The sequence below is a fragment of the Mustela erminea genome, chromosome 6, assembly GCF_009829155.1.
Source record: "Mustela erminea isolate mMusErm1 chromosome 6, mMusErm1.Pri, whole genome shotgun sequence".
In the NCBI taxonomy this organism is placed as follows: domain Eukaryota; kingdom Metazoa; phylum Chordata; class Mammalia; order Carnivora; family Mustelidae; genus Mustela; species Mustela erminea.
This window is the reverse complement of record NC_045619.1, coordinates 19,535,062-19,648,017: the sequence shown is the minus strand read 5'-3', so window position 1 is coordinate 19,648,017 and position 112,956 is coordinate 19,535,062. Positions and strand designations below refer to the sequence as shown.

At 38.2% G+C, this 112,956-nt stretch overlaps 1 protein-coding gene across 9 annotated transcripts; it reads left to right on the top strand.

The window, feature by feature from the left end:
• The first annotated feature begins 24,863 nt into the window (after positions 1–24,863).
• On the top strand, positions 24,864–112,724 carry MYBPC1 (myosin binding protein C1). 9 transcript variants are annotated; one of them, XM_032346605.1, is made up of 34 exons: positions 24,864–25,063; positions 43,261–43,305; positions 45,431–45,472; positions 53,406–53,444; positions 54,162–54,197; positions 55,815–55,925; positions 57,640–57,788; positions 58,125–58,242; positions 59,692–59,743; positions 61,811–61,867; positions 67,458–67,624; positions 69,712–69,844; positions 71,371–71,495; positions 72,395–72,500; positions 73,715–73,881; positions 75,545–75,707; positions 76,651–76,757; positions 77,088–77,221; positions 85,876–86,035; positions 87,603–87,707; positions 88,476–88,664; positions 89,753–89,887; positions 91,285–91,338; positions 93,037–93,090; positions 94,060–94,227; positions 98,082–98,170; positions 99,698–99,893; positions 102,047–102,186; positions 104,730–104,889; positions 105,856–105,992; positions 107,659–107,845; positions 109,575–109,642; positions 111,055–111,097; positions 112,452–112,508. In XM_032346605.1, the coding sequence occupies exons 1-33, from the start codon at positions 25,039–25,041 to the stop codon at positions 111,058–111,060; spliced, it is 3,624 nt and encodes a 1,207-aa protein (XP_032202496.1). In that variant the 5' UTR covers positions 24,864–25,038; the 3' UTR covers positions 111,061–111,097; positions 112,452–112,508. The 9 variants fall into 9 exon arrangements, with proteins under 9 accessions (XP_032202496.1, XP_032202497.1, XP_032202500.1 ...); XM_032346606.1 differs by having other exon boundaries at positions 24,865–25,063; positions 109,575–109,633; XM_032346609.1 differs by lacking the exon at positions 91,285–91,338 and having other exon boundaries at positions 24,865–25,063.
• The last annotated feature ends 232 nt before the right edge of the window (positions 112,725–112,956 follow it).

The following is a 112,956-nucleotide window of genomic DNA, read 5'->3' as shown; positions in this document are numbered from 1 at the left end:
CTCTCCCCCCCTTCTCTGATAAATAAATAAAATCTTAAAAAAAAAAAAAAAAAAAGACTTGGCTGTGCATTTTAATCACCTGGAAGAATGTGAGTTAAAAAAAATCCTTATGCTGGTGCTCTCTCCTACCCACCTCAGTTAAGTCTGAATGTGGACCCAAACATGGCAGTGAAAGGCCTGATATAGGTATTTTTTTCAAAGCTCCCCAGGAAATTCTGATGGATAGCAGGGTTGCAAACCCCCTAAATCTGAAAAAAAAATTTCTATTTCAAATTCCCCGAGCAACTTGCAAGCATCTGCTTAGAACTTGACATTTTTTCCCTTCCTTCCTCAGAAGAGGGCCATTGGACTGTAGTAACCAAGACAGTTGAGGGAGAGAAGAGAATCTGACTTGTGTAAAGATACCCATGGAAATTATTTAAGGAAAGTGAACTTGTCTTACTGACGGTGCCTCGCGGCTACTATTGATGATGTTGTGCTTCCCAAGGTCATTTGCATCCTGCAGAACATTTCCTAAGAAAGGATGAAGCCAGTTGGCTTCCTCTGATGTCTTGCCCTCTCCCCTATTTAGTAAGCCCTCAAAATGTAAGTCTGTGACACTTTCAAGTGGAGGACATTTTTGGTCAAACGGCATTCTCCTCCTTTAGGAAATAGGGACATGTCTTAACAATTTCTTCCCAGCTTTTCGTGACGGACTGAACATGAGAAGCAGAGACCACAGCAGTTAAAGGGTGGGTGTTGGAGACAGACCACAGAAGTTGAAATTCTGACTCTAAATATCTTCCTAAATATCTGTATATTTGGACAAATGACTCAATTTCTCTCAAACTTGTTTTTTTAATCTGTGAAATGGTGATGATAATTTCAGGGATAGTGGAAGAATTAAATGAAATAGTGAATGCAGAATCCTTAATAAAGGATTAAATCGAATCATCTATGCAAAATGCTCAACATAATGCTTGAGTTAGATACCCTATCTAAGTAGTCAAGGAATAATAGATATTATTACCTTTTAAAAATATTTTATTTATTTATTTGACAGAGAGAGAGAGAGGGAGAGAGAGAGAAAATGCAAAAAACAACCCTCAATTTGTTTCCTGAGATTTAGAGTCTCTTATGGTTTGTCTCCCTCCCTGGTCCCATCTTGCTTCATTTTTTCCCTCCCTTCCCCCCACTATACCCTGCCTTGCCTCTCAAATTCCTCATAGTGGAGAGATCATATGATAATTGTCTTTCTCTGATTGACTTATTTCGCTCAGCATAATACCCTCTAATTTCATCCATATCATTGCAAATAGCAAGATTTCATTTTTGATGATTGTATAGTATTCCATTGTGTGTGTGTTTGTGTGTGTGTGTGTGTGTGTGTGTACACACCACATCTTCTTTATCCATTCGTCTATTGATGGACATCTAGATTCTTCCCATAGTTTGGCTATTGCTGGACATTGCTGCCATAAAACTGGGGTATTGGTGCCCCTTTGGGTCATTATATATCTTTTTTTTTTTTTTAAAGATTTTATTTATTTACTTGAGAGAGAGAGACAGTGAGAGAGAGCATGAGCGAGGAGAAGGTCAGAGGGAGATGCAGACTCTCCATGGAGCTGGGAGCCCGATGTGGGATTCGATCCTGGGACTCCGGGATCATGACCTGAGCCGAAGGCAGTCGTCCAACCAACTGAGCCACCCAGGCATCCCGGGTCATTATGTATCTTTAGGGTAAATACCCAGTAGTGCAATTGCTGGGTCATAGGGTAGTTCTATTTTCAACTTTTTGAGGAACCTCTATGCTGTTTTCCAGAGTGGTCGCACCAGCTTGCATTCCCACCAACAATGTAGAAGGGTTCCTCTTTCTCCGCATCCTCGCCAGCATCTGTCATTCCCTGATTTGTTAATTTTAGACATTCTGACTGGTGTGAAGTGGTATCTCATTGTGGTTTTGATTTGTATTTCCCTGATGCCAAGTGATGTGGAACACTTTTTCATGTGTCTGTTGGCCATTTGGATGTCTTCATCGCAGAAATGTCTGTTCATGTCTTCTGCCCATTTATTGATTAGATTATCTGTTCTTTGGGTGTTGAGTTTGATAAGTTCTTTATAGATTTTGGATACTAGCCCTTTATCGGATATGTCATTTGCAAATATCTTTTCCCATTCTGTCAGTTGTCTCTTGGTTTTATTGACCATTTCCTTTGCTGTGTAAAAGCTTTTGATCTGGGTGAAATCCCAATAGTTCATTTTTGCCCTTGCTTCCCTTGCCTTTGGCGATGTTTCTAGGAAGAAGTTGCTGCAGCTGAGGTTGAAGAGGTTGCTTCCTGTGTTCTTCTCAAGGATTTTTATGGATTCCTGTCTCACATTGAGGTCTTTCATCCATTTGGAGTCTATTTTTGTATGCGGTGTAAGGAAATGGTCCACTTTCATTCTTCTGCATGTGGTTGTCCAATTTTCCCAACACCATTTGTTGAAGAGACTGTCTTTTTTCCATTGCACATTCTTTCCTGCTTTGTTGAAATGAGTTGACCATAGAGTTGAGGGTCCATTTCTGGGCTCTCTATTACGTTCCACTGTGTGTGTCTGTTTTTGTATCTGTTCTTGTGCCAGTACCATACTGTCTTGATGATTACAGCTTTATAATAGAGCTTGAAGTCTGGAATCATGATGCTGCCAAATTTGGTCTTCTTTTTCAACATTCCTCTAGCCATTCGGGGTCTTTTTTGATTCCATATAAATTTTAGGATTATTTATTCCACTTCTTCGAAAAAAACTGATGGGATTTTGATAGGGCTTGCATTAAATGTGTAGACTGCTTTAGGTAGTACAGATATTTTCACAATATTTGTTCTTCCAATCCATGAGCAGGGGACGTTTTTCCATTTCTTTGTGTCTTCCTCAGTTTATTTCATAAGTGCTTTACAGTTTTCTGAGTACAGATTCTTTGCCTCTTTGGTTAGTTTTATTCCTAGATTTCTCAGGGTTTGGGTGCATTTGGGATTGACTCCTTAATTTCTCTTTCTTCTGTCTGGCTGTTGGTATGCAGAAATAACAACAGATTCCTGTGCATTGATTTTATATCCTCACACTTTACTGAATTCCTGTATGAGTTCCAGCAGTTTTGGAGTGGAATGTTTTGGGTTTTCCACATAAAGTATCATATCATCTTTAAAGAGTAAGAGTTTGACTTCTTCTTTGCCATTTCAGATGCCTTTTATTTCTTGCTGTTGTCTGACTGCTGAGGCCAGGACTTCTACTACTCTGTTGAATAGCAGTGGTAACAGTGGACAGCCTTGCCATGTTCCTGACCTTAGAGGAAAAGCTCTCAGTTTTTCCCATATTGAGAATGATATTTGCTGTGGGTTTTTCATAGATATTGAGGTATGTGCCCTCTATCCCTACACTTTGAAGAGTTTTGATCAAGAAAGGATGCTGTACTTTGTCAAATGCTTTTTCAGAATCTACTGAGAGTATCATATGTTTCTTCTTCTTTATTTTATTGATGTATTGTATCACATTGATTGATTTGCAGATGTTGAATCAACCTTGCAGTCCAGGAATTAATCCCACTAGGTCGAGGTGAATAATCCTCTTAATGTACTGTTGGATTCTATTGGCTAGTATTTTGGTGAAAATTTTTGCATCCATGTTCATTAAGGATATAGGTCTGTAATTCACCTTTTAGATGGGGTCTTTGTCTGTTTTTTGGGGTCAAGGTAATGCTGGCTTCATAAAATGAGTTTGGAAGTTTTCCTCCTATTTTTAGAAACAGTTTCAGGAGAACAGGTATTAATTCTTCTTTAAATGTTTGGTAGAATTCCCCTGGGAAACCATCTGGCCCTGAGCTCTTGTTTGTTGGGAGATTTTTGATGACTGCTTCAATCTCCTTACTAGTTTTGGGTCTGTTCAGGTTTTCTATTTCTTCCTGGTTCAGTTTTGGTAGTTTATACATCTCTAGGAATGCATCCATTTCTTCAGATTGTCAAATTTGCTGGCATATAGTAGCTCATACTGTGTTCTTATAATTGTTTGTATTTCTTTGGTGTTGGTTGTGATCTCTCCTCTTTCATTCATGATTTTATTAATTTGTGTCCTTTCTCTTTTCTTTTTGATAAGTCTGGCCATGGGTTTATTGATCTTATTAATTATTTCAAAGAACCAGCTCCTAGTTTCTTTGATCTGTTCTACTGTTCTTTTGGTTTCTTTTTCATTGATTTCTGCTCTGGTCTTTATTATTTCTCCTCTCCTTCTGGGTTCAGGGTTTCTTTGCTCTTCTCCAGCTCCTGTAGGTGTAGGGTTAGGTTGTGTTTTTGAGACCTTTCTTGTTTCTTGAGAAAGGCTTGTATGGCTATATACTTTCTCTCAGGACTGCCTTTGCTGTATCCCAATGTGTTTTCATTTTCATTTGTTTCCATGAATTTTTTAAAATTCTTCATTAATTTCCTGGTTGGCCGATTCATTCTTTAGTAGGATGCTCTTTAGCTTCTATGTGTTTGAGTTCTTTCCAACTTTCCTTGAGTGGTTGAGTTCTAGTTTCAAAACATTGTGGTCTAAAAATATGCAGGAAATGATCCCAATTTTTGGTACTGGCTGAGACCTGATTTGTGACCCAGGATGGGGTCTCTTTTGGAGAATGTTCCATGTGCACTAGAGAAGAATGTGTATTCTGTTGTGTGAGAGGGAATATTTTGAATATATCTGTGATGTCTGTCTGGTCCAGTATATCATTTAAAACCTTTATTTCCTTGTTGATCTTTTGCTTAGATGATCTGTCCATTTCAGTGAGCATGATGTTAAAGTCCCCTACTATTATTGTATTATTGTCAATGTGTTTCTTTGATTTTGTTATTAATTGGTTTATATAATTGGCTGCTCCCATGTTAGGGGCGTAGATATTTAAAACTGCTGGATCTTCTTGTTGGACAGACCCTTTAAGTATGATATAGTATCCTTCCTCAACTTTTCTTATAGTTTTTGGCTTAATATCTAATTTATCTGATATAAGGATTGCTACCCCAGCTTTCTTTTGATGTCCATTAGCATAGTAAATTGTTTTCCACCCCATCATTTTAAATCTGGAGGTGTCTTTGGGTCTAAAATGAGTTTTTTATAGACAGCATATTGATGGGTCTTGTTTTTTTATCCATCTTGATACTCTGTGTATTTTGACTGGAGTATTTAACCAATTTACATTCAGTGTATCTATTGAAAGATATGAATTTAGTGCCATTGTATTGCCTGTAAGGTGACCGCTACTTTATATTGTCTCTGATCCTTTCTGGTCTGTTAGCTTTAGGCTCTCTCTGCTTAGAGGACCTCTTTCAATATTTTCTGTAGGGATGGTTTGGTGTTTACAAATTCTTTTAGTTTTTGTTTGTCCTGGAAGGTTTTTATCTCTTCTTCTATTTTCAATGAAAGCCTACCTGGATGTACTATTCCTAGCTACATATTTTTCTCATTTAGTGCTCTGAATATGTCATGCCAGTCCTTTCTGGCCTGCCAGGTGTCTGTGGATAGGTCTGCTGTCATTCTAATATTTCTACCATTTTATGTTACAGACCTCTTGTCCCGAGCTTCTTTCAGAATTTTCTCTTTGTCACTGAGACTTGTAAGTTTTACTATTAAATGACAGGGTGTTGACCTATTTTTATTGATTTTGAGGGGATTCTCTGTGCCTTCTGGATTTTGACGCTTGTTTCCTTCACCAAATTAGGGAAATACTCTACTATAATTTGCTCCAATGTACCTTCTGCCCCTCTCTCTCTTTCTCCATCTTCTTCTGGGATCCTAATTATTCTAATATTGTTTTGTTTTATGGTATCACTTATCTCTCGAATTCTCCCCTTATGGTCCAGTAATTATTTATCTCTCTTTTTCTCAGCTCCTTTATTCTCCATCATTTGGTATTCTATATCACTAATTCTTTCTTCTGCCTCATTTTTCTTAGCAGTAAGAGCCTTCGTTTTTTTATTGCACCTCATTAATAGCTTTTTTAAAATTTTAACTTGGTTAGATTTTAGTTCTTTTATTTCTCGAGAAAGGGATCCTCTAGTATTTCCTGTACTTTTTTCGAGCCCAGCTAGCACCTTGATAATTGTCATTATGAACTCTAGTTCTGACATATTACTAATGTCCCTATTGATTAGGTCCCTAGCCATCGGTACTGCCTCTTGTTCTTTTTATTTATTTATTTATTTTTTGAGGAGAGTTTTTCTGCCTTCTCATTTTATCCAGATAAAAAATAGATGAATGAGAGAACAAATATTAAATGGTAGCAGTGACCCCAGAAAAATATACACTAACCAAATTGGAAGAGACCTGAAACCAGGCAGAGAAGAAAGGAGAAAGAAAAAACAAAAACATATGTATATATATTAGACTGATGAATAGAACAGAGCCACACCCTTGATTTTGGGTGTATTTTCATCTCTTAGAAGAAACTGACTCCCAAAATTTTAAAGAAAGAAAAACTTATAGATATACAAAAATAAGACTAAACATGATGAAGGGATGGACTATGACTGTAAAGATGGAAATTTAGAAAGATTCTTAAAAAAGGGATTGATAAGATAAGAAATTGGTTGGAAAAAGAAAAAAAAAAAAGAGGAAAGAATGTGAATAGGCTGGAGACTAGACCAAAGCCATGTGTTAGATTTAGAGTATATTTTGACCTGTTAGAAGAAACTGTATCCCGAAATTTTAAAGAAAGAAAAAGCTATATTTTTAAATTTTTAAAATTAACGTTAAATTTTTAAATTAAGGTTAAATACAATGAAGGGATAGAATGTGACTATAACAATGAAAATTTAAAAAGATTTTTTAAAAGGTTATTGATAAGATAAAATAGTTAAAAACATTAAAATAAGAAAGAAGAAAAAATTTTAAAAATAGAATAAGAAAAAATAAAATTAAAAAAATTTAACTTTGAAAGACTAAAGAATCATGGAGGGAAAGCCATAAATTCTATGTGCTGTATTCCCATAGCTCTGAAATTTTGCACTTCTCATTGATCGGTGAACTTGGTTTTGGCAGAGTGTTTCTGTTGATTTTTGGGGAGAGGGGGCCTGTTGCAGTGATTCTCAAATGTCCTTGCCTGAGGTGGAATTGCACCACCCTTGCCTGTGGCCAGGCTAAGTAATCTGCTCCAGTTTGCTCTGGGTAGCTTTTGTTCCATTAATGCTTTCCGTACAGCTTTGGAGGATGGGAATGAAAATGGTGACCTCCCAATCTCCGGCCCTGTAGGAGCCAAGAGCTTGGGTCCCCACTCCTTAGTGCACCCTCAGAGAAAAGCAGTCAATCCCTCCCATCTCCCTGGTCTCCAGCCACCTTCCAAGCTCACCCAGCCTGTGACTGAGCATTCCTGTCTCTGCCTCATGGCCCCATTGGAGTCTCCAAACCCAGCAGATCTTTGCAGTGTGCTCCCGCATCACTCCTCCCAGATGAGGAAAGAGGAGATCTCCCCAGATCTGCCACCTGTGGAGTCCCTGCTTGAAGAGCAGTGGCCCACCTGTGCCTTGGATCACAGTTTAAGGTAATCCCAAGCTGAAGGCCCACTCCTCATCTCCATCTCCATCTCTGCAGCCAGATTCCCCCTCTAATACCTGAGAGCTCTGCCACACTCAGGCACCATTGGTCTTCTTGTACCCCATGGGTCCTGAGACCACACTGACCCAGCGAGGCATCCACCCCTTCGCTTGGCTTCTGGAACAACGTTCCTCAGTGGAGCAAACTTCTAAAAGTTCCAGTTTTGTGCTCTGCTGCTCTACCACTTGCCGGGAGCCAGCCCCTCCCCACCATGGTCTATCTTCCCATGTATCGCCTCAGATTCACTTCTCCGCACATTCTACCTTCCAGAAAGTGGTCACTTTTCTGTTCCTAGAATTGCTGCTCTTCTTCTCTTCAATCTCCTATTGAGTTTGTAGGTGTTCAGAATGGTTTGATAACTATACAGCTGAATTCCTGGGACCCAGTGATGTTTAGGTCTCCTACTTGTCCACCATCTTGCTTCTCCTTGTGGTCTCTTCTGAATAACAAGTGGTGCTGCCTTAACCTACCATCTTATCATGTTGAATAAAGAAGCTTTTACCAAATTATTACTTTCCAAGTGTTTCACACTAGGAGAAAATGGGGAAAGGTGATTTCATTTCCTCCAGGCAGAGTCTTTCCAGTCACAATTAGCCTGAGATAGGTAGTCAGCTTTTTTCTCTGGTTTTTGTATTATTATAAAAAAATTTAAACAGAAGAATAAGATCATGAACTTTCATTCTATATGTATAATGATCCATCACCCACTTTCAACAACTATCAACTCATAGCCAATCTTTTTGATTTATAGTCTACCAAGTCCCTTGCTTCCTGTATTATTTTGGAGCAAATCCTGTATTCCCAAAGTTGATCTTTTTCATAGCTAAAACACTTATTTTATTGTTTCCATTTAGAAAATTTTTTTTTAAGATTTTATTTATTTATCAGAGAGAGAAGGAGAGAGAGCGAGCACAGGCAGACAGAATGGCAGGCAGAGGCTGAGGGAGAAGCAGGCTCCCTGCTGAGCAAGGAGCCAGATGTGGGACTCGATCCCAGGACACTGGGATCATGACCTGAGCTGAAGGCAGCTGCTTAACCAACTGAGCCACCCAGGCGTCCCTCCATTTAGAAAATGTTATTGAAATTTAATATGCTTATGGAAATGTGCATACATCATAATAATATAGCTCAATTAACTTTACAGACACAATGCATTGGTGTAACCAGCATCTAGATTGAGAAACAGAACATTATAACTTCTAACAGCATAGGTTAGCTTTGCCTGTTTTGTTCTTCATAGATGGAAATGTATAGTATGTTCTCTCTGTGTCTTTTGCTTCTGTACAGCTTTTGGTTAGCGTTAGGTTTGTGACATTCATCCATATCATTTATTCTCATTGCTAGCTAATATGTCATGACTTATCCATTATAGTGGTGGTGAGCAATTGGATTATTTCCAATTTTCTTTATATTATGACAAACGTTATTTATCTTGTCAGGTGCATAAAAAATGCACTTCTATTGGGTATGTGACTAGGAGTGGAATTGCAAGGTCAGATTCAGCTTTTTATAAATATTGCCAAGTATTTTTCCAACTTGGTTGTTTTAGTTTCAGTTTTTAAGTATTTGTTTTGTGGTGTTAACCTGGGAAGTTCAGAGCCCATCCACATGGTCCTGAGGAGCTGAAGGGCCTATGTGGGAAAGTTCTTAATCCCTAGAAGGCAAGATCTAAGAGGTTTTAGATACCATATCTGTACCTTCTCCCTCTTTAGTAACTTTCTTTGGAGAAAATGTTTAATTCCTTAATTGGGATTATAGAGAAGACTTCAAGGGAGCTTGCTAACTAAGGTCCTGTGTAGGTGGACCAGGATCACATACATGTTATTGTATTTAAAAAATATTATTGGAAGTTTAGACCATTTATGTAATATAAGTTTGGGATATAACTCTGTAGATCTTCTACTTGGGAATATGTCCCAAGAGACAAATCATACACAAATAGAGACACATGGATGTAACAGGAAGCTTGGTCTAGATGTGCAATGTGAATATCTCCCTTTGTCTATAAAAGGGTAAATGGGGGTGCCTGGGTGGTTCAGTGGGTTAAGCCTCTGCCTTCAGCTCAGGTCATGATCTCAGGGTCCTGGGATGGAGCCCTGCATCAGGCTCTCTGCTCAGCAGGGAGCCTGCTTCTCCCCCTCTATGCCTGCCTCTCTGCCTACTTGTAATCTCTGTCTGTCAAATAAATAAATAAAATCTTAAAAAAATAATAAATGGGTAAATGACCATGGTGTTATGGTGGAACTAGACTTAGTAGAGCTTGAAGGATAGTAGGGACAATGTGAAATCAAATACTCTAGCGTAAATGACTGGACTGGTGGTAGAGCTATTAACCCTGGCAAAGAATATGGAAGAAGCAATAGCCATGCTCTGTGGCTAATGCAACTTTGACTATAAGAAGTCCTTCATACAGGTGGGGATAGATCCTTCTTCAACCAATGAAAGAAATTGTATCTGGCTTCTTGAATAGTTTCATGGTGTCACCAACAATCACACTAAATCAACAGTGGCATCAGAAACAGTGAGCTCTAGTCCACTAGATGGTATTGAAGAAGTGTCGACCCATCCCTCCACCATGTGTCTGACAATGCGGTGAACTGCCATGAGGTGAATTATTAGTGTCTCTCCCCAGCAAACTATAGGCTCTTTGAGGGCAGGCACTGGGTCTTTTCATTGTTGAAAACCCAGGCTAACACTGTGTTAGGCCCAAAGGAGATGCTCAATAAATAGACATAGAATTGAATTGGATTGAAGTCCCTTAAGGGGACTAAAGATTAGTCATAGGAGTCTTGGATGTCTTAGGAAACCATAATTGAATCAAATGATAGATAAGAGATGCTTCTTTTTTTTTTTTTTTTTAAAGATTTTATTTATTTATTTGACAGAGAGAAATCACAAGTAGATGGAGAGGCAGGCAGAGAGAGAGAGAGGGAAGCAGGCTCCCTGCTGAGCAGAGAGCCCGATGCGGGTCTCGATCCCAGGACCCTGAGATCATGACCTGAGCCGAAGGCAGCGGCTTAACCCACTGAGCCACCCAGGCGCCCTAAGAGATGCTTCTTGCCCATGGAAGATTTAAGGTATGCCAGAGACTTTTGTATGCAGAAAAGATTATTCAGAAACTAATTTGGGATAAACAATTTATTGTCATTGCACATTATAAATCTAGGGGTTTTTTTTTTTAAGCTTTTAAATTGAACTTACAAATATATTTTTACCTGTGGTAAAATTTAGCCATCATTTTCAAAGAGATAACATTAGATTGTTCTATTTGAAAATCTAGTGAGCTAAATCATCTTTCTAAAACAGGACATTACTCTAATAAGCTGTTTTATAAATTTATGTATTTGGTTTTCTTTTAAAAGATTTTACTTTTATTAATTAAATAACACCTTAAATATTTAAATAACTTGTGTGTGTATATATAAAATAAGATTTTCTGAGATATGCTGATATTACCCAAAATCTCCATGAGGTTTCAACTTAAAACAATTACACATTTTACACTGGACTTATGAGGCTGTCTCCTAAATAGTACAGCACAAATGCCAAAGAGCAATACAAAAATATTCATACCATGATTTTGCTTCTCTAAAACTTTTCTACTCTTAGTTTTAAATATTTCCAGAGTTTAAAGAAACACATTGTCAGTTAATGAAGATGATTACTATGTTAGCTAACTAAGCTTGCCCTTTTCACCATGAAAAAATCTATTCTAGAGATTTTGTCCTCTGTCTTGCAGTACCCAGTTCTCCATTGTCAAGAGTCTGCAGCTCCCTAACAACTCTGAACCACGCTAATCAGACGGCTGTATTCTGTGTTTCTTCAGCTCTTAAGATATGTGTGTAGGTTTCTCACTTATGCTGAAGACTTTTGGACTTGATATAATTTGAAGATACATAAATGTTTTTCTTCTTAACTTTAAAGACTTAGAAGTTGGGGCTCCTAGGTGGCTTAGTTAGTTAAGCATCCAACTCCTGATTTCCACTCAGGTCCTGATCTCAGGAATGTGAGATGAACCCCACACCAGGCTCTGAGCTGGGAGTGGAGCCTGCTTGGGATTCTCTCTCTCTCTGTCTCTCTGCCCCTTTTTTTCCCTGCCCTCATCCCAGGTTCATGCAGGTGCTCTCTCTCTTAAAAAAAAAAAAAAAAAAAAGATTTAGAATTTGACAAAGTCCTAAAATAGGAAAGCGTTTCTCTATTTAACTTTAGGAAATTAAAGACATCATACCCTTCAAGAATATTAAGATCGGGGGCTGCCTGGGTGGCTCAGTGGGTTAAGCCACTGCCTTCAGCTCAGGTCATGATCTCAGGGTCCTGGGATAGAGTCCCACATCAGGCTCTCTGCTAGGCAGGGAGCCTGCTTCCTCCTCCCCCCACCCTGCCTCTCTGCTTGCCCCTTTGCCTACTTGTGATCTCTCTCTGTCAAATAAATAAAATCTTAAAAAAAAAAAAAGAATATTAAGATCGTGCTATGACTTTGATTTGTGGTCCTAACTCATGAAATCATTCTGTTGATACGTTCCCTCAAAATGAAGAAACAAAGATCCTTTCTTATGGATCTTTCCACTTCATTATCAATAGATAGACATTCTGAAAGTCCATAGCAGGATTTGCTAATGGATCACTCCTTTTTCCTCACTTAGCCCAAATGGTATTCAATGTCCTTAATGTCCTGTTGCAGGTGACATTACAGAGCTCTATGAAGTAAGCCTACAGAGGGAATCTCTTTGTCACCCTCATTGTCATGCTAAAGGAACATTAAACAACTGAAGGTTGGAAAAAATGTGTTTTCAAAGGAATGATGTTCACCTAAATTTGAGGAGGTATAGTTTAATTGCTAAGACTATGGATTTCTGGGGTCCCCTGGGTGGCTCAGTCAGTTAAGTGTCCGACTCTTGATTTCAGCTCAGGTCATGACCTCAGGGTCCTGGGATCAAGTCCCGCATTAGTTCCCTGCTCACTGGGGAGTCTCTCATGCCCTACATGCCCTCACTCTCTCTGTCTTACAAAACAAAAAACAAACAACCAACAACAACAAAACCATGGATTCTGAGAAACAACTGCTTTCAAATACTTGCTTCACTTCTTATGAGCTTTAGAAAATTTTTAATCTTGTACCTCAGTTTCTTCATCTTAAAATGATGATAACAGTGTTACCCATCTCACAGAGTTTTTAAAGAATTAAATGAGATAATACATGTAAAATGCTTAGCAAGATGTCCAGGACACTGTAAGTGTTTACTAATAAATAGTGACGGTGATTGCCCTGAATTTTCTGGGAGACAGCTGAGGGAGGAAACACACCTTCACCCAGGGAGGCAAACTGAGGGCACTGTGGGGCAACAGCAGCAGTCAGGGCAGCTGAGAGGGACCAGAGTCTTTGCAAACAAAGGACAGGGCAGAAAATAAATCTGAGCCCCAGAATCCTATCTCGGAGGCCCCAGGGCTGCAAATAGCAGCTGCAGCTGCAGCGCCAGGACTGGCCATTACATGTCCACAGTGTGAAAGGACTCCCAGCGACAAAGCCGTCTTTTCCATCACACTCACACACACAGCATCAGCAAACCCTCATAGGAGTCAAGTCTGAATATGGAGTGACCATTTTTAGTAGAATATAGCCACCTAACTGATAATAGGGACTAGATGAGAAAGAGGGCTTGGCAAATTTTCTCAAGGGATGAGATGTTCTTGTATCTACCACAGGTGATTCTGAATCATTTCACTGCCAGGAATAGCCCCTCCCACCTGTAAAACACTTAGCAGGTCCAGACACGGTGCCACGCACTTCACATGTATTAGCTCATTTAAGCCTCCCACTTCTCTGCAGGGCCGATGTTATTATTGTGTCCATCTAGATCTTGAAAGGGGGCCAGCAAAAGATGGAGGAATCTGAGGCTCGAGGGCAAATACTTTGTTCAGTATTAAAAGATTCTAAGTACACGGCCAAATCTAGACCCAATTCTATCTGGCTCCAGCATCTTATCTGTTTAATACTTCTTTGTGTGGCTTTGAAATGGCAGTGATATTTCAGTCACAGATTATTCCATGTGTATATTTCTTGTTACCTCAAATAGTCCCTTTTGTGATGAGGCAGGGTGCTGCACTTGTTTGTTTTGTATCTCCAAGTTTTCAGCAAATAGTAGAAGATGAGTAGATACTGACAGATTTGGAACAATGTTACAAAGCGATAGGGGAATGGGAGGAATTGGTCAGATCTCAATGGCATACTTCAAAGTTACTTGAAAAAAATACTTGCCTCAGGGTGCCTGGGTGGCTCTGTGGGTTAAAGCCTCTGTCTTTGGCTCAAAGGGAATCTCTTTGAGCCAAAGACAGAGCCCCGCATCAGACGCTCCGCTCAGCAGGGAGCCTGCTTCCTCCTCTCTCTCTGCCTGCCTCTCTGCCTAGTTGTGATTTCTCTCCGTCAAATAAATAAAATATTAAAAAAAATACTTGCCTCTTGGACCAGATGCATTTATTTTTTTCAGCTTCAAATTACCAAGTGTCTGCTGTAAGGCTTGATTAAGAGAAAATCCTGCCTCAATAATACTATAGTCTAGACAAAATATTGCAAGTTCAAATGCCCACCTGGACCAGGCATGTAACACAAATGATTGAAGTGGCCCAAGAAACAACTAGGGTGGCCCTGTAAGTTCCACCATATTGTTTCTCTCTGGGCCAGATATTTCCAAGGGAAGCCATACATTCATATTTTATGTGATATTTATATTTTTTGTATGAAGTATGTGGGCCAAGCAAAATTCACCTGCAAACTGGATTTAGCTTAGAGGCTACCAGTCTGAGATCTCTGGCTTAAGCAATAAGACACATAAATAAGGACAATATAAGGTTAACAAGACTATAATTACCCTGCAAGGATTGTACATGAAGTATTCAGAGAAGTCAAATATAATTTGGAGTTAGAACATTAGAGATGACTCTGGAAGAAGTCATCTTTGAGTTTATCCTTCCAAAATGGGTCAGCTTTGGAGCCACTGTGATGGGTAGGAATGCTGCTTCAGCTGCCGGAAACAGTAGGAATGAAGATCTGCAGATGGGAAGTGATGGGTCAAGGTCAGGGAACTCGGGTTCCATTACACTCTACTTTGTTTTTAGTTTCTTACTGAAAAAAACGTATTTTACGCATCATCTACAGTCATCAAACTTAGGAAAAATTTTGTGTGTTTTCAGTAAGCACTGTAAGCACAGAGAAGGAGATACAGAGGCTGGAAATTGTTAGGGTCCATAAATCAATGAAGATTTTTGAGGCAGAGGAGCTCTCACTGCTTGTAGTCTACTGCGTGGTGTGTGGTAGGACATGAAGCTTAAAAGAACATCTGAGTCTTGGAAGGGATCCAGCAGAGGCACCAGGACTAATTTGGGAGATGAAGGGTATGTCTTATGAGAAGAGGCTTAAAGAGCTTAACATGCTTCTGCTTTAAAATAAGGCGGGTGAGCAGAGTTCTATTGATAGCCTGCAAGGCTTCCAGCATGAACTTGTACTTGGTGTGAGATGAAATTCAAAGTCACACTAAGGAATGTCAAGAAGGCAGGTTTCTTTCTTTCTCGTTTCAAGAATGAGGAATCCAGGAGCATTTTGCTCAAGAAAGTTTTTAAAAATGGAATAGATTCCCCTTGAGTATTGTGGGGAGGGGAAACATCTTCCATTTATCACCATCTGTTCATTAGTGGGCTTAATTTAAAGACTGGTTATTCATAATATCAATTTACAATGCCGTGATAGAAACATCACTGTCCTGGTAGTTGTAAGAGCATATAGAACAAACTTCATACACACACACACACACACACACACACACACACACACGGAAAGAAAGAGAAATGAATTTCACTTTAGTCATCGCTTTGCAAAACTGCTAAAATTGTGCAAATTCGCCAAGTCTTCACCATCTTTGCCTCTTCTTCCTTCTTGTTTCGCATACAACGAGGCAGTTTATGATTGGGAAAACTGATGGACATGAGGATATCAGTAAGAATTCTGTGGGGTCAGGTTTCACATTTTAAGTTACTAGATCACCTGCTTTCTGTTGTGTTTTTGTTTTTTTTTTTTTAAAGATTTATTTATTTATTTGACAGAGAGAAATAACAAGTAGATGGAGAGGCAGGCAGAGAGACAGAGAGGGAAGCAGGCTCCCTGCTGAGCAGAGAGCCCGATGCGGGCCTCGATCCCAGGACCCTGAGATCATGACCTGAGCCGAAGGCAGCGGCTTAACCCACTGAGCCACCCAGGCGCCCAGTTGTGTTTTGACTCACCTAATTTGGATCCTGGACCTGTGCTTTTCCCAATTTACTTAAAACTCAAAATTCTCCATAAAATATGTATGGGAAGAAAATGGAAGGAAATATAACAAATATAACAAATAGGGCACCTGGGTGGCTCAGTGAGTTAAGCCTCTGCCTTTGGTTCAGGTCATGATCTGAGGGTCCTGGGATCAAGCCCCACATCTGGCTCTCTGCTCAGCAGGGAGTCTGCTTCCCCCTCTTTCTCTCTGCCTGCCTCTGCCTGCTTGTGATCTCTCTCTCTGTGTCAAATAAATAAATAAAATCTTTTAAAATTTTTTTAAAAAATCAGAAAACCCAAATACAACAAATAAACTAACAAATATACAATATGTATGGAAAGAAAATGGAAGGAAATATAACAATTATAACATCTCTAATGGATTAAATTTTTAATATCCAATACACATGGTAGGTTCAGAAGTGGAACTCGGGAATGAGGTCAGAGATGGGTTCTGGGATTCATTCACACAGTAATAGCTGAGAATGCGAGATGGGATTAGCTCACCAAGGGAGAGAATGTACATAGGGAGCAGAGGGCCCACAGCAGAATCTTGGGGAAAGCCCACCACCCCCAAAACCCCAAGGGCCCAGGCAAAGAGAGAGAGGAAAATCAGGGGAGAGGTAGGGTCTGTTTCCTGCCACTTAGATATACAGACCCCTTCCTCCTGACCACTGTCCTCTTCTGAAATGGGCCATTTAAACAAAGCCTTGAAGCTATTTTGTTCACATACCTTTTGCTACGTACTGAACTGTGTGCCTCCAAAATTCATATGCTAAGTCCTAAGCCTAAGTTGATGGTATTTGGAGATTGGGCCTTTGGGAGGTAACTAGGCTTAGATGAGGTCTTGAGGATGAGATCCTCATGATGGGATTAGTGCCATTATAACAAGAGACACCAGAGGGGCACCTGGGTGGCTCAGTCTGTTAAGTGTGCAACCCTTGATTTTGGTTCAGGTCATGATCTCAGGATTGTGAGATGGAGCCCCATTTCTGCTCTGCACTCAGCGGGGAGTCTGAGGATTCTCTCTCCTTCTCTGCCCCTCCCCACTCTAAAATAAATAAATCTTTTTTTTACCTTTTTTTTTTTTAAGATTTTATTTGTCAGAGAGAGAGAGAGAGCACAAGCATGGGGAGCAGCAGATAGAAGGAGAAGCAGCCTCATTGGTGAGCAAGGAGACTGATGTGGGGGATTCAATCCCAGGACCCTGAGATCATGACCTGAGCCGAAGGCAGATGCTTAACCAACTGGGCCACCTAGGTGTCCCTAAAATAAATAAATCTTAATTAAAAAAAAAAAAAGGTGGCACCAGAGAGCTTGATCTCTGTGTCTCCCTGCCACATGAAGACACAATGAGAATGCACCTGTCTGAAGACGGGGAAGAAGGCCAGAACCTGACCATGCTGGTACTCTGATCTAGACTTATAGCCTCCAGACTTGTGAGAAATAAATGTCTTCTGTTTAAGATACCCAATCTATGGTATTTTATTATGGAACCCTGAGCAGACTACCGCACCTTTAAAGAAAATTTTGGACAATCTTTACAGATTTTCTAAGTGCTTTTTTTTTTTTTTTCAGTAGGTCCATACCCAGTGGGGAATCCAACACTGGACTTGAACTCATGACCCTGAGATCAAGACCTGAGCTGAGATCAAGAGTCAAACACTTAGAGGCACCTGGGTGGTTCAGTCCAGTAAGTGTCTGATTCTTGATTTTGGCTCAGGTCATGATCTCAGGGTTATGAGATCAAGTCCTTTGTTGGACACCACACTGGGTGTGGAACCTGCTTAAGATTCTTTTTCTCTCCCTCTCCCTCTGTACATATGTACACACTCTCTCTTTAAAAAAAAAAAAAGATGCTTAACTAACTAAGCCATCCAGGCACCTCTTTCCAATTGCTATTTAAAATTTTCTGTTATAAGCTTAAATAGTGCAAAGAATGCCATTTCCAACCTTCCATAAAAGTTGGCGTCAAAAATAAAAATAAAACTGTAACCTCAGTGTTTTAAATATCTCCATGGAATAAAAATTTCAAAATGATACTACTAGCTATCATAATATATTCTAAACATACAAATAAGTTCTTTAATCCCTGGAAATTTAACATTATTCCCCTTCTCCCTGAGTAAATATTTTCATTCTGTAGGATTCTACTCCATTTAACATAATTTCTTGACTTAGGTTTTTTGTTTGTTTGTTTGTTTTTAAGATTATTTATTTTACGAGGGAGGGAAAGAGAGAGAGTATGAGCAGGAGGGGCAGAAGGAGAGGGAAAGAGAATCTCATGTAGACTCTGCGCTGAGCACTGAGCACGCAGCTTGATATGAGACTTGATGGGGGGGGCCGTCGATCTCATGACCCTGAGAGCCAAAAGCAGGAGTCGCATGCTTAGCTGATGGCCCCATCCAGGCTCCCTGCCTTAAGTTTTTTGGTTTTTTTGTTTTTGTTTTTTAAGATTTTATTTATTTATTTGACAGAGAGAGCTGAGCTGAGCAGAGAGTCCAAGGAGGGGCTCTATCCTAGGACCCTGAGATCATGACCCTAGCGGAAGGCAGAAGCTTTAACCCACTGAGCCACCCAGGGGCCTCTCCCTGCTTTAAGTTTTAAAAAATCTTTTATCTTATATATTTTTGCCTCAAAAGCTATATAATTAGAAATTTTTAGAAACCTTTTTTTTTCTATGACCACAGAGCTTTAGAGTGTTAGCAGTATTTAGAATTAAATTATTGTTATAAGTATTGTTTATACACAATTGATTAAATCAACATAAAGGATACTACTCGATAAGTAATTATGAAGCACAAAATAATATTTTATTGGAAATAAAATATTTTCCCAATTAATATATTTATTCATACTTGGATATTATCTATTGTCAGAAAGGGATAGAGGTCGGCATCAATATCAGAGAGACTATTCCAGTCATAAAAGGTCACATACTGTATGACCATTTATATAAAATAATCACAGGATAGGTAAATCCACAAAGACAGAAAACATATTGTTGGTTGCCGGGGCTGGGCAGGAGGGTGAATAAGGAGAAATGGCTTAATGGATTTAAAGAGAAAGCACACCAACCAGTGAAAAATGTACACTGCATCTATGAATAGATTCAAATTTATGTGGGAACTTGACATAGAATCTAGGTAACATTTCAGGTCAGTGGTAAAGTAACAGTGACATGGTGCATAAGGCATGAGTCCCTGTTAAGCTGGGGGATGTGAACAAAAACAAGTTTATAGCCCCTAACTCACACAATAAAAAATATATATATTTTTTAAAGATTTTATTTATTTATTTGTCAAAGAGAGAGCGAGAGCGAACACAGGCAGACAGAGTGGAAGGCAGAGTCAGAGGGAGAAGCAGGCTCCCTGCGGAGCAAGGAGCCCGATGTGGGACTCGATCCCAGGATGCTGGGATCATGACCTGAGCCAAAGGCAGCTGCTTAACCAACTGAGCCACCCAGGCGTCCCACACAATAAAAATATTTTAATATTTAAAAGGACTTGAAGAAAATTTATAAGAGTCTTTGAATAATCCTGGGTGGAGAAACTTTTTTTTTTTTAATAAGACAGGAAATCCAGAAACCATAAAGGAAAAGATGACAGATTTGAATAAATACAAATTTAAAAAATTTTTTCTATCAAAAGATACCATAAAATCAAAAGACAAAAAGGGGGGAAGTTATTTGAAACATATATTACAGAGTTAATATTGTTAATAAAAATGAAAGTATTTGAAAAAAGCAATTCACAGAAAAAGAAACAGATCACCAATAAACATGAAATATTGCCTAACCTTTTGGAAACATGGAAATTTAGAGAGATAATAATAATTTCTTACACATTGAGTTGACAAGTTTTTGGGTTTTTTTGTTTTCTTGTTTGTTTTTTAAAGATTTTATTTATTTATTTGACACAGAGAGATCACAAGTAGGCAGAGAGGCAGGCAGAGAAAGAGGAAGAGAAGCAGGTTCCCTACCAAGCAGAGAGTCCAATGCGGGGCTCGATCCCAGGACCCTGGGATCATGACCTGAGCCGAAAGCAGAGGCTTTAATCCACTGAGCCACCCAGGTGCCCCAAGTTTTTGATTTTTTTAATGATAACATCCAGGATATCAGAAAAATAGGCAATCTTGTATATCGCTGATTGACCTGTTCTATAGGCAACATTTTTTTTCAGAAAATATTCTAGTAAAAATCTTTTAAGATTCAAGCTATGCATCTGAACCAGCAAGTTCACTTTTAAGAATCTATCCTACTAATTAGAAAGTATCAATATACAAGGTTATAGTCTATAATGTTTGCTACAGTATTAACTGTGGTGGTAAAACACTGAAAACAATCTAAATGTCTACCAAAAGTGAAGTTAATTGAAAAAATAAGGCACATTACTGCACACCCATACCATGAATGATTATTCAGCAATTGAAAAGTTTGAGTTAGGAGCATCTGGATGACTCAGTGGGTTAAGCCTCTGCCTTCGGCTCAGGTCATGATCTCAGGGTTCTGGGATCAAGGCCCGCATCGAGCTCTCTGCTGAGCAGGGAGCCTGCTTCTCCCTCTCTCTGCCTGCCTCTCTGCCTACTTGTGATCTCTGTCTGTCAAATAAATAAATAAAATCTTTTCTAAAAAAAGATTGAGTTAAGTATATGTACATATACACATGTGTGTATGCGCATGTGCATACACACATGTGTATATATGTGTATGCATGCACACACATACATATACACACATATGTATATATGTATGCATTCACATACACATACACATGTATTAGCATGAAGTGACAGGTTAAGTGAAAAAAGCAAGTTGAAGAGTAATGTAAATTAAAAAATAGATGAATAACTCCCCATATGTGAATATATAAGTTTGTACTTTTATACACAAGGAAATTTAGACCTTAATTCACATCATGGAGTGAGAACAAGGTTAGGAAGAGGATGAGGCTTCTATTTATACTTCTCTGTATTCTTTGGTTGGGGCAGGGAACATTATTGCTTTTGTTTAGGAAGCTGTGGCAGGGACGCCTGGGTGGCTCAGTTGATTCAGCAGCTGCCTTCGGCTCAGGTCATGATCCCAACATCCTGGGATCGAGTCCCACATTGGGCTCCTTGCTCAGCAGGGAGCCTGCTTCTCCCTCTGCCTCTGCCTGCCATTCTGTCTGCCTGTGCTCGCTCTCTCCCTCTCTCTCCCTCTGAAAAATAAATAAATAAATAATCTTAAAAAAAAAAAAAAAAAGGAAGCTGTGGCAGAGATTGATACTTGCAGGTCCAACACACATTCTCTTTACTCTCTTTAGCAATAAAAGTCCATTGCCACTGAGAACAAAAAATCCACACTTCCCAAATTCTTTTGTAGCCAAAGACAGCCATATAATTAAGTTCTGGTCAACAGGATGTATTAGATGTTTTGTGTAGAACTTCAAAAAAGTTCTCTTAAAATGGAGAAAATGAGTTCTTTTTTCTTTTTTGCTGCTGCCTGGAATGTAGATTTAATGGCCAGAGCACTAGCAGCCAAACTCGGCCATGAAGTTACCTGGAGAATGGTGGAGCAGGAAGAAGCAGCTTGGATTTCTGATGACACTGTGGAACCACTCTAATGACCCTAATCTAGTTACTTTTGGATTTGCTTTATGTGAGCAAGAAATATCTTGGTTTAACTGTTGTTGTTTTAGACCTATACTCACCCAAATATAACCCTAAATAATAAAAAAGGAAAAACCCAAAAAGCATGTAATAAAATTCTTTTTCTTTAATAAAAGAAAAAAAAAAGAGCCTTGTTGACCATTTTTCCCCACTTCCTGAGAGTGTTGTTGGATTGAAGTCTGTAACCTACTAGATGGATATATAAGATCTGAACCAAGGATTATGTGTTCCTAAAACAATACAGTCCTAGCAAAATTACATATATCTACTTACTATTCCAGTTTAAATCTTACTTGAACCATCTTGTACACTTCACAACCATTTGTCCTAGAATTTGTCCATACTCCAATTCCTCCAGTAAGTTCTTGTCTTTTTATAATCAAGTCCTGTATCACTAAAATTTTTACAGGTCATAAAATATTTTCTCCATGGGTTGCAATATATCTTGGCATTTGTTCACTTCAGTAAAATGATCAGTGCATTAAAGACCCAATGGAGTTTCTGCAGAAGCCAATGATGGCATGGCACCTCTTTTGTGGCATGTGTGAAATCTGTCCATCACTGTAGACATTCTTCTGCAACATGACACCTTGTCCTTATGTCCATTTCATATGCGGTGTCCAGCGTGCTGGGAATGTTGGGGGGAAAAAGATTCTTTTTAGGGGCCACTCATAAAGAATCACAATGTTAAACCTAGAAGGGGCCTCAGAGGTCATTTTTTTCAACCCCTCATTTTACACAGAAGAAAGCTGAGGCCTAGAAAGGCCACCCCTTTCTTAGATTAACTCAACTGGTTAATGGTAGGTTGAAAAATAGAACCCAAGGGTCTGACTTCAGATTCTAGCCTCTTTAATTGGTTTCATCTGTGAATAGATATTTTCATGGTAGACTCAGAAAAAAAAGTTACAGTTTCTTTCAAGGCACTTCTAACTTTATATTACAGAAACTTCTGTTTTCTGGCTGACGTTTAGCTGTTTCACATCTAAGAGCACAAGAATATCTTAAAAAGCAGAACAATGTGGCCGGTCTCATTATGTGGTTGAAAAAGTCTTTCTTTGTAGAAGATGTTCACTGACCTTCTTAACTGGCTTTCCTTCCCCTCCCCACCACATAGCTAAAGCATGATGCCATTGAGTTCTAAGTTGAGTTTCCATCCTTATATGAAAAGTTAGCTTGGCACAGAGTTTGGTAGAGCTAAGTCTGACCAGCTGTGCTCTTAGCCACAAGGGAAATTAAACGAGACAGTGTGGCTGGTTCAGTACAAATCAATCAAAGTCCCTTGAAAATAATCTCAAAAACACATGCCAATAAAGATACCTGAACGGTTATCTTGTCACGTAAACTAATTTTAGTCCTGGTCTTTGAGGTGCCATGTATGAGACAAAGAAAGCAAGGTGTGTTTTTTAATTTGATCACATGATAGTTCATATTTCTTCATCAGTTCTATGAGAGTTTTGGAAGAAAGTGGCCAAATCTGACACAGTCTGCCAATATGTGAGTTTACGTTTGTGTGTCTGCTTGCCATCCTGAAGCAAGACAATGGCTACTGGTCTATCTTTCCTCGCAACCCAAATATTTTTAAGCGTACAATTCCTTGGCTTTTAATATATCCTCACAGTTGTACAACCATCACCACTACCGGATTCTAGAACACATTTTCATCATCCCTCAAAGAAATTCCATATCTCTTAGCAGTGACTCAAGGGAGCAAAGCTCCCTTTGGCCCCTGACAACCACGAACTGACTTTCTAACTCTATCGATTTGCCTAACACGGACATTTCATATCGGTGGAATTGTACACTGTGGTCTTTTGCACCTGGCTTCTCTCACTTGGCGAATCACTCTGAAGCTTCACGCATGTTGTAACTTCTGTCCTTACTTCATTCTTTTACACGCCCTGTAATTTTTTTAAAGGACATTTCTTTTTTTTTAAATTATTTTTATTAACACATAATGTACTATTTTTCCCAGGGTGCAGGTCTGTGAATCACCAGGCTTACATATTTTACAGCACTCCCCATAGCACATACCCTCCCCAGTGTCCATAACCCAGCCACCTTATCCCTACCCCCTACTCCCCAGCACCCCTCAGTTTATTTTGTGAGATTAAGAGTCTCCTATGGTTTGTCTCCCCCCTGAACCCATCTTGTTTCAATTTTTTTAAAGGACATTTCTTGAAAAAAGTAAACGCTACGTATTCCTCAACAGAAACACTTGGTATTCTTCGGAAAGTAAATGAGACAGGATCATCAGTATAGAAATTTGGCTTGATGGGGAGCCTGAGTGGCTCGGTTGATTAAGTGTCTAAGTATCTGACTTCAGCTCAGGTCATGATCTCAGCATCTGGGATCGAGCCCCAAGTCTCTCTTTGTTCACCAGTGATTCTGCTTCTCCCTCAGCCTCTCTCGCTGGTTGTGAGCTCTCTCTCTCTCTAATAAATAAATAAAATCTTAAAAAAAAAAGAAATTTGGCTTGACAAATTAATGTTACTGTATTAATAAAAATGGGAAAGAAAATTAAAACCAGGGCGCCTGGGTGGCTCAGTTGGTTAAGCGTCTGCCTTCAGCTCATGTCATGATCCCAGGGTCCTGGGATCTAGCCCTGCATCAGGCTCCCTGCTCTGCGTGCTCTCCTTCTGTTCCTCCTCCCCACTCATGCTCTCTCCTTCTCTCTCTCTCTCTCTCTGTCATTCTACTCCCTCTCTCTCAAATAAAAAAATTAAGTATCTTTTTAAAAAGAACATTAGGGGCACCTGAGTGGCTAAGTGGGTTAATCCTCTGCCTTCAGCTCAGGTCCTGATCTCAGGGCCCTGGGATCGAGGCCCACATGGGGCTCTCTGCTCAGCAGGGAGCCTGCTTCCCCCTCTCCCTCTGCCTGCCTCTCTGCCTACTTGTGATCTCCTTCTCTCTGTCAAATAAATAAAAAAATAAAATCTTGAAAAAAAATTAAAAAATAAAAAAAACATTAAAACCAATGATTGAAAACAGATGAATATGAAAAGCTAATGGCAGCATAAAATTGTTCTCCAAACACAGAGATTTTTTTCCCCTTATAATCTTAGTGAAAATTAAGGTGTATGTTGAACGAGCATACTATGATTTTAACTTAATTTTTTATCATCTGACAAACGTTTTGCGCTCCTGAGTTGACACATGCCTCTGTCAGACAGAAAGAGAAAAGTAAGAAGGAACACGAAGCTGCAGCTGAATTTAGAAAGTTAGAGGTGTTCTCATAGCCATATGAGATGGACAGGAGATTCCTTCCAGTAGGCGAGAGAGCGGAGTGCAGACAACAGATGTGAGAAAGGTCCTCCTAGCTGTCAAGTTCCAGCATCCTTGTGTTGAAGAAAGGGAGGTGCCAACATGATTGCTGCGCAGACAGCGTATAAAAGCCCTGGACTTTTCCCCAGCTGCTTGTCACGCTGACCTGCACCCTTTCTGACTGCCTGTGGGGTTTCTGTCAGCCGGTGTCGGAGGGGAACAAACTCTTTGGAGAATAACACTTTCTTGTGGTCATGCCAGAACCCACTAAGAAAGAGGGTAAGACTCAACCATAAATCTCTTTGCTGCACTTTTTAATAAAGTACGTTTATTTCTTCAACAGACTACAAGAGAATAGAATCACTGTGGTTTAAGGAAAAGATCCTTTCCAATAAACAGACCAGAGGCAAATTATAGGAAAAGTATAACAGATTGAAAAATACCTGATACAGATGGTTTATGAAGGTGTAGGGATAAAATGATCAAATTTTTATGTTATCATTAAGTTGAAAGGGATCATCAAAGTATCATGTAAAGAAATTAATTGTTCATGATGAATAGACTGCATTTTCAAGCATATTCTCTTAGATTCAGTAACAAAGTTTTCACCATGTGTTTGAAACTCGTGGGTGGTGGGAGGGACTTGTAGCACTTTCTTAGTTAATAAATTTGATCGAGATTTCAAAAAAGAATTTATGACAGTATCTCCAGAGTTGCTATAGTTTTTCATGGAAAGACATTTAAAATATACAGATATACAGATGCAGGTATTTTTTTGTTTTTATCGGTGTTTTGAAACCTTCATTACTTATTATATTGCTAAATTCTTGCATGCAAAAAGGAAATCAGACAACTTGATAAAAGAATATTACTGCTAGGTTGTGTTCTTTAATGAGTTTTATTGTAGACCTATTCATAATATGTAGCCTTTTAAAAATAATTACACTGAAAATATGATAATATTCTTTATTAGAAGAAATGCTTCCTCCAATAAGTAGTTTTTCCTTTCTATGAAAAGATAAGTATTTGAAAACTACTAATTAGCAAAAAATAAATTGGAATTAGAAATTACTAAAATAACTAATGAAAAAACCCACATTAGCTGCACAAGTACATTGAGTTTAATTTTTAAAGGAAATATCTTTTTAAAATATTATTTCATTCGTGTTAGTCTTCATTAGTGCTTACTGAATCTTTATTTTTTACTTCTGCAAATAAAACCAAAAAAAAAAAAATGAAAAGGAAGCATAAAAATAGTATTTAGTGTTTTCAATTTCAATTCTTAAAACTGCTTTTAACCACTGTTTTGAAGAACCTTGGAAAAGATGCTAGACATTGAACCTGAAGTTGAAATACTACCCAAATTACCAAAAGTCTTTGAAATATATTTTCTTTATATAATTAAGCAACCAGTGTTGACAGGCTGTGGTGATCAGTTTACAGGTTGGCTTTACTTAGTGGTGGAGGGCATTGATGGATGAAGTCTTCCACCCAAAATAACCACACCAAATGCATGCATTAATATGGGAACTTAATCCCGACTATCAGGCAGTGAGTCCAACCCCTGCTAAAGTGTCTTATTTGTAATGCAAATGATTTACATGTGTATTAAGTGTCCTTTTTATTTGATCTGTCACTTGACTAACCTCTTCAAGGTTTATTTGGATGAATTGCATTCTAAGTTTCCTGACTAAGGACAGAATATTTTTTTAATTATCCTGCATTTAGTGGATGAATTTGCATGTGTTATTTTAACACTCCATTGAAAATGACAAGCTGAAAAACTAATAAGTAAGATGACAGACTGTAGAGCCTATAAAGCTAATTAAATTATTCTGATTGCTAGGGGTGATGAAGTTTTACTCTTGGTCTGACAACTGAATCTGACCCACTCTGCTTTTAGAAACAATGAAATTTTAGAGCTACAAAGGGGAAGATCTATTTTTAACTTCAGCATAGCACCCCCAAAATGTTTCTTTTTTCCCTTTGAATAAATCAATACAGATACCACAGTCGCCACGATCATCTTTTGCCATAAAAGCACTGTTGATATGCTGTGTCGGAGTCCCCCGACCCAGGACAGTAATTATATACTCATAGATTCTTCGTTAGTTTAAATTTGGATGGTGGGGATAAAGAGTTTTACTGATATATTTAAAATCGTTTGAGGAAGCACAGGGATTTATTTGTTTGTTTCCTGGTCAGCAGAACTGATTCTTAAAGGAACTGCACCTTACACAGTTTTCCTAATGAAATCACTGCCTTTTAATAGTGTTTCTATTAAGGAGTAAGGAGTATGGCAATTCAGGAACTCTTCTGGTTCTTGCACCTTCTCCTAACTGATTTCATTTTCACTGGGAGTGGTTTTGTTCCATAAAAGCATCCAACTGGACGATCGCCTCAAGAATAAACCATGTCCCCAAACCAGTTCTTCAGAGTCATTTTGAACTATCAACAGAAACACCCACAAGGGACAGGTTCCTCCAGTCCCTATAGATCTCCTTACATCACTTCTCCAGCTGGGAGAACCATGCCCACTTGCTATGAATCTTAATAGGGTACATGGGCCTAGGATCCAGGAGGACCTGGCAATTCCTCAAAAGAGGCTGAGCTTTCAGCACCTGTAAAAGATATCTCTCTTCATCACCTCCCAGTCTACTGTGGCTGAATTCTGGGAGCTTCATGTTGGGTCTTGGGAGAACTAAAATCTTCTAAGGAGGTGGAGGAAGGACAGGTGTAACTTTGTCCCTCAAGGAGGAAGTCTAGTGGAAGTAATTAGTCAACAGTCCTGATTTAGGCTCTTGAAAATATTCTGGATGGCTCAGTAACCCCTTTTGGAGGAAGAAAGCCCTGCTTTTAAGGAGCAACCACTTCCCATTGCCCTCCTCTCCACCTTCATCAATTGTAGAGTTACTCATCAGAGAAATTTTAGAGTATTTGTACTGACCATTTGGAAATAAAAGATCTATCTTGCATTGGGGCATCATGCAGAACCCGAGGCCTAGCAAAATTAGATTATTCTAATCAAATAGTAACAGGATGTGGGCGGAAGTTTCAGATTTGTGGGAATCTCCCAGAATGCCTTACTGATACATGTATTTATGTATCAGCCATTAACTGAGGACTTACTATACGCTAGTCTCTGGGATTCTGTTCTAAAAGCCCTCATGGTTAATTGCCTCTGGGTTCTACTATGTAAAGAAATTACCTTTCACTAGAAATTTCTCTTTTCCTGTCAAAAAGTGATTTCTATCAACGTGAAACTAGAAAATTTCTAATTAGAAATTAGAAAATTCTTCTGCGGTAGAATCCCTAATAGTTTAAAATACTGTAAATGGCTATTCAATCCACAAAAATGATTTCCTCAGAATTCTGTCTCCACAGTACGTGATCATTAAAATCTGGTTCTTTAATATACTTAGACAGTTGTTAAATGTCACAGTCTATAGGGCTTAGAAAAATTAGCTTCTAAAATACCAGGTTGAGGCCTTAACAAGAATTTCACTATTTGTTATGTGATATATCAAGCCCTGTTATATTTCATGTGCTTAACTTGTAGGGAAAAGGCGTAAGTTCTCTTTGGTGCTTGGGTGCGATTCATAAAACCTTGGGAGAGACACTGTAGGCTTCTTGTCTTCCATGTAAAACCTCTTCCTGAAAATTCAAACATATGACAAAACATAGGTTCATTTATGACCATATCTTTAAGGGACCATTCCGATAACTCCAGGGATCAGAGGTATGGCATTGTTGCTGTGGACTCTTTTGTAACATCAACATACAAGGTCTATCTGTCAAAACCATCTTGGCCTTTTTCAGTAGGAATAGACAGGAACATGGTAATAGAGAAAAACTTTCTTTCAGTTCATAGGAGATTTTCCTTTGCTTTATCCTTCCTTCTTGGTCCCTAGAGATTTCATCACATTTTAAACTTCTGCCCCAAACCTATCTGAATGCAGAGCAGGATTTATGACCTCTTGCTTATTCCTCTGCATCGCCCAAGGCTTAGTCATCATCAGAAAATGTGCCCTGGTGATGGCTAACCTCCCTCTCAGATTTATTCCTTGACCTTCAAGTTCTACCTGCATGAGACTGGAAGGCCTATTTCAAACACCAAAATAAATTTTGGGGGGAAATGTCTTCTCACATTTAGAATACCACCTTTCATTCAAATTGAGGGAGAAGGGGCACCTGGGTGGCTCAGGTCATGATCCCGGGGGTCCTAGGATGGAATCCCGCATCAGGCTCCCTCTCTCTCTCTCTCTCTCTGTCAAATAAGTAAAATCTTTAAAAACAAATTGAGGGAGAGTTAATTTGTAGGAAGTAAGGGAAAGAATGGGAGAAGAGGGAGGAGCTATTTGATCAAGGGCAACGATTTTCCTTCAAATTTGAAATGGTTCGTGTAGGCCAAATTGTAGATTTGGATGAGGAATGAAGAAGTTGTATGAATGAATGCCATGCTCTTTCCCCCTGAAAAAATTTTGCCACGCCAAACAGGAGATGGGTGGGGGAGATCTGAGCTCTCTGCTGTAAGAAAGAATACTCTGGGGCAAATGCACACCAGAGAGGCTTAATACTTGGCAAAATCATTCTTTTTTCAGTAGCCTGCTTTTATGACTGCCCGGGCTGCACCTGTTAGGAAGATAAATAAAGGACTGGCCAATTCTTTCCTCTCAAGCGTCCTAAATATATCGCTTTAAAAAAACTTTGGAAAAACAAATTGTATCCCTGCTTCTCATCCAGTAAATCTGAAGAAGTCTTCCCCAGGCCTTTTAAACCCCAGCCAAGTCAGCGGTCAGAGAGTTCCTGAAATGAACAAAGGAAAAGGCTGGCCTCTCCCGTGTGTCCAAGGGACCTAAGAGAAAGGAAAAAGGAAAGCATCCACAAGCCTCCGTTCCCGCAATGACTCCCTTTATTTTGGACACAAGACATGGCCTTGAAACACGTTATTTTAGGCCCCTGATGGACACACAATTCACACTTTTCCTTATTTATAGCGACTTCAAAGGATCCCCGCATCTGACATGAACGCTGGAGAAACCATCCAGGCTGAAGTCACTTTTAAGAAATGCATGTCCCTCGGGGTGCCTGGGTGGCTCAGTTGGTTAAGCCACTGCCTTTGGCTCAGGTCATGATCCCGGGGTCCTGGGATCGAGCTCTGCATCAGGCTCTCTGCTCAGCAGGGAGCCTGCTTCAACCTTTCTCTCTCTCTCTGCCTGCCTCTCTGCCTACTTGTGGTCTCTGTCTGTCAAATAAATAAACAAAATCTTAAAAAAAAAAAAAAAGAAAAAAGAAATGCATGGGCGCAAGGACTAAATAAACAAGTGGCCTTTTTAGAAACTTGAGCAAATATGAAAACAATGGTTTTGTAATACTTTCGTAAGCAAATAGGTCCCTTTTTTAAGTGTTAGAGAGTTGTGGAATGAAACTGCCATGATAGAAAATAAGTGTGGTTTTTTTACTGCCCTAGAAAGCATTTCTGTTATTTTTGCTGAAATTTCTTATAATTATTTTCTCTAAAATTTACTTGTAGGTTCTTTATGCACACACAGAGAAGAATTTTTATTATTGTTAATAATGACTATTTTTATCTGTGCTCCTCCTTAACTAGTCTTTGAAACCTATATTAAGAGACACAAAATATTCTTGGCAGCCTATGACTTCTGGTAATTCTAGACCTCATCTCTAGACATACTTGGATGTGTTAGGTAATAAAGAACAGGATTAGAGAAAGCTCAAGCAATCAAAAATAAGCAGAAAATTTTTATTTTATGTGTGTACCTGAGGGACTTCGGCCATGTCTTCTTTCTTTGTTTTTATTCTCTGTCAGTTCTTGACAGGAACAGATGTGTTTTCTGGAGTACTTGTTGGTACAGCCTATTACACCCGAGGAAAACCCAAAAAATATGTAGAAAGGCAGTTTACTGACTTACAGTGTTCCTATTTAGGGTAATCACGAAGTAGCTATTATCTACTCAAGAGCAACTTCCTCATATTTGAAAGTATAGTGATAAAAGAATATGAAGCTGTGAAAAAGAAGACTTTATCATTTAACTTCCTCTAAGTATGCAAATTATCTCATAACCAGAGAGAACAGGGCTTCAGTCCCCACAGCTTTTTATAAAGACGAGCCCAAACTATAAGAGTGACAATATTGTTTGCTCTCCTCTGTGTGGCTAGGCCCAGTTTTAACTTACAAAAAGTACATTTGTTTTGGATGGTCTCACCAGTAGACCACAAGCCGAACTTCAGGATGTTCCCATTCACGGACAGATTATTTATGGGTTTTCCACTCCTGTGTTATGGGCAGTGCATTTTTTATGCATTTCCAGAGTAAAATTTTAGATTCCATCAGACTGGGGCGTGAAGTTGTCGATTTGGCAAACCAGGATCATTTAATCACACGCTTACTTCTCTCTCTAAAATGAGTTCATAAAAAGCTAACTATAATCTGACTTTCATTATGCCTTTCAAGTCTGAAATCCACTTTGATAAGTCTTTGCCCTTTTACACTCCCTTAGGAATCTTTTTATGGGCCAATTTGGCACATCAATATAACACCTAAAGTTATGTTTAATAATATGTCAGATGTTAGATCTTATAATTTTGTTTTATTCATTTTTTGGCTTGTACTGTAGATATTTATAAGAACCTAGGCTAGAAAATATTTTTTTTTCCTCCAATCATCTATTTAGAGGGAGAATCATCTAATTCTCCCTCTAAATAGTACTAAATCTCTTTTTAAACTCCTCAGGAATTCTTTGCTTGTGTCAGCTATTAGCTTTTGCATTTAATAAAATTTTATATATCTTGCAACAGATACTCTATTTATAACTAAAAATTCACTTATTTGTATCATTCTTCATCTTAATTTCTCATTTTTTAAAAGTTAGATGTCTTTAAAGTTGTCCTGCATATAGTATGCATTTGGGCTTTTTCCTTATGCCTATTAACTAATATTCATTATTAAGCGTAGTGACATAAACCAAGTGTACTATTCATAGAACATTCTAGATTCTTCCAATTCCAGCTAGACCATGTATTGAGTTAGTTACACTACATATGCCTCAGCTTCCTCCTCTGTGAGATGTGAATAATAATAATACCTAACCCATTAGGTCTTTACATGAAGGAAATAAGATAAATAAGGTAAAAAGCTCAGAACAGGACCTAGCTCATAAGAGCGTACTCTTTTCCTTCTAAAACAGCAAGCTCGAATATAGCATAAGGTGTTACATGCCTTCTTCTCATACATTTTGAGGGCATTCAGAAACCATAAGCAATCACTGTAAGGTAACCTAAACAATGCCTGCTCCTCTACTCAATATTTACTTAATAAATATCATCAATATTTAGAATACATTCCCAAATAGTTGCTGTTATTATCCTAGCCATGATCACCACCAACATGAGTATTTCCTTTTTTTTACTTGTAAATCATCTTCGCTTCCTCCCACAGAAGCCCAGATCAAATAAGAAGTCTAGGAGCGCCTGGGTGGCTCAGTGGGTTAAAGTCTCTGCCTTCGGCTTGGGTCATGATCCCGGGGTCCTGGGATTGAACCCCACATCTGGCTCTCTGCTAGGCGGGAAGCCTGCTTTGCCCACCCCACCCTCTCTGCCTGCCTCTCTGCCTACTTGTATCTCTGTCAAAAAAAAAAAAAAAAAAAAAAAGTCATCCAATTCTAAAAATGTAAAAAAAAATAAATAAATAAGAGGTCTACACTCCAGAGCCTCTGCTGTGTTCCTACTGAAATATGCCATGTCCAGTTGGGGGTCTCCAGCTGTTAAACAGATGAAGATGACTAGTTGTTTCTTCACTGTTCCATTGTGGGAACATGGCCTTACCCACTTAGATGAAAGAGTCACCCTGCACAGTCGACCGTGTAACTATATCCCCCCCAAAGTTTGAAAGGCTTGGGTTTGTGGAACATTAAGATTTCTCTCCCCAACAGGGGTGCTTTTAGCAGGTGGGGTCTTCCTCAGGTCTGAATATCTCTAGGATGTCCACGTAACAAACTCTCCATGACCACATATGGATGTAATTGATTGAGTGCCACTGTGTTTACTGCTGTGGAATTTTATTTTTATGACCCCACCTGGCAGCAGGCCTGTCCTTCCTCTATTTTTAAAAAGTCACCCAATGTGAGGCCCAGCAATGCCTTGCGGCAAGGCCTTTAGGGGATGTATCTGATAACCATAGAACCACCTAAGAATGGTGTGATTGTGGTGATGGTCTGCCCAAGAACAGCCTCTCAGGAGAGGCATAATCAGGGACTAAAAGGGCAAATTGTTAAAAATTTGAATCACTTTTCCAATAATTTCCTTGTGACCTGAGCTAAATTTTTAAACTTTTTCTATTTGCGTAAAGATTTTCCCATACCACCACCCCCATCTATGCCACTCCAACCACTGTTTGATTCTTACTTCAGAACATTTTAAGAATAACATAAAAGAGACAATTCATCAGATCTCAGCAAATAACCTCATTTTCATCCAGCCCCGTGTTAACAATGAGAGGCATAGTGTTGCTATGCAATACTAACTATATTTTAATCCCCTTCCTGTGTGGAATGACATCTGCAGGCTGAAACACAGTGTAATTAGAAAGACATAAGAACAATTTGACTAGAAGGGGGAAAAAAATCCTGTGAGTTCAGGGAAATTCCATCAAACTGAATAATGAGTCATTGAAAATTTGCATACTTGGGACGCCTGGGTGGCTCAGTTGGTTGGACGACTGCCTTTGGCTCAGGTCATGATCCCGGAGTCCCGGGATCGAGTCCCGCATCGGGCTCCCAGCTCCGTGGGGAGTCTGCTTCTCCCTCTGACCTTCTCCTCGCTCATGCTCTCTCTCACTGTCTCTCTCTCAAATAAATAAAATCTTTAAAAAAAAAAAAAAAAAAAGAAAATTTGCATACTTGATGGACAATTAGATTCATCTCTTCAGAGTCTTAGAATATGGTCTGACAATATTTAGCCACAGTGAATGAATATGGATTTTATTGACTGAAGCAGCTGATTTCCTTGGATATTTAAGAGTTTATTTTGCTCTTGAACCTTATTATTTTAACCATTTTGGTTAGAAACATACCGAAAATGGAACATATTACTCCTTGCTTTTAAAAACAAAGGACAGCTGTGTATAACTTTGTCTTAAATTATAGATATCAGTTAGTGTACATGATATCCTGAGAGCCCAAATTATTTGCTTTTGTATTAAATGGGCTCATATTACTTGTATTTTGAGTTTGTGTACAGTTTTTCTTAGCTCTCCTGTTTTATCCCTTGCTACAAGTCCACTGTCTTCTTTTATTACTCTTGTCAGTCAGTATCTGACTCTGACCTTTCTTTTCTTTGTTGTTTGTTGTGGACCCAAGGCCAGGTCTTTAATCCCCCAGAGTGGGGCTGCACTGTGAAGTGTCCCTGGGGCACCTGTGGCAACATGTTTAAGGAGGCACTCACTCTCAGGGTCATGCAAGTGCTGGATTGGCACTTGTGAGCAAGGGCCTCCTTAAATCTGGCCCCTGGCCTGCCTCACCCTAGTCCCAATTCCCAGGCTAGCTGAGGACCCGGGTGGGCTCTCTTGTGATTAAAGCATTTGGCAGCTCTCAGTGAACAGAGCCTGAGGAGGTGGAGACAAATCCACTTTGCATTTTGGAGACCCTTCTAAACTGGCAGGTCAGCAGCTGTTATCTGGACAAGTGAGGTTGCTAGATACTTGAATTCTGAGTAGGGAGATGGTGAGGTACTAGACAATATTGCCCTTTGTCTCTATTACTGTACACAAAGGAAAATAACTTATATTTCAGCCCACTAAATCAATTTGTGAGTTTTGACTGCTTCATTCATTTTATTAATCAAAGCTACAGATTTTTCCTTAATGACATATGACATGAGTTTATTTTTTTAATTCTTTTTTTTTTTAATTTCATTTATTTATTTATTTGACAGAGAGATCACAGGTGGGCAGAGAGGAAGGCAGAGAGGGAGTTGGGGAAGCAGGCCCCCTGCCAAGCAGAGAGCCTGATGTGGGGCTCTATCCCAGGGCCTGGGATCATGACCTGAGCCGAAGGCAGAGGCTTTAACCCACTGAGCCACCCAGGCGCCCTATTTTTTTTTTAAGTACATAGACACAAAATAATTTTTTTTAAAGATTTTATTTATTTATTTGACACAGAGAGATCACAAGTAGGCAGAGAGGCAGGCAGAGAGAGGAGGAAGCAGGCCCCCCGCCAAGCAGAGAGCCTGATCCTAGGACCCTGAGATCATGACCTGAGCCGAAGGCAGAGGCCGAACCCACTGAGCCACCTAGGCACCCACAAAATATATTTTTAAGAAGATTTACCACAAATTCTAAATGTTTCTTAAACTTTTTGGTCTCAGATACATTGGCGCTTAATAATTATTGAGATACTAAAATGTGTTTGTTTACACACATTATATCTGTTGATATTTACTACATTAGAAATTAAAATTGATAAAATTTTAAAACATAAAAATACACAGTACACATTCTATTAGCTTTCAGACAATTTTGATGTCATCGCACATTATATATTCTCTGCATATTTGTTGAGAGAATATGAGTGAAAAAGGCAAATCATGTCTTAGCATTATTATGAAAATAGATTTGACTTTATAGACTCCCTAAAAAAGTCTCAGGAGCGCTTGCGGAGCCTAGACAATACTTTAGGAGTCACTATTATAAATCAGTAAAGAATTGCCTCTAAAAAGGTATCTAAATCCTTAAATACCAAGGTACAAGATATCCACACCCACAGCCTATAATGAATAGAATAGGGGACAAATTAAGCATAAAACTATGAAAATGTTACATTAAACATTTATTTATGTCCAAAATCTAGATTCTGGTGCATAAAGAATATGACCAGTGCAAACGCATTGTCATTGTGTTTGCTGATATTTTTGATGACACTTATAATTCATATATCCAAAACTTCTCCAGGTATTATTAACACCTTCATGCAAATAATATTTTATATTAAAGCAGTCTCCATTGTGCTGGACATATGACGTCGAGGCTGCAACATGCACGCAGTCCCAAACCCCATTATCAACGGGGCATATGCCAGACGTGTTTAGCCTATTTAACCTAAGAAGAAAGATAACTTGCTATACTACCAAAAATGACAAAAACAGGAGTTGGCCAGATAGAGCCTCATTCACCACAATGTTTACAATACATAAAGCATTCACACAGCTTATTTCAAACCAAGAGTGAGACTTTGAGAATAAATAATATTTAAGAATAACATAACAGGGGCACCTGAGTGGCTCAGTCGGTTAAGCATTTGCCTTCAGCTCAGGTCATGATCCCAGGGTCATGGGATCGAGCCCCGCCTTGGGCTTTCTGCTCAGAGGGAAGCCTGTTTGTCCCTCTCTCCCTCCCCCTGCTTGTGCTCTCTCTTTCTCTGTCAAATAAATAAATAAAATCTAAAAAAAAAAAAAAAGAATAACATAACAGCCTTTGTCTACACACCAAATTACCAAAACATGGTTTTAGCCACATTTATTTTATCCCAAAAAGTGACAAAAGAAAGCCACAAAAAAGACATACAATCCTACCCCTCAGTCATCACAACTGTTATTATTATGTTCTCCCTGTCTTTTCCATGCCTATACAACATATTCATATGTTGTAAGTACATTCTCCCAAGGTAGCAAAGGCTAAGTTGAGGGTCAATAGGATACTTTTAAGTAGGTCAAACAATGTATTATATGAGCCCGTGAGCCCATGGGAAGGAGAGAGCTGGGATATTTCTATCATTCTGGTGTGGAGATACCTCGATAGAGAGGGGCAGGTTAATTAATGCCTCCTAAGACTGAAGATTTTTTTTCCTCTTTCAATTTACTGACCATGGAAGCCTTGATCCTGGAAAATAGGAATGGACCTCATTGGAGCAAACCTGACCATTTATGGAGTGACGAGGTTCTGGTCTTCCAGCAGAGCACCAAGGCCACATATGGGCTGTCTGTTTACTAGCCGCCACCCGCGCCCGTCAGTTAGAACGCCCTGGCTCTCTCTGTGCAGGAATGCCATTGGTGGCATACCTGTGCTTTTTACAGTAGGTGGTCATAGGAAAAATCCACCATAAATAGATCGAGCCCTTTGAACACGTTTCAGTGTTGCAGAGGGAGGGAAAGACTATATCTGTGAACTAAAAGGGATCAAAGAACAGCCGTCCTTGCCTGAGGAAGAAGGGGGTAGCTTTCGTTGCTGGTTCAGAATCTAGTTAGTTTTCATGTTGTCCATAAGAATATTTCCTTGGGCTTATTATTTTCTGGGTTTCCGAATTTCTTCCTTTTGTTAAAAAGAAGTTTAAAACAGCAGGTTCTATATCCTTTAGTCCATCCCATTTGTGTGTTTCCTAATCAAGGCAAGAGGAAGAGGGAGACAAAAGTCCGACTTCATTCACCTGGCAGAAAAGTCCTACAAAAGCTGACTTTGGGTTTTTGAATAAGCAGAAGCCTAGCAGGGCCTCCCTTTAATAAATAACCTTCTGCTCTAAATCTAAAGACGTGGAGAGCTTCCCAAGGACAGGTGCCTCCTGAGAGTGTGGACAGGGCTAAGCTAATTGACAGTGGAACTGGCATGGCTGATTGAGGGCTATTTGCTGAAATTTTTATTATTTGGGTTATTTACAGCCCAGATTTTGGAAGGCGGAATTCCTTAGAAAGGCAAGGGTTGTATTGGCACCAAGGGGCAAAACTCTAGCCTGATTGCTCTCCTGCCATTGTTAAGAAACGATGGGGTTGGGTGAATGCCTTCCAGCATTCAGCCAGCAGGAGGGTCGCCAATGGGAGACATAGTGTTCTCTGTGGGTAACGCAGATGAAGAAAGCTGCCCTTGGAGTGCCAGCAAATGGTTCTTGATTTCTTGGCAATGAGAAGAAGGGTTTTGTGTGGGTAGGAACACTCTGCCAGTCAACTATATTTATAGAGCCCCTGCTGTGCAGAATTTGAAAAGGAGGAGGAGACAGACCTTGTCCTCAAGAAGCTTGTGATCAGAGAGGAAAACTCCCCATGTACTGTAAACCCTTCACCATTTACAATCACGTTTGAAATGGGACAGGATTAGGTGATATTTAGGGCATAGTCTGAGCTTACTTACCCAAAGTGTGGGGTGTGGACTAGCAGCATCAGAATCACCTGGGAGCCTGTTAGAAGTGCAGAAAGTTACACCCCCACAGACCCCCAGAATCAGAATCTGCACTTGACCAAATCCCTAGGTGATTCATATGTGCACAGCAATTTCAGAAGCACTGGAGGGACTATAGATGTTGAGTCTTGAATGTTCTGAGAGTGCAAAGCCACCTGCTTTTGTGACTGACTTGATAGAAAAGAGTAGTTAATTTACCTGTGAGCTGCTTCTTCTTCTTCTTCTTCTTCTTCTTTTAATTAAAAAATGTGTAGGGGCACCTGGGTGGTTCAGTGGGTTAAGCCGCTGCCTTCAGCTCGGGTCATGATCTCGGGGTCTGGGATCAAGCCCTGCGACGGGCTCCTTGATCAGTGGGGAGCCTGCTTCTCTCTCTGCCTCTGCCTGCCTCTCTGCCTGCTTGTGCGCTCTGTCTCTCTCTCTCTCTGTCAGATAAATAAATAAATAAAATCTTTAAAAAAACAAAATGTTCAAAGTAATCTCTACACCCAACATGGGGTTGAACTCACAACCCCAAGATCAAGAGTTGCATGCTCCACTGACCGAGCCAGCCAGGAGCCCCAGCCTGTGAGTTTCTTAAACACAGGCATCTCATCTTATCAGTGCCCACTCTTGGGAGATTTATAATAGATTTATGCTCAATGAATTCTGACCACCTGGGTCCTTCTTCCCACAGTTCCCATTCAGTGGGTACTATGGAAATCGTTGTGTATGAATCATTGTTATAGAGGCAGCTAATGAATTTGGGGAACATACAAATGGCTCTTAGAGGTGTGGGTGAAGCTGGGCTTGGCACAACCTATCAGCGACAAAAGATGCCTTAGAGTAAGAGAGATATATGAGCAGTTCCTTGAGGCAAAAGGAGATGCCTTGGGTTCTGAGACACACCTGTAATCGTGCATTTTCAACCTAATTCCTTTGATTCCTTTAATTCGTGGCCTTTACCATTCCAGCTTCCCCATTTCTTCAGGTCCAAGACAGCTGGAATTCTTCGTTTCAAATGCCTTGCAAACTATTGAGAGTTCATCTTTTTATCCTTTCTCTTCCACGAGGATTTACTGATTGGTGGGTCCATTTATCTACATTGTACAGACTCTGCAGTGTATGTAAATTTCATCAAAAATCAATTATTATTACCATTTTACGGTTAGGAGAGTGAGAGGTCTACCTCCTTTTCCTCAGCCCCCAACCCAATTCCAAACATGTTCTAACATGATACAGCCACAGACCTAGAAATAAGTCAAATCCCTAGCAAATGGCATGTGTAGAAAGACAGGAGTGCTGTTCTCACAAATGTGTCAGAGTAAAATTATGACAATAACAATGATAACAATAAAAAGAGATTGAAGTGTATATGGTGTCTACCACATTCCTTGCTTCCGCAGGAATTCACCCACTTCTCCCAACAACTCTTAAGATAGGTTATGCTATTGTGTCCACCACATAGATAAGGAACTTCAGGCACATTCCACTCCTACAGCTAGTACAACATCCATAGGAGGTTATGTGGCCATGGCAATAGATCAACCAACTCACCAGGAAAAATGGAGTGATATTTCTGGAAAGTCCATCAGTCCACTTCTGCCTCCACCGAATATGAAAGCTGAGAAGGGAAGTTCAGTCCCATGTGATAAAGTCCAGGTTCTGAGTCAGGCAGACCCGGACAGAGCCTGGCTCCACACTCAATGGGCTGAGGGACCTCAAAGGGCCTCTCTTCCCATCTGCAAAATGGGGATAATTAAAGCACTGATTTTAGGGAGTAGTAAGGATGGTAAGGATTAACACCCATTAGCATACACTGTGTCCTTCATGCAGTGGATGCCTATAAGTAGCTGCTGCCTATTTATTTCTCCACTGGCTATAAAGTAACAGGGTTGCTATGATTTCAAGAAGGAAAAGTTCTGGCTCTGCCTTCATACCAAGCAGGCATGCATTTTCCTACTTCCACTTCCTGCAAACACTCTAAAAATATCAGCACTGATATTCTATAATATTTCTGTAGTTCTGTTGATAATCCAATCGGCAGTTAATGATCAAAGTTCTGTGGATTTGTTGGAACTTGAACTAAGCCCTTTAAATTCTCATTTTGTTTTGATTTGGGGGCTTTTACATACAAACACAATGGAAACGGACAATTCACATTCAGAACACAGTTTCAGTATCCAGAGTAACTCTCTTTTATTTATTTTTATTAGATTTCACCCTTGGCCTTACTTCCAAAACAGGATTTTAAGTAAGCAAGCATAGCTTCCCTTACAAAAATGGGCTTTTGTTTACATAGATGCTGAGAAAGTATGGCCAGTGTGATAGTCCCTACACAATCACCAATGAAGTCCTTTGAATTCTTTTTTTTATCAATTCACTATGCATTTAATGTGTTTCCAACAAGAAAATGTGGTATTAGGGAGACAAGAAAGGAAATGAAAGATCCCTGTCCTTGTTCAGCTAGGAGGGAAAAGAAACAAATACACTGAGATAAATGAAAAATAATTTTATTTTTAATTTTTTTATTTATTTGATAGAAAGAGATCACAAGTAGGCAGAGAGGCAGGCAGAGAGAGAGGAGGGGAAGCAGGCTCCCTGCTGAGCAGAGAGCCCAATGCGGGGCTCGATCCCAGGACCCTGAGATCATGCCCCAAGCCGAAGGCAGAGGCTTAACCCACTGAGCCACCCAGGCGCCCCTGGAAAATAATTTTAAAATAATTAGTGAATAAAGAGTATATTATCATGGGGTTCAGAATGCCAAGAGAATAAGGGAGGGGAACAGAAGGGAAAATCAGTTCTGGGAATCCTCAGAGAAATACAAAAAGATAAACCAAGACTGACAAAACAACGATAGTAGTTATTGTTGTAAATTATAGAGCTCTATCTACATATGGGAACTGTGCTTATAATTTAGTTAGATTAGTACCTTGTTGTTATTTCACAAATGAGTCCAGGGAGGCTGACAGAGATTAAGGAATTACCCTAGATTACACAACTAATAAGGTGTAGAGTCAGGATTCGAACCGAGATCTACCTGACACAATCACATTCAGAGAATAAACAAAGTCTACTGGGGAGAAGATCATCAGTCTTCTCAGGGGCAGAAAGGTCAGACATTGAAAAGAGAAACCAGAACAGCAGGGGCCACCAGGGTGCGCTAAGGGAAGGGAAGGAGGAAGTTCCCACTGGCAACGGCTTTGAATGTGAACTTAAAGAGTGTAGACCTAACCAAATAGGTAACAGAGACCCTCTCTGGTAGAATAACAGGGTGAAACACGGTTGTGGCATTAAGTAATCCCTGCAGTTATGGGGGAAAGAGGCTGGAAGCCAGAGAAACTCATCTACAAGGAGAGCCAGGCAGAGGTTCTCGGGCATTAGGCAACAATGACCCTGTCCGAAAGATAGTATGCCAAAGAAGTTGGCTTCTTGCTCTCTGTATTCTGATACCTGTGCACTGCAACGACTCACCCAAAGCCAAGGGGTCAACATTAGATTCCCATTTCTGCACTCAGCTCTCTGAAAATAAAATGCCTTGGCCGAGGGCTTTGTCTTCTGGTTGATCTGGCACTACAGATCCTTTCCATGACGTGGTAAAGAAACTAAAGCGTTTCCCTCGATGCCATCCAGGGGACACTTGTTTCACTGTATCCTCAAACTACATTGCATCCTGCCACATTACTTTCTGCCCGAAAGCTATACGTTTTCTCTCCTTTGGTTTTATTCCTTCCTCTTTAGTAAATAGTACCATATTTATGGGACTCTGACTGAAATTTCTTTTTTTTTTAATTTGGAGTTTGTACCCAGCACACACACAAAAAAATTAGTGATGGAAGCAGATGTCACGGCATCCTGATAGCACTGTGTTGTTCCTTTCTTGATTTCTGTTGGGGTGCAGTCCATTCTTTCTTCTATGTTCATTCCAGCCTGCCAGGACTACACATAGTGATGACCTTTGGGCTAAACTCTTTGCTGTGAGCTGTTTTCCTCTTTGCATAGAAAGAGCCAGTCGTGGGAAAAATAACTAGAAAATCCTAGATCTGGACAGGAACAGAGCTCCTGGGATCCCACATGTGCTTATAATATGAAAATTTTTCTTTGACAAGCAGAAAATAAGTTTAAAGGAGATTACCTTCATTAACTGCCTCTTCCTGCCCTGGAGTAGGAGGAGGTGATTCACACACATGTCACTAATTCCCAGTTCACGGAATCCATGGGGATTCAACAGGGGAAATTCCATGCCCTTTGGTCATGGGATATTCCTTTAGCTACTTGGACATAGTATATTTTTTAACAGAAGTTTCTTTAACAGAATTCACTGCCAGCCTTCTCTATAATGCTGGATATCCAAAGCCAGGTATAAAAACCTCAGAACCAAAGTTCTCAAAAATTTGGATATGTGTAGATAGAAATCTACTCCAGGGGGAGTCTGAGTGACTTGGTTGGTTAAGCTTCCGAATTTATATTTCCACTCAGGTCTTGATGTGAGGGTCCTGCCGTCAAGGCCCTGCACTGGGCTCCGTGCTGGGTGTGGAGCCTGCTTGAGATTCTCTCTTTCCTTCACCCTCTGCCCCTCCATTCGTCTTCACATGCTCTCTCTCTCTCAAATAAATAGATAGATAAATAAATAAAATTTTTTTTAAAAAAAGGAAAGAAGTCTACACCAGATACGTGCATTCCCAGAAATGACCGGGAGAGGAGTTGATTCTATTTCCCAATGAGTCTTGCTTTGACTTGTGATAACTCTGCAGAGCCAGAGGACTTTGGTCTCATCACCATTCAGGAAGCATGTCTCATGGGAGCAAGATGATGTCAGAGATGCCGCCGTGTCCTCGCTCTCTGGGGAAAGCGGGCTCTCATTTACGAGCATTGTCCTCACCTTGGGTTCTGCAGGGTGTGAGTACTTTGGACCATGAGGGACACGCACGCCACTCAGTGTGTCTCATCTTCTGCTCTTTGCAACCTGTGCATAGGGGATAAGTGCTGTATTCACTTTTCCAGAAAAGGAAAACAGGCTCAGTTTAAATGCCATTAAATGTTCTGCCTGCTGGCCAGGACACCCTGGATTCCCACTTTACCTGTGCTCTGCCCATCGGTCCACCATGGAAATCTATAGACTACCATTTAGATCCTCACCTCATACCACACACTAAAAGGCAGTATGTCTTGGCCACAGGTTGAAACTTTTCCTGCTCCATCCCTCTTGTCAGTACAGGTGAGTTGGCTGCCTAGAGTTGAGGGCAGTGTGGGGCTATGGAAAATAGCTTTTGCCTGTGAGAAGTGAGACTAACACTTCCATTATTCTTTTCATTTCCAGAAAATGAAGTGTCTGCCCCAGCCCCAGCCCCAGCCCCACCCCCAGGTGAGTAAAAACACCGCTTCACGTGTTTGGGCCGCAAATACAGAACGTCCACCCCAGCATGATCTGGCCTCCACTGAAGCTGTGAGTTTTAACCTAACTCCTATGGAGAAGTTGGATGACCACACTTGGCATAAGTTTATACTACTAATAATAGTCATAATAATAATGCATTGTATTTATATATCCGTCTCATGGTACCTGATTTGAATGGCACGTCATATACTTACGAAACCTTTCTAGCGACACCAAAGTTGCTGTTATGCCCATGTTTTAGCTTTGTGGAGCCTGGGCCTCCAAGGGAATGAAGGATTTGTAGCACTTCTTCACATAGAGCTAAAGGCAAACAAAGCCCACATCTTTCTTGTGAGTTTAGGGAACACATTTTACCTCAGTCCTGGAAGACAAGCAGCCTCCTGCCCACTTGAACTATATCACCAGCAAGCACCTGGAGAAGCAGTTTTCAGGACAGTTTGGTGGCCTCTGAGGTTCCACTTCTCCCGTTCTTAGTACCCTGTTGTCCACCAGGTGGCAACAAAAAAACAAGGAGTAAAGAGTTGTAGGGAGCGACAGTGGGCATTACTACTTCAGAGAGCAGGTGAAGCCCGCTTTTGCGTTCACATAGACCTAAGGAAGAGAAAAAGACTGAAACTCTAAGCGGAAAACATTTCCCTGGATTCTGTTTGCTTACAACCAAGTAGAAGATAAAATACAGCCTGAAGAACTCCTTAGTATAACACAACCGCCATACTGAAACGCAAGCAATACTGGGAGACCCTCCCAAGGCCATCTGTGATTCAAGGCAGGTTTCTTAAATTGACCACACGGTGTGAAGGAAGGGGATGAGAGGGCACTGGAGACCACAGTCTAGGTGAAAGAGAAGCTGACTAGGCCTTAGTTGCTGGTGATCTTTTTGCATGGACATTTATAAGGAGATTATGAAGCTCTTCCATCCTGGAGATCATTTTCAGGAGGGAACTTTGAGAAATCTGACTGTTCATAGGAGCCCCTTTATCCAGCTAAGAACACTGGATTCACACTCGCAAAGCCCTTAAACAGTATAGAAGAATATTGCTATGTATCAAAATGAATGAATGAGGTTCTGTGCCTTATGGGTTCAAACAGGGACAAGCTCTGTTTAGTCTTCTTTTAGCCGGTGCAGTGTGACATTCTTCTTAGGATGTTCTTTGGTGTGTTTTCTCCTTGCACATACCAATTTATTTTTGACAATACTGAGTACACTGAGGACCTACAGGCCATTATGGATATAACTTTTTCCTTCTATTCTTCAGATCAGTTGCTGTCACTGAGCCACTCTAAATTTTCCCTTGTTATAGCATACGCATATTTCATACTCATTGTATAATACTGACCTCCTGTTGCTAAAACCGGTCTCCACCCAAACTCTTAAAATAGTTACTAGTTAGCTGAGATTCAGACCTCTGCTCATCAATCCAAGAAAGAGAGAGAATTCATGCTTAAAATCATTATTTTCTTACACATATCCCAAGGCAGACACCATTTGCAGGTATCTAAATATGATTCCGGACAGAGAGATCTCAACTGATGAAATCGGATGTTACTGCTCTCAGGTTCCATTAATTGCCACTCATCTCAACCTAGAAGATTAGTACATGCACCAAAATATTTTCCTTGAAACTACTGGACAATTATAGATTTTATACCCTGACTCATTATTATTATATTAACCGGAAGTCTAAACAATTGGAATCATTACATGAGTCAATCTTCCTTAAAAAGTCAGTCCCTTTTGGGGTCTAAAATGAAGTGACCCACATTTTATACTCACTTTCACACTGGCATGTTTAACATAGTCCCAGCAGAGCTAAGTATATTTTAACAAAATCTGTATTGCATGTTTCTCTGTATACTTTTTTCAAAAGTGGTCAGATTTACTCATTGCTTTTATTAAAAGTTTAATGTGATTCTACATTATCATTCCCAAGTTCATAACTCATGTATAGCATAATAAATGAATATGTAGCATCATTTATGATCTCTTCTGTTCTATTAATTTCTTCTCTCCCTCCCTCCACCCATTGCTCGTCACATAATAAAATGGTTTCTTTAAGACACTTTTAAAAATGTGCTTGTACTTTCCACACAGAACCAAATAAAGAGAAGGAGGCTGAAACCACACCAGCAAAAGGTGAGTTAGAGGGAGGGAGAACAAGGCTGAATTCAACAAAATTAGAAGCAGGAAGAGGTCAGTAATGATTGTCATGATGGTCTGATAGAATTTCTCTGCATTTCCTTTGATCAGTGTGGTTTTGAGTTCTTCTTTCGCATCTTCTCTGCATGGCCAGTCAGCATAATGAATGGATCAGTTTTCATGATACATATTTCTAAAAGAAAAACAACAATGATAAAAAATATCACAAGTGTTTGTTGAGATGTCAGCAAATTAATTGGTAGTTTGCAAGTTACGTGCATGTGAAGGAAAAGATGTGTCTGATCTTTAGGGGATTACATCAATTTGGAAAGTTATCTGGATTACACATAATTAAAAAAAAAAAACTGTTTTTGTATTACTGTGTGAACTGTTCCAGATTTCACTAGTAATCTTGAAGGCTAGCATCTCATTTTGTAGCACTATGTATTTGCATGGACTTATATAATGGCTTATGTATATTGACACATACAACCTTAAGCAAACATTATGTTGCTCCTTATTGAGCTGGAAACTCATTTATCATTACAATATTATTCTATTTTTATTTTATATGGACATAATCCAATCTGAGAAAATGAATAATCTTTATCATGTACTGCTGTGGATCCATGAAATATTCATTCCTTTGTCTCCCCATGGAGGAAGTCATTGTCATTACTGACCAGCTCTTCTAAGATAAGGAGCATTACTCTTCCAAAAAAGAAAGTTTTCACAGAGGTTGATTTGACAGTTCTGCCTGTATGTTTGTATCATCATTTTAAAACATTTATCTTTTATTTGTGAATTGAATCACATAGTTAAAATTTTGGAATAACCAGTTATTTCCTGATTGCAATAAGATATTTCTCTTTGTCTTGGATGCTACTCAAAATTATGCTAAGTATTTCTTTGTTCTTATTATGTCATATTTCATTACCTAATTCCTATGATATAATTGTCTCCTATACATTAATAAAATACTTTTTTCTTTTTTTCAGTATACTGGACCTCTTTACCTCAGCTACCTTGAACTTACACTTTCATAAATGAACACACAATGTTGGTGCACTCATTTTGTCCTTGACCTTCAGTGGCTCCCATGGATAGTAACATGAATACTACTCCTGGCCATGTGGGCTACAGTCTGAAGGTTATTTGCTTATGGAATGCAGACAGTGCAAACTCCTAGAACTCCTTCCATGAGATGGGTTCAAGGATGTTTGGGCATCTTGGCTGAAGCTATTGTAACATTATTCTCTACAAGACCAATGGCATACACCTCTGTTTCCAAATTTGGAAAGGTAGTTGGACTAGGCTGTAAGGCTCAACCAACAAAGTAGATGATATAATCCCAGAGGGCAAGCTGTCAGTGTTTCAACAAAGCCTGTGACTGACCCTTAATGTGAAAAGTCATTATATTATATTCATATGCTTACATGAGAATATGGTTAAAATCAACCAGTCAATGTACAATAAAATCTCATTACTATATGCAGAACACAGTATGAAAAAGAGCAAAGGCAGATGACTAAGGAATCCTGTAATTAGCCTTACTTTTTCTGACATTTGCAGAAGTTAAGCAAGGCCATGGCCACATGTAGTCACGTGCCCAACCACATAAACTGCCATGATTATATTTGCTCTACAAGATTAGGAAGCAAATCGGTTTATGATACAAAGTGACATCCCTAAATAAAGAAAAGTAGGTGGTTGGAAGTTATTTCTTAATACACAGTCCTCTTCAACTATTACTCACTTTCATAGAAGACAGGGAAATTTCAAAGAAAATGCTTAAGTAAAAGGCAGACACAATCATGGCTATATGTATTTCCCTGGCTGAGAAAGAAGGCTTGCATGAGCATAGCAAGACTGACAGGGGCAACGGGACATGTTCTTCTGCATTGACCAGAGTGTCTCTTCCTACCCTTTACCCTCCCCCAGCTCTCAGCCCATCCCATTGTTCTTTAACCAGTCAATTCAGGCTCCACTCCTCTGTGCAGCTTCCATCTGACTGTCTTAGCTCACTTTCATCTGCCCTTCCTCCTCCTGATTTCTCTTGGACCTTTCGCCTCTGTTGCTAAATCACTCTTTTCTCCACTTAATCACGTATTAGTCGTTCACTCCTTTCCCTAACAGGTTGGAAGTTTTCTGACAGTCAGGCACCATGTCTTAACACCTCTTTGGTCCCCTTAGCTCATTTCTCCCAGTGTTTGGCAGAGAGCGGCATGTGGCAATCTCCTAGTAAATACTTGTAGAATGAACAACTGAGTTTCCAGGAGGGCTTAGCTGTTGATGATATGGACAGTGGTCATCTCCAGAGATCTGTATTCCCTTTTGCCATGTTTGCTGGATAGGAATATGAATATCGCATGCATACTTTTAGTCAATGAGATTGAGGAGAAGACACTGGGCTTGTGCACTGTGTCAGAACAGATGGATGATTTTTACTGTAAGGCCAACTCACTTAAAACTATTGAAAATGGTCACTCCTGGATATTAGTACATTTTCAGGACTTTAATTCGTCCTCTGTTGAGTTAATTGAAGTATATTCAGTTAATAGCTCCAAAACTATTACCGGTAAGAACATCATTCACAACAATGTAGCCTTAATATTTTTCTCAGATTGCCTGAATTTTTCTACAACAATCTGGAAATGTTCTGAAATGGGTTTTTTTTGTTGTTGTTGTTTTCATAGCTGCAGAACGTTGTTTGGTTCCTAAATCAATCTTATAAGTAGTGTTTGTAGTTAGATTTGCCAAATATTTCACATTTACTAAGGGTCTCTATCTGGGAAATAGCTGATTTCCCAGGAAGAAGTTTTAATATGTGTTTGTTAATTTGCTCGCTTGCCTCTTGAGTTGTCCATCCAGCTATCCTGCTCCCTAGTACTGCCAACTTTCTCCTGGAATTGAAACAAAAGAGATGACAATATAGAAATGTGTGTAATCAAACAACAATACCAGAAATTAGATGCACAAATCCCATTTAGAGTAATCATACTGGGAAGCAATGTCCTCATATAAACAATGCTACCATGGCTTAGAATTCATCCAGAATAATACAGGTGGCAAATCAATGAAGTACTTTCTATACGCTCAGGGGGACCAAAGATCTGTCTTTTATCCCAATGTCCTCTTATTCAGCAAGTTTTCACTAAGTGTTGGCTCTGTGCCAGGCACGGGTCTGGCTGCTGGGTCCTGCAGTTCTGGAGCCAACTTTAGGGAGCTTTGGAGAGGAGAGCAACCGTCAGCAGAGGACAGTTTTAGAAGAGGCAATTGTCACGGAGAGCCATGTGTAAAGAATAATGTGGGTGATCAAGTAGGATCATACTTCTTTAGATCCGCCAGCCTTGGTACATGTGAACACAGGGTAGTGAGATTGGGTCTCTTCTCTACCTTAACAATTGGCCCTAAGGGAGGTTCAAAACAGGTCTTGAAAGTAGCTCCAGATGTGTCAGAGCATAGAATCAGACACTACTTTAAAGAGCAGTATTCATTTCCATACATAACTTCTGACATTTAAAAACGATTTTTTGGTTTTTGCATCTTAATAGTTTATAGTCTGTCCATATTTCAGTAAGCCCAACTGGGATATTTACTGCCTCTTTTTATTTTTCTTCCAGAAAAATATTTGGTTCTGTAATCACTGCAAGTAAATAAAGATGTGTTTTCTTTTTCCAGGCACTCACATTAATATTACCACATAAACTATCGTGAATGAACCTTGTTCATATTAAAGATCTCATGTAACTTGAGATGAAGAATCTTTCATTTGGTGTGAATGTGGTTGGCAGATGAGGAAGTGAATCAGACCAAGTTCCAGCCAGTTTTCTCTTAACTGATATGAAAATTCTTAAAAGAATGATTAAACTTCTTTTTCTTCATTTAGATCCCTTTTCTGCAATAACATTATTCTGGTGCTTTTTACTCAATGCTACATTTTTTTTTTTAAAGATTTTATTTACTTATTTGACAGAGAGAAATCACAAGTAGATGGAGAGGCAGGCAGAGAGAGAGAGAGAGGGAAGCAGGCTCCCCGCCGAGCAGAGAGCCCAATGTGGGACTCGATCCCAGGACCCTGAGATCATGACCTGAGCCGAAGGCAGCGGCTTAACCCACTGAGCCACCCAGGCGCCCAATGCTACATTTTTTTGTGTCTAATTTTATCTTTAGGTGTCAGACAACCAACCATCTAATGGACTTTCTCTATGATTTCTAATTACATTAATTTTTTGTAATTGTCTTTGTTAGAAGCTAATATTACCACATTTTTCAATTCTGGGACACAACCATTATAAGTTGCAACATAGATTTAATAGATTTGGAGGAGGAAAAAACTCATCAAATATATGTATTCTGATTTTAGAAGCATCAAGATGTGAAGGCATGTGCCTTTTCATTATGAAACTATGATAAATTTATCCAATGCCTCCAAACATGATGAATTCATGTTAGCTGTTGATGCTACTGCCTTCCACACATGGTTGTTGTTGCTGGTCTTGTTATTTTTGTCATGGGAGCCAACGTTTTCCACAACTGATTTCTCCACTTGAGGATTCTGAACTTAGTCACAATCAAACAAGGTATTATATTGGCATTTAAGTGAGGTTTGTTGAGAGCCACATATTTTAATTTTATGTGCTTTTTGGTCTTTGCAAAGATCTCATCAATTGTCCCAAGTTTGCATGACTTAAAAATTAATTTAGAAAGGCAACTTAAATCAACCACAAGTAGAAGTTATTTTATGGCAAAGTAAGTATGTAGAAGCATAAGAATCTATATATTCTACTCTCTCTTCAGTTCTCACCCTGCATTCCAGATTTCATGTGTGCCCCCTTAAAATCCCAGGCTTGTAATATGAGGCCGAGTTTCTTCTCTGCTTTCCAGGCCTTCTTCTCTGGGAACTTCAGTTATTTCAAGAATCATTTTGATGGTTTTACAAATGCTATTTTCCCATGACTTAAAGACAAGTGAAATTTTGCTTCGGTAAATTTCCTTCTATGAACTAGGGGAGAGAGTCTGCTGCTATGGTCTCTGGTCTTTAGACATGCTGTATTCTAAGGATCCAAGAACAGATGTCTTTCATCATTATGGTAGTCACTTGTAAACAGAAAAAGAAAATATAACTTACATATTGTATTTTTTGTTTTGTTTGAAAATATTCTTTGTATGATGCCAAGCCTTTCACATATGTGTTGTTGAATTAGGCACAACCCAGAAAAGTTGGATATTCAGTTTCTCTGCTAGCAGTAGAACCTGTTTTCTCACAGTAAATGGGAACAATTAGACCTTTCATTCTCATCCAATTCAACCAAATTCAAGCAGGCAACTTCTCAAGAGTTTAAAGTCAGGATCCAACATCTTAACTACATTTCCAATCTAATGGGATGCCAGGACCAAAGCTACTTTTGAAAGGGAATCAAAAACTTTGCCCCTGGTCTATTATATTTTCTAGCACTTCAGTAAATTTGAACATGTATGTATGATGAATCGTCAATTGAGAAGTAACTGGTGTTCGGAAGTAATGTTGGATCATCCAGAGTATCATTTCATGATACCTTAAAACACTGTAATGGTCTAAAATACAGTAATAGTCTAAAATAATTGGACATGCCCCCTCAAAAGGTTTTAGGTTTGCTTTGAGTTCTTATTTAAATTCTAGTTAGTTAACATATAGGGTAATATTGGTTTCAAGAGTAGGATCTAGTGATTCATCACTTCCATCTAACACCCAGTGCCCATCACAATAAATGCTCTCCTTAAAACCCATCACCCAACTAGCTCATTCCTTGCCCACTCCCCTCTATCATTTAGCGGACTTTGAAACTACTCACCTATCAGATGTTTACTTAAAAAGTGGATTCTCCTTTCATTTTAGTTTTATGAAGGTATGCTAATACTCTTTTCTCATTTTGAATTCTAGACAATTAATTCAATTCACCATGCACAGTGCACAAAGCAAACACGCAACCATAAAAATGCCTAAAATGAAGCGATCATTTGATCAAAATGGTTCTAGCTTCTACTTTACATATAGCAAAGATGCTCCTTTCTAGGATTTGTTTGAGGTTTAAAACTTTATTTTCAAGAATTTTGACAGGGCTTTAAAATCAAGATTCTTTTTTTTTTTTTAAGATTTTATTTATTTATTTGACAAGGAGAGAGAGAGAGCATAAGCAGGCAAAGTGGCAGAGCAGAGGGAGAGAGAGAGAAGCAGGCTTCCTGCCAAGCAAGGAGCCCGATGTAGCATTTGATCCCAGGACCCTGGGATCAAGACCTGAGCCGAAGGCAACCGCTTAACCGACTGAGCCACACAGGCATTCCTAAAATCAAGTTTCTTTACATATTTCAGTAAATAAGAGTCTCTGATTAGGTTGCAAGAATAAAATTCAAATACTGAATTAAATGCATAGCTAATAATATAGAAAAATCTCAAGATATTTTATTTTAGTTATGCAGAATTGTGATTATTTAACGGTGTTTTGGAATAGCTCAGACATAGCTATATTTCCCCAAATGCATGATTTTGTGGAATATTAACAGATGTTTCAGGAGAAAAGTATTGAAAAAATGAACGAAGTTTGGGCAAGGCTAACTGCTGGATCTTTTTTTGTCTCTATCCCTAAATGTCAGTGCCCATTAGCACACAGAAGTCTGTGATACCCTTCAGGAAGTGCACATTCATACAATCCAGTAAAATACATGCATTTAACTTCATTTAGTTTAGCACTTTTCAAGCTTCTTTGAGCCCAGAAAGTTTCCTCTGGAGAATCCTAAATCCCACAGTGTTCAGCGAATCTCCTCCATTTCAAAGATAATGACATTAAGTTTCTTACGTATTACATTCATTATTTTGTTAAAAAGTAATAATACATATTGCTGGTTGGCAGTTTTAGAAAAGAATTTCAGGCTAGTAAATAATCTTTGTAGTAACTATTCTAATAGATTATATAAAAATGTGCTATTTTACCTCTTGTTGGGAATTTTTTAAAGCACTTTAAAATTAACAGCTGGGTGCATTTGTCCTGTATCCTATTTTATATAATCATATAGGTTTGTGCTTTGAAATTCACAACTATTCTAGTGTTTTAAGTACAAAGATTATTATTATTTACCCTAACATTAATGTTTATGCCTTGGGAAAGGAAAGGCAGAGATTCAGATAACACCAAATGCCTATTTAAACATCTAAAATTGTAAAGACACTTCGAAATTCAGACATTTTAGAAATGGAGAATATTCAGTACCTCTGTATATAAATAATATAAGGCATATTTTTAATTTTACAAATGTGCTTTCATAAGGATTAAAAACGTATACAGCATACCAACATTCATATAATCATGGGAAAATGCCCTCAAATTTCTTAAAATTAATATTGGTAAATTTAGCAAGTGTGACAAATTTATTTATCTTAGTTAATGTAGTCACTTTTGCCTTTTGTCTCCTAAATATAAAAGGGGAATTAATCACAAGGTTTTCAGGGGCAGAAGAGACTAAGTTCTCATTCATTTATGCTTTTTTATGTCTATGTCCAAATGACTATGGCATATGAATTACATCTGACATTGACTTCAGGTTACAAAATAAGAACTTGAAAACACCTCTATTGTTGACTTTGTTAAGGTTTGGTTTTTAACATTAATTTTTTTTCCTAATGTACGATCACATGAAATATTTGCACAGAGTTTCATTTCTCAATCTACACTTTCAGAGGATTTCTCTATTCTCTCATCCACTTACTTACTTATTTTTCTTTTTGATCTGAAATATTGAGTTTAATCTTTTAGGTACTGAGTCTTCTGAAGCTTACTCATCAGTTTAAAGCGTTTTGTGTTTTCTTCTCTTCTTTTTCAGCTTTCTCTTTTTGCAGGATACTCAGGACAAAATCCTTTTCTTCTTGACTTTTTATTCCTATTTCTTGTTTCAGATGAAGAGGAAGCCTCCCCACCTAGCGCCCTGCCTCCAGGTTAGGACAATTCCAACACCTTACCCCACATTATAATTATTGTTAATTGACAGTAAAGAAAAAGAAAAGGCAGAGAACCTTGATGAGACAGTGTGTAGAACAGGGGCACCACGTTTTGCCTCTGTCAGCCCAGGAGGGATACTTTGGTTTTAATGGTGATCTTTTATATATTTTTTAAAGATTTTATTTATTTATTTGACACACACACAGAGATCACAAGTAGGGGGAGAGGCAGGCAGAGAGAGAGGGGGAAGTAGGCTCCCTGCTGAGCAGAGAGCCCGATGTGGGGCTTGATCCCAGGACCCTGAGATCATGACCTGAGCCGAAGGCAGAGGCTTAACCCACTGAGCCATCCAGGCACCCCTATTTTTCTTTTAAACAAAAGGAGAATTTCTTTGTGAAATAAATAAGATTAGTAAATCTTAGATATAAATTTTAGGGACAAAATGTTTGATCTATTTCCAGCTGTATGCCCTTATCCTCTGTTCTTTAGATATTTGAGTTATTTTATTTTATTATTGTTTCTTAAATAAGACACACACTTTTTATAGATGCTTTCATAGTTGAAGGGTCTACTGATTTTCAACCCAAGCTGACTCTAGTTCTTTCTCCCCATCATGAGGAGAGACAGGGTTTGGGGGAATCCAAGAAGGTTGAAGTCAGCTCTCCATTTTCACTTCTTGCCCTTGTATCATCCAAATCACGCTTTCCTTTCAGGTTTGGGTAGTCGGGCCCTGGAAAGAAAAGATTCAGGTGAGCACTCGCCTGGAGTAAGGCGTCCGGACGCCATGCTAATATAGTCACTAATGACCTCATCTCTTGAAGCGGTTTTGATTCTAATCTGTTTTATTCAGTTTGTAGCTTTTTTTTTTTTTTTTAGCAATCTTTCATTATGTACCCTTTTACAAGAAAACTAATTTATTGAGAAATAATTAATTTTGCATGACACACACACAAATACAGTAACTTAACCACATATACCACAGATTTGTGGTCATTATAGCTGACATTTTTAACATTTAGCAAATGCACAGAGATGAAGAAACTGAAAATCTCCATTTGGGGGATCTGCTAAAGTTAGAGAATAATTCACATTTCCATAGAACTTTATTACATTTTATAAAAGCCTCCATATGCACCGTGTCAGCAATCACTACAATTCATTCAACAAATCATGCTGAGGACATACTACAATTCTACTGTGGGCCTCATGGACCAGGCACTTTTGTAGGTACTTGTAGGTATAAAAAAGGAAAAAAACAAAACAAAACAAGTTCCTGCCCTCATATTACAAATATGAGTGGCCACAATTCATTATTACTATGAATTTCACAGACATACACATACCCCACCCCACCCCCCTACATAATCATGTGACTACATTGCATAACTTCATTGTGAAAGTTGACATCACTTCATGATGATCTCCATGAATAGCATGATCGATACATGAAAACTAAAATAACTAAATGTTTTTCCTTCTTTTCAAGAAACATTAACAGAGTTGGCACCCATGCATTTTTTTTTCCCCAGTTACTAAGTGGCTGAAACTGAACTTCTCTACATTTAGCTCGTGGAGACAGAGGGAATGTCTTCAGTTCTCTCCCCTGCCCTCCTCACTGGAGTGGACTGCTGATTCACACCAGCTAAGCACCTGGAGTGCAACCTAGAAAATGAAAATAAACTTCACTTTCAGCTTCTCGGTCTTCATGGGAAAGCCGCAAAGAATTGATTTTTTTTTTCTTTTTCTGCTTCTCTTGCTTCTAGTATTCTTGAAATTTGTGCCTGCTGGTCATGATCCCTTACTTAATCGTCCAACTATGGTCTCATCTATACAACCCTAATGGAATTATCTAATCCTATAGCAGCAAGGAATCTAGGAATACCAGGCCAGGTTTGGCTGCTTGATCTTTCCCAGTTGACTAGCAAACTGACCTATCCCTTTAGTTTTTTCCAGTTCTGTTGTATGGGTGTGGCACACTGTAGTCATTCACCTAATATGACGTGGTACTGCCTCAATACACAGTATACTTCCCACCTTGTCTATCTGTTAGGAGACAGACAGAATGGAGAAACAAACCATGGCTGCCAACAAACACAGAGTAACAATGTACCTGAAAAGTTTTACTATTTCTAGGAATACAAAATGTTCTTTACCCTCTCATGAAAGAGGCATCCCTGTAAGAATGAGAATCTGTCACTCTCTCCCGATGGCTGCAGGGGAGAGGGATGGAGAGAATGATGTTATATTTATCCAGGTTTATTAGACAAAGAAAAGCCTCGGCGTTGACAAGAACAACAAACGCAGGTAAGTCTGCCTGAGAAGAACTTGGTCCTGAAATGATCTTTTTCTTCCTTTCTGCTCATTAGAATGGTCTCTAGGTGAATCACCTGCTGGGGAGGAACAAGACAAGCAGAATGCCAATTCCCAGATGTCCACTCTGTTCGTGGAAAAGCCTCAGACAGGATCAGTGAAAGTTGGTGAGCGCCAAGCATGAAGTCTTGCTTTTCTCTTTAAATGGAAGTGAAATTCACATTGCATGCACTTTACCTTTAAAGTGAACAAACGACCGGTGGTTATCAGTGTTGTACAACCGCCACCTCTAGTTCCCAAATAGTTTCATCATCCCGAACAGAAACCATGTACCCCACCAAGCCATTACTCCCTATTCTTCCTCCCCTCCCTCTCTCCTCCCTCCCAACCACTAATCTGCTTTGTGTCTATGGATTCGCCTATTCTGTATATTTAGTATAAATGGAACCACACAATATACGACGTTTGGCGTCCAGCCCCTTTCCCTTAGCATAATGTTTTCAAGGTTCCTTAAAGCTGTAGCATGAATTGGTACCTCATTCCTTTTTATGGATGAATACTATTCCTTTGTATTTATATACTAAATCCTGCTTTTTATAGCCTGAAAAGAAGAGTGACAGCTATCATTTCATAGTAGTTGAGTGCCTGGACCCTGGAGCCAGATTGGGTTCAAATCAATCACCTCATCTGTAAAATGGGAGTACTACTTGTGAAGTACAATGAACAGTACCCGTCATACCTTAAAGCTCTGAGCCAGTGTTTGCTGTCATTATGACATGTCCTTCCATAAGATGATTACAAATCTGCATACACATTGTATGATAGGGTGTCGTATCTCAGAGGAAACTAGTGGGACAGGGGGCTCAACTTTGGAGATATTCATTCAAAAAATATTGATTACACCACCTGTTTTAGGCACTGTGCTGAGCACTGAGTATAACATGTGAACATTCAGAACTCACAGTCTTAATGGGAGGAACATACAACAAGAAATTAGACAAACAGGTAATCATAAAAGCCAAGTGCCATGGAGGAAATAAACAGTATGGTAAGTTAGAGAGGACTTGGGGATTCAGGAATTTTGGTGAAAAAAAATTTTTTTAAATTATTTATTTATTTATCTGACAGAGAGAGAGAGAGCGCACAAGCAGAGGGAGCAGCAGAGGGAGGAAAGGCAGGTTCCCCACTGAGCAGGGAGCCTGATGTGGGGCTTGATCCCTGGACCCTGGGATCATGACCTGAGCCAAAGGCAGATGCTTACCCCACTGAGCCACCCAGGTACCTTGCAAAATAAATTTTTATAAGGAATATAATGTGATCACAACAAATGAGCACAAAACTGACTATATTCTAAAATTACTTCTTTTAGTTCTATAATACAGAAGCATACTGCAGGTATATGGGAATATTTGTTCCCTTGTGTTTCTGGAAGACGCCAAAGTGCTGGGCTAGAGTTTTGATGACCTTAGGGTCCATCAGTCAATACAAACAGATAGGCAGGTTAATTTTAAAAAGATTAGTTTCATTTAGTCATAGTTGGTCATGTAAGTCCAGACTTCCCATCATCATACCTAATAAGAAGGATAGAAAAAAGGCCATACATTTATAAGGTTTTCTATTTTTATTTCATGTATATATGATAAAGCTAAGCAGAAACTATTCCCACCGATTAACCCATTTCTCCTTTTCTTTCTCCTAAACCTCAAAAGCAGAACAAGTTGGAGTATCCTAAGGACTCCTAGAGCATGTGTAAAAAACTCAGGGCACAACTCCAGGGGCACCAGTCACATCATAGTCTCTACAGTGCAATCCTCTATAACTCCTTCCCAAAACAAATAGCAATTTTTAAGCCACAGTCTGAATCACTTGTGCTTTTTCTAGGTGGAAATATCACCTTTATAGCTAAAGTCAAGGCTGAAGATCTTCTTAGAAAACCCACCATCAAATGGTTCAAAGGGAAATGGATGGACCTGGCCAGCAAAGCTGGGAAGCACCTCCAGCTGAAGGAAACCTTCGAAAGGCAAACTCGGGTATGGCTCTTAACTCCTGGCACAGGGGCTTGGCTAAGTCGTTCCTTCCGTGTGGAGAGAAGGTCATTTTCAAGTTCAGCTTTGAGAAATTTCAGTTCCAGAGAATTTCTCTAGAGTTAACACTCCTGGTGTCTGCACTCAAGCCTGGTTGCCCTGTTGTGCCCTGGGGCTGGGAATCACACTGACCCATCCTGTGTTGAGAACGCTGGGCTGGAATGCCCAGATACAGACACAGCTTTAAGCCAATGCTGAGGAATTTCATAAATCATCAAAATGTGATAGCTTCTTTCTGTTGACACGGTGGGTCTGAAATATGCCTGATGCATTTCCCTGCAGATATACACATTCGAGATGCAGATCATCAAGGCCAAAGAGAACTATGCAGGAAACTACAGGTGTGAGGTCAGCTATAAGGATAAGTTTGACAGCTGCACATTCGATCTTGAAGTACACGGTAAGAGAGTCTTCTTATCTGGATAGCTGTGGGTTTTTTTCATGGTGTGTGAGGGGATAGGAGAGAAGAAAGTCATTTAATATTATGAGATTTTGAAAATAAAGTTTTCTTTCAAACTGTGTGTGTTTCTGATTATGGTAGCCTCAGAAAGCCTGCTGAGTTAAATTGTTATGAAGCAATTTTAAAGTGGAATTTCAGGGATTTCACTGCTAAGTATCTCTTCTTCATGCTACCTATACTCCTTCAATCTCCCAGATAAGGGCTGGAGCCCATTTTTTCTTCTACTGAACATGCCTGTTTCATTGGGTCCACTTATTCCCACCTAAGTTTGGGGAAATTTTTATATCGTACAAGGATGTCAGGATATCTGGGTGGAAGGGAGGATTTCTCTTATAAGAACTAATGTCAGATGGGGAAGTTATCCATCCATATGTGCTGTATACTGTCCAGAGTGAGTTTAACAGGAATAAATGTAAAGGTGTACATGTAGATTGGGGTGAATAAAACCACTTCGATAAGTAAACAAAGAGAAAGTTGACTTGGCAGCAAAGATCATAAACTTAAGGCGAATCCAAAATGTGATAAAGCTACAAGAAACAAAGCTGGTATGATTTAATACTGGGCTAATATAAGTGGTATAGGTCCTAGATTTAGGAAATAACACTACTCTCTGCAACATGTTAGTTGTTCCACATTTGGAGTAATGTCTTTGGCCATGGTCACCACACATCAGCCTGGATCTCTTATAGAGTATGGTACCCAGGAGGATGAAGAACTCAGAAACAACACCCTAGTCACCTGAATGTAGTGTAAGGAAGGCCAGGCATAGACAACACATAAATAGGGGAAGTGCTATCACACAAAAGTGTTTCAGACAAATTAGAATCTAAAGGTAGGAATTAGGAGGAAGTGAATTTTTTGTCTTCGCTGCTCTGTAAATAGCCTGACAAAGGTGTGAGAGGCCCATCTCAAGAAATCTGAAATAAAGCCTGGGTGATCATGGAGGTGCTGTAGAGATTTCTGTATTGAGTGGGAATCTGGTACTGAGGGATGCCTTTTCAACCTGGCATTTCTGAGAATCACCTGAAGGGCTTTTGAAGAATATTGATTTCTTGGTGCCCATCCCTGATCTAGTGAATCACAATCTCCAACAAGGAGATCAAGAAGCTGATTTTTTTTTTTTTTTAAGTTCTTCAGGTGATTCTAGTGGGAAGGCAGGTGGAATGACAACTGGATCTGGTAATTCCTGCAGTCCCCACATTGATTCTGTGTGAAGGAGGATGAGGTATGAGACCTCAGTGGCTCAGCCATCCAGGAGGAGAGCCACCCCCACGCCCCCTTCACCTGGTGTTCCTTCCATCTGAAGAATCCCCACAGCTTGGAAAGGAACTGAGCACAAAATTGCCTACTTAATGGGTATTTATTTTATTGTTTTCTTTCCTTTCAAAGAATCTACCGGGACTACTCCAAACATTGACATCAGATCTGCTTTCAAGAGAAGGTAACTTCAAAAGGGGAATTTAGGTAGCTTCTGTATAATGAGCAAGTGGAGGGTTTTCAAAGCACACATTCCCTTCCTCCACACTCTGTATTCCAGAGAGAGCATCTCTTCGCTGTAGTCAAACATACTGTGTACCCAAAGGTCAGTGTTCTAGAAAAGCCATAGGTTTAATGTAAAAACTGATCATTTTTTAGAATATTCTCGTCATAGTGAAGCTCCCATTTTTCCAGGTTTCACAGTTGCCTTATAAAAACATACTCTTATGTCTTCACATGTGGCTTCTTCCTTAATTGCATTATTTTCAACCAGATGGCCAAGAAAGGTATATAATAATAAAGCATCAGTTAAGTAATGTCAGAAAACTTTCATTTATATTGTTTTTCATCTAGAAATTACTTATGGAGCTATTTAGTCATGTGTCCAGAAAACTGCAATTAAGTAGCTACTTACTGAAGTTAGCCCTATTTAAATACTGGATTGCTAAACGAAAGACCACGGAGTCTGACAGAACAAAGAACACTGTAGAAAGATAAAATATAGATACCTGTTTGGTTTATTTTGCAGTTGCCAACGCTGAAAAATTAGGGGTGGGTGGGGACAAGGAAGAAAAATGAAAAAAAAAAAAAAAAAAAGTTCCAGGCTATAAGAAATGTAACTAGCCCCTTCCTGACATTATTTTACTCTCTGCACTTAATTTTTCTATAATATGAGTTCATCAATGAGAGCAGATATTTTGTTCTTCTGAAGACTGAATCTACTTAGTTTTGTTGAGTAAGGAAAGTCATCCCAAACTATTATAAAGCAATGATTTAGTGTGTTAATAAAAGGCATATTTCTCTCCTAAATTATGAACAAATGAAAATTTTAATTGCTTAAAAATATATTTAATATTACCTGATCAATCAATGGGTATTTTTTTAAGTCATAACCTTAATTCCTATTACTTTCCTTCCACTTTCCTTCACCCCATGTTCAACAAATGCAAAGGGTCCAAAAGTATCTTCATCCCATGTATGAGCATATTCTAAGAGAAGGGGATGTAGTCTACTAAGTTTTGTGGTTTAAGAGAATAGAAATGGGTTTATTTCAAAAGCTCTAAATACCTACTATTAAAGAAATTTTGAAAACACATTACTTGACTTTAATTCCTATAACTTACGTGTTATACACACTGTTTTTAAACCCACAGACTCTTTTCTTAGAAACCATAACTAACATTTGTTAAAGAGCAGGAAACAAAATCTTCATTAAAAAATTAAACATGTAAGTAAATACGTAGTGCCATTTAAATGTCAGCTCCATAGCTTCTATTTAGAGTTTATATGAAATCATGAAGGTCAATGCATGCCTAATTTAAGATGCATTTCTCAGTAGGAAAGCACTCCTAGTAAAGGGTTCATCAATAATTCAAAAACAAATTTTTGAAAAATACATTTTAAAAGGTATAAATATTAACAAGAGAGTGAAAAGCTTACAATGATATCCCTTTAAAACAGAAAGGAATGCATCTCGTGAAAAGCTCTGCACTAGCTCCATTTTTATGTTTTGTTGGTATCACATTATCTGATTCAACTATTGATGGACACAAAGAAGTTACCTTTGAATATAAGCTTTGTACTTATATATTTGACATTGGTATACTTCGTCCTCCAAGCCAATCTCTGACCCAAATAACAGAGGTCAGCAAAAGTCCTTTGCTTTTTACATAGGTATGTTTCTAAAAACCCCAACTTGGAAAAACAAAGTACTTTGTGTTGCTTGGCTTAAGCGCATTTGTGTTACTCTGCTTTAACACAAATCCAAGCAGTTTCATAAAAGCAATCTTCAAAAATATGTCTTCTGAAATAGTAGAGTAACACAAGCTTCTCATGTTTACTTTTCCACAAGTACATACTCCAAAACTTAAAATGTCACTTGTGTGAAAAGAAAGAGTTTGTGTTGATTTAGTTCCATGACTTGTGTGCTGGTACGAAATGGCATATACGTTATATGTAGAGTGTTTGGGGGAAACTGTGTGTATATGTCTTCGTATTAAACCCAGATTTGCTTTTCTTTTGTTAATGACAGTGGAGAAGGTCAAGAGGATGCAGGGGAACTTGACTTTAGTGGTCTCCTGAAACGTAGGTGAGAACCCAGCGATGGAGTGAGGCGTTGTGGCCTGGAAATCTTGTAGACACCCACTCAGAGAAGTCAAGTTTAAAGTGGATGTTTTTCAAAGAATTTCTCATTTCCTAAAATGTGTTTCGCTTATGGAATATAACACAGAGTCAACTAAGAAAGAGACAGAGAAATCAGTGCATACTAATCTGCTAAAGATTTCAGCTGATGCTTTTTAACCTTCTTTCTAAATCTTTTTTAAATCTTTCTTAGTTGGGGATGAGGAGATCTGAAAACTGAAGCAGAAGACCTAAATACCTAGAAGTCTCTGATTTCTTTGATGATTTCTCTCATTTCCATCATGATTCCTTGTCATGATCAAATAAATAAAACCTCTATTCCCCTGCCTTTGATATTTTACCAAAAAATCAATTTCACAATTTTGGTAAAAGTCTCTGCAGGTGTATGTATGTGTGTGTGCACGCACATAAAATATATATATATATGTGTATATATATATATATCTCAGATCTACTTTAAAACAGTATTTATAATTAACTGTATTCCATCAAATCTAAGACACAATTCATTTGAATATATACCTATATTTCATAAATTACTAAGCAATGAAAAAATTGCCTCAAAGAGTTTATTATGACACACTATTGATTATAAGATACATCCTTATTTAAGATGTTTAAAATGTCAAAAGATATGCATTTTAGAAGAGATAAAATACAGGAGTAGAATGGAAATAAATATTTAGTATTATCATTCACACTCCCTTAACGTTCTCTTACAATAAAATTTATAGATTTAATGGTGGATATTCAGTACATAATTATCTCACAGGATTTCTGCCCATATATGCATATAATCATATATATGTGTTATATGTAAAGCTATGCATATCCAGATATTTACTATAGGGCAACAAAAAGAACTTGATTTTTGCTAGGATTTTATTTAAATATGAAATTTGTGCATAAATAATAAAACTATGATTCTAAATTAATAATATATAATATTGATATTCGTTTTCATTTAGCTTTTCAGGTTCACTTTTTTTTTTTTTTTTTTTTTTTAAAGATTTTATTTATTTGTCAGAGAGAGAGCGAGCGAGAGCGAGCTTAGGCAGACAGAGTGGAAGGCAGAGTCAGAGGGAGAAGCAGGCTCCCTGCGGAGGAAGGAGCCCGATGTGGGACTCGATCCCAGGACGCTGGGATCATGACCTGAGCCGAAGGCAGCTGCTTAACCAACTGAGCCACCCAGGCGTCCCTCAGGTTCACTTTTTATTACTTTTAGTGCTTTCTATAGTTACTAAAGAAACCTAAGTATATATGCTTCACAACAAATCACAAATTGTAATAAACTGGACTCTATTTAGTTTAGTTGGATGGCTTTATCCATCTCAGTTTGGACGGCTTAATCATTCTCAGTTTAGTTGGATGGCTTTATCCAAGTCCCTCTGAATGAAAAATTCAGTTGAAAACAGAAATATTAACAGGTGCAATTTATTAATTACCAATGAATATTAGCCAATCAAGAGACCTTGGCAGTATAAAATACATCTTTCCCTCTTTAGATACTTCAAATAATCATTAGTCTAAATAATATTTATTAATTCCCCAAATTTATTTAAAGCAATAGTATAAGTGGCTCTCCGTGAACCTTGAACCTTACCTTTCCTCATTCTACAGGTGAGAAACCAAAGACCAGAGATGTCAGGTGACTTACCCTCAGTCACACAGCGCTTTAGAAACAGGGCAGGGACCTAAATCCAAGTTTCCCTCTAAGTCAGCTCATTTCCTGTGACTCCACATAAGAAATACCACTCTGAATATGCCTTGGAAGTTGGGTGATTCGGTTTATAATACAAATTGAGAATTTGAGAAGAGAACATTTTTTTTTCCTCCTGCTATCATTTACTCAGTCAGGAAAACGCTAAATGCTTTCTTTGTGCCTTGTGTGTGCCAGTGCCTTCCAGTGTCTGGCACACAGAAAGGGTTGGATACGCATTTGTGGGAAGAAAAAGGTAGCGATAAAAACATGGATGTGGGTCTCAACTCTCCTAGTTACTAACTGCATGACTTTGGCCAAATTACATGTCCTCTCCGAGACTATTTCCACATCTATAAATGTGGAGAACAAAATCTAGTTAAATCAGTTATGTGATTTATGTGTAATTACATGACTAGTTGATCAATTATGGAAGAGGCTGGCTCATAGCACATGTCAAATATTCACTCCCACCAAAATGTGACCTTTTCCCTTGAAGAGCCTATATTCACAAAAAGACATACTACACACAGGCACAAGCATGTGCACACACACATGAATCAATCAAGATGTGACACAATCAATTATTAAACCCCATGCTCTGATTAAGAAGGAAAAACAAAAGAAAAAAGACCAAACTACTGCAGTAGTGTGCAGAGTAAAAGAAATCTAATGCATATCAAAATGAATAAAGAAAACAAATGAGCAAAAAAAAAAAAAAAAAGTGGGCAGCCAATAGGTCTCCAGTTCTCATTTTCTTTACATCCCCTAATTATGATTTTGACTCATAATTAAATTGTTGTTAGCAAAAGACTATACTCATTTAATATGATATACTAATCTACCAATATAACTTTAGAAATCATTGTGTTTCCCTACTGATTTGTGATTGCATGTGTTTTCATTGTGGTAATGACACCATTTCTACTCCTCCAAGAGTGTATGGCAAAATCCCTACCAGAATAAATATCTTTACAACCAACATCTCTCTATAACAAAAGATCTCCCTGACCTGAACAAAGCCATAGTATTTCAAATAGACATGAACTAAATCAGATTAAATCTATTAGGCAGTATATCGTTAAGAGATTTTATATATGTATAAACACACACGTGTGTGTATATATATGTCAAATACATATATATTTGAAATTTTTATTCTATATAAAATGTGTATAATTGCTTTGTACTTTACTAGGACCATTAAGTTAGAGAAATTTTGATGTAGATGTAAGTACTGCAAATGTTATATAGGTCTATCCCAATGCTTGAAAAGGCATCAGTGGTGCCTATGGAATTTGAGTTTTTCTTCCTACTGTAATTTAACATAACCATGCAGATAGGGCCATGAGCAGCCACCATGGTAAGTAAAGATATGTTTGGATGAGTTAAGGTCACCTCATTTTCTAGTAAAAAATAATGAATATTTCTTGCAATTTGGAATTGAATTAAGTAATGGATAGAGAAAGAAGGAATAGGCAAGAAGTCACTGGTATGTGTATACCAAGTTTGATAAGATTAAGAACATGGTAGAGTGAGGTATATTTTGGTGTTTTCATGAAAAAAAAATTGTGAGGATGATCAGTTTTTATGGATCTGTCAACAAAACTGACTTATGAAATCACACTGAAAATGATGATCTTTATATTGGCTTCTCTTATATAAATATTCACCTCATGGACCTAGGTATGCCTCAGTGTTTGACCTGTGCTGCTTCCTATCTATTTTGATCTAGTTTGGTATCTTTGAATCCTTTCACCAGTGTTAGGAGGATGGCTGAAATGTATACTTAATTCTTGGTTGAAATACAAATTTAACACAATGTAATATGGCATAGTTTTATAGTTTGGGGACTATATTTAGGCTGGACTATGATAAAAATAGAACATTAATAAAGTGGTCAAAGAAACATCTACAGAGACAATATATAGATACATACAGACACATTTTAATTAGAATTCTCCAAAACTTCCTACAAAATATTTAAAGGATGTATTTAAAATTTAGACAGCTTTCAGGCACTTGACCTATTAGATTTGGCAAGTTATTACCGATATTCCAACTTCAGGACAATTTTCTTAAGCTTTTCAATTTACCTGTGTTAATAGAGGGTGTAATTACGATTTCATTGACATATGAAGATAAAACTTGTTTCTTGAGTTTTAAAAAATTTATTTATTTGTTTGTTTGTTTATAAATGGGCTCCATACCCAGTGTGGGGCTCAAACTTATGACCCTGAGATTAAGAGTTCCATGCTCTACTGAGTCATGTCCATGTCTACCTGAGACATCCAGGTGCTCCGTATCTTTAGTTTTTTAAGAATTACATTTTCCTAATGATGTTCCCTAGTCCTTCTCATAAAGGTTACAGATGGACCAATGCCCTCTCACTTCCTTCCATTTTTTCCAGGAGATTTGCCTCAGCATCATCCTCCACTGGGCAAAAAGACTTACATGACAATGTAAATTAGATATTCAAAAGTCATCCTTGCCTAACTCTACCTTAAATTCTCTCTTAATATTTACATTCTCCTCCCCTTCCCTATGATTACAATCTGGTATTTCCTTAAAAAAAAAATGCAGAAACAGGTGTAATTAGTGTGACAATGCAAACATATGTAACCCATCATTTGCTAACCTGATAGCATGAATCTGTTTTCACACTGATGTTTAAGATCTGTTGACCAGTTTTCCTGGAAAACTATATCCAAACCAGTATTATTCACAATCAGTACTCACTGTAGTATTTCCAAATTAACCTGATAGAAACAGTCAACTAAATCTTAAATTTAAAAAAAAAAAAAATCAGGACTATTTAGCCAGCAAAGGAAATCAATTTAAATTACATTTTGCATTTACACTAGGGCCCTTTCCCTAAAGAGTGTTTATTGTTGAGTTTTTCTTTCATTTAGCTGGTTTTAAAATAACGGCAGACAAGTGTATTTGAAATCTTATATTTTCTTACTCATATATGTTCTTTATATTCTTTGTATATTCTTTAGTCAGTGATAAAAATTTGGGTCATAATTTTGATAATTACACTAACATGTTACCTTCCCTTTGTTCATTGGAACCTAGCCATTTGTTTTACAGTTTAACATTTATATTTTTATAATTCATACTCAACCTGCTTTCAAAAAAGTTTAAGATTAAATATGAGAGAATTTTTTGCTTCATTTTCCTTTTTCCCTGCCAAGTTAGAAAAAAATTTGTTAAAAAGTCAATATAGCCACAAAAATCTTATTTAAAACAAAACAAACCCTTCTGGCAGTTTCAAATATTTTTTTTTTTTTTGCAAAATATGATTAGTGTGCACATTTACTAATAGGAAAACTATTTGCAAATTCCTAGGATTTAAAATACTTATTTATACTGTCTTCATATATAGCTAAAATGTGTACAATAATGAAGGTAGAGAGAGATCATTTTTCTTTCATAAACCAATGCTTAAATCTTCTCATTCTCGATCCACTTTTCGAAATTACTTCAGTACCCATATCCTAGGTGACAACTGATCTTAAATTCCTCAAAATCTCACCTTCTCCTTACACTTTCAAGTGAAAATAAATAAAAACCTATTCAGAATATTTTCTTTCTCTCTTCCTAATATTCTGTTTTTAACCAGGAAAACGAGGGTGCTAATATAAGCGCATACATCTAATCTTTAACTGCCTGAAAGCTTCCTTGAGACTGCGGGTTCTTCGTGCTCAGGCTTTAAATAAGGGGGTGGGGGGTTTAACCCTGAACCGAGAAATGGGTACCATACTCCGACCTTCATTCATTGTCCTTAAGGGCCGGTGGGCGGCTACTAAACTAGGGAATGGTTTTCCCCGGGTAGGGAGGTGAAGCAGCAGGAGGAAGAACCCGAGGTAGACGTGTGGGAGCTGCTGAAGAACGCGAACCCCAACGAGTATGAGAAGATCGCCTTCCAGTACGGGATCACCGACCTGCGTGGCATGCTCAAGAGGCTCAAGCGCATGCGCAGGGTGGAGAAGAAGAGCGCAGGTGAGCCCTCTGGGGGGTGTGGCTGCGGGGACCGCCGCCTCCACGCCGCGGACCTTCCGGTCTCTGGCTGGGTTTGGGGTGGGCACGGGTGGGGTGGCCTTCGCAGTCGTTACTCTTCTCTTCGTTACCTGTGACTTCGGGCGAAGTAGCTCCCCGCTCTGCACATCATCAGTACCTAGGACGGTAGCCGAGAGCTAGCGGACGTTTAAGGTAATGGAGATTTACTTTACAAGTACCACAGACAACACGTAATGGAACATCAAGTACGTTCGCTGTCACTGGGGATTTCTTAGTGGCCCCTTTCTCCAGCCTCCACATCTCCCTCCCTCTCAAATTCTCGATTCTTACTTAGGTAGAGTTGGTTCTATGTTCCTTTGTTTTACCATCGTATTCTTCTACTCGTTTACCGGGGAGTGGGGAATTCATTTCTCACTCCAAATGATGCAGAAATCAGATTATTCTGTAAAACAGCTATGCTCCTCTGCATAAAGATCTAAAGTGACTGCGTTTTGTTGTGGTTTTAAATATCTCTCTAAAAACTTTCAAATGTTGCGATTTAAATTAAAAAAAAAAAAGAAAAAGAAATACATTCTAAATTGATCTTAAGCTCTTCAAAATTTCCTGTATTTGGTCCTTGTCAGTTATCCGTTTTGTGACACAAAAAGGTAACATATCAGTCCTATTATTATTGTTTGTTAAGATCCAAATAGAATTTATTTATTTAGGCGCCCAACCTGGGTGTCCAAATAGAATTTTTCTATTTAATTTATCCACCTCTGTTTAAAAATCTGCCCTTTGTTTCTAAACCTCCCTGTAAACTGGTTGAACAATTAGACCCAAAGAAATACAGAAGAGTTTTGTTTTTGCTTGTTTACATAACTCAGCCATTCCCACTATTTCAAAGCTTCAAAACTTTTTGAAGTTTTATTCTTAAGAGGTGTCTGAGATGGTACAGTCACAAAGATGTGAATGCCAAGCTGACATCTCTTTTCCTCACACTGGCCCATCTAATTCTTATCACTTAGCTCTCAATTGATGTCTTGAGGTAAATGATAGATAACTTTTTTAAAGCTAATGTTTATTATGTTAAGGTATGAGGAGGTGAGCTGATTTAAGCAGTAGTATAACAAAGTTGGAATGATGGAAATGCAAGCATAAAAATTTCATGAGGCATTCCACACTTGTGTGTATCTTCCAAACTGTCTAAATGAGTATTATATTAAAATCAGGGGAAAATGATTAAGTCAAGCAAAGAAGTTAACAACTGCTTAGGACCTTTCAAAGATTTTTTTTTTTTAAACTACCATGTTCTTTGTCATTTAGAGTGTTCTGATCCCAAGTTCCTAACCATTTTTATATAAGGAGTGTTTTAAATGTGTCATTATCTGGGCAAGTTTCCACAGTACGAAAACTTTGAGAAGCCTACTATTTCAATTAGTCAAAGGCATTCGATTTAATCTTAGGAGTCATTGAGTTTATCTCATAAACTCTGTGATTAAAAAAACTATCATATACAGGGAATACAAATATAATGCCAATGATCCTGATAGTAATCTTGCTAGAAGAACAGGCATGCTCTTCAAGTTTAGTTTCATTTGGATGCTTTATAATTTCCTGAAGAATTAGGACAATCACTTTTAAAGATTCTTCAGTAATTATTTTTTCCTTTTCTTTTTTCCAATTTTTAAATTTAAATTCTATTGGCCAACATTCATTTCAGATGTAGAGTTCAGTACTTCATCAGTTGCATGTAACACACAGTGCTCATCACATCATTAATGCCCATCGCCCAGTTACATCATCCCCCCACCCACCTCCGCTCCAGCAGCCCTCAGTTTCTTTGCTCTTCAATAATTCTTATGTTTCTTTCAAAAACATGTGGACTCTCTTCAAATTTTTAGACCATCTTGTCATATATAAATCAACACAGAATTCTAAAATATATCAGATAATTTGGAAGATTCCTAATTTTTTTCTACTTCAAGTCTCAATTTTTAATTTAGTTTTAGGTTCTTAGACACACATCGACTAAGTTCACAGCATATATATGCCCATACTGACATAGTTTTGCTTTTTCTCTCTACCAGCTTTTGCAAAAATTCTTGATCCTGCCTATCAAATTGATAAAGGAGGCAGAGTAAGGTTTGTTGTGGAACTGGCAGACCCAAAGTTGGAGGTGAAATGGTATAAAAATGGTCAAGAAATTCGACCCAGTACAAAGTAAGTGGGCTTTGAAAATAATCAGTGATAGCTATATAAATCTAATAGTAGTCTGACTGAATTTTCTGGGAATAAAAACATTTTATTATACCTTTTTAATGCAAAATCATATGGAGGGAGAGTAAAAACTTTTCATATATTTTGGAACCTTTAAAATTATCATGCTATATAAATAAAACCTTGGTTTTTGTTTTCATTCCATACAAACTATTTTTGAGTGATTCCAGTTCCAGATGTGCCAATACACGTTATATATGATTATTGTCAAATACAATGTCAAGAGCATTGTCAAATTTCTCCCAATTTTTAAAATAAAATTTTGAAATACATATTTGATATAACAACTGGAAATAACACCTACAATTAGAGAACTTATGGTTTTCCAGAAGAGCATCTAAAGACTGTATTTTATTTTTTGGCCCTCTCTCCAATGAAGGAAACAAACTAATCCCTGATGTCTGATGGTATCGCTAGTCTATTATGAAACTACTTTACAGAGATCCTTCTCAGCCTGAGAGCTTTTCAACTCCAGTACATTTTTTTAAGTTAACAGGAGTCACATGTACATTTACAAAAGACTTTAATCCTGAAAATCTGTCACTTCTGGAATACATTTAGGTGGTTTCCAGTTTCTTAATGGGGCCATGCCTACAGAGTGACTTTGTGATGATAATGTTTAGTCTGATAAAAATCTCTTGAAAGTGGCTTACCAAAAACACAATTTTAATCAGTTATCTTTATCTAGAAAATGTTGTGTAATGCTTTATTCTTAAAGTGTTCAATTTGAGAATTTTCCAAATGAGAACTTGTTAGTCTGCTATAATGCCCTAATATACTTACCCATAATCTGGTCACAGACAATTAAATTTTGTGATATTCCTGGCTTTTAGTTTTTTGTTTCCAAATGCTCAAGTCCTTTTTCAGTAGGTGCTTACTATGATATGATAACACTAGTTCTTAAGCTCATTTAAAAGACCATCACATTATGTAAAATTACCGCCTATGTTAGTGATTAAGTTCATAGTATTGCTAAAACCACATAATCACTTATTCACCTAACAAAATCTGTTGTGACACTGCACTAGGCAATGAGTGGAACCAGTGAATCAATGAGTAAGACTGAGTCCCTGTCTACCTATAAAGTAAAAGAACTGGTCCTTGAAGAAAGTGTACAGGATTCTAAATCTCCCTGACAACCTCAGCCAACCCCATTTTCCAACAATGGGTTAAAAAAATTAAATAACAAATATATGAGTACTAATTTATAGATGAAATGAAAACCTTCTATAAAAATACAGAAATTATATATTATATGTAAATATGCCTATGTATTACATTATGCATTAGAAAGATAACAATTGGCCTCATGTTTTCTATTAACTACGTAGGATGTGCTACATAAATTACAAATCAAAATTATATCCCGGACTTTCAAACATTACTGAATTATAAGCCAGATTTGCTGGTAATTAAGCAGAGAATAAAATCAAGTTCACAAACTGTTCTCTCCCTCCTATTTAACACAGATACATCTTTGAACATAAAGGATGTGAAAGAATCATGTTTATCAATAACTGTGCACTGACTGATGATTCAGAGTACTATGTGACAGCTGGGGATGAGAAGTGTTCCACCGAGCTCTTTGTGAGAGGTAAAATGAAATCCCCTACTGTAGTCCTGAACAGCCTCTGCACTCTTCCTCCCAGGGGTAGTAATTAAAATGAGCATGACAAGGTGAGCTCTTGAGCTCCAGAGCAGAGGTCATAGTACCTCTAGAAATGGGTTAGCCTGGGTGTTAGATTGACTCTGCGTGGAAGCTCCTCTACACTGGCAGTTATCAATTAACAATAATTAATTATTATTATCTTAAGTTATCCTAATTAATCGTCAAGTTTGCTGAAGACAAGAAAAGCTGAGGGGAGAAAATGAGTCCAAATGCCTTATGCTTTTGACTCAAGCAAGCGGTAGATAATTATTCTGGATATAGTTTCTAAAACCCAGCAAACTCGACTGGATAGTCCTCATTTCACACATTCAGCTGATCACAAATAGATTTCACTTGAAACCAGCTTCATTAATAAAAGGGTATCAATGTTTGACACGGAGGGTGCTGAAGATGATCATTGACTTAAACTTTGTGAAAGAGCCTGAGGGAGTCCACGAACCCTCTCAATACAGACAGCTCTGCAATCTCTATCGTCCATCTAGAACCAGAATCAAAGAATCATGCTGTTATAGATTCTCCTTCATCAGAAATTCCTACCACATGGCTAGTCATTTGCCAAAAGAAGGATATTTGATACATGTTTTGCCTGTTTTCCAGAACAATAATTGTTTGGATTTGAGGAAATTAAGAAAACCTACTCAGGGTTACCAGCTATTTCGCCAAAAGCTTTTAAAAAAAACCCACCAACTATCTACCACCGTCTAACCATAGCCCTATGGTGGATGATACTTTCTTACTGTTGGTCTTTAATTTGTGAACAAATCTGTGGTCATGAGCAGGTTTTGAACATTTAATGATTCTGATTCCCTCTTTTTTCACACTAGAGCCTCCAATTATGGTCACCAAACAGCTGGAAGATACGAATGCTTACTGTGGGGAAACAGTGGAATTAGAATGTGAGGTATCTGAAGATGATGCCAATGTGAAATGGTAAATAGCTTTCCTGAGGTCTGTCCATTTTTAATAGATTGAAAAAAATGCCTTCATGGATTGGAGAACAGGAAATGGCTTTTACACATATGAAAAGAATCGCAATCTCATTTGTGTTCATAGAAGTGGTAACTAAAACTGTGAAGATACTTGGGGGTTTTTTCACCTATGAAGCTGGAAAGCAATCTGGAAATCTAGATTGATAATGTAGGAAAGTAGGCACTTACTGAGAAATGGGTGATTTACAGTTGCCGGGGGTCTGTTAGACTCTAAATCTGGTAGATGTTCCTAACTTCTATACCTTGCTTACTCTCAGTATGGCATGCTGGAAACTTACATGAAAAAATATACTTACATACATATTTTTCATTTAATTCAGTTACCTTATTGTTACAGTACTACAGTAAAATATTTTAGACTAAGAATCACTGGTCACTTTAAAGAATAAAAGCATTTCTTTTGTCTGGATAGGGAATGTTTTCTCAAGTTCTATGTGAGTAACCTCAAAATTAAAGCTAAGAGTTTCAGAATCCTAAAATGAAATCGTTTATTAAGAAGTATAGTAAATTACACAGCATGTGTCTGTGGTAATTGGCAAAGAGTAGAATGTTTATTCTAATCTAGAATCATAGCTAACTTTAAAATATATTAAATGATGCTATTCTTATTGGTGTGGGTCAAGAGGTAAAATCCACTCTTAGCATCTTCATTGGATTGATCTTGAATGGGAAGAAGGGACCTACATTCTTCTAATGTAATTTTTCAGACAGTACTTGTTACATTATTAATCCATTTGATATGATGATCCATACATTCTTTACTTCTTTTTTTTTTTTAATTTAAGATATTTATTTATTTATTTATTTATTTGACAGACAGATCACAAGTAGCCAGAGAGGCAGGCAGAGAGAGAGGAGGAAGCAGGCTCCCTGCTGAGCAGAGAACCCCATGGGGGACTCGATCCCAGGACCCTGAGATCATGACCTGAGCCATAGGCAGAGGATTTAACTCACTGAGCCACCCAGGCGCCCCGATCCATACATTCTTTAATTCAACAAATAGTTCTTAGATCCCAGGATATAGCAAAAAAAACCCCCAAAAAAACCAAAAAACAAAACCAAGACCAAAAATGTCCATCTCCTAAAAAAGAGTTTTATAAAAGCTTTATAAAACTCTTTTTAAAAAAAATCTATTTACAATCTATTTTAACTTAGGTTTAAGAATGGTGAGGAGATTATCCCTGGTCCAAAATCAAGATACCGAATTAAAGTTGAAGGCAAAAAACACATTTTGGTCATAGAAGGAGCAACGAAGGCTGACAGTGCAGAATATTCTGTAATGACAACGGGAGGACAATCGACTGCTAAGCTCAGTATCGACTGTAAGTAAGATGTCCTTGGATGTCTTCCAAGTTGGCTAACTATTGGTGTTGCATTTGTTAATTCAATTTTAATTTCAATCTATTTGATTTCTACTTCTGGCAATTTTAAATATGTAAAATTAGATTCCATCCTAACTGAGTGTCTATGTCACATCAGTCAGGGTCTCTGAGATAGAAACCAACTACTCAATTTAATAGTAAAAACAGGGGGAAGGGATAGGGTGGCTGCGTGATGGACACTGGGGAGGGTATGTGCTATGGCCAGTGCTGTGAATTGTGTATGACTGATGATTCACAGACCTGTACCTCTGAAACAAATAATACCTTATATGCTAATTTTTAAAAAGGGGGAAAAAACAGGAAAACACAGTTTTGGGGAGTATAAACATCACCTTCCAGAGAAGTTATCCAAATAGTTAAGAAATACTTTAATCCCAAGACCACATAAATAGATAGTAAATACTTCAATGTCATATAAAATCCTGATGTTTGCATAACCCATGGGTGAATTTGCTATCTATTCATTATATAAACATTCAGCATTCTGAAGTTACGTTTAGAGTGTGAAGAAAGTTGCTCAAACCAAGAAGGCTCAAATGAGAACATTGTAAGAAATTATTTGCTACCAGGATCCAGAGGCATACGAGAATTTATGTACTTCCCCAAATGCCTCCAAATAGTAGTCAGTCCTCAACAGCAGAGTCTGTCTCTTCCAATTAACCGTGAGAATTAAAATAACAAATCTCACAGGAAGTTTCATAATACATGCAGAGCAGAAATCCTGCTTCCTGACTTCTTACATAGTCCAGTTGTGATCCATAGGATTCCTGGATTATTCAGAGGTTATCTCAGTTACACTCCTTATGCTTCACAGAACTGCGGCCATTTTAGTTTACTATGAAAAAAGTTTTTCAACCATAGGCAACCTGAAATTTGTTTCATTTAAAGCAATTACAAACAAAAACAAAAACAAAACACACCACACACACACACACACACACACAAAATAAGTAAATAAAGCAGTTACAGCCAGTTCTGCTATAATGCAGCATAGGCATTTCTAAAATCATTGAGCTATACGAAGTCATGCAATAAAACCACAAGACTAATGGAGAAGGTGAGGTTATGGGTACAGCACTCAAAAATTTTGTCAGCCGTACATTAAAAAAAAAAAAAGAAGAAGAAGAACCAAATTTTAAAAAACCAGTATCACAGTTTTACACATGTCAAATGGTTAATAAATATGGCACTTTACATTAAGTGAGACCTGGAATTTGCTTGTGTGAGTGGTGCTGGAAGTGTTGCCGCTAGTGAGCCACTGGGAAGTGATGGAAAGAGGTTATTTGAAATTGGACAGACAGTGGTAATTTTAGATGTGCATGAGTGTGGCTCATACCGCATGGGTGAATTCAGGGAGCTGGTAAATGTTCAACATGTGCGTGAGTGCATTTTGTGCGTTCTTACCTGGCTCAGTCAGCTGGGTGCTATTTTCTCTTTTTCATGAATCAAATCATGCATCATCAAAAACAAAATTTTTGTTATGTTCCAGTTGCCCCCTAACATATCAATTGCACCAGAACACATTTTCATTTTCAAAACAAGAAACCATCTTGGCCTCTCCGGTGTTTGGATTTGGCACCTATAATTATCTTTTTTTCTGTAGTGAAACCTCTAAAGGTTTTGACACCTCTGACTGACCAAACTGTACACCTTGGAAAAGAAATCTGCTTGAAGTGTGAAGTCTCTGAAAACATAACAGGAAAATGGACTAAAAATGGCCTACCTGTTCAGGAAAGTGACCGTCTAAAGGTTGTTCACAAGGGAAGGTGAGCAAGTCACGTGGCTCATAAGGGAGGGCTGGTCCCCATATCCTCTCTCTTCACTTCCTAAATTATATATTTGGTGAGGAGGATTGGAGAGTTGTCCTAAAGAGAGGATCTGTGTCTGGTTCTTTGCTTCCAAATAGCAAGAATATGTGATTTCTCTGTTCTACGTCCTGTCCTACCAGTGAAACTTTACCTGCACCTCGTGGCTTCGTGCTTTGACTATTCAAAAGCTGTTAACCGATTCTTTCCATCTAAACATGAGGTTAAAGGATTGATATTGAGTCCTAGTTAAGGAATGAATCAAAATGGATTAACAGTCAGTAATTAGTAAGTGTCATGTGACCTCCCACAATTTGGGGGGTGGACATAATACCCTGGAATCTAGCAAATATCTTAAAAGGCAAAAGTTCTTAACCTTGGATCTGTGGATCCTAGGAGATCGTGAATCCTCTAAAGCAAGGTCTGTGTATACAAAAATACACACTTTTCTCTAGAGAGAGGATCCATGATGTCCATCAGATATTCACTGACCGCCCCCCACCTCAGAGAGTTAAGAACTACTGCTTTTAGATTTGGGATAAAAAGCCAAGGTCAAGATTATTCTTGGTAAGTTCTTAAATCTTAAAGTGTGGCACTGGTGAGATGTTATATTTCAGTCTTTTTTAAAAGCTATATGATGAGACAAGAATAATGGACTCTGCATGCATGATAAGCATGTTGTATTCATACAGATAATTTCATAAACTCCAAAATGAATATTTAGTGTAGGTCAATAATAGGATAATTAAGCCTTCACATTCATATTCTCTCTCTCAATTTCCTGATCTTTCTCTCCAGCTAGCACTAAAAAGTTAATCAGATAAAGGCCAGGTATCTCTTCAGTTGGGCGGCAAACCATCTAAATCTTTGTAAATTCTTAGAAATGTTTTTCTTGTTTCCTTAGAATCCACAAGCTAGTGATAGCCAATGCTCTCACTGAGGATGAAGGTGAATATGTATTTACACCAGATGCCTACTCTATTACTTTGCCTGCCAAAGTTCATGTTATTGGTGAGTAGATGAATCGTTGCAGAGTTTTATATTCATGTTTTGTTGTTGTTGTTTGCTTACCTTGGAAATATAACACATATGAAACTGTGATATTTAAAGAAAAAAATGCATGAATTCGTATGTCATTAATCGTAATAGTTGATTCTTACGAAGTCTTATAGTGAAGTTGTTTTGCAAGGTCCCCGGCACCTACTACTTTGACTCCTCTTATATTCTTTTTAGCCAGATGAAATATTGGTTACTACCAGTATTTACCACTAGGAAAGTACTAGCCCAGATATTCACACAGAAATGATTGTCTGATAACAAAGGCTATGTTTAATATTCTAGATCCTCCTAAGATCATCCTGGATGGTCTTGATGCTGACAATACAGTTACAGTAATTGCAGGAAGCAAGCTTCGTCTTGAGATTCCTGTCACTGGAGAGCCACCTCCCAAAGCCATTTGGAGCCGAGCAGATAAGGTTTGTTTTGCTTACATACACACACACACACACACACACACACGTACCCACTGATGATCCCACTTCCCATTTTCAATTAGATGAAAGAAGAAAGCAATATACACACAGGGGTTCAGTAGAGATATAATTCCTTTGATTAAGGAAGATGACTAATTTTCATGCAAATATAATCATCATTCATTTACTTTTCATATTTCTAACTATTTACTATGTGACCAGGCAGGTTTGTGTCTGTGTGAGTGTTTGTTGTTGTTTGGTTTTTTTTCACCAGGCAACTTTTTATGTACAGTGAACAAGATCCCATTTTTCATTCTTTTTAAAAATTCCTTTTTAAACTTAAATTCAGTTAACATAATGCATTATTATTTTCAGAGGTAGAGGTCAGTGATTCATCAGTCTTATATAATACCCAGTGCTCATTACATCCTGTGCCCCCTTATGTCCATCACTCTGTTACCCCATCCACCTCCCCTCCAGCAACCCTCAGTTTATTTCCTATGGTTAAGAGTTTCTTATGGTTTGTCTCCTTCTCTGATTTTGTCTTGTTTTATCTTTCCCTCTCTTCCCCTATGATCTTCTGTTGTGTTTCTTAAATTCCACATGTTAGTGAGATCAATTGTCTTTCTCTGATTTACTTGTTTCGCTTGCCATAATACCCTCTGGTTTCATCCATATCATTGCAAATGGCAAGAGTTCATTTTTTGATGGCTGAGTAGTATTCCATTGTATATTACACCAAATCTTCTTTATCCATTCATCTGTCCATGGAAAACTGGGCTCTTTCCATAGTTTGGCTATTGTGGACATTGCTGCTATAAACATTGGGGTGCAGGTGCCCCTTTGGATCACTACATTTGTATCTTTGGGGTAAATGCCCAGTAATGCAATTGCTGGGTCATAAGTTAGCTCTATTTTCAACTTTTTGCGGAACTTCCTTACTGTTTTCCAGAGTGGCTGCAACAGCTTGCATTCCCACCAACAGTGTGAGAGGTTTCCCCTTTCTCCACATCCTTGCCAGCATCTGTTGTTTCTTGGCTTGTTAATTTTAGCCATACTGACTGGTGTGAGTGGTATCTCATTGTCTTCGGATTTGTATTTCCCTGATGCCAGTTGATGTGGGGCATTTTTTCATGTATCTGTTGGCCATTCATATGTCTTCTTTGGAGAAATGTCTGTTCATGTCTTCTGCCCATTTCTTAGTTGTATTATTTGTTCTTTGGATATTAAGTCTGACAAGTTCTTCCTAGATTTTGGATACTAGCCCTTTATCTGATATGTCATCTGCAAATATCTTCTCCCATTCTGTCCTCGTCTTTTGTTTTTGTCGACTGTTTCCTTTGCTGTGCAAAAAGCTTTTTATCTTGATGAAATCCCAATAGTTCATTTTTGTCTTTGTTTGCCTTGCCTTTGGACACGTGTCTAGCAAGAAGTTGCTGCAGCCAAGGTCACAGAGGTTGCTGCCTTTGTTCTCTAGGACTTTGATGGATTCCTATCTCACACTTAGGTCTTTCATTCATTTTGAGTCTATTTTTGTAGATGGTGTCGGAAATGGTCCAATTTCATCCTTTTGCTTGTGGCCCATTTTTCATTCTAATGAGTATCACAGAATGGAGTGGAAGAGAAATAGACAATAAATTATTAAATAAGTAAATGAGCAAAACCACTTTGGATAGTAATAAGTGCCTTGAAGGTTTTTTTTAAAAAACAGAGTAATATGATTAACAAGTGATTGTGAGGTAAATGACCATAGTCTTTCTGAAGAACAAGGAAACCATTATGTGACGATCAAAAGAAAAAGATTTCTGGGTAAAGTCAATGCAAGTGCAAGGGACAAGAGGAGAGGAGAAAATGAGCTTGATGTGTTGAAGGAGTTGAAAAAAAGCCAGGAGTTGAAGGAGTTGAAAAAAAGCCACTCTGCATCAGAGTGAATGATGAGGGGAATAATAAATAAGGTTGGAGTGGTGGAGTAGTAGTTCAAATGTCACTCTTGGGCTCCCTATAAAATGTATTATAGGCAGTAAAACTATCCCATATGATATTATAGTGATGACCACCTGTCATTATAGATTTGGCAAAACCCACAGAATGTAAAACACAAGAGTGAACCCTAATGTAAACTCAGACTTTGAATGATAATGATGTGTCAGTGTAGGTTCATCAGCTGTAACAAAAATACCACTCTGATGTGGGATGTCAGTTGTGGAGGAGGTTGTGCATGTGTGGGGAAGGGTATCTATGAGAAGTCTCTATACTTTACACTCAGTTTTGCAGTGAGTCTAAATCTGCTTCAAAAAGTAATTTATTTGGGGCACCTGGCTGGCTCAGTTGGTTAAGCAACTGACTCTTGATTTCAGCTCAGGTCATGATCTCAGGGTCATGAGCTTGAGCCCTGTGTTAGGCTCCAGTCTGGACATGAAGCCTGTTTAAGATTCTCTCTCTACCTCTGTCCCTCAACCCCACTCTCTCTTTCTTTAAAAACAAAACAAAATAAAACAGAAGAACAGGAAGAAGAAGAAGGGGTGCCTGGGTGGCTCATTTGGTTCAGCTTCCACTTTCAGCTCAGTTCATGATCCAGGAGTTCTGGGATCGAGCCCCATGCGGGGCTCTCTGCTCACGGGGAGTCTGCTTCTCCCTCTCCCTCTGCCCCTCCACCCTGCTTGCTCTCTCTCTCTCTCTCTCATGGTTTCTCTCTCTATCTCAAATAAACAAATAAAGTTTTTTAAAACAATAAAAATTTTTTTAAAAGAATAATTTTTTAATAAAAAGGATGAGTTTCTGTTTTCTATTGGAAAAAAAAAAGAACATCGTTGAGCTTTGGGACAACCTCAAGCAGGGAAATAAATGTGTATTTAGAGTTCCCAAAGAGGACCGAAGAATATGTAAAGAAATAAGGATCAAAATTTTTCCAAATTTGATAAAAACTAAAATTTCAGGTACAGGAATCTCATTAAAACCTAAGTACAAGGAACATTAATAAAACCACATCAAGACCCATTATAATCAAATTGCTCAAAATCTGTGATTAAGAAAAAAAGACTTAAGTAACCAGAGAAAAAAGTCCCATTAAATGTATAGAAACAAAGACAAAAGTGACAGCAGATCTCTCTAGAAGCAAGGCAAGTGAGAATACAACGGAGCAACATCTTTAAGGAAAAAACGATCAACCTATATTTCTATGAATGCTAAAATATTCCTTTTTTTTTTAAGATTTTTATTTATTTATATTACAGAAAGAAACACAATGAAGGGGAGAAGGAGAAGCAGGCTTCCTGCCTAGCAGGAGCCTGATGTGGTACTCAATCCCAGGATACTGGTATCATGACCTGAGCCAAAGGCAGATGCTTAATGACTAAGCCACCTAGGCATCCCTGAATTCTAAAAAATTCTACAAATCCAAAAAAAACCCTATCAGTCTAGAGTTCTATACTGAGTAAAAAAAAATAATTTTTAGAAATGAAGGCAAAATAAAATTGTTTTCAGATATACAAAAGCTGAAAGAAATCATCACTGGTAGACCTGCACTACAAGGAATGCTAAAAGAAGTCGTTAAGGGGCGCCTGGGTGGCTCAGTAGGTTAAAGCCTCTGCCTTCAGCTCAGGTAATGATCCCAGGGTCCTGGGATCAAGCCCCGCATCGGGCTCTCTGCTCAACGGGGAGCCTGCTTCCTCCTCTCTCTCTGCCTGCCTCTCTACGTACTTGTGATCTCTGTCTGTCAAATAAATAAATAAAATCTTAAAAAAAAAAAAAGAAGTCCTTAAGTCAGAAGGAAAATGATGCCAGATGGAAACAATTTTTACAGAGGAACAAAGAACATCAGAAATGATAACTACATGAATAAACATAAGAGTTTTTTTCTTATTATTTAAATCTCTTAAAAAGGTTATTGACTCATTAAAAATAATAACCATATGCTGTAGTGTTTGTAACATAAATGTAAGTAAAAATTATGACAATAGAAACATAAAGTCAAGAGGGGAGAAATGGAAGGTAAGAATTAGGAGGGTTGAAAGGGAGGTATGCTATTTTGATACCACCTGAAGGTAGACTGAAAAACATGTATACTGTAAGCCCCAAAGGAACCACTAAAATAATAAAAAGTTATAGTTAATAAGCCAACAAAAGACATAATATGAAAATCACAAAAAATATTTAATTAATCTTTAAAAAGGCAGAAAAAGAGGCATAAAGTACAGATGAGACAAGTAGAAAACAAATAACAAGGTAATAGAATTGCAAAGAAAAATAAATAAATTAGAGATTTCAATATTCTTCTCTCAGTAGTTGATAGATGTAGACCATCAGTAAGGCTACTGTGGGTTTGAAAAATAGTGGCAACCATCTTGATCTAATTAGCATTTATAGAACACTCCACTGACAAATGCAGAATGGGCATTATTTTAAAATTATATATGGTGGGCGCCTGGGTGGCTCAGTCCGTTAAGCATCTGCCTTTGGCTGGGGTCATGATCCTGGGGTCCTGGGATTTAGTGTCACGCTGGGCACTCCCTGCTTAGCAGGGAGTCTGCTTCTCCCTCTGCCTGCTGCTCTCCCTGCTTGTCCTCTTGCGCTCTCTCTCTCTCTCTCTCTCTCTCTTTCTCTGTGTCAAATAAATAAACAAAATATTTTAAAAATATAAATAAATAAATAAAATTACATATGGAAAGTTTCCAAGATAGACCATAAGTAAGTCTCAATAAATGTAAAAGTATTTAAGTCATGCAAAGTATGTTCTTTGATCACAGTGGGGTTAATTAGAAATCAATAGCAATAACATATGGAAATTTTTCAAAATTTGGAAACTAACACTTTTTGGAATAAATCATGCATCAGAAAAAAGAACCACAAGGGAAATTAGATGTTTATGAGCATACCACTAATCATAATTTTCAGAATGCTACTAAATCAGTATTAAATAGCCCCATATCAATTAAAGAAATGAAGTTTGTAGATAAAACCTTTCAGAAAGAAAATTCCAGGCCTAGATGGCTTTATTGGATAATTCTATCAAAGATTTAAGAAAAAAATAATACCAATTCTACATAAACTCTTCCAGAAAATTGAAAAGAGAATAGGAGTATTTCCCAACTCATTTTTGAAGTCATTCCCTTATAGCAAAACTAGGAAAAGGCATTTGAAGAGACTATAAACCAAAATCACTCATTAACCTAGATGAAAAATTCTAAATAGAATTTAACAAATCAAATCCAACAATATATAAAAGGAATAATACATTATGACCAACTGGGTTTTATCCCAGGAATGCAAAGATTGGTTTCACATTTGAAAGTCAATTAATATAGGGAAGCTTGGGTAGCTCAGTTTGTTAAGCATCTGCTTTCAGCTCAGGTCATGATCCAGGGTCCTGGGATCAAGTCCCGCATTGGGCTTCTTGCTCAGCGGGGAACCTCATTCTCCCTCTGCCTGCCATTCCCCCTGTTTGTACTCATGCTGTCTCTCTCTGACAAATAAATAAAATCTTTTTTAAAAAAAGAAAATCAATTAATATAATTCACCGTATTAACAAACCAGCAAAAAAAAAAAGTAAGCATGGTCATCTCATAGATAAAGAAAAACATTTGACAAAACCCAAAATCTATTCCTAATAAATATCTCTCAGCAAACTAGGAAGTAAAAGGAATTTGCTCAACATGATAAAAAAAAAATCTGTGAAAATCCTCCAATGGCCATTTTACTTAATAGTGAAAGATTGAATGTTTCAATTCTAAGATTGAATGTACAGATCAGCAGCAAAAGAGAGATGTCCGTCCTCACAACTTTTTTTTATTTAAGATTTTATTTGAGGCAGAGAACACATGCAAGAGAACACAAGTGGGATAGGGAGACCTGGGGGGTAGGGCTCAATCCCAGGACCCTGAGATCATGACCCAAACTGAAGGCAGCTGCTTAATCAACTGAGCTACCCAGGTGCCCCCCATCTCACAACTTCTATTCAACATTGTAATGTTGAATAGAACTTCTATTACAACGTTGAATAGAAGTTCTAGATAGGGCAATCACGCAAGAAAAAGAAATAACAGATACTCATATTGGAAAGGGAAAAATAAAACTGTGCTTATTGTTATTATAGATGACACAATCATAGATGTAGAAAATTCAATGTAACCTACAAAAAATATGTCACAAATGGTCATAGTAGCCTTATTTATAATTTTTTAAAGATTTTATTTATTTATTTGACACAGAGAGAGAGAGCAAGTGAGCACAAGCAGGGGGAGCAGCAGAGGGAGAGGGGAAAAGGAAGAAGAGGGGAAAGGAAGAAGGCTCGATCACAGGACCAGAGTCATGACCTGAGCCGAAGCAGATACTTAACCAACTATGCCATCCAAAGTCCCCAGTAGCCTTATTTATAATATCCAGAAACTGCAAACAACACAAATGTCCATCAGTAGATGAATGGATAAACAGATTACAGGATATTCACACAATGGAATACTACTAGCAATAAAAAGGAATGGATTATTGATGTATACAACAACTTAGATTAATAATTATGCTGAATGAAAGAAGCTGAATAGCAACAAAAATATTTCTAAAAATGAACAATACCAAATCCTTTTAAGGATATGTAACAACTAAAGACTCATACATATATCACTGGTGGAAAGGCAAACTAGTACACCCACTGGAAAACAGTTTGGTAGTTTTTATAAAGGTAAACATGCACTTGCATACAACTCCACAAGAAAATTCCTAGGTATTTACCCTAGAGAAATGATATGTGTCTGTACAAAAACTTGTACATGAATGTTTATAACAGCTTTATTTATAATCATCAAAAGTTGGAAACAACCAAAAAGTCCCGTTGTACAAACATACAGTTTGTACATGCATACACCAACTGCTCATGGAATATACACTCGGATACTACTCAACAGTGAAAAGGAAGGTACTACTAAAACATGTAGTAACATGGATGAATCTAAAGAGCATTATGCTAAGTGAAAGATGACAGATCCAAAAGACTGCATATGGTTTCAGTCCTTTATATGACATTCCAGAAAAAGGAAAACTAGAAAGACAAGTAACAGATTGGTGGTTGCCAGGGACCAGTGTGGAGTGAGTGAGTTGACTGTGAAGGACCATGGGGATACCACTGGGAGTCATAGAAGTGGTCTGTATCTTGATTGTGGTGGTGGTTGCACAATCACACAAGTTTATAAAAATTCATAGAACTCTGTGTCTAAAAAGTGTGTGAATTGTACTCTGATAGCACAATAGACAAGCAAACAAAATGTTGAAAACAAAAGAAGATAATATAACACCAGCCTAAATAAGTATTTTTCTTTTCACATTAAAAAGAAAGCAGAACATCTTCTATAATCTTAAAATTAGAATTTAGCTAATGTGAGGAAACTTTCTTTGTTTTTTTTTAATTAACATATAATTATTAGCCCCAGGGGTACAGGTCTGTGAATTGTCAGGCTTACACATTTCACAGCACTCACCATAGCACATACCCTCCCCAATGTCCATAACCCAACGACCCTCTCCCTACGCCCCTACCCTGCAACCCTCAATTTGTTTTGTGAGATTGAGTCTCTTATGTTTTGTCTCCCTCCTGATCCCATCTTGTTTCATTTTTTCCTTCCCTACCCACCAAGCCTCCCACTTTTCCTCTCAAATTCCTCATATCAGGGAGAGCATATAATCACTGTCTTTCTCAGATTGACTTATTTCGCTCAGCATAATACCCTCTAGTTCCATCCACATCATCGCAAATGACAAGATTGCATTTCTTTTGATGGCTGCATAGTATTCCATTGTATATATATACACCATATCTTCTTTCAATTATAAAACAGAAGAATTATGAAAACTATAAGCTATTGCAGGTATTTTTATTGCTGTCACAGTTTTTTGTTATTGAAGACGTGTGAGTCCTAATCCAAACCCAAAAGAGTAAAGAATTAATTTAATCATTATTAGAAAATTACCCAGTTTCTAAATTACCTTGACCTTCTCTGTGTTTTCTTTTTGTATACTGGCTGTTCATTGTCATGTAGGAAGATGATCTAGGAATCAGAAAGTTGGAATGCTGTTTTAAATTTCTGATTTAAGAAAGAAGGAAAGTAGTGAAGGAGAAGAAAAGGGGGAGAAGGAGGTGGAGGAGGAGAAAAAAAAGAAAGAAAATATAATGAAAGGCCCAACCTACCCTGTCTTTACTTAAGGAATTAGATGTTCATTATTTTATGTCCTATTAAAGGGAAAAATCAATACTCAACAACTTGTATAGAAAATAGGCATTGTGGTCTTCTTCAACCCTTTTCGGTATTTCTAAATTTTCAAGACATATAAGGAAATGAGCAAATCATGATCAGTTCCTGATACGAATTTAAATATTCTAATTTCACGTCCAAAGAGACTCCTCTCCTTAAACAACAGTTCTACAGTCATATTTTTGTCCTCCAGATTTTTCTTTGGTGAGTTCATGGTTAGTGGGCTTTTGAGACAAATCCCACAGCTTCCTGCTGTGTAATATGGAATGTTAATACCTTTGTCCTTAGGATTGGTGGAGGATCACACTAAGAACATGTATTTTAGGCATTAGCACCACATCCAGCTTAAGTTCTAAGGCACTCTGGAGTAGTCCTTGTCAGATAGGTCATGCTGTATTTTGTTTCTCTCCTTCTTAGGCTATTGCGGAGGGCAGTGGCCGGATAAGAGCAGAATCTTACCCTGACAGCAGCACTCTGGTCATTGATGTTGCTGAAAGAGATGACTCTGGTGTTTACCACATAAATCTGAAAAATGAAGCTGGGGAAGCACATGCAAGCATCAAAATTAAAGTTGTGGGTAAGTGCTCTGGGTCAACAGACTTCTAGAATCAAGTTGACATGTCCATATGCAGAGTAGACTTGGGCAGCTCTTGGTTCTCTTAGCTCTTCTGGGTAGCCAACAAAGGAAAACACAGTATAGCTATATTTTATAAATCACCATTTTTCTATCTTTGCCACTTCTTTTCTTTCCTTGCCTTCTCTTTTCTTTCCTTTCCTTTTTGAAAAATTTCCTTCCCAGGGCACCTGGCTGGGTCAGATGGTTATGCTTCTGCCTTTGGCTCAGGTCATGATCCAAGGTCCTTGGATCAAGCCCCACATCAGTCTCCCTGCATCAGGCTCCCAGCAGAAGGAGTCTGCTTCTCCCTCTCCCTCTGTCTCTGCCCCTGCTTGTGTGCTCTTTATTGCTCTCTATCTCTCTCTCTAATGAAAATAAATAAATAAATAAAAATAAATCTTTGAAATTTCCTTCCCTTCTCTCCCTTCCCTTATCTTTCTCTTCTTTTTTCGTGCCTAGAGGTCCAATTGTATAAATGCATCACTAAGGTTAATCATTTGGGGCTGCTGGTCATTAGCTCTTCATAGCCGTATTCCCTTTCGGTGCCCTCTAAACTCACTGAAACACAATTGCTAAACAATTTCCAACATCACAATCATCGTAGAAGAGTAAGATCTTCTTTTTTGTAGGAGATCTTCATTGTATAAGAGTAGGGTCATCTAAGGACCTCCTAAGTACAAGTTTGAACAGGTGAAATGAGTCCAGCGGATTATTGATGGTCCAAGTTTTTATGGTCTCTTCATCTCACTTCATTTTTCCCTTAAGAAATATATTTCAAATGGACCAGAAACTAAGGTCACTTTATCAGGCACTGAACTATAATAACAGGACATGGTAATTTGCTATTTTTGACTTGGATTTCTACCAGTCAACATCTTTATTATTCCAAATAATTTATAACAATAGTCCTTGATTCAGTTCTGCTGAAAGTTCACCTTGTATTTAAAAAAACAAAAAACAAAAAACAAAATCACATCTGATATTTATGCAGTAATTTCTTAGTTGCCATTTTCAAGGTAAAGAACAAGTGTCTTGGGGCGCCTGGGTGGCTCAGTGGGTTAAGCCGCTGCCTTCGGCTCAGGTCATGATCTCAGGGTCCTGGGATCGAGTCCCGCATCGGGCTCTCTGCTCAGGGGAGCCTGCTTCCCTCTCTCTCTCTGCCTGCCTCTCTGTCTACTTGTGATTTCTCTCTGTCAAATAAATAAATAAAAATAAAAAGAACAAGTTCTTGAGTTCCATATGGGACTTATTCTCTAATGTTGTAACACTAAAGAACTTGAATACATTATTATTTTTACCTTTATTGGGCCCACTGTCCCTTATCCCATATGGAGTGTGACTTTTTGCCTAAATTAGTTACTATGTGCATTTCAATAAGAACGGAAAATTATTCAGAAAAAAAATGCTTCAGTGATTATCATCAAAAATCCCTTTTTCAAGTGACATTTTTCATTGTGCTCTCATATATGCTTACTTTATTTTATTTTTTTATTCTAGTCTATTTATTCCATTTTTTTGCTTACTACAGATATCCCTGATCCTCCAGTGGCACCAAATGTGACAGAGGTGGGAGATGACTGGTGCATCATGAACTGGGAGCCTCCTGCCTATGATGGAGGGTCCCCAATCTTAGGTAACTACATGTTAGTCTGTCCATGAACCTGCCAGTGGAGTTGGAATCCTTTTTATGCTGATTAGTATAGAGGGCCTTTTAAAAACTGCATTTAGAAGAAGACCTATCATACTGTGACTTTAAATATCCATTCAAATTGAAATGTATGTTGGAATTCTCTGTAAGTACTTGCAATTTAAATAACTCTGATAACTCTAATATTATCTAACTGCCTATTCTTTTTTTGTTTGACATTTACATTTAAAGTCTAACTTTAAATTGTCCTAGTCAGTAAATGTCTACTTCCATAGAACTATGTCTATGAAGAAATTTCTTTTAGAGATAAATACTTAGAAGAATTTGCTTCCCCTATGGAACAAGAATTTTTTCTACTTGAAACTCATAAAACTGGTCATTTCCCTCTTCTTACCTACATTCTTGGGACTCGGAGCCAAATCTATTACTCAACTATAGGAATGGTATAAGTTTCTACAGTTTACGTATCTGTGATTCATTTTTCTTTCTTCTCTTCTTATACAATTTTATTGTATTATTTTTAATATTTTAATATTATATTCTTTTTATCCATGTCCTATAACATTAATGTTTATATTCCCTATTATCTCTCTCAAACAACTGATGGGATAAGGTGGCTTAAAAATATATGCACACCTAACTACTTCACTTAAGTGCTGAGAATATGAGAAATTTTAAGAATTCTAACACTTGACAAAGTTTAATTTTGGAGACCATGGAAAAACCTCAATTTCCACTTTGTGTCACTTGCAGGATACTTTATTGAGAGGAAGAAGAAACAAAGCTCCAGATGGATGAGGCTAAATTTTGATCTCTGCAAAGAAACAACTTTTGAGCCCAAGAAGATGATTGAAGGTGTGGCCTATGAGGTCCGCATCTTTGCAGTGAACGCCATTGGCATCTCCAAGCCCAGTATGCCCTCCAAGCCTTTTGTTCCTTTGGGTGAGTCAAGAGAGATGCGCTTCTGTCATGCAGATCACTGCCCTGGCTTGTGACTGCTCTCTTTCCACCTCTAAATGGAGCACACCTGGAAGCTTCTGAGAGTGGTGGGTGAGCAGTAGGTTGGAGGCAGTTAGGGACAATTTTCTAAGAAACTGAAAAACAGCTTTGGTAGAGTTGAATGTATTCATAATGTAGACCCTGGAATTTACTACCAAAATTCCAGTGAGAGCCGTAGGTGGCTCTGGAGTCTGCTTTCCTCTTCAGGCACTTATCTGAGCCCAGTGACACAGGAGCACTCCCCATGTGTCCTGAAGGTATAACCCAGCACCTAGGTGTAAGCATTGTAACTCAAACAGAGACCACTTCAACAAAGCACACTTGAAAACTAGTCTCTTTGCTTTACGATCACACTTTAATGTTATCTATTGATCCAACAAAGTCAGTTCTTTATTTTTTATTTTTTAAGATTTTATTCATTTATTTGACAGAGAGAGAGAGATGACAAGTAGGCAGAGCAGCAGGCAGAGAGGGGGTGGGGAAGCAGGCCCCCTGCTGAGCAGAGAGCTCAATGATGCCGGGCTCGATTCCAGGACCCTGAGACCATGACCCGAGCCAAAAGCAGAGGCTTAACCCACTGTCCACGCAGGCACCCCAAAGTCAGTTCTTTAAAGACAGATAAACCAAGAGAAAATGTCCACACTCTTTTTTGGTAGTGAAGTCCTTTCAGTGGAAAGGAAATTTAGTGCAAGAGTTTGCACTTTAAAGTTAGAAGGTTCTGGGAAATTTATTCTAGATTATTAGATCTCATTTGGCTTTTTTCAACTTCCTTAGGCCTCCCAGTCTCCCTCGCCAATCCAAACAGGAGGGAAAGTGTGGCAGCATTTCTAAAAATTTCTATGCCTGGCAAATCTTTGCCTTCCACACAGTATAGGCTTGAGGAGTCGTCACTGAATTTTATTAAGACATGGATGGGTCTTCTGTGTACATACTTATTTGTATCGTAGTTCATTTTATTACAGCTTATGCTGTAACACCATAGTTATTGTCTTCTGTTTCTCTCTCTCTCTCTTTTTTTCTTATCTCCGAAGCTGTAACTAGCCCTCCTACCCTTCTGACCGTTGACTCTGTAACTGACAACACTGTCACGATGAAGTGGCGGCCCCCAGACCAGATTGGTGCGGCGGGTTTAGATGGCTATGTGCTAGAGTATTGCTTTGAAGGAAGTAAGTACAACTGGTAGTTAAAATGAATACCATCATCAATAGGTGAGATAAGCTCCTCCTCTTTCTTTTGTTGTTCATTCTTGGGAAATCTCCTTCCGCAGAAAATGACAATAGGTAAAGGTCATCCTTCTAACGTGGATTAAAAACTTAGTCCTTCTTTGGTACTCGATGCTAACAAATGGAGATCTCAAAAGTATCCTAGCTAGCCTACCAGATCAGACAACATGATAGGTCTAAGACGTAGGAGTAAGGGAGTCTGACAAAACTTCAGGGATTTCCACCTCTTGAATTTGAGGGTTAAAATTGTACCAAGCAAAATAAAAGTCTAGTTAGGATGAAGCAAGTTAGAATTCTAAACCCTATACTAAGCAGAGGTCAGCTATCAAAAGCGCTGCCTATTTCTGGGTAATAAAGAGAGATCATATTTGGCTAGATGGTGATCATCCCCTACCTTCCTAAAGAAAAAAAAAAAGAAGAATTAAGGATCTCTTTCAGTGCTTAGAGAAAGCAGCATTAAACACCAGAGAGTGTATTTCAATAGATTTGACATGTGACAAAACTTGTCTCTGTAGGGGAAATTGAATCACTTAAATGATTCAGTGCCCCTCCCCCCCAAAATGCTGATAGAAAAAGAGAAATGACACAAGAAAATATGGGCCAGAATGTACCTAAAATCAAAAATGATGTAAAGTTCACTGAAAGCATCTTGTGTTTTTTGATTTCCTACTTGACATGATTTGAAAATTGGCGAATAAAACTACCCCAGTTTGAACTCGGGTTCCGCTCTAGATGACGGGAGGTAGGTTAACAGTCCACCCGGGAAGCGTGTTCCTATCTCCATAAATGATAGGCCAAGACAACCTCTGAGGAAACTCTTTGGATCCCAAACTTTAACATGGATCTTACATGAAGGACAGAAACTACAGAGCACATTTGAGAAATCAGGAATGTGAACATAAAGCACCTTTCCAGGAGGAAAACCTCTATGGAAAAGAAACTTCGTATGAAGAAACAACTGCTGAAAAGGAAATCCCAGGCCCCTGGATCGGGACATCCCTTGAAATGACCACCACTGGTGTCTGTTGTGGTTGCGGGGGGAACAAGAAAAGGGGTGGGGGAGGGGCAAGGCATCCGGGAAGAGTTCCATTTTCATTTGCTTGGCTCCCAGAATACTCTGCTTGATTTCTCCAGGGCTTAGAAAGCCACTAACCAAAACCAGTGGGGACATTATGAGAAAGTTCCCAGGTATCCCCGTGTGGGAGTGGGGTAGTGTCACTAATGCAACAGATAGATTCTTGAGTGCTTCAAAATAAGTTTTATGGCCATTCCATCCCTCCTCCCCACCCCATTTCAAAAAAATCCTGAGTAATCCACTCTGTTATTTATATCACCCCCAGCAGCAAAATCTCCCAATCTTACATGTGATGTGGCTGCTGAGCACGAACATTTGTGTACGTATGAAACAGAGCAAATTCTTTACTCTTTTCTTTCTGATAGGTTTAAAAAGTAAGAAGATACAGCAAAATGATAGATGGCTGTCATTTTGATGTTACCCACCTTAGATAAAATACAACGAAGTGTATTTTACATAATTTTGTGTGTGGTCTGTGTAGATATATATGTATATGCGTTTATACATATATATATGTACACAGTCATTATTATGTATCTATTTTGCCACATAACATTTTGGAATTAGCTTTCTATGGAAGTTCTTTCATAACGTGTATATCTTTCTTCTTGCAGTCTTTTCTTTCTTTATGTGGCTGCCCTATTCTTCATTCTTTTTAATGGCTGTTGTCCTCCAGACTAATTTTCTGTAGTGTTTAATGCTTTTAGATATGTCAGGTTTTATTCTGTAAGAAAATTCATTCTTTTATAAGATCGTGTGTTGGTTTTGAGTCTGCCTTTCTCTTGTTTTTTGGGTTTTGGTTTTTTGTTTTTTTAATGCCTGCAGCACATTACTCTTCTTTGTTGTCTTCCTTCACACTAGCTCTTTCTTTTCTTTCTTAAAAATTCTCCTCGTGTATCAAGTAACTTTCGTATTCCTTCCCCTTCTCTCCGACACCATTTTCTTTCGTTTTCCTCAATAAAAGTGGTTCAGATGTGAAGGGATAGGCTATTTTTTCTTCCCCTCTGATCTTGTTTCGTCCTGTTTTCTCTTGAAATTTCTCCTTTACTAGGTCTTTACTCTTTCAAGCACATTTTCTGTCTCCTATTTTCACTTTCTCATCAACTGTCTCTTCACTATGAAAATACCAGCACAGTAGCTCCCAATCTGACCATTGGCTTAAAGATGTATCTCTTTTTTGATGTCCTATTGAAATTTTTAAATTTTTATCAGTCCATATGCCCTTGCAGCCACCAGGATATTCTGTCTCCCTGTTCCTTCTCCCTGATACTTCTAGAAGGGATGGAATCAGAGAGAGGAGAAGGTTCCGTGGGCTTCCAGTCCCCTGCTCCTCTCCTGAGAAACTAGAAAGGCATCATCCCAAACCAATGGGGTGTACTCACGACCAGTCCAGGAGCCAGCAACATTCCCTCCACCCCATGTGAAACTCAGGGACCCAGGCAGACTCAATTTGTTTTCTTGACTGCAGAACTCGTTGCCATGGCAACGGGGGGAGCTGCCTCCAGAGCTGCTGGGAAGACAGAGTTGACTTTATCATGAGTGCCCTCACTCCCAGCCTGTGACGATTGAACCCCTTGGTGGAAGCACTATGTTCCCTGGGTTACTGGGAGGACCCTCCCAGGCTGAGGGGGCAGGAACAGGTCAAAGGACAGACTGTTCCACTGTGTGCTACACCTCTGTGGAGTCCAAGACCTGCTCCTCTTTTCTCTTCAGGGTCTTGCTTTGTTCCTCTCTACCTCTTGTTCCCACAGCTGGAAGTGCCCAGCCTCTTTTCTCCTCCTCTTCTCTGTGGCAGGTGCCTCAGGACAATAACCGTAGTCTGAACAGAGCAGGCTGTGGCTCTCCTGAGGAACTTCCCCCTCCCTAATGTGTTTGGTCTCTTCCGTCACTGCTCTGAAGACAAATATCTTTGCATACTTTGCATACTTTACTAACAGAGAATGCTGACTACTGATACGATATTCTTCTGGTGTGAAAGTGGGTGTCTTTAATTAATTTTAATGACGGATTCTCAAAGGTACATCAGCAAAACAGTCTGATGAAAATGGGGAGGCTGCATATGATCTACCAGGTAAAGTATTCTATGAAAGCTTTCGAACTTTTTTTACTTACGATAAAAGTTTCTGGGAATGTTCCATGACCAGGCATGAAGTACACCTACCACCCACACACAAACAAGCCCCTAGAGATCAAGGGAGTGGGTGGGCAGTGAATTAATAATGTGGAATACAAACTTTCTCCCCCTTCCCCCACTGAGGGCATAATGCATACAAACTTTTAGAAGGTGAAATATTTGCAAACCCCTCTCTTGCTGTTATAGACAAAGCCTACCAAAACCTTTTAAAAATATCAACATTTTTGATCAAGGTAAAAAGAAGAATGCCAATTCCTTAAGAGGTCTTGGCTCCTACCCAAGCTGTGTTTCCTTTTTACCATGGATATTAGCTTCTTGTCTTCATAAATGGGAGCATGATCAGACTCCCTGGGCCCATAATAGTGCCTCATAATAAATGACCAGCTAAGATGAAACAGAGAGATTATGTGACCATAAAGGTCTGTGTCTCTCATTCATAAGAATAGCATTTTCGTTTTCCAAAGTTTAACATGTATAGGTGGCTAAATGTCATGACTATGTCAATCCTTATAAAACTGAATTGGAATAAAACTGCTACAAAACTCTTGGGGACAGTTACTATGATTCAGAATACTCCAGTATCACTTTAATTTCCTGAATCACAGTAACTGTCCCCAAGAATTCAGGATACTCTAGTATCATGGTATCTTGAATAAGAGGTTTTTCAGAAATAGCAGAATCTGATTATCCTTCTTCCTGTCATTTACATTAGCCATTCGAGACCATTTTTCATTTAAATATGAAAAATGCTCACCCATGTAGTATGACTCCAGACCAAAAACGTATTTCCTCCAACGGATTTAATTATGAGTCAAATGCTAGTTTGGAGCCGACTGTACCAGTTAGGGTGATTTCTTTCACTAAATACCATTTCTCCTTGTTTTCTTTCTCTTTTGTGGGTTTTAGCCGAAGATTGGATAGTTGCAAACACAGATTTGATTGACAAGACCAAGTTCACCATCACAGGTCTGCCTACAGATGCAAAGATCTTTGTGCGTGTGAAGGCTGTGAACGCCGCAGGCGCCAGCGAGCCCAAGTACTACTCCCAGCCCATTCTGGTGAAGGAAATCATAGGTAGGTAGGCAAGACTTTTAGAATTTTGTCTCCATTTCCAACATCACTTGGTTTTATGTTCTAACCCCCTTTTTTCTCAAACCTTTCTATTTTGCTATCGCTCCTTTGATGTACAGTCAGTGCCCCTCTGGAACTTAGGAATGAACAAAACATCTCCTTTCCACCAGTGTGGAGGTCAGTGTTCGCAACTTGGTACAAGGACCAGTTAGTTAGCCTCACCAGATCCCGTGAGCCAACTCTGGCTGAGCTGCCGATTTCCATAAAGAGAGGGAGCATGAATGCAGCAGGGGACACAGCAACAATATGGCTCCGACGGGTCTGCGAGGCCAGAACCATCTTCATAATGAAATGAACACGTTAGTTGCCCTTTTCAGTGTTTGACATCTGCACTGGTGATACACAAGTGATGGATCCGCACAGACTCAGTCAGTGCCATCAAACTCTGCTAGTTATTTCTGTCTTCCTCACCACCTTGAACTTGTAGTTAAAGTTAAAAAGCCAGCTTTGCCTCTGCATGTTCTTTTTTGTTATTTTTTTTTTAAGATTTTATTTATTTATTTGAGAGAGCGAGAGAGATAGCATGAGCAGGGGGAGGGGTAGAGGGAGAGAGAACAAGGTGGGGCTCAATCCCAGGACTCCAGGATCAGGACCTGAGCGGAAGGCAGATGCTTAACTGACTGAGCCACCCAGGTGGCCCACCTTGGCATGTGCTTGATGAAGCATAAAAATTATTAATTCATTAAGCCTTGGTCCTCAAGGACACATTTTTCCTATGTTTATGTAGCAATGAAATGCAAAAGATGTACAGAGGCCTTACACTGCATATTGCAGTGCAATGGTTGTCTCTAGAATAGCACTTGTGTGACTGAGTGAGAGGCTGAGCTAGTGACCATTCTCAGAAAATTTTATTTTTACTTGAAAAAGAAATGACTGGCTATTTGGCAGGTATTTTGTAGAAAATGAAAGCAATGAGCCTACCACTTCAAATAAAACAAGTTACAGTATTTGTTGTCAGTGTTTCAGTGAAAAAAAATAAGCTTTTAGGGAAAAATTAGAATTTTGGAAAACTTATATCCACCCCCATAGACTTAACTGCTCTCAACACTTATAACTGTTCTCATTAAATAGGCAGTGATATTAATGGATGTAATTTTTTGATATTGAATAATGGAATGTGTCAGCATCTGGAAGATCTACATAATTTGGTGAAGCAATATTTCCCAAATGACAAATACATGTTAAAAACATGCATCAGTACAATGTATATTAAAAATGTAAGCTAGACCAATGGATTTTAATGTAACAGAGTGTGAAAAGTTAATTGAAATAGTTTCAGATTCCACATTTTCCCTCACCTTTAAGAAATTACAATTTATCGGGGTGCCTGGATGGCTCAGTGGGTTAAAGCCTCTGCCTTCAGCTCAGGTCATGATCTCAGGGTCCTGGAATCGAGCCCCACATCAGGTTCTCTGCTCAGCGGGGAGCCTGCTTCCTCCTCTCTCTGCCTGCCTCTTTGCCTACTTGTGATTTCTATCTCTCTGTCAAATAAATAAATAAAACTTTAAAAAAATTATAATTTATCATGTTTTAGTTTAGAGTCAAAAAGGAATATCCAAAATTGTCTAAAAAGCTTATTAGACTATTTCTTCAGTCTGTGGGAAGCCAGATATTCTTCACTAAATGACTTCAACTTATGGAACATATTGAAGTCAAATTGAAGGCAGGAAGAAGTTGGAGATTGCAGATCTCCTCTATTAAGTCAGACATTAAGCAGACTTGCTTAAATAGAAACTAATGCCATTAAAATGTTATTTATGTTTTTATTTTTAAATGAATAACTAAATATTTCAAATATCCTGTTTTAATTTCTAATAGGGCAAGTACTGATATATACGGCACACATAAACAAAAGCTGAGAAATTGCTTTTTTGAGTGCGAACCTTGATAATATTTAAGAGTATAATAGAATACTGAGACAACATGTCTGAGAGTTGCTGCTTCAGGGGAAAGAACACTGGACGGGGGCCTGGGTATCTGGGTTCTAGACCATGTTCTGCCACAGACTCGTGTTGTGGCTGCCTGAACCCTTTTAGAAGTGAGTTATGGGATAGATGTTTGGGTGGTTGGTTGGGTGAATGGATGGATGGGTGGGTGAAAGAAAACATGAAGCTTGCACATTTTCTTAGTGGATTCTAGAGACAGCCTGTGTAAGTTGAATCCTGTTTCTATCATGTGTTAGCCGTGTGACCTCAGGCAGGAGACTTGATCTTCCTGGAGCCTTAATTTCTTCATCTGCAAATCGGGGATAATAATAGCACCTGACCCATCAAGAGGCTCTGAGGATTAAATACATGGATCCATGTTGCTGCTTAATAGAATGCTTGTAACATAATAAGCTCTCCATATGTGTTAGCTTTTATTGTGATGATTGTTTAGTTTACTGCAGAATCTGGCTGAGTTTTTTTTTTTTTTCCTCATTTGTAAAGTTAGGGAGCTAGGGGATCTCCAAGTTCTCTTCCAGCCACAACATTCAGTAGTCATCATCATTGTCACCATCATCATCATCATCATCTCCTAAAGATTTTTGAGCACTTATTATTCTCAACTATTATGCTAAATGCTTTACGTGGATAACCTTATTTAATCCTCCCAAGAGTCATACAAATTAGATGCATTAATCATGCTGATTTTATGGAAGAAAAGTCTGAAACCAGAACTCCTATATATTAGATCTAAGACTCAAACCCAGATCTTGGACTCCGAAGTCCACACTCCTGAACATGGGCTCTTAAGGCTAACTCAGCTTCCAATCCTGGCTGTGTCACCAAGGGCAAGTTACCTAACATCTTATATTCCTGTTTCCTTTTTTTTTTTTTTTAATTTTATTTATTTATTTGAGAGAGAGAGTGAGAGAGAGCACGAGAGGGGTGAAAGTCAGAGGGAGAAGCAGAGTCCCCGTGGAATTGGGAGGCTGATACAGGACTCAGTCCCGGGACTCCAGGATCATGACCTGAGCCGAAGGCAGTCACTTAATCAACTGAGCCACCCAGGGGCCCTCCTGTTTCTTTATCACGAAGTAAAACAGTACCTATCCTACAGGGTGTCCTTGAGTTTGAAATCATGAAAATACACATGAAAAGTATTTTGTCCAGTGTCTGTCACATACTAAGCCTTCAAATGATGAGAACTGCTTCATCCTTTTGAGTCTACAGGCTTTTGACTCTCTGCTTCTGATGGGTTTGCAACAACATGTCCTAGTACTTTATGGTGGTTAATTAACCAACATCAGTACATGTGGGCTACAGCCACCTCCTGTGTGTCTTATAGCCACACAGGGAGAGAGTTAGTATCCACTTGCAACAGAACTACCCAAATAACAAGTGCTACGTGCGTAAACTCTTTTGTTTTGTTTTGTTTTGTTTTTTTATGGTGAGAAAAAATGAGCAGTCCTACCAGCTAATGTGGTGCCTATAGATCTTTTGTGGAATGTTCACTGAAGAATATTCTCGCTGTTAGAACCTATGAATAATATATCAAAGGTCCTAAGAGAAAATTTGCTGTTTTTCTCTAACGTTGTTTTAGACTTCTAATGACTGTAAAAATGGGAAGTTACCATAAAGTCAAGGAGGTCAAGGGTAAATTCTGTTGAGTCAAACTATGCAAACATCTCTGAAAAAAAAAAATGTTTAGAACCAAAGTTACTGTACATGATCTGGTAATGGCACATCTGAGATTTTCCGGTAGAGACATCAGCACAAGGATATCCCAGTGAGTATTATGCCAGTGTGCTTCTGTGAGGCTATTTCCTGTGTACCCTACTGATCACAAAATTATACTATTCTACTTTCACTCAGAGCCTCCAAAGATTCGCATCCCAAGGCACCTGAAGCAGACTTATATCCGCAGAGTTGGTGAAGCTGTCAATCTGGTTATACCTTTCCAGGTAATAACTCAGGGATATTTATTTTCTTTTTTCAGTGCTGGGGTGTTTAAGAAGTAGAAACAGTTACTCTAGCACTTAAACTCATGATGATTCAAGATTTCTTCAGGGGGAAAATAGATAAATAACGCAAGAGATATGGAGAGTGAGTAAACAATCCTGTGCTTGATGAGAAAACTATGAAACTGATAGATACTCCTTCTCCATGAGATGAATGATGCCTAGGTTGGACCGGTCTGAAGCTCAGGGACTATGATTGGGCAGAGAGGAAATACCAAGGAGATGCCCAAATAAGAAAAGCTTAAAGATTCTGGCCCTGCACATCTGTGATAAAACTAATCTTCATTTTAAGTGAAGCTCTTGGTATAACATTCAGGAAAACAACATGTACTTACTTCCCATAATCAAGCCAAAGGAAGAGGGATAACTGAATGTTGAAATCTAGAGGCCACTAACTGAAAGATGCAAACATTGTCAAATCATTGCTCCAGCAAAAGAATCTGTTGTTTACAAGATTAACCAGACCTCACCTACAATAATAATTTGGGTCTGGTACACACACACACACACACACACACACACACACACACACACTGCACCACCACCCCATTACCTGTTGGACTCTTTTTATGCCTCTAGCCAGCACTGTTCAATAGAATTTTCTACAATGATGGAAATGTTTTGTAGCATCAATGTCCAACGTGGTGGCCACCAACCAGATATGACCATTGAGCACTTGAAATGTGGTACTTGAAACTAGTGCAACTGGGAAGGTTAATTTTTCATTTTCCTTTATTTTTTTTAAAGAGTTTATTTATTTATTTGACAGACAGAGATCTCAAGTAGACAGAGAGACAGGCAGAGGGTGGGGGGAAGCAGGCTCTCTGTCGAGCAGGGAGCCCAATGTGGGACTCGATCCCAGAACCCTGAGATCATGACCTGAGCCGAAGGCAGAGGCTTAACCCAGGGCCACCAGGTGCCCCTCATTTTCCTTAATTTTAATTAGCTTTAGTTTAAATAGCCATGTGTAGCTTGTGGCTCTTATCTCAGAAAGCATGGCTCTTGAATTAGAATTTAGGTTTCTGCACACATTTGAATACACACAGAGCTCATTCAAACCCAGGATCCCATGAAAAGCAAGCTAGAGGAGAGCCATTTGGGCCTCCCTTATTGCACTTGGAGTTACAGCTTAGAAGAGGCAGTTGCCTTCTACATGCAGTTTGTGAAATCAGAAGGAAAGCCAAGGAAGATGCAAGTCCTTTATCCAAAAAGTGAGGATAATGATACTTATTATCTTGCTGTGAAGATTAAAGGAAATATTAAACATCATGTACCTAGTGTCGTGCTTGCACAAAGAATGCAGACAATAGGCAATATGGGTATCACTGTTTCTGCCACAGTTGCTAACCACCAGACTATCTCCAACTTTGCCTAGAATGGGGTAAGCAACTGTCATTTTTTGTAACGCTGAAAAAAAAAGTCTTGAGACCATCTGATTTCCCTCCCCCTGTACTTTTTCTGTCTTTTTAGGGAAAACCAAGACCAGAAGTAACTTGGAAGAAGGATGGTGCAGAAATTGATAAGAATCAAATAAACATTCGTAACTCTGAGACTGATACAATCATATTTATCAGAAAAGCAGAGAGGAGCCACTCTGGGAAATATGATCTGCAAGTCAAGGTGGACAAATACGAGGAAACTGCATCAATCGATATACAGATCGTTGGTAGGTTTGAAAGAAAGAACTAGAATGTTCTGTCGAAGCAGTATTTGGTCTTGTCATTAAGGCAAGAGTAAGAATTTTTGTTAAATTCTTTTTCTAGAATTAGAAAATATAGATAAATTGGTAATGTTAGTATTTCAAAATAATTTTTTACTGACTGAAAATACTAATCATTGGAGACTTAGGGCATACATGTTAAAGAAAATTAATGCACATACTTTTAATATGAAACATGTGTACTGCTTCATAATCCACTTCTCTCTTATTCTGTTTCTCATCTCCTTGGTGACAAAATATTTTCTATTTTGAATTCTTGCATTTTTTTATGACTATAGTAGATTCTAGACACAATTTACATGTTTCCTACTACACCTAAAATATGCTAATAATAAGGTTTTAATGGAGAATGAAAAGTTTTTATTAAGTGTAAGGAAGATATACCTAAATAGTTAAACACTAAATTGGTTGATCCTGTAAGGCTAGATACTCACTCACTTGTCCAAATAATAAATAGTGTAGTTCTTCTGTCTAGAGTTAAGGGAATAGATGGAGGATGTCTAACAGATGGACCCTTCTCACTTGCTATCATTTTTGCCATGTCAAGAAATACATTTAAGAGCAGTGCTATAGAAGACTTGTTTCCAGTCATTTTTATTATCATATTTCAGCAAATTTGATGAAACTAGGGGCTTTCTCACCAAAGGAGCAACTTCCTGTGGCAGATTGGATAAAAGTTCATGCCCTTTAAATTAAGTACTCTCTTCCTACTAGCTAAACTTTCTTGATTTTTTGTTAAGTTGAGAAGAGTGTTGAGGCTACCCTGTGCCCTTGGATCTGACTGGGCTCCATTGTAATGGGAGCCTGCGTGGGAGGGTCTGGAAGAGGGATGCCCTCTGAAACATACAAAAGAAATTTTCTTTTCTACTTTGCCATGTAGGTACTTTATCAGATAGTTATAGTGTTTGGGCCATTGATTGCACGCTCAAAGTGCTCAACAAATAATGATTATCATTCTAGTTATTTTACTAATTCCAAATTTATGTTGGCAGAGAGATAAAACAAGTTTTCCTCATGCCCATTAAAGGTATCTTTTGGGTATAACAGAGGAACCCACTCACAGGCTGTGGCCTGCCTCTGAGCCTCTCACCAAATACCAGAGATGCTTGGCCCAAATGGGCTGTTATGATTTGGAGTCCCAAGTCAGCTCACATTTCCCATTAGGCAGGGTAGCCTTGTGCTTCATTGCCAGTAGCCTGTCCTTGGAGGGATGACTAATGAAGTTTCATTTAAATTTTCTTTTCAAAATCCATTTCTTTCCATGAAGATGAAAGTCAAGAGTTTTTAGAGAAGCTTAGCTGGAGTGCATTTCATTACTCTGATGTTTAAGAATGATGAAGGGAGGGGCGCCTGGGTGTCTCAGTGGTTAAAGCCTCTGCCTTCAGCTCAGGTCATGATTCCAGGGTCCTGGGATCGAGCCCCACATCGGGCTCTCTGCTCAGCGGGAAGCCAGCTTCCTCCACTCTCTCTCTGCCTGCCTCTCTGCGTACTTGAGATCTCTGTCAGATGAATAAATAAAATCTTAAAAAAAAAATGATGAAGGAAAAGTGGGTAGAAATGCAAGGAAGGATGGATATTTCAAATATCCTTCTGTAATGAGGTACAGCGGTCCCCTCTATCGATGGAGACATGTTCCCAGATGTCTAAAACCACAGGTAGTATCAAACCCTATATATGCTATACTTTGTCTTATACACCCATACCTGTGATAAAGTTCAATTTATAAATTAGGCACAGTAAGAGATTAACAACAATAACTAGCAATAAAACAGGTCAAATATAACCATATACTGTAATAAAAGTTAATGTGGTCTCTCTCACAAAATATCTCATTGTACTATACTTACCCTTTTTCTGATGATGATGTGAGATGATAAAATGCCTACATGATGACATGAAGTGAGGTGAATGACGATGACGCAGGCATTGGGACATAGTGTTAGGCTACCATTGACCTTCTGAGGCTATGTCAGAAGGAGGAGCATCTGCTTCTGGACCTCAGTTATCAGCAGAAAGCAAAAGTGCTATTAAGGAGGGACCCACTGCAGAAGTTGAGAAGGAAAGTGATCTTACAGTGATGCCATGAATTCATCTTGTAGACCGTCCAGGTCCACCTCAAATGGTGAAGATTGAGGATGTCTGGGGAGAGAATGTTGCTCTATCATGGACACCACCAAAGGATGATGGAAATGCAGCCATCACAGGGTACACAATCCAGAAGGCTGACAAGAAGAGCATGGTAAGGTCTGGCTTTCTCTGGTTCAGCAGCAACAGAATCACATTTTATCAGAGGTGAAGGTGGGGCATGAGGTCCTCTGTGGTGAGGAATGTGTGGGGGGCATGGGTAAACAATGTGGCCTCATGGAAAGGATAAAGCCTTAGGAGTCACAGAGAGTTGGATTTGAATCCCAGTATTGCCACTTAAGAGCACATGTACATGGACAGTCACTTAACTTCTTTGATCTCCATTTTCCTCATCTATAAAATAGCGACATGAATACTTAACTTTGCTTGGTTATTGTGGGGCTAAAACAATATAAAGCAGCTGGCACAATGCTCAATGGAACTTAATTCATTTGTTCACCAAATATTTACTCACTCTGGATTCTAACTCAAATTTAATCGATGCAACACTTTCTCCTTATAAGATAAATGTTGCGTAACATGGACAGAAAGACATCAGTTAGAAAAGAGGGATTCTAAAGGGAACAGTGTGTGTAAAGGTCCTGAAGAAGGGAGGAGCTTAGTGTATTCCAGAAGCAACCCAGTCAGAGTATGAGTTAGTATTAGCTATATTTTATCGCTGAGGAAGCTGAGGCTCAGAAAGGTTAAATGACTTGCTCGAGATCACCAGATTTTAAAAAATGTTAAAGTCTAGATGTTCCTGCATCAGAATCCATCCACTACACCATACTACTGCCCTACTTGTAAGTGAATGAATGAATAAATGACTGTTGGACACACAATGGCATAGAGCCATTTTTCATTCTCACAGGAAGAGTAAAATATCATACTTAATGATATTGATAGGAAGTCATTTGGTATCTACACTAGTAGATCTCAGTAAGAACTTCAGTTATGAAGTCACATCAGATTGTAATTTTATGACCTAAGTTATGAAAGGGAGAAGGTTTTGTTTGGCCCTTGTTTGGACCTTGCCTCTTGTTTGGACCTTGGCCCAGATACAGGCAGTGAATCCAGGGGTAGAGGGTCCTTCAAGCACCACCCTCCCCCCACTTGTCTACCCCCAACATTTTTGCTCAATGTTTGTCTTCTTAGATATTCAGTCAACTCCAGATGAACCAGGACTTTCCCAATGCTTCATGTACCTGAGTTGTACCCGGCAACAGGGGCTGATCCCTAACCCCTGCACTCCTGTGTGCCTGTTGCATTTCAGCAGGGACAGACCTAGAGGCCAAACAATGCTCCCTCTGCCCAGTGTAAGTCCCAGGAGATCACCACACCATTGCCTCACTGTGGCTACAGGTGCTATTCTTCACTTAAATTCCTATTGTCATTCATCACTTCATAAACACTGTTTTCATTGTGTGTGCCAACACATTAATTTACTCATTTATTTACTATGTGTTGAGCACTGTTCTAGCACTGGATTGGGAAAAAAAGAAAAGAAAAGATCACTCACAATCTAGGCAAGAAGAAAGACATCACAGTACCACATGATCGAATAATACACCAAATGTTGGAATAAATGTTGGAATAAAGTGCTTTGGGAATAAAGGAGGGCATAACTAAATTTCTCTGGTGTCTTAAAAATATCCAAAAATACAGAAATAATGATGGCCCCTAAAAATTCTGAGAAAAATCCTTCTCCTTTATGAACTTTCTGTCATAAAATATATTTTCTCAATTAGTGATACTAAACATACATGCGGCAAGGTGGTTCTTTACTGGTTGCAAGATAAACTTTGAGTTCACTATGTTTCTCAGGATGATGAGAAAATAATTGAAAAGAAAATTACTTGTTTGGGTTCTCATTCATTTGTTCAAGTATCCAATAAACAATTATTGGAGGTAGAGACTAAACAAGTAAAATAGTAAATATATAATGTAATTTAAAGTAGCAGTTTCTATTAAAAAAAGAAAAAAGCCTCGCCAGGTTAAGGTGATAGCCTAAAGTGGTTGGAGGGGAAACAATTAAGAAGGAGGTAATATCTAAGCAAAGACCTGGAAGGCAAATTTATTGGGTGATATTAATTTTTCTCTAGTGATTTAATGTCATCTCTTCCTCAGAATAGGTAAGTTTAAATTAAAATTCAATAATTAGGGGCACCTGGGTGGCTTAGTTGGCTAAGCGACTACCTTCGGCTCAGGTCGTGGTCCTGGAGTCCTGGGACGGAGTCCTGCATCAGGCTCCCTGCTTAGCAGGGAGTCTGCTTCTCCCTCTGCCCTTCCCCCTCTCATGCTCCCTCTCTCTCAAATTAAAAAAAAAAAAAAAAAAAAAAAAAATTACAATATTATATAATTAGACTTCATTATGCAAGAGGTAGGTGACAGACACTATATACTTATGAAGGAAATATAAAGGTAGGAGTTGACATCTATGATATATGCATCTAATATGCAACTGAAGATTAAATATAAGTATAAGTCTGTTGTAAAGTATAAACAAATTAAATGTATGTCATTATTACTCTCAATATAAAAATCAGTGCTATTTTTCTTTTAGTTAATGAAACATCCCTGTTATTTATTCTGATCAACAGTAGGAATAGTTGTGTATTTTTAGATGATTTTTCTCAAACAAACTTTTTTCCCCCATAGGAATGGTTCACTGTCATTGAGCATTATCACCGAACCAATGCCACCATTACTGAACTGGTCATAGGAAATGAGTATTATTTCCGGGTCTTTGCTGAAAATATGTGTGGCCTCAGTGAGGATGCAACAATGACTAAAGAGAGCGCTGTGATTGCCAAGGATGGTGAGTTAACAGTAGACTGGTTTAAAGGGGGTTCTCAATTTCAGTTTGTGAGAGTGAGAAGTGTTTTCCTTTTTTTTTTTTTTTTTTTAAAGAGAGTCTTCACTACATAGGCATGGTTGATTAAATCACTGGTCTTTGTGATTAAACACAAGCTCCAGCCCCTTTCCTGCCCCTGGAATTCTGGGGTTGGGGCTGAGCGTTTGAACCCACTAATCACAGGGCTGGGTTTCTCTGGCAACTAATCCCCATCCTTGGGTCCAAAGGTCACCTCATTAACGTAAAAAAGACCCCTTTACAACTCCCCTCACTTAGGAAATTCTAAGGATTTTAGGAGCTCTGTGCCAAAAATGTGGCCAGAAGACCAAATATCTACTTCTTATTATAAATCACCATATCACAACTAGACATCTGGAAACCTCAGTTTTCCATGACTAGATGGAAAGGCCTGGAAGAAGAGATGTGAGGAATGGGAATTCCGAAACTGATAAACACACATTTTTAAATTGCGGTAAAAATATTCAAGCAAAATGTTCATTTTATCAGTAAAATATTTAAATTTTTAATATTGCATTTTTTTAAAAAAAAACGCAAGCTTAATTCATTCCAATTTCTGGGCTGTGGGCCTAGAAATGGCTCAAGTTATAGACATAGGAATTTGATTTCAAATTAGCCACTCTCCTTAAAACCCTTGCTCATTGTGTTCACATTAAAGCACACTGTTGATCAAAATACTGACACCAAATTCTTCTCAATATTTCTTTAAGTCTCAGAGGACCACACTGGCTTTCTGTCCCAGGTGGGATTGACTATCTCTTTGTACCCTTCAGAATGAATGTAGTATGATATTCACCCACGTTTTTACATGTTTTTTTTTTTTTTAAGCTCAGGGGAATTTTAATCATGAGTAAAGTATGCCAAGAATAATATATTCTCAGGCCAATTTGTATATTTCTCATTGTTTCTAAGGTAAAATCTACAAAAATCCAGTGTATGAAGATTTCGATTTCACAGAGGCACCCATGTTTACTCAGCCTTTGGTTAACACCTATGCTGTGGCTGGTTACAATGCTACCCTGAACTGCAGTGTGAGAGGAAATCCTAAGGTACCTTCTGTTTGGGGTGTTTTTTTGTTTTTTTGTTTTTTGGGGTTTTTTTTGCACATTAGTGAAATTTAAGAATTAGTCTCAAATTCCCTTTTTTTATATTAGACACGATATTATTGTGGGTAATAATATAAACTGACTTTCCAAGTGTTACTGTGTCTTTCTCTGGGATAGGAAGAAGGTACAGCATTATGGTGTTGGTGGCTAATTAAATCCACCATTTAAATATAGTAATAAAACCTGTTTATATCTCTTTACTAACTAAAGGATACCTACTAAGAAAAAACAAAACCACTAATTCTTAAAAGAGCTGAAAGTTAAGGAAATGAAAGTAGTATCATTTTACCTGAAAAATTAGGTGGTAATGTAAATTCATCAAATTCTCTGAAACAGATTAAAGCAAATAATGATGATATTATAATGCAAGACAGAATTTAAAATGTGCTGGGATAAGGATACAGAGTACTCAGAAAGAAGAAATCACATGTGATTGAAGAGATTCAGAAAGGTTTTAAGGTTTCTTATTGGTATTTGAAAAAAAAAAAAATGAAATAATGAATGCTGCTCATAGAGATATCTATTCCTAGGTGGCACTGTGGGAAAAGTGCCCTAGAATTTGTAAAAATTGCAAAGTGGCATTTTTCCTGCATTATACCATGAGCAGGAACAGAGAAGTCAAGGAAGAAGGTAGACTGAGGATGAGAGGAAGATCCTGAATTCATGCTTAGTTGGAAGTAACATGGATATATCCAAATGGGAACGACCAGGAGGGAGAGGGGCAGTTCACCAGAGCTTAGGAGAAAGGCCAGGACTGTGACTCTTGATTTGGAAGCCTCCCACCTCTTGGAGCTGAAGCTCTAGAAAGGATATCACTGAGGAAAAGACAGTAGTGAGTGAAATGGCAAAGTCCAAGGTATAATCCTCAGTGAACGATCCCATTTGAAAGGAGGAAGGTGATAGTATGAAGGAGACAGAGAAGGAAGTCTCTAGGGTCTGAACAGGGCAAAAGCGTAAAAAAGGTGGAAGAGAGAACATGGAGAGTACACATTTACCAAAGGAAGGAGAAGACAATATGGGAAGGGAGAAGGAGGGTCAAGGGTATCAAATATAATTCAGAGGCCCAGGAGAATAGAGTCGTCTTCCTGGGTGACTGACTGGTCCTTACTGATCTTGCATTATCTGAAGTGGACCCATTCTACTGGATGATCAGTAGAGGTGTTTGAGGAGAGATAAAATGGTGGGGAGGCATAAGCAGCACATAAAGAATTAGAAAAGAATGTCAGGAAAAGGAAGTGAAAATCAGATGGTTAGGATACCCTATGGGGATTCTCTGAAAAGTGCCCAGCAGTATACATTCTTCAGGACGAGCTGACTTCAGGGATCTGTGGCTCAAATTGAAATGCTTCTGAAGAAGCATTTGGGAAGAGAGCCCCAGAGCGGTCCTCTGAACAAGTCTGGCTTGCTTCTTCAGAACTGCTCATTTATCTTCTTGCCAAGCACTAAGTAGAATTTCATTTGAGAGAAACAATGCTCAAGCAGATGTGGATTCTTCTTAGATGTACTTTCTTTCTAAGCTACTCTTTAAAATCTGGTCCCCTGTTTTAATGGTCTCTTATTACAGTAGGTACTGATATGTTCTGACCTATTTACTTACTTCAATCTTCAGCCCAAAATAACCTGGATGAAAAACAAAGTTGCTATTGTGGATGACCCAAGGTACAGGATGTTCAGCAACCAAGGGGTCTGTACTCTGGAGATTCGCAAGCCCAGCCCCTATGATGGAGGCACTTACTGCTGCAAAGCAGTCAATGACCTTGGGACTGTGGAGATCGAATGCAAATTGGAGGTGAAAGGTATGACTTTGAAGATCTCATGTATAGACTAAAATGAAAGAAAATGATTTGATTATTGCCCTTACTGCAAAATCCAAATTGTTTGCTAAAATGTCTAGGGGTGGCAGGGGACAAGGAAAGAGAATTCTGGGAGAGAAGACATTATTCCATACTGTACTCACTCTGATTTATTTGAGTAGACTTATTTTCATCTCTTGTAGTTCTTATTAACTAAAGGAATATTAATTTCAGTGGAATGGTAGTGTGTGTATGGTAGAGTGGGAATGAACAAAGTTAGTGAGATATGACTTTGGTGATATAACCTATATTAGAAAAAAAGTCTAGTATAAAAACCCATCTAATGAAACTGCAATTAAAGACTTTGTACTATTTTTAATTAGTTTACTATTTTGTGAAACCTTTAATATATATATGGGTAAGTTTGCTAATTTAGTGTTTACTATTGTACCTATAGAATATAGCATATCCATATTATAATCAGTTGCCTTTAAAAATCACATTAGAGAATTTCCATTTATAGGTATGCATTACATTTATACTAGTTTTTAGAAGTTTTGCAACTAATGTAAACCAAGAAAACATGTAAGGATTTATTGGTAGAAAAGTCTCAGAATAACCTGTCATCTTAATGAGTTTTTGTAGTAATTGAGTTTAATTTTTATACTGAAGTTTTTTCTTGACAATCAAAACCTATTTTGGGATACCATGAGAACTCCTACAGATGTCAGAGTCCCTGTTATGAGATAATGGGTGACATGATCCAAATGTCTTTTTTCTTTTTCTTGTTATATTTTATTGTTTTATTTTATTGTTTATATTTTATTGTTTTATGATAACCAAAAACTTTATTTTTTATACCTCTCTGTAATGAAATTATGATCCAAAAATCAGAAAGATAACTTTGTAAATATCTATTTAGAAAAAATAGTAAATACTTAAGATAATAATGTAAGAAAGAGGTTTTAGTCCTTAGTCTAGTACAAGTATAATAAAGATATTTGTTGAAAAAAAATTTTTATAACTTAAAAAACTGTTTTCTTTCTGCTATGATTTCTGTCCATCCTCAAGTAATACAGTATGGTAGATTCATGACTGAACAAGAGGAAATTTTTAAATTTTTTCTCTCAAATATAAAACAATAATATTCTTAGAAAATGTCAAATGTGACTATTGAGATAGTGTTTACAAGTTTAAATATTATTTTAGCTGTTTATAGCTCTAAATGCAGTTAACAGTTGCAGATATATCTGGTTTCTCAACTCCTAGCCTTATTATTTTCAAGGTATTGTTGGTACTTACGTCTCAATATTCAATAAAGAACAACAACAACAAAAGCCCAGTACCAGGTCTGCATGCTTTGAAAATAAACACATGTTGCTATTGATATAAAATGATTATTTCACAAATGGTTTACCATTTGGAGTCCTCCATAGTAACAAATAATATTGTACATATGGATGATATATCCTTTATAATAATTGTATAGTAAGTTGTATAGGGATTGCATTTAATAATACAAGTAATGTTCCTTGTATGAAAGTTCATGATAAAGTATCAACTGTGCTGTGTTGGTCAACACTTTTGGTCCTACGAGTAAAGCCAAGATTGTTGATCATCAGATTGTTATCTGATAATAGGTGATTTGAATCAAGTTAAGCTGAGAAAAAAAAAAGGTAAGAATATCAACTGAGAATAAATAAATACTGGTACAAATATTCTAATTCTACAGTGATATATCAAGGAGTAAATACCCCTGGACAACCAGTCTTCCTGGAGGGGCAGCAACAGGTTTTAAAAGTTCATATCCCACTGGATATTTCTACTTTCTGTTCCATTCCTCTTACATGAAATCGCACTTTGCATGTAAAGCTTGACTTTCTCATTTGCTTTTCATTGTATTTCTTAGCAGCTCATGGCATACGGTGTTTATGCCATGAACAGGAAGGCCAAATTATTCAAGGATATTGATTAATGTAGGCACTGTATTTTGTCAGGAAACTAAGTACCATACCACACATCTCCATAAATAAAGCCAGAAAGCTATATTTGAAGATGACCTCATGGTAGACATCAGATGATTAAAACTTGGGACTCAGTGACAGTTCTTTAATATTTTCATTTTTTGAATGTAGAGAAATACGACCTTCCTTTAAGATAGTTTCCTTGGATTCATGTTAAGTTCAGAAGACTAACGTTTTTAAATTGTTAAGTGGTAGAAAAGAGTTCTGGACTTTTTTTTTGGAGAGAGGACACAATTAAGAAATTTGGAAATCTTTGGATCCAGTATTTAGAAACTTTTGTAGTTAAGATTTCTGATGAAAAACTTACCAGTAGCTTACCAGTACCAATTTACCCATTTACCCATCTATCTTTTGGGCACTTTGGATATTTTCATAGGATCAGAATTATTTCATATATTTATGAACTTGAAAGAAAATTCCAGGCCCTATTACTAAGTGTATTAAGCAGTAAATGAGTCCTATCCTGTATGTATAATACACTCCCATTTCGAAGAACGAGTTAAGTTTTTTGGGCCTGGGTAAGCAACCTGATGTAAACTCTAATGATGTAAATCATTAGATGCCCGAGTTTACAATTCCTAGAGATAATGTCAGCTTACAAAAGATGACAGAATTAGGGCTCTTTCTTTAAGGTTTGGTAGATTAAACATAGAGTCACTTTTTAGTCTAAGTTTGTTTAAGCCTTGTGTTTATTTAGATCATATATAACCAGTTCAGAATACAATATTACAGATACGCTAGTCTAATATACCTACTTGATAATTTTGCCTTGTAGAATTTCAACATATATATATGTGCACTAATGCTTTGTCTACTGTCTCTGTTTTTCTTTTGTTGAAAAACACAATATATATATGTTGTAGGTTTTTTTTTTTTAAGCTAATGGTTTGGAAGCTCTTAGCATAAATATTCACTGTACAATCAGATTGGCTTTGTCACCTGTTCAGGCAAAGTGGTTGTGCATATTAATAAGTGTTTTACATATTAATGATCCTTTTGAAGTGACTGGATCCCTGCCCTTCATTCCACGCGCTTCTATTTTCCTCCATCTTTCACATGACTAAGGATTAATGAAATCACCTCATCATAATTGTGACTATAATTTCATCCAACAAGCACTCAACTTTTTTTTTAGAACTTTATTAATGCTTACAACTCTCTCTCTCTCTTTCTCTCTCTTTCCCTTAGTCGTAGCACAGTAAGGATTTTTGAATGTATATTACCATCTAAGGTAAGCTTTCATATGGTTTTGGCATATGAAGCTTATGACTATCATAAGCCATACAAAGCCTGTGGAGTATGGCATGATTTTCATTATGTAATCCAATGAAAATAGACTTTTTAAAATCTCTAACTTTGTAGTTTTAATTTGTATTTAAGTATCTTGAAATTAACAGCTAGTACTTATTCATCACAACAATCTCCTGTTGACATGGAGCAAGTTGCCGAATGCAGTAGAGCATGAATTAAAGCATTTAATGTAGATGAAAATGATACCCAAGCATTCTGAACGCTTTGCATCAAGGAATGGACATGTACATAAGTGGCATCATTTCTATAAATATGTGATTTGAATTTTTTTTTTTAAAAGGAGAATGACTTTCCCAAATTTGCATTAAATAAGTTTTAAGAATGTTCAAATGGCATGCTGTTTTTGCCTGGACGTGAATTTATTAGTAAGTAGTAAAGCACTTCCGTAAAGGACCAAGAATTTTTATGGTTTCATGGGTTCTCTTGTGAGGGATAATTTTTTTTTTCATGTAATTGAGAAACCTGGAAGGTAAGTTTGAAATATTAGTAGGTGTTTCACCTTCAGAAGGTATTGGATGGATTTTACTCTTTTTAACAAAATCTTCCCAGTTTTTGCACGTTTGACAGGATATAAATAGCCAAAGTTAGAGGAGTGGTCCCTTTTTTCTTCTCCAATGTGCTTGACTAGGAATTATTTGTACTTAACTAAAAAAAATATTAACAAGGGCACCTGGATGGCTCAGTCAGTTAGGTATCTGACTCTTGATTTCTGCTCAGGTCGTGATCTCAGGGTCATGAGATACATCCCCACATCCAACTCTGCGCTCAGCACAGAGTCTGCTTGAGATTCTCTCCTTCTCCCTCTGCCCCCTTCCCCTACCCATGCTCTAAAATAAATAAAATCTTTAAAAAAGAAAAAAAAAGAACATTAACAACAAACAGGAAACAGATCTTTCCACTGATTCATAACGTGGCTTGCATTTATCTGCCATTCAGTCAGAAGGCTTAAATCATCTGTAGAAGAATCCTAAAACCTCTCCAAGAGTAATAGATACTTTCCAACCAGTCAGGAATTCCAACTAAGATTGAATAATAGCAGGGAACAAAAAACTGCTGTGGGTCTGCTAGGAACTTGCTTTCCCTTCTAGTTGCCAAGTGCTTTAAATTTTAAATGTACTAAACCCAGAAGACTTCCAAGTAGGGGCTGAATGAATCTTTGTAACTAACTGGAACATAATTAGTCACATTTCTAGGCAGCTAGTCAGGAAGTAGTAGTTAAGTAATCTTTCATGTAGACGGTTTTGACTTTGCCTTTTCCTCTCTGTCCTCTCTAGGTGGCCTTTCCTTCTGCAGGCTCCTCTTGCAAGGTGTGCCTCCTAACATAATTGATTCATATTTGCGAGACTTGCAATCAAGCAATCCCGAGGAATACTAAGGGCATGGGCCCTGCCTCCCTACACGCCACTGCTTTGAAATCTGGTTGCAATGAGAAAGCATTTTCTGTTTTTCTACCAGGCACTCAAGTGTGGTCATTTTCTTTCCTCCTGATATTGAAGAAAAAAATGTTTGCACGGATTGCTTAATTAAAAATTGCATACAAAATTTCATTTGAAGTCAGATTTTTGGTCATTATTGCCTGTGCTTGGTTACTGTACTTTACCAAAAAAAGCAAGCTATACAATTAGCAAAAGCAGTCATTTTAGTTTAAAATTGTAGGCTGTAAATGCTTTATTTTTTACAGAATAAAAACACATTGTATGTGGTGCCTGGGTGGCTCAGTTGGTTAAGCGACTGCCTTCAACTCAGGTCACGATCCTGGAGTCTTGGGATGGAGCCCCA

Bases quoted from the DNA above. Each gene is read 5' to 3' on its own strand.
- MYBPC1 (XM_032346604.1), top strand. From the start codon at position 25,039: ATGCCAGAACCCACTAAGAAAGAGG. The intron at 25,064-43,260 runs GTAAGACTCAAC...TTTCATTTCCAG, and splicing joins AGAACCCACTAAGAAAGAGG to AAAATGAAGTGTCTGCCCCA. The intron at 54,198-55,814 runs GTGAGCACTCGC...TCTGCTCATTAG, and splicing joins CCTGGAAAGAAAAGATTCAG to AATGGTCTCTAGGTGAATCA.